This window comes from Crinia signifera, chromosome 6 (genome assembly GCF_055691185.1).
Source record: "Crinia signifera chromosome 6, ASM5569118v1, whole genome shotgun sequence".
NCBI classification, from domain to species: Eukaryota; Metazoa; Chordata; class Amphibia; order Anura; family Myobatrachidae; genus Crinia; species Crinia signifera.
The window spans coordinates 252,130,382-252,274,560 of record NC_139222.1 but is presented as its reverse complement, the minus strand read 5'-3'; the positions used below and the strand labels follow the sequence as shown (position 1 = coordinate 252,274,560).

The 144,179-nt window shown below is 40.9% G+C and overlaps 1 protein-coding gene and 1 long non-coding RNA gene across 4 annotated transcripts; one reads left to right on the top strand and one right to left on the bottom strand.

Annotated features, from left to right (window-relative positions):
- Nucleotides 1-32,889: 32,889 nt before the first annotated feature.
- Nucleotides 32,890-116,809, bottom strand: LOC146009198 (uncharacterized). Of its 2 annotated transcripts, XR_014444622.1 has the most exons (4): nt 116,409-116,809; nt 105,597-105,704; nt 45,136-45,215; nt 32,890-33,131 (listed from the first exon to the last, which is right to left on the bottom strand). It is a non-coding gene; the product is annotated as an uncharacterized LOC146009198 (long non-coding RNA). The 2 variants fall into 2 exon arrangements; XR_014444623.1 differs by lacking the exons at nt 32,890-33,131; nt 45,136-45,215 and adding an exon at nt 98,900-99,022.
- Nucleotides 116,287-126,253, top strand: ZNF518A (zinc finger protein 518A). 2 transcript variants are annotated; one of them, XM_083149327.1, is made up of 4 exons: nt 116,287-116,550; nt 119,265-119,318; nt 120,843-120,903; nt 121,185-126,253. In XM_083149327.1, exon 4 carries the CDS (start codon nt 121,257-121,259, stop codon nt 125,406-125,408), a length of 4,152 nt encoding a protein of 1,383 aa, XP_083005453.1. In that variant the 5' UTR covers nt 116,287-116,550; nt 119,265-119,318; nt 120,843-120,903; nt 121,185-121,256; the 3' UTR covers nt 125,409-126,253. The 2 variants fall into 2 exon arrangements, with proteins under 2 accessions (XP_083005453.1, XP_083005454.1); XM_083149328.1 differs by lacking the exon at nt 119,265-119,318.
- The last annotated feature ends 17,926 nt before the right edge of the window (nt 126,254-144,179 follow it).

Here is a 144,179-nt window from a genome sequence, read left to right as displayed (position 1 = left end):
GACACACCTACTGTGTATCATCACTGCTGCCCAAACTGTGAGATTGTAATCGGACATGCTGGATACCAGCGTATACCGCAAGACATACTGACAGCTTGCTTCGCAGATTGGTTACAAATAGGTTATAGCGTACGCTTGCCTTAAACTACAGCAAAGAGCCAGAATTACAGTTCATACACGCACTTTATTATTTATGATCAAATCAGTGTGTACCGCTCCCAATTGTGGGGTTTGCTGAATCAACTACTGCCATAAATATACAAGCCAAGGCTTTACATTATATGCCACCTCCATCAACTGTAAAATTATTAGGCAGATACACAACCTCTAGTAATACCCACTGGCAGCCTGCATATTAAGACTTGCAATCTCCAACAGTAAAATCATCGACACATGAGTGTGGACACATTGAGACCACCAATCTAAATTGGCAAACAATACAAGGATCTTGCAGACATAATTATTTCACTTGAGTGCTAGCAGTCTTCACATATAGTTGACACAGCAACAAATGTAACAAGAGGAAATTGTCCCACATTTGCAAAGGATACTGTTTATTGAAGACGTTACACAATACAAATGTATTATTAAAGAGACATCTTATAGACACACAAGCAAGTTCCCCCACGTGCTGTTTTTAAACACGCACAATTTTTTCACTGTGTTTGTCTATTTATGTGTTTATTTTATATTTCGCAGTTTTAGAATTAAACAATTAAAAGTTAATTTTTATTGGCTTGAATCAATTCCCTACGGTGCACCACACCAAGACATACCTTCCCTTTCTTTGTAAATCTGTTGTTTCTGTGTCAGTGGTAGCACACCCCTAATGAATACGGTCATTCACCAACATCGTAATAACAGGGGGTCACTATAATATACCAACTAAAATACTGAATCCTGTGCGGTAGATCACCCCATCTTGTCTTCTCCCTACAGCAGTGGCAGGCCGGGTGTTCTCCATGGGGCAAAGCCACTCAGCTCTTCCCACACTTAAGGTACTTTGAAGGTAGGCGGCGTGCAGCGGCTTGCGCAATGACGTCAGATGGTCAATCCGACGTCCACAGATGCCTCTCAGCTCTGTCCTTTCCCGGACGCCAATCAGCTCTGCCTCACGTCTCCCCACTCAAGCCGGAGCTGCTCACACTGGAAGCCGGAGGGCAGCTCAATATGGTCGCGTCATGACGCAGCTGCGTCATGATGCCATATGCAAATTAAGGTGCCGTCCACTCAGCACAGTGATGCCCAGTGCTCACTGCTGCTGAGTGTCAGTCAGTACACACTAGCACTAGGACAAAATCGTCCCAGCTGGTCATCGGCCCTTCTGGCATTTGCCAGAAGTGCCAGATGGCCAGTCCGGCCCTGCCCTGAGCTCCCCCTTAATCTGGCCCTGGTTGGTTAGTTGGTTATACTAGAGGGGAAACATATACACTATAGACCTGAAGACATATATTTACTACATGAATAATCTTATCTTCAACTCTCAAAATTAAATCTAGATAAGTCAACAGAACTAGATAACTAATCTAACATTCCTTTTGGTGCACACCTTTTAAGTGAGACCGGGTGCCAGTGATGCCCACAGAGCAACACTCTTATTGCTTATATCCCCTGCATATTGCCACTGAATCTGTACTGGTTGCCAGGGCAATGATCGGGTTGCTCATCCACTAGAGATCAGTTCAGGAGACCACTGCCCCACCACTACTCAATGGTATGTTTACCTTTCTTAAATATAGGAAGATTAGTGGCAACATTTAGACTAAAAGTGGTGTGGATTATTAGGTCAACAGTGTCTAGGTCGACAGCCAATAGGTTGTCCACTATTGGTCATCAGGCCATGAAAAACACATGAAAAAGGTGAACATGGTCTAGGTCAACATATGAAAATGTCAACACATGCTTTTCATAGGTCCATGTTGATATGGACACCGTATTAGTGTACCATGTCCTGTCACATGGCTTGCTGCCCGCTTGGATCGTGAAGTCGGTATAAAAAGAAAAAAATCATGGACCTTTTCATGTGACAAACATTGAAAGATGGTAGCACAGAAGATTGTGCAAAAAAGTAGTTACACTGGTTGAGTGCACACAAAGAAAAATACTTTATTGTATCCTGAATTGTTGTATTTTGTTTGTCAATAAAATTTAACTTTTAATAAATGTATTTCTTAAATATGCCCCTTTGTTGTGATTCCTTTATTTATATAGGAACAGAGTGGAGTGAATCGTTCTAGGTGAAATAAAGAGTTAAAATCACATACATTTAGACATAGTGCTCATACAAAGAATGAGAAAAAGTGAGAATTCGTGTTTTAAAAAGATGTCAGAGCCCGTTCTCTGTTGCACTGTATTTGATTATACCTTTCTAAGGAGAATAACTGGGTCTGTTTATGCATACATATATATTGTTGCCATTAATTATTGGCAACAATGTTTCTGGTATGAGACTCTCTGGTGGTCTCCTGTGGTGAGTCTGTGCTATTGCTGCTCAATTCTGTGTGTTGTTCTGCACACAAGGCTGATAATTAGCTCATTATCTGGTCTGGCAGCTCACCTGGTAATTTGTGCTTCAGGAGGCTTGTGCCTTTCCAACAGTGCTGATCGGGGCTTGCTCCTTTTATATTCACTGCAGATCAAGTGAGTGCCTATTCGCATGGGGGATTGAGGAGGTCCACTGAGAGAGACCAAGTGATGATGTGAGGTTAAGGAGTTTACAGGTAGCAGATTCTGTGGGGATGTAAATTGCGATGTTGAAATCACCTAAGATAATGGAGGGGATATCAGAAGAGAGTGAGCCAATAAGCAAAGTGATCGATTATAAAAGAATTGTAAAATGTGTAAAATTCTATGAACTGGTTGGCTGTACTTCATTTTGTTTACCCATGCAGCTCTTTCTTGATACTGAGGGAAATCCCACTGTCAATGAGACTCCCCTCCGCCTATCAGAAGTGAGCTCCATAGGAGTTCCGCGCCTGATAGGCTGTTCACATCTCCATAGATGCCCATGTTAAGAAATTAAAATGAGCATCTATGGGTGTATCTCACCATAGAAGCCCAAATTAAGAGTTTAACTTGGGTGCCTTTTATGGGAACCAACAAATCACCCTCATTGCAAAGTTAATTGGAGGAAACTACAAAGGTGACCTCAATTAACTTTGCGGTCAGGATGATATGCTGGCTCCCATCATAGCCGCCCAGAGTTAACTCTTAACATTGGCTTATATGGTGAGAACTGCCCATAGATGCCCATGCTAATTTATTTCCTATTAAACCCAGGTAGCCCATTATACCCTTCTTATAACATGGGTTGAATTGCCGGGTTGGTTGACCCAGGTTAGAAGCTTTGGTGCTTTTACACCAGGATACGGTTGTTAGGTCAACACTATTAAGGTTGACATGCATCGACCAATGAATGTAGACAGGGCTTAGTTTAACACATGAAAAAGGTCAACATAGCTAAAGTCGACAGGGTCAAAAGGTTGACACAAACATTATGTTGACTATGGGATCCCCCACAGATGTAACCAGCCCAGGGATCAAAGAACCGGTCCTGATTTTAGAAATTCAGAGGCCAATAAAGTTGGGATTCCCTGTAATCTTTAAAGCCAGCACCAGGCTCAAGGGCCTTTCCTCGTTTCCAAAATACGGGGGACAAAATGAATAGGTGTTTCCTGTATTTTGTGGACCAGCACCAGGCCCAACCAGCCAGCAGGGTAATTCCACAGTTGGGGAACACTTTTGCAGGGTCCCTTGGGGAGTGGGGACCCCTCCAATAAAGGGGGCCAACCAGCCAAACATGAGCAGAGAATTCCCGACGCCCACTCATGATTGACAGGTGGGTGGGCCTAACCCCCGGTCTATGGGCGGAGCTATGAATGTAAACAGAAGCTCCACTTGTGTCTACAGGTTATGCCTGGAGCCGGAGAAGCACAGCATTCATCACAGAAGACAGTGGGTGGGTAGAATTTCCTCCTACAGTTAACCAAAATAGGATTCCACTGGAAAAGAGGACAGATGCTATGCATGGGTGTGTGTGTGTGGGGGGGGGGGGGGGGTGTATAATAAAGTTTTACTATTCTGCTGTGTGTGTCATTTTATGTGGCTATTGGATCTGCTGTGGAACTAAGAGTTCCAGCATTGCCATTAATGACCCGCATGCTGGGTCTTGTGGTTTTCCAATTCCCAGTATGCAGGGGAGGCTTAATTCTATTTTTACACCAATTCCATCAGCCCGGTAGCCACCACCCTGGGGCATGGGGACAGCCCCGGGCTTCAGCCCAGGCAGGGTTAATCCTAGAGGGGAGGACTCCTTTATTGGGGGGGCCCCAGTCCACCAGAGTCCCTCCCTGGGCTGACCGGTCAGGGGGATAATGCTTTGACATAACTTGTATAAAAAGTTTCCCATGGCTGTGGCATTACCCTGCTGGCTGGTTGGGCCTGGTGCTGGTTCACAAAATACGGGGGACCCATATTCATTTTGTCACCCGTATTTTGGGCACCAGGACCGGCCCTTGAGCCGATTTGTTAAGAAATCTCCATTTTTTTTAAAGCACCAATTATTACACTTCAAAATCAAACTGGTTTTGCAGTGTAAATGATTGCCGCTTTAAAAAAAACCTTAAGATTTCTTACCAAATCTCTCACTTTCTCAATTATCCTATTAAATTTCACCCAACATATTTTCTAAATTGTTTAATATGAGCTGAAACAGTGTTAATGGAGCACATAATTTATTGCTCCTTAATGTATGCCTCTAACCAAGCCATTTTGAATACATAAAACAATATAGTTTTTGCAAAGTAAGATTGATTGATTGTTGCAGAATACACTTTGTTTTTTTGCCACAGTTAAAAATGATTTCCTAGCACCCTGAACAGTGACGGAACTTGCAAATGGTGGGCTCAGGTGCAATAATAGGCTCCCCCCACACCTCCTCTACCTCACTGGGGCCTTTATTCAGATCTGATTGCAGTACAAATTTGTTTGGAAAATGGGCAAAACCATTTGCACTGCAGGTGAGGCAGATGTAACAGAGAGCATTAAATTTGGGTGGGGTGTTTTGAAACTGAAATCTAAATTGTAAAAAGAATGCAGCCAATATTTACCCTGCACAGAAACAAAATAACTCACACAAATCTAACTCTCTCTGCACATGTTACATCTGCCCCACCTGCAGTGCACATGGTTTTGCCCATTTTCCAAACAAATTTGTACTGTGATCAGATCTGAATAAAGACCAGGGAAAGAAAGTGGGTGATGTGAAGCGACAGTGAGTTTTTCATTTTTATAATGTCGTACTAGCCCAGAGGAAAACTCACTGATGTCATTATGATTAACCTCTGTTCTATAAGGAGAGAACAGAGAATTAGAGCAATAAGGTACCTGGAGCTATTGCAGGATGATCATAATTAATAAAGGACATAAACTAAACTGAATACAGGACACAGGACAAGAGTAACTGACAATAACCAGGAGCATAGAGGGGAAGATCACATGATCGGGGTATGGATGTATGAAATGGAATAATGAAAACCAAGCTGTGACCGATATAAGAAAGGTTCACAGCACCCTACTCTGACAGCTAACTCTATTGTTTCCCATAGAAACCACTGAATGCCTGCGGTGCTAAGGCACTTTAAGCACTGACCATATAGATCATAAAGTGTCCTCCTGAAGCTCCAAAACCAAAACGTGAGGGTACCCAGCTGATGGTAGAAATGGGGAGTCCTGGTTACCAGTCCCGGAAACTGCACTGAACTTCCTTTATGCTGGGATCATCCACCGATGATATGCTCTCCAGATCACCTGATGTAAGTTTTCCCACCATCTGCAGGAGCTACCACGCTGCCGGGAAGCGTGTCATCCGACAATCCCGGATGTCTGCGCTACCGGAAGTGCGTCTCTGTCGAATCCGGAAGTTGCGATAATTCCGGATATTCTATGAGTTCCATCAGGTATTTCATGCGTTTCATATAAAGGAGATGTCTAGTCAGTAAAGTTATTGTGGGTCATATACCGGAAGTTCATCTCATAGCAGTCCGATGGATTTAATTTAAAGCTTCATAAGGGAGTTTGGTGATGCCAAATTAAAAATAAAACATGAAAAACTTAGTTAAATATCAGATATCATTTTATACTATAATTAATTTCACATAAAAAAGAAATACATAAAATTAGCGAATGGGACATAATAACACTTATAAAACAAGAAGCATAATAAATAGATTAAAATTAGTTATTTCATAAAAAAAAATTGAGTTCAAAATCAGCATTAAGACCGCGGTGGATAAGGAAACCAGCTTCAGTTGAAATATGAATATAGATTTATTTATATTATTATATTATATTATTATCAGCGTCTAAAATGAGTTACAGTCACATTTTTGTCTGGTAAATATTTTCTAGACCTCAGCGGCGCTCACTAGAGTGGATATTACAATCATCGATACTCAGGTGTTTAGAAAGCATCATCAAGAGTTTAGATGAACAGACGCCACTTGCGGTGAAAAGTGCGTATCCCATTTTGAGGATCTAGTCTGGCATATTTCCATTCATAGTATACTATTCGTAGTAGTTTTTGTTTTACCATGAATAATAATGGAGCAGACTTTTTTGTCCAATGTAATTGCTAAGATAAGTATGGTTATGAGCAAGGGAATTGAGCATTTTTCAACATTGACCATAGAGTGAAAAATTCTCCCATGAGTGAAAATTTTCTCCCATGAGTGCCGCCGGGTCATATACAAAAGAAACCCTGAACATATCAGTAGCATACCACAAAAACGTATGCCAAAATGTCTTAGTCTTGTAACAATCCCACATGGAGTGGGTATAGTCCGCATTAGCTACCATAAATTGCCTGCAATATGAAGTAATATATGCTCTGTGAATTGTCCGAATATAAACTTCCTGATAATATACTGATGTCAAAGATTTCATTGTGACAGTTTGTAGATCTGTAATATCTTCTAGGTTTCTGATAGAAGGGATGTCGACTTTCCATTTATTTACCAGTATGTCCCATTGAGGATTGTTTGTATGAGTTTTCTTTATCAGGAAATGTTGTGTATATGAATGTGAGAGCAAACAAACCAATAGTAGATCAATTGTATTTAATTGAGACAATAGAGGTATAGTGGTGGGTAGGGGACCCAACGATTTTTGTTTCTGTAAGAAATGTCGAAGTTGAAAATACATAAACCTATTATTATATGGCAATGCGTATTGAACCAGGAATTATTCAATGAAGGAGTAAAAGAGGGGTTACCCCAAATTGGTATAAAATGAGAAACTCGTATATCCCTGTGTAGTATTTTATTTGTGCTAATCCAAACCGCACATGTGTCTTTAAATAATATATGGGATCCTATGTTTGGTGGAATACCTATTTTTGCAGATTGGACCAAAGCTGCTGGTGCATAAGGCGCACAAACAGCCCTATCTAGATTCAGATCAATATAAATTGATTTATTCAGCAGCCAATCGATAATATACCTAAAAAATATAGCTGAATTACAGGCCTGAATATCAGGGTATCCTAACCCTCCTTTATTTTTAGGAGATTTTAGTTTAAGTTTGGCGATCCTAGAGCATTTTTTTACGCCATAAGAATTTTGAAAAAGCAGCTTCTACTTGCTAGAGGGAGCATTTGCATGCAGTAAAGGAGCTTTGGAGAGACTATTGGATTGTATTACTGCCAGCCTTCCCAATAAGGAAAGTGGCATTTCACTCCAAGAGTCTAATTTTGTTGAGATATCTGAAATAACACAGGGAAATTTTAAATCGTATAGTTTGGTTAAATCAGCAGTTATCTTAGTACCAAGATATTTAAAATGTGAGGAGGTTAGAGCAAATGGAATGTTCAGTGATCTTAAGATATCTGGGTCAAAATTTCCCAGTGGTAACAATTCAGACTTGGACAAATTTATTGGTACTCTTTACCTAGAAGGGCGCCAGCGATTGAAATCGCGGGCGTCGGGGGTAAAAATCGCGGTCATCGCGGGCATCGCGGGTAAATCGCGGGTACATAAAAATCTGCTACCCGCGATGACCGCGATTTTCCCATAGGGAACAATGTTAAAAAGGCTGATTGAGCGCGATTTTCATGTAAAATTCCTCAATGCCCGCGATTTGGCCATAGGATTCAATGTTAAATGGGCCACAGAGCCCAAATAGCCACAATTAACCCTTAAATGTCCCCCTAAATTTTTAACGCCACCCCACGATCCACGCCAACCCGAAGCGTGGCCAGCGCAGCGGTACGCGTCCTCTGACCTTTTCATGCCCTACTATCCACTAGGGCGTGGAGTGAGAATAGAATAGTGTGGCGAGCGCAGCGAGCCACCGAGCCCGAAGCGTGGCGAGCGCAGCGAGCCCCGCGAGGGGACGCGGATACCTTCACAGGTAAACGGGCGGGCCGCGAGGGGACGCGTATAACTGTGAAGGTATCCGCGTCCCCTCGCCACGCTTCGGGCTCGGTGGCTCGCTGCGCTCGCCACACTATTCTATTCTCACTCCACGCCCTAGTGGATAGTAGGGCATGAAAAGGTCAGAGGACGCGTACCGCCGCCCCTCGCGGGCTCGCTGCGCTCGCCATGCTTCGGGTTGCCGTGGATCGTGGGGTGGCGTTAAAAATTTAGGGGGACATTTTTGGGTTAATTGTGCCTATTTGGGCTCTGTGGCCCATTTAACATTGATTCCTATGGCCAAATCGGGTCCATTGAGCCATTTAACAGTAAAATCGCGTTGGTCGGGACATTTAACATTGATTCCTATGGGAAATCGGGTGCATCGCGTCGCGGGCATCGCGGGTACATTTATGGACGGCCGCGACCGACGCGATTTCCATGTTTAACATGGGTTTCAATGGGAAATCGCGGGCATCGCGTCGGTCGCGTCGCGGCCAGACATAAATGTACCCGCGATCACCACAACGGGCGCCCTTCTAGGTAAAGAGTACCAATTTATTTTATACCCGGAGAGTCTTTCAAATAAGTCAACTAGTTTAGAATGGCTGGTATAGTATTAAAAGGATTAGAAATAAAGGTTAAAGTATCATGTGCAAAAAGCGCTATTTTCAAATGCTCTTCGCCAATTTTTATTCCTTGAATGTTGGAAGAAGATCTGATTGCCATTGCTACTGGTTCTATTGCTATATCAAACAGAAGTGGGGACAGAGGACAGCCTTGGCATGTGCCTCTGCCCAGCGGAAAAGGATGGGAATATAGGCCATTGCATACTACCATTGATTTAGGAGAAGAGTAAAGGGAATGGATAATTTTGAAAAAACAGGGGAAGGCCAAATTTTTCTAATGTACGTAAAAGGTGACGCCACAGCACTAAGTCGAAGGCCTTCTCCTCGTCCAACGAAAGCACCAAATTCGGTGATGCGCTAGATGCAGACAAGGCCCCTGATCCCTGCACAGCCGCCAGCACCTGTCGCACATTTACCACTGCATGGTGTCCTGCAATGAATCCTGTCTGATCCTTATGGATGATCAGTGGTAGTACCGTTTTCAATATCTCTGCCAAAATCTTCGTGAAGATTTTATAATCACAATTGAGCAGAGAGATTGGTTGATATGATGCTGGTAATCCTAAATCTCGGCCTGGTCTAGGGGGAACTTGTATAATGGCATCTGAAAAGTGTTCAGGCATCTTCTCGTATTTTACTATATAATTAAAACAATCAGTCAATGGTTGATAAAGTTTGTGTCCCATAACCTTATAGAACTCGTTTGAATAGCCGTCGGGACCAGGGGCTTCCGCTAATTTTAGTTGGCCTATCGTCCATTTAACTTCGTCTATTCCTATTGGTTCTCCTAATTTTTGAATGGCAAGGTCTGGAATTTTTGGGAGGTCTAATGATTCCCTAAATGTAGGGGGATAAAGAGATGTGGGAACATCTGTCTATAATGAGTTATACGTTGACCCATCTGGATGCATACTCGGCGGAGTATATAGCGTTTCATAAAAACTTTTTGCATTTCTGCAAATATTTGAGTATCTGAATCTGCTATGGTTCCATCTGCTCTTTTTAATGGGTGGATAATATTTGACGATCTCGGGTCCCCTCAAGAAATTAGTTAAAAGCTTATCCACTTTATTTCCAAATTTATAAAATTTGGCATCTACAGTAAAAAGATATCTATCTCCATGTATTTGCAGATATCAAAATGCAGTTTAGCTAATTTATAACCTTCCTTGTTACGAGGGGTTGGATTAAGTTTAAATGTTTGAAAAGCAGAGGTTAGTTTTGATTGTAGCTCTATATATTATAAGTTTTGTTGTCTTTTAAGTCTTGCCATATATGCTATAAGTTCACCTCGCAACACTGCCTTAGCTGCCTGCCAATATATTGCTGGGTTGGAGCTTGTAGTTTTGTCGTTATCTAAACAGTAATTATTCCAAGCGTTAAAAAATTTAGTTTTAAGCTCCTGAGATTGAATTCGATGGGAGGGAAATCGCCATAAAGGTTTACCAAGGGATCTGTGTTCTATGTTTAGTGACATTAAAATAAGGCCATGGGGGGCGTGGCCTGGCGAGCACCCAGACAAGACGCATCCCGTTGGAGCTCCCGAATCAGCCTCAATATCCAGCCTTTTCCCCCTCCAAATCCCCACTCTCACCCCCTTGTTCCTACCCCATCCTTGCTTTCCTGTAGCCTGACCGCTGCTGACCCTCGTCGCGGAGCCGGGGAGCACTTTTTAGTGCTCCCGCAGGTTGCGGCCTGGTCGCGAGGTCGGAGCCGGGACCTCAATTAGGAGAGAGGAGGCATCGAGCACCCGGTGTGCTGAGGGTGGCGGCTGCCGCTGCGATCGTGCCCCGGCCAGACGCTTCATCCCGCCGGCACCGTCTCCTACTGCGGCACTAGAGGACCTGGGGCAGCGGCTGCTGAGCACCGGAGCCCCGAACGGCGCCGGAGCGTGACGGACGGGGGCGGACCTGACGTTCGGCACCCGCAGCATCCAAGACGGCGGGGACACTGTGCAGCAGAGTGAGTGCCCGCCGGGGGACCCCACAGCCAGCTAACCACCGCAGTGGGAGGGTGACGGGGGGCCACGCCATTATACCACCACCGCCATCTTGTGATCGGCGCCCCCCCCCCTCAATGACTTGAACCCCCGGGCGCACAGGGAATAATATAACACCCTGCAAACCCCCCTGGGACCACTTTTCCCCACTGACCTCACAGAAAAGGTCTCATACCCCTCCAGGCCTCCTATAGCAAACAGGGCCTGCAGTTGGGGCCATTACAACACCCCACAAGGCAGGGGAAAGTGAAGTTTGTGGCTCCCTACCGTAGTGTACTTTCCCTGTGGCACCCTACTTTGCCATCCCTTCTTCTACAAACCACACACCAGCCCACCTGCCCCTCTTCTACTGCCCTGGGCACACGGCCCCACCTCTAGCACACAGGAGGCTAGTGGACTTTGTCTGTGCCTACTACTAAGGATAGGCAAACCCCATTTCCCGGGCATTGCACTACTCTAAACCTGACACTCCATTTGTTAGGTGTGACTGCCCTCTAGCGTCTGATAAACCGAACTGCAACCAGTGTGTTTAAATTAACATTGACAGAGCTGGCTGGCATTTCACAATTCGGTAGGCACAAGACGGTCTGCTGTTATAGCCTAATATACGCAGATTTCACGATTGGAGGGGAACCGTAGAAGGCTATCCTTTAACATGCAATATCCCAACTGAAGATGCCATTCTGAAGCCAGGCCCTTGGGAATCACCGCCTGATATGACAACGTTGCTTTAAAATGTGCGCAGTCTGAGACCACCCTCCCAGACCTACAACTTTTCTTCTCCACATTCGCATGCTAATTATGGTCAAAAATAAAAAATCTGCTCAGAAAGGTACCGCTCCTCTCCCCAAAGAAAACATGTCTCAGACTGATATGAGGCCGTTCTTGCAATCCACCCCCACCAGACAAACAGATGAATCACCGGCACCTGCGTCGCCTGCTCCCCCACCGGTGACTCAGGCCTCGCTGCTGTTAACGGAACTCTCTGAAATCAGAGAAGCCCTGTCTTACATGAAGACTCTCCCAACGAAGCAGGACATCCAACACACTTTCCGTCAAGAAATAGCCGCCATCCAACAAGACATCTCCCAACTTTCCCACCGAACCGCTACCCTAGAGGTACACCGGGAGGAAACGTACACCTTTTGCAATTCTCTTTCAGAGATTATCAACGCCCAATCTGCAGAAATTCGATCTCTCCAAATGCATCTGACGGACCTGGACAACAGAGGAAGGAGAAACAACCTCCGCATACGGGGCCTGCCTGAAGATATTACACAGGACAGTCTACCAGACGCTCTCACTAAGATATTCAACGAGATACTGGGAAATGACCCCTCTGAAACAATACTTCTAGACAGAGCACACCGCGCACTTAGACCCAGAGGCTCCCCGACGGACCGCCCGCGAGACGTCATCTGCCGTCTACACTATTACTCACAAAAAGAGAACATCGTCCGCAAGATACGTCTGCTGGATGGTGTAGACTTTAACGGCTCCACCATACAAATCTACCAAGACCTATCCTGGCACACCCTCCAACAACGGAAAGCGCTTAGACCCCTCACCTCAGAACTCCGCAAGCGTCAATTGAGATACAAATGGGGCTTCCCCTTCAACCTACAGGTGACCTCCGCCGGGAAACTGCATTCCCTGAATTCCTTCTCTGACCTCCCCTCGTTCTGCACAGCACTAGGCCTCCCGAGTCTTGACATACCTAACTGGGAGTTCACTCATCCTGAGCTTCCCCCCCTTCGACGACCAGAGCAAGATCGACCCTGGCAAGAAGTCCGCCATGCCAAAAAGAAACAAGGGCAAGACTCCACATCAGACACCAGCCCCACCTGAACACTCGGAAGGGCGCCTTTGTTGGACTATCTTCTACTCCTAAGCCTTACCCAGGACTGGTGACTATACCATTATAGTCGTTTGCTAAGTTCAATGTTTACTTGTTGGTACAAACGGCCCTCCCCACGTCCCTAATTGGAGGGACATAGTTTATTTCCCCTTTTTGGTACCTTTTTGAAAGTTAATCTACATAAGCTATTTTTTATAGAATGTCTCATTATGACTGCACTCACCTTAACAAGTCAGTGAACGTGCACTATAACCTGTTTACAGCGGTGACTCCCTCACCCCATACCCGCCTCAGGCTATACTGCCTTCTGGGTCGCTGGCAGGCCTCGCCGCCAGTCGCCCCATAGCGGGAATTTTTTCATTAGTATTATTGTTGTTGTTTAATATGTTTCCTTGTATACCTCTCCCTCATGTTTTCTTCTTTTTCCCAATTTCCCCCTTCCATCTGACCTTTTCCGAAACCATAGACATCTCATCTCACCTCACCACATATGACTACACCAGGTAAACTTAAGATCCTCTCGATCAATGCAAAAGGCCTTAATAGCCCAGAGAAAAGATCTAGCCTACTCAGAACCCTCTGGGCCGAAAGGGCAGATATAGCCATGATACAAGAAACCCACTTCAGATTATCCTCCCAAAACCCATCCATCTCCAACCGCCGCTTCCCCCTCGCCTACTATAGCAACACGCCTAACAGCAAATCCAAAGGAGTTGCAATCCTGTTTTCTAAAAATCTTCAGCTTTCCGATATTTCGGTACAGAAAGTGGTTCCTGGTAGAATCCTCCTTATTAAATGTAAGATCTCCGCCCAGCCATACACATTTGTAGTAGTCTATGCCCCCAACCAAGACCAATATTTATTTTTTCAAACACACATCACACGTTTAGACTCCCTTTTCGAAGGCACGGTAATCGTAGGGGGAGACCTTAATTGGACCATAGACCCAATCATAGACACATCCACTAGCTCCCGCCGATTTTCTACCCGCAAATACCAAAAAGTTCACAAAATTCTACATGACCTCCAGTTGGCCGACTCCTGGAGAGTCCTAAACCCTACTGGCAGGGACTACTCATTCTATTCTCACCCCCACCAGACCTACTCCCGACTGGACTACTTATTCCTAAGCCATAGACACCTACCTCTGCTACTAGATGCATCCTTGGGCTCCATTACCTGGTCGGATCATGCCCCAATCACGATGACACTAGCGACCCCTCAACATGCCCCCGGCCAGTGGACCTGGAGGCTAAATGAATCCCTATTGCAAGACACGCATTGCAAATCAGAACTAGAAAAGGCACTCTCGGACTATTTCAGTCTGAATGACACCGCAGATGTTTCTGCGATAACACTCTGGGAGGCACACAAATGCGTCATAAGAGGTAAATTGATACAGTTGGGCACATACACCAAGAAACAAAAAGCGGAAAGAATATTAACACTACTGAACACCATTCAAAACCTTGAAACCATGCACAAATCTAATGCTTTACCATCAACACTAGCAGACCTAGTTGAAGCCCGCTCTAACCTGAATAGAATCCTTACTGAACGTACCAAATTAGAAATACGCAAGTGCAAGAGTAGATATTATCAGTGGGGCAACAAACCGGGTCGACTTCTCGCACAAGCTATTAAAGCCCAAAGATCTGCCTCCTTTATTAATGCGATAAAAAAAGACGCAAACTCTTTATGCTTCAAAACCCCAGAGATTGCAGCGTGCTTCCAAAACTATTACTCCGCACTATATAACCTTCATGAACAAGCTACCCCACCAGACCACCTACACAAAGTACTTCAGGCCAAGGAATACTTATCCTCAGTGGCTTTCCCTACCTTGCCCCTCCCAGATAGAGATCTACTAGATGAACCCTTTTCTCAGCTGGAGTTGGATTTAGCAATCTCCTCCATGCCCTCGGGCAAAAGCCCAGGCCCGGATGGCTTCACAGCTATATACTATAAAACCTTTAAAAGCCTCTTAGCCCCTAAACTGCTCCATGCTTTCAATACTATTTCCGCCGACACTCACTTCTCTAAACAGTCACTAGAGGCACACATAACGGTCATCCCAAAACCCGGGAAAGACCCCTCGGTATGCTCTAGTTATAGACCCATATCTCTTTTAAACATTGACGTTAAGCTGTTTGCAAAGTTAATGGCAAATAGGCTAAACAAGCTCCTCCCTGCACTAATCCACAGCGACCAGGTGGGATTTGTACCGGGTCGTGAAGCAAAGGACAACACCACCAAGGGTCCTTAATCTGATTTATCTTGCCTCTCAGCATCGGATTCCCACCATTCTGGTCTCTACAGATGCTGAGAAGGCCTTCGACAGGGTCAGTTGGAGTTTCATGCGGTCTGTGCTAGAGCATATCGGCCTAGGCGCACAAGCACTTCATAGGATTCTGGCTCTATATCACATGCCCACAGCAAGAGTAAGGACAAATGGCTTCCTCTCAGATCCCTTCCCTATTAGCAATGGCACAAGGCAAGGCTGTCCCCTTTCACCACTAATTTTTGTCCTTTGTATGGAAGCCCTAGCGAGAGCCATAAGACTTAACAAACACATCTCGGGTATACAGGTCGGAGAGGCGGACTATAAGTTGGCACTCTTCGCCGACGACCTACTAGCAATAATCACACACCCAGAAACATCTCTCCCCCACTTTGTTCACGAACTAGATCGCTACAGCTCCATTTCCAACTTCAAAGTTAACATGACCAAATCAAGCATCCTTAACATCTCAACACCCCCCACAAGGGTCCCCCAACTGAGAAATGCTTTCCCATTCGCATGGCAACCCTCCCACATAACATACTTAGGTATCAATCTACCCAGCGACCTAACCCGACTATACTCCTTAAACTATCAACCCTTGCTTAAATCCCTCCGTGCAGACTATAGCAGATGGCATAACAAGCAACTTTCCTGGCTGGGCAGAATTAACATCACTAAAATGAACTCCCTACCCAAATTACTCTACGTACTTCAGACCCTACCTATCTCTGTTCCAGAAGTCTGGTTTAAATCCATCCGAACCCTGACACAACAATTCATATGGTTTCGCAAAAAACCTAGAATTAAACGAGAAGTCCTGACGAGAAGCACCCAAACAGGAGGATTTCAACTGCCAGATATAAAAAACTACTACCACGCTATACATCTAAATAGGGTTCTAGACTGGACTAGAAGTAGAAGCAACAAACAATGGGTGGAACTAGAGGGCGTTTGCGTCCGACAATATCCTGAAATATTCCCCTGGCTTCCTAAGCTCCCTAAACCGCCACCCTCCCACCCGACCATCCCCTCTACCCTAGCTATTTGGAAACTTTTACGACGCAACCCAATCATTTCTTCCGAACTTGGCCCATTGACTTCCTTTCTATATAACCCAGACTTCCAGCCGGGGTTGAATATCCCCGATTTCTCCCAATGGGCACTAGAGGGACTTTTTAGAGTTGGTCAGGTGATAGCTGGCTCAAGTATGCGCTCGTTTTCGGAAATACAGGCAAAATGGGGGATCCCTTCTAAAGACTTTTGGAAGTTCCTTCAACTTCGGCATTTCATGCAAACAAGCTCTAGATTAGCACTTTCCTCCCGAGAATTGACCTCTTTTGAAAGACTTTGTGTAGCTACATGTGACCCCACCCACACGATCTCACTGTTATACAAACTCCTTCAAAACTCAAACAACGATATCACCTCGACATTTACCCGGGCCTGGGAGCGGGATCTAGGCCTAACTATCTCTAACAAAGAATGGGAATCTATCTTTCTAAAGGCCCACGCCAGTTCTGTTTGTGTCCAAACAAGAGAAACCCAATACAAAATAATCATGCGCTGGTACAGACACCCATCTATCTTACACACCATGAATCCGACCATCCCAGCAATCTGCTGGAGGTGCAGGAAAGCCACTGGAACCCTCCTACACATATGGTGGGAATGCCCACTAATTACATGCTTTTGGGCCGATGTTATTGAGACCTCACAAAAAATACTCCACACCCCCCTTCCCACAACTCCTGCCTTCTGGCTATTAAACCTATCCCCCACTCCGCTTTCCTCCTATAAAACCTCCTTGCTCAGACACCTTGGTAACGCTGCGAGAGCTGTGATACCAACCCTGTGGAAATCCACGATCCCTCCCACACGCAAAACCTGGTTCACCAAAATTGACCACTTCATGTCCATGGAGGATGTTTTACTATCATCAGCAGATAAACTTGCAAATTTTACAGCCATATGGCTCCCTTGGCTGGATTTTAAATCCTCACAAGGTTATAAAGATTCTATGTGTAAATGATTTAATTGGATCCAACGCCGGACTATAATAGCTTTCACTTATTTCTGTCGCCCTATTTTCGGGAAAGGTCAGATCCCCCCCCCTCCCCTCCCTCTTTAACTCTTCCCTCCTTTCTCTTCTTACATTACTGCCCCCCTCCTACCCTATACCACCAACCTATGTACTCCAACCTGTCTGCACAAATGCAAATACCCACATCTCACTTTTCTTTCCTCACCTCAACTCATTACATTTGAATGATGTTATAGACTTTCGAGGACTCTATTAAGAGCATTTGCACTATTGTTTATTGTTGATAACTATTAGTCTCGCTGCGTCGAGGCAAGCGGATTACCTAAATGACGCAATATATGCATCCCCTGTTATTTCTTTTAATATTCAATAAAAACTGATTATACAAAAAAATAAGGCCATGATCAGATAATGCAGGGGAAAATATCTGAATAGAAATAAGCCTAGAATACCAGGTTCTGCTATTAAGATATAATTAATTCTTGACCAGGTGGTGTGGGTAAAGGACATATAGGTGTATTATATTTCGGTTGGATTTAAAGCGCGCCACATGTCAACCATATTTAACTTATCAATAATATATGAGACATTTATCTTTGGTAGTGAAGGTTGGCGTTTTGGTATTGGGGTTCTATCCAGCAGATATGATACAACTAAATTCAAGTCACCTCAAGTAATCATTGTGGATAGATCACACATATGCAGCTTGGAAAGCAAATTTACAAAAAATTATTTCTTATATGATGTAGGGGCATATCGATTACAAATCGTAAAGATTTTACCATTGATATTAATACAAAGAATCACATATCTGCCTTCGGGGTCAGACAACTCTGATTCAGTCTGTATGTTCAAACTCTTCCTTGCCGGGGTAATGACTCCGTATGATTTTGCATTAAACGATGCTGAGCCTAGAACTGTCCAGCCAAGCATGTTCAATTTTTTTAATTTCCTGAGGCATAAGATGTGTCTCTTGTAGACAGGCTATGTCTACTTTTTGTTTGCTAAGGTTTATTAATAATTTATGGTATTTTGCTGGAGTGTGTATACCTCTGACGTTCAAAGAGCCTACACATAGAGACATGTCATATGATAAATATAATACATTTCAGACAACTGACAATACTGCAGGCTAGGTTCAAGGGAAAGACATGAAGGAAGGGGGAGACAAGACAGTACACAATAAGAAAAGATTAACAAAAGGCAGCTACACATTAACACTCTGGACTTCCGCTAGTTATGCCTGAGACTATTTACTATTAACTCAGTTAAATTAGCATTAACTACTATAGTCTAGTAACTTTTAAATGAACCGACAAGGCTCCGTTAAGCTTACAGCTCAGTAAACATTAACAATTACCGTATTCTACCAAAGCATGTGACTCACAGCAGGGTTAGCAAGAAGAATACAAGACATCTGTTATTCCATATGAACACAGTTCTATGTGGATGATTTAAATTACAAATCATGGTCTTCTTCACGGGGGAGCAGGGACAGATATATCCTCAGAGATATGTTTAGGTAAGGATTTTGCTGGGAGTTTCAAAGTCCTTGAAGCCATTAGCAGTGAATACTCCGAGCAGGGTACATCACATAGAATTTGCGTTTATCCATTAAAGTGGTACATATAACATTAAAAGATCTTCTTGCTTTAGAGACCTCCAATGAAAAGTCCTGGAATACCCTAATGTTATTCTTTTTCCAGATAATGGGGTTCATTTTGCGTGAAGCATTCCATATAGCCTGTTTATGAAGGTAGTTTAGAACCTTCATAATGACAACTCTGGGCCTCTCCTGTGATTGGTTTTGATATTGCCTCAGTCTGTGTATGCGTTCTATAACAATATCCGAGCAGACAGACTCAATGTGCAACAGCTTAGGCAAAGTATTGCGAGCAAAATGCTCTAAACTTGTCCCTTTAGAGACTCAGGTAGTCCCGCAATCCTGAGATTATTACGTCTCTGCCTGTTTTCGACATTAACAAGGGCTTCATTAAGCTTTTTATTACCTTGTTGCAATGTGTGCACAGCAGCTTATGTGGGATTCTGCTTCTGCCATTCTGATTGAGAGGGAAGCTATTTGCTCAGATATGTCTGTGACTGCTTTTTGTATCAATGGGGACATGGGGACATTACAGCATGGATCGCAGACATTAAGTCTGTATAAGTTAGTGAGGCAAGAGTGGAGGTACTATCAAAGGTACCTGGTGGATCCTGTGAGTTGTCTGGGATTGGCTTTTTTGAGGCTGACGCAATGCCCGCGATTTTCCCATAGAGAACAATGTTAAATGCCTCAATTTACCCGCGATGACCACGATTTACCATAGGAAACAATGTTAAATGGATCAATTTACCCAAATCAGCATAGGAACAATAGTAAATGGGCCAAAAAATAGGGTGTGTGACAGTTCCTTATATTGGCCCTTGATATACTTGTACATGTTGAGCATGTCCCCCCTTAAACGTCTCTTTTCTAATGTAAATAGTCCCAAATTGCTTAATCTCTCCCCGTAGCTTAAATTCTCCATTCCCCTAATAAGCTTTGTTGCTCGCCTTTGGACTTTTTCTAATTCTATGATGTCCTTTTTATAGTGTGGGGCCCAGAACTGTACTCCGTACTCTAGGTGAGGTCGCACCAATGCTTTATATAGTGGCATAATTACCCTTGAGTCCCTAGTTTCCATTCCCCTCTTAATACATGCCAGAATTTTGTTGGCCTTTTTTGTAGCTACATTACAATGGGCACTACATCCTAGATTGCTGTCTATTTGGACTCCTAGATCCTTTTCAAGTATGGAATTACCCAGTTCCTCTCCGCTAAGGTTGTAACTTGCACACTGGTTGTGTCTCCCAAGGTGCATAACCTTACATTTATCTACATTGAACCTCATCTTCCATTTTTTAGCCCACTCATCTAGAATTGCAAGATCATTTTGAAGCATGGTGACATCTTCTGGTGATTTGATGACTTTGCTAAGTTTTGTATCGTCCGCAAAGATGGATACATTGCTGAGTAACCCTATCCCAATATCGTTAATAAAAATGTTAAACAAAATGGGCCCCAAAACCGAGCCCTGGGGCACTCCACTTAGTACCGGTATCATATCTGATACGGCACCATTCACAACCACTCTTTGTTCTCTATTACATAGCCAATTCCCTACCCATCTGCAGATATTTTCACCCAATCCTAGGTTCTCCATTTTATTAATCAATCTCTTGTGTGGGACAGTATCAAATGCTTTAGCGAAATCTAGGAAAATCACATCTACAGCATTTCCATTATCGAGGTTTTTGCTAACCTCTTCATAGAACCCTAGTAGATTAGTTTGGCATGAACGATTTTTCACGAACCCATGTTGGTTAGTACTGAGTAGACGGTGATTATCTAAATATTCCTGGATACCATCCCTTAAAAATCCTTCAAATAGTTTACCCACAATTGATGTTAAACTAACGGGTCTGTAATTAGCGGGATCTTCCTTTTTTCCTTTTTTGAATATTGGCACTACCTCTGCTATTCTCCAATCTTTTGGTACTATACCTGACGATAGGGACTTGCTAAAAATATAATGTAGGGGGGTAGCTAGTTCATCCCTTAATTCCATTAATACCCTCGGATGAATCCCATCTGGCCCTGGTGACTTATTTGTTTTGAGTTTGCTTAGCCTCAGTATTATTTCCTTCGGCGTGAAATCCACAATGAGATCTGGCTTATTTGTCCCGTTTGTGGTAAATGTTCGTTCCACAGTCTGCTCTCCCTTAGTAAATACTGATGAGAAGAACTCATTTAACAGTTTTGCTTTTCCCTTGTCCTCAGTAACACTTTTTCCACTAGTATCAGTTAGTGGGCCTATGTTTTCCTTAATTAAACGTTTACTATTTATGTATTTAAAAAACTTCTTTGGGTTGGTTTTGCTTTCAGTGGCTATGCACTCTTCATATAATATTTTAGCTGCTTTGATTACCCCTTTACAAGTTTTGTTTGATTCTTTGTATTTTGCGAACGCCTCCTCATTCAAGTTATTTTTATAGAATTTAAAGGCTCTGGTTTTATTGTTGATAGCTGACCTTACTTCTTTGTCCAACCATGGTGGCTTTTTTTTGTTGAATTTACCTTTAATTACTTTAGGAATGTATTCAATAGTTAGTGAATCAAGCACCTTTTTTTAGAGTATCCCACATTTCCTCTGCATTTTTTCCCTCCATAACCGTTTTCCACCCAATTCCTGTAAGGGCTTCCCTGAATAATTCAAAGTTTGCTTTTCTGAAGTTTAGTATTTTTGCAGATCCTTTTTGATGTAATTTACTGAAGTTGATTTCCAGTGAAACCATATTGTGATCACTATTCCCTAATTGTTCAAGCATGCAATCCCTCCCTCCACCCAAGCGCCCAGACGGAGATCAGGGATAAGGCCAGCCAATGTTTTAATAGGGAGGCAAGGGGCCAGAAGGGAAACGTCTGGGTCCGTTGCCATCACCACATGCCAAACACCCAAAGTGGTCCTGATCGCAGCGCCTGGGCCTGTCCTGGTGGGAACTGCCTTCTTGGGAAGGAAAAATAATTTGGAGAGATCGTATCTCTCCAGGAAGTGTCTTTCTATAAGAACCCACGGCTTGGGGCTTGTAGCAGTGAACCAGTCGCGAGCCTGACTAAGAATGCAAGCAGAATGGTAGCTATCCAAGTCAGGGTACGCGACCCCGCCGGAATCTTTTGGTAGCACCAGGGTGCGTCTGGCTATACGTGGCCTGGCTCCTTTCCATATATATCGAGAGAATAATCTATTAATTCTAAGGGAGAGGTGTCTGGGGATAGATCTAGGGATAGTGCGGAACAGATACATTAGTTTGGGTAATAACATCATCTTAGCCGCTGCTATATGACCCAACCAGGAGATTTCGTGGAGTAGCCAATCCCGCGTAAATTTCTCAAGTGAGCTTAACAGAGGGGCAAAGTTACAATCAATGAGGTCAGCATCTCTAGACAGATGGACCAGGTATTTAATAGCTCGCGACTGCCAAGCGTATTTGTGGGAATCTTTAAGAAGGGACAGTGTCGCCAGGGGGATGTTAAGAGGAAGGGCTTCCGTTTTAGTTGTATTAAGTTTATAATACGATATTTCAGCATATTTGTCAAGAATATTGTGTAATCTCTATGCATTGAAATAATCATTGATTGAATATTTTCACCTGGGATTCAGCAGCTGCAGGGGGAGAGTGCTTGAGATTTTTTTTAAAATAATATTGTGTAGTTTTGGGAGAGAGGAAGTAGGATTTAATATGCATAGCAAGATGTCGTCGGCGAATAGACTAATTTTGTGAGATGTATTCCCATTTTCAGGTCCCTCCACCTCTTGGTCACTTCTGATGATCTCAGCCAGAGGTTCTATAGCCAGTGCGAAGATGAGGGGCGAAAGAGGACAACCCTGTCGAGTTCCATTTGTGATTTTAAAACTAGAAGAGAGGGTTCCATTAACAAATATCTTTGCAGACGGGGTCGAGTATAGGGCCATTATAGAGTCTAAAAATCTACCCTGGAAGCCAAAGGAGAGCAGCACGGATTTGAGATAGCTCCAATGCAACCTGTCAAAGGCTTTTTCTGCGTCTAACGACAGGATTAATAGAGGAGTTTTGTGAAAATTGCAGTATTCCATAATATTAAAGACTCTGCGAGTATTCTCTGGGGCTTGCCTACCTGGCACAAAACCCACCTGATCTGGATTTATAAGGGAAGGGAGAAGGGGGCAGAGACGATTTGCTACCAATTTGGCGTACATTTTAACATCAACGTTTAAAAGTGCTATTGGGCGGTAGTTTAATACTGATGCAGGTGATTTGCCTGGTTTAGGGATTGCTACAATTTGCGCTTCTAACATTTCTTTAGGGAATACGCGGGAAGTAGAAGCTTCATTAAAGACTTTTAGTAGAACTGGGGCTAATTCTAGTTTATTACTTTTATAAAAGTTAGATGGGTAACCATCCGGTTCTAACCAGTATATCCATATCATGAAATCCGGCGTGCGTTCCATACATTTGGAACGCATCCCCGGAAGTAGACGCCTCCTTCACTTTGTTACTCTCAGCTGCGCACATACGGCGCATAACAGCGAGCCGGCACACAGCCGGAAATTATGCTGCCCACCTGACCTGTGCGTTCCACTACGCCCCTGGAACGCACAGCCATTTCTGTCAAGCATCTAGAAATCTAAGAGTCAGCGAATGACCCACACATCAGGGCATTAAGCTTATCTAGTGGCTACTGCGCACCCTTACAGCACATGGAACGCACGGCAATAGTTGGCAGACTAATATACTAGCTTACTTAAGGTATAGCAACAATAGATTATAAGGCGATTTGTAGGTTACACATCAAACCTCCGGTATTGCAGGTTTACAATTATATATTAAACTAAGACAAACCACATATATCACTCGTTAAAAATGATCCTGTGTCTCCTGGTCCAGCCCGTCAGATATAATACCTTGACTGGACAGACCAGCATACCTCAGGATCCTCCAATAAAAATCAAATGATATAATAACAAAAGAAAAAAAAAGACAATAATATAGAATAGCAAAATAACAAAAAAACACAGTTCTCGAGTCCTGGCTAATCCTCACGATACCAGATCAATGTAATAAACTAAGTCGGCATTGTTACCCAGTACTCCTACTAGTAGAGAGTCATCGCGGGTAAATTGAGGCATTTAACATTGTTCTCTATGGGAAAATCGCGGGCATCGCGTCTGGCCCATCGCACCCAATTTTTTATCGGCCGCGATGCCCGCGATGGCCCCGATTTTACCCCCGATGCCCGCGATTAAAATCGTGGGCGCCCAGATAGGAAACAAGTACCCTCCTTTCTTTTCACCAGCTTCAGACACAGTTCCATATACCTAAACAAGATTGCTACAGATTCGCCACTGGCTATCTGTCCATATGGGAAAACGACTGCCACGTTGGCTAGCTGCATTGACTCTCCGACTGTCTTCTACCAACCACAGAGGGGGTATTTCTTGTTGGTACCAATATATTGTTTTACTGGGTCAGAAGGAGAAATTTGTGTCTCAAACTAGCTGGGAGCGTGATCTGTCTCGGGTCATTCCAGATTCCGAGTGGGAATCAATATTCAAGTCCTGCTTTGGGATATCTATATGTTTGCATCACTGTGAAATGTTTTACAAGTTATGTCATAGGGCCTATTTCACTCCGCGGCGGCTTCACTCCATTTGGCCCTCGACATCTAACCTCTGTTGGAGGAACTGTGGATGTGTTGGCTCTTTACTACACATTTTTTGGGAATGCCCGATCCTGCGGCTGCTGTGGAGTGAGGTATTCTCCCTAAACAAAGAAGTCCTGGGATTATCAGTCCCACTGGAACCTACGGTGGCCCTGCTCCATAGCATCCCATTCCTGTTGCTTAGTTGTGATAAATATCTATTGGGCCACATTCTAATTTCCACTAAGGCGGCAATAGGCCGACTATGGAAATCCCCTTCTGTGCCTAATATCCAACTCATTATCAATAACGTACATAAACACTATATTTTTGAGACTGCTGGTAGTAAATATTCTTCTTCGCCTTCCTCAATACAGATCAAATGGTTTAAGTGGGGAGAGTTTCGGGATAGAGAAGGTCAGCCCCTCGACCACATTGAACCTGTTGACTTATTAGTCCTACACTCACCCGAGATGAATGATTGATCCCCCTAGTTTTTTCTGTTGTTGTCTTTTTTTTTGGTGTTACGTAAGGAGGGGCTACTAAGCCTCTCTTTCTCTGTGTTTCCCCTTCCTGTGTCTGCCTCCCTCCTGTGTCTGTCTTTACCCACTTCTTACTGTTTCTTCTCAGTTTCACTAAATTTTGGGACAATCCTCTGGGATATTAATCTAAAACTGGGCAAGCTACGACTTAGTTAGCCCGACGCACCTTGCTGTATGTGGACAAAGTTATTTTTTTCTATTACGTGTCCTGTTGCATCGTTAGTAACATATAGTGCATTTGCTTACATTATGACATGTTCATGTTTTTCCCAGTTTGTCCTACTAATAAAAATCTAATGTTTAAAAAAAAAGAACTGTTTTTACAGACTACGTGGACTAAGGTGGTAAGTTTTTCCTATAAAGTAGTGCAGTTTCTGACTTTTGACTTAGAGCATAATTAGCTCTGGGCTATATAGCTTATTATATTGTTTCATGACCGTGTGTTTGTACAGGGTTGCCCACATTGCACATACTGCATCCAGTTTTATTATGCTTACTCCTTTGGAGTCCCACGAAAATGGCAGCAGTGCTGCGGAAATTGCCAGTAAAAGTGCAAAGAAAAAAACTTAATTAAAAATTCATAAAAAAAAGAGATTAATAAATGAACATAAAAGTGTATATAGCAGACCAGAAAAGTATATACATGTATACAGTAGCATGTAAGAAATAGATAAATCAAAAGTACCAAAGACATTCAAAGGATCACTTTTCAAGTCAAAGCCTTTTATTGAGACCTTCAGGGAAGATGATTTCAAGGTGGAATATCTATCTTATTTCACTTCAAGGCTGTCTCAAATCCAGATATATATCCTTCCATGAAGTTTTAATGTGTTCTATGGTCATGAAATTCTGGTTATGTGTTGTTGAACTGTTATAAACCATTTTAAAAAGATGGGATATAGAATCAGTTTCCATCCAATTTTTATGTACTGCAAATGTTGACTCATTATAATTTGAAGCCTTCAGATAATATGGTAATTGATAATTCAGGTAATACTGAGATCCACTACTAGTTTATTTTTTAAGTTGTTAGCTTTTTGTAAATAAACTTAGATAAAAAGGGACTTCTGCAGTACATGCCAATGATGTTTCAAAATCTGTTCCAATTTTATATGATGACTACAATATCTATAAAGGCCCATTTGGTGTTTTTTTTTTAGCTTTATTCATTAATAATACATTTACTAATGATCTCTGTATATCCAATCCATTTGTTTCTTAACCACATCAAACTGTTCTTTAGTGTACTGAAATGAAATTATCAATCATAATATGTATTTGTTAGGTGGATGACTACAGTTTCTCTTGGCTCTCATCAGCTGGACATTTGGTAACCCATCAAGCTACTGTATCAGCTTAGAGTTAACTATCTTTGTCGATGCACAGTAGCTGTTGGTATCTGCATTTCTAATATCATTTTATATATATATATATATATATATATATATATATATATATATATATATATATATACAATTATCTATTTAAAAGCCCATAAAAATGAAGGCTATATATATTTATTTATATGACTAGTGTCCATTTGTGTTCCTCCGAAACACTGCCATCTGTTGGCAGCAAGTGAAACTACATCTCTTTCTCGCTCACACATGCACAAACACAGAGGCAATCACAAAGTAGCAGACTAGCTTTCGAAGCATTTTTCTTCGAGCGGGCTTACTAGGGAAACATATCATTTTGGTTTCATTTTCTGTTAAAGAGTCATTGTCGAGTAGCCTCTAGTGGTCACTGGCTGAACTTCACCTCAGAAAGGTGTGGAGGATTTAGCATTTTATAAATAGTGACAGAGAGTCAAGTCCAGAAAATTGCAAGTACTATTTCTAATTTTGTACATGAAATGTTTTTTTAATGAATTTGTATTGACGAGGAAACAGAAAGTCTTCAGAGATTCTTCTGTTCCTTTCCAGAAAAAATAGACCTTATGAATGTACTAAATCCAGGATGCCAATTTCATCCCCCAGTATGGACTACACCAGATATTATCTATCCCCCATTTTGCGAGGAAAAAAATTAGCACAACTGGGTGTGAACTTGGTGCCCATAGCTGTCCCAACTCACTGAACAAAATATTCACCGTTAAACAAAAACTGAATATTGGTGAATATAAATCTGATAATATCCTTTAAAAAAAATTGTGGGTCAAGCTCTGTGTTTTCAAGATACTATGATGTTTCTTTGATCCCTTTTTCATGTTCAATGATCCTATATAAGGAAATACATAATGTCTGCTGAAACCATGAGCATATCTTATATCTGATATCTCTGTAAAGCGCTGCGTAATCTGTGTGCGCTATATAAGAAACTGTTAATAATAATAAAAATAATATTAATATATTCATCCCAAGTGACCTTCTTCACTTTATTTAATGTGTGCAGAGTATTCCTCAAGTGATATCTATTTTTGTCTTCATAAATCGCCAATGGTGAGGTTTTGATTTATGAAGGCATAAAGATTACTGGTAAGACTGGTTGTCCCAGAGTTTTGTTTTTATGTTTGTGGACTTTGGAAGAATGTAGATAGTTGGTACAGAGAAATTGTTCTTAGTAATGATTTGCTTCTTGAATTTATCCTCGATGAAAAATTTGGAAAATTGAATTAATGTAATCCCCCTTAAGCTTAGTAAGCTTCCAGCTTCACCGATAACCGTCCGTCAAGTTGTGGTCAATGCAGCAGCTTCTCAGCTACAGCTAAGCAGGGGCCATATATTTTAGGCAAAAAAAAATATTTTAGGCAATACAGGATGAGTATCCCGTATCCGGATATCCGTTATCCGAATTATTCCAAAAATCGTGGGGTTTTTTTAGTACCCTTTTTTTATACTTACCTAGTCCCCCGGCGTCCACTGCAGGCCTTTAGCTTCATCTCCGGTGTCTCCAGCGGTCCCTTGATTGCATTGCACGAGTTCCCAGGCGCGCCGGTGACATCACCGGCGCGCCTGGGAACTCGTGCAATGCACTCCTGGGACCGCTGGAGACACCGGAAATGAAGCTGAAAGCCTGACATGGACGCCGGAGGACTCCATGGACACCGAGGGACCATCGGGGACCCACCAGGGGACAGGTAAGTATGTAAAAACCCCTTATCCGGAATGCTCGTGGTCCCGAGCATTTTGGATAAGGGATACTCAACCTGTAATAACCACCAATGGATATTTAAATGTATCCATATGTGTATTTTTACACTGTAGTTCTGTTGTTTAGAGCAAACCATAAATGGAAAATTACATCACTTCCAGTTACCGTGTTCTTAATTCTGTACATATGTAAAACCCACATGGGGGCCGTAGCTTGCATAGCCTTGAAAAAGAGCCCATAGCTCAAAACGTATAAGCAACATTGCAAGCTACACCGTATCTAGAGGAGAACCTAATCAGTCAGACCCGCTGAACATGACCAGGCTTGTTCTCAGTGTGTGGATTACCAAAGCTGAACTTTAAATTCTCTTTCACACAGGAGCTTATGAATTAATAGATGTTTATCTGGCATTTATTACTCGTTATATTGTATTAAATTTGGTAGCATTATATACCTCTGATTTAACTTCCTAGGTTTGATGTTTATGAGCTTTCACTTTGTGTGTGCAGAAAAACTTTTTTTTTAAATAAAGTTATTTTTATTGAGAGCAGGATATTAAAAATAGACATCCTATTAAAATCTACATACATCAAATCAAATCAATTATATTAATCAAGCAATGAAAATATCAATACCAAAATCATAATAAAATAATACAGGATTGTTATAATTACATGGTATAATATATGATGTATTGCAAAATTTACTACTCAAATCGAATAATCTATATCATATAATTTAATTTAAAATCTGTCATGTCTATTCATGTATATTATAGAGATAGATATGTATATTTTATGCTATAACCCTTACCATAACATAAAACAAAACAAGGAAAGGAAAAAAACAAACAAAACAAAACATAACAATCATAATGTCAATCACATATAGTGAACCACATTAATACAACTAAATACATAAACATCCCGCTGGCAGTGATGTAGGGCAGGCAGGACCAAGTTTGGACATTTGGTCTGGACTGAAGGACCTGGCAACAATTTCTGACATGTCTACTGTACCTGCATATGATGTGGTCACCATTGACAGAATGGTGGAGGATTATATGGGTGACAGCATTCAAGTAGGTCCAAATGTCAGACAGTCCGTACCTGTACTGGCAGGAAAAAGAGGCAATTTGGAAGCCTCTATACAACCTCAGTTGCCCCCCTTCCAGTGTGTACACCGAAAGAGTTTTTAGTGCAGCTGGGAACCTTGTCAGCAAAAAGATGTAGGAGGTTGCTTCCACAAAATGTGGAGAAGATGATGTTCATCAAAATAAATTATCAATTCTTACAGGAAGACCAGCATCCACAAAGTACACAGAGACCTGTGGTGGTGGATTCCAGCGGGGACAAATTAATATTCTGTAAGGAGGATGAGGATGTACACAACACTGAAGGGGTCAGGAATCTGTGGATGATGAGGAGGAGGACGACATCTTGCCTCAGTAGAGTCAGTTTGTGCAGATGAATTATTGCCAGCTTATTTTGTGGGAACCCAAATGAACCAATCATTTCAGCCACAGTCATGTGGCAGACCCTAGCACTGTAATGATTGGTTTGTTAAAGTGTGCATGTCCTATTTATACAACATAAGGGTGGGCGGGAGGACCCAAGGACGATTCCATCTTGCACCTCTTTTCTTTGCATTATATGCTTAGTGGAGCACTGCTAGCTTGTTTTGTAGGGGTCCAAACAAACCAATCATTTCAGCCACAGTCATGTGGCAGACCCTGGTGCTGAAACAATTGGTTTGTTAAAGTGTGTGTGTCTTGTTTATACAACATAAGGGTGGGTGGAAGGACCCAAGGACAAATCCATCTTGCACCTCTTTTTTCTTTGCATTATGTGCTGTTTGGGGCCTAGTTTTTCAAACTATCATTCTGTCTGCCACGGCAGTGCCACTCCTAGATGGGCCACATGTTTGTGCCACCCACTTGTGTCACTTAGCATAGTCATCCAGCTACCTTGGTGCAACCTTTTGGCCTAAACACAATATTGTGAGGTGTTAGGTATTCAGAATTGACTGAAAATTAGTGAAAAGTAATGTAATTGAGGTTAATAATAGCGTAGGAGCAAACAAAAAAAAAAGATAAAATTCTGCGATTTTAGTGGGTTTTATTTTTTTCCCCAATAAAAATCCAGACCCAAAACCCCAAGCCCAAAAAGGTGGTTTTAGCAAAACACATCCAGACCCAAAACCCAAAGAAGATCCAGACCCAAAACCCCAAAAATGGCCGGTGCACATCGCTATCATACATACATTTCTTTCATGAGTATTGGATTCATTCACCAAGAAACTAAAATGAGTGAAATTAGGGCCTCTAGAATACAACCACAGTCTAGCAATACATACTTTGGCAAGAGCACAAATATTTGTAATATATTGCATCTCCCATTTATTCAGCAACTCAATCTCACCAGCTCCAATAATACACATTTTAGGAGTGAGCATTGAAAAATGTATTCCAATAACTGCCAAAGTGTGTTTTACCTGAGACCAATAAGGCTGTAGGGCAGTGATTTTCAACCTTTTTACCTTGCGGCACACTAAATAAGATTTTAAAATTTCCAAGGCACACCATGTGATCCCCACAGGGCAAAACACATTGGTCCCCACAGGAAAAAAAAACAAACCTATTGGCCCCCATATAAAAAAACAAACACACTGGTCCCCACAGGTAACAAAAATTAAATACATTGGCCCTTTACATGAAAAGAAGAGACCAGTAAATTACAGTTGAACTGATGGTGGCTGTAAACTGGTTTGGGCATCTCTAGATCTGGGGGCACACTTGAGAACAGCTCAAGGCACACTAGTGTGCCACGGCACAGTGGTTAAAAAACACTGCTGTAGGGTGTGACATTGCCAACAACATCAATATTACATTTGGGACAGATATCTGATTGTTTACCACAAAATGTAACCAACTGTGCAAAACAAAGAGTTATATCTATTGAAACCTAATAGATTTTGTAATGAATCATGGAGATTCTGTCAACAAGTCCCATTCCTCATCACTCTTAGTTCTCTCATCACCCTCCCACACCGCTCGCAGGGAAGTCAAAGAATCTATATGATACTTAGACAGGAGTATGCATGGAAACAGTTTTCACAGGACCCAGGGTAATAGTAAAAGTCTTAAAATCAATGGTGCAGCATTTCTAAACTGGGTCTGCAGAGCATGTCTAAGCTGAATAAATCTGAAACAAATTCAAATCAGGCAAACAAAACTCTTCCTTTAATTTCTGAAAAGATTTAATAGTACCATCACAGTAAACTTGGCTCAGTGTCACTATATTTCTGGAACTCCATGCTCCCCCATCCAGAGTGTTCAGAGAGTCAGCAAGTGCGCCAGAGGAGAGTGTCTGGATCAATACCATCAAACTGAATTAAAACACGTAAGGCCTGACAAATGTTTACAGCTTGTATGACTATTGGAGGAGAGTGATGAAAGGTGTTTCCACTCATTAATATCTGTAATGGAGAGTTCTGGTGAGAATATCAGAAACAAATTCTAGGTCTCTTATTAGCCCATATCAAAGAGGACAAAAAACAATTAATGTTCCTCACTAGAGAAGGAAGAATATAAATTGGGGGTTGTAAAAGAATGTATAGAAGTTTTGGCTGCACTATCATTTTCACAAGATTAACTCTACCCGATACTGTGATCGGATGTTTACTCCCCACTCTGGTTTTACTAGTGATGTGTTCAAGAATCAGGTAAAGATTAAGGGGGTATTCAATCCCGGGTCATGTCTGTCGATCCGTCCAGACAGGCGTGACCCTGGCCCATTTTCGTTTTGTTTAACCATTATCAACAAAACGAGGCCAACGGCTTTTAAAATTGTGCCCCTTCTGTCGATCTGCCTCTTCAATGCTGTTGTGAAAGACAGCATTGACTAGGCAGTTGCCGCTATTTCCCCTGTCGCAAATAGCAGCCGGGATTGAATACCCCCATGAGATGTAAAATCGTAGGAAATGTCAGTGATATTAATCCTCATATATTTGAATTTGGTAGTCCATTGTAATGGAAGGGATACTATCGGAATGGCAGAAGTAGACTCATTCAGCGACATAATAAAGGACTTTCCAAAAATACCTACCACCTCCAGTAGAATAGGCATGGCTGTAGAGTAATCCTGTAGAAATAATAAAACAGCAATATATACCAAAAGTATATTAGGCGCAAAAGAATAAGTTAATAAATTTGAGTTATGGATAGTTGTGCTATTGATAAAGCTGCAGTCGGCAGTGAAACGCGTTGGTTGGACAGCCCTGTTTCTCACGCCCAGGACCCCAAAAGTGTGTACTACCTTGCCCAGTGTGGACTCTTGGATACCAGGTACCCCTTTGCCATAAAACCACAACTGTGTGGCGGACACTGTTCCTCAAATCCCCCATTGGCTTATTCCATCCAGCCAACATAGTGAGAGGACCGTGTGAGCAGAAGCCCTTTTTCCAGCGATATTCCATCTCCTGGCGAACACCGCAACCTGGACCACCCTGGTGTCTATAACCCAATAAAGTCCACTAGGGCAAAATACCAGCAGAAAAGCGAAAGCCCATGGTTTATATCTCCCTCCAAACGGCCTACATTATACCGTGACAAATAGTGAGGATCAACATCGCTTGTTAAAAAGGTGGACTCTCCTGGATCTAAAGGTCACTCAAAAATCCGGTAAAGTGCACTTACCTGTGACCCATTGTACCCAAATATCCCCTTGTTCCCCTGGGCCATTCCACACTCTATTCACTTCCCTGTGGCGTGATTTTAATACAAGCTTTTTATTGTGTACCCATTGTGCATCTATTGTATATTGCTTATATATTTGTTATTTATTGTAGTAAAATATTATACATTTTTTCATCCAACTGGTTTAAATTTATTAAGCGCTGCTCACATGCCCTGTGCGTGATTGTTTGCTTGCTTTTTCTCCAGGTGGGGATTGACTACCCCCCCATTTTGAGCAGCTGCTTTACCTAGAATCACAGCTACTGCCATAGCGCCTGATATCTTTTCCTTGTGAAGAATTTCCCTATGGCTGTAGAGTAATCCTGTAGAAATAATAAAACAGCAATATATACCAAAAGTATATTAGGCGCAAAAGAATAAGTTAATAAATTTGAGTTATGGATTAACTATTAATCAAAATACCACAGCATCAACAGATTAATATGGTACTTGTTTCCTATCTGGGCGCCCATCGCGGGCATCGCGTGTACATCGCATGCCATTATAATGACATGCGATGCGACCGACGCGATTACCGCGATTTTACATAGGGAACAATGTTAAATGTCCCAATTGACCCGATTTCACATAGGGAACAATGTTAAATGTCCCAATTGACCCGATTTCACATAGGGAACAATGTTAAATGGCCCCCCCCCCAATTGTTAACGCCACTCCACGATCAACGTCAACCCGAAGCGTGGCGAGCGCAGCGAGCCCGCGAGGGGCGGCGGTACGCGTCCTCCGACCTTTTCATACCCCTACTATCCACTAGGGCGTGGAGTGAGAATAGAATAGTGTGGCGAGCGCAGCGAGCCACCGAGCCCGAAGCGTGGCGAGCGCAGCGAGCCCCGCGAGGGGACGCGGATACCTTCACAGGTATCCACATCCCCTTGCGGGCTTCACAGGTGTCCGCGTCCGCTCGCCACGCTTCGGGCTCGGTGGCTCGCTGTGCTCGCCACACTATTCTATTCTCACTCCACGCCCTAGTGGATAGTAGGGGTATGAAAAGGTCGGAGGACGCGTACCGCCGCCCCTCGCGGACTCGCTGCGCTCGCCACGCTTCGGGTTGACGTTGATCGTGGAGTGGCGTTAACAATTGGGGGGAGGGGGGCATTTAACATTGTTCCCTATGTGAAATCGGGTCAATTGGGACATTTAACATTGTTCCCTATGTGAAATCGGGTCAATTGGGACATTTAACATTGTTCCCTATGTAAAATCGCGGTAATCGCGTCGGTCGCATCGCATGCGTTTTTTTGTCAGCACGCGACGCGACCGACGTGATTTTTTTGCTTGCGATGCCTACGATCAAAATCGTGGGCGCCCTACTAGGAAACAAGTACCATTAATATGCTGCTTAATATGCAAATACCAACATGAAAAAACTAGACAAAAATGAGAGTGCACTGTATTGATCTATAAATGATTTAATCAATATAATAATCAATTTAGAGACATTAAAAAGACATAGAAATAAAATACATAAGAAAAAATAAGAAGTTTTATCGGTACTCTTTACCTAGAAGGGCGCCCATCGCGGGCATCGCATGTACATCGCATGCCATTATAATGGCATGCGATGCCCACGATTTTACATAGAAAACCATGTTAAAATGTAAATCGCGTCGGTCGCATCGAATGCGGCCAAAAAAATCGCATGCGATGCGACCGACGCGATTACCGCGATTTTACATAGGGAACAATGTTAAATGGGTCAATTGACCCGATTTAACATAGGGAACAATGTTAAATGGCCCACAGACCCCAAATAGCCACCCTGGGCCCCCCCCAATTGTTAACGCCACCCCACGATCAACGTGAACCCGAAGCGTTGTGAGCGCAGCGAGCCCGCGAGGGGCGGCGGTACGCGTCCTACAACTTTTTCATACCCCCACTATCCACGTCGGCGTGGAGTTGAGAATAGATAGTGTGGCGAGCGCAGCGAGCCACCGAGCCCGAAGCGTGGCGAGCGGACGCGGATACCTGTGAAGCCCGCGAAGGGACGCGTATACCTGTGAAGGTATCCTCGTTCGCTCGCCACGCTTCGGGCTCGGTGGCTCGCTGCGCTCGTCACACTATCTATTCTCAACTCCACACCGACGTGGATAGTGGGGGTATGAAAAGGTCGGAGGACGCATACCGCCGCCCCTCGCGGGCTCGCTGCGCTCACCACGCTTCGGGTTCACGTTGATCATGGGTTGGCGTTAACAATTGGGGGGGGCACAGGGTGGCTATTTGGGGTCTGTGGGCCATTTAACATTGTTCCCAATGTTAAATCGGGTCAATTGACCCATTTAACATTGTTCCCTATGTAAAATCGCGGTAATCGCGTCGATCGCATCGCATACGATTTTTTGGTCGCATGCGATGCGACCGATGCGTTTTTTTTTACTTGCGATGCCCATGATCAAAATCGTGGGCGCCCTTCTAGGTAAAGAGTACCGTTTTACCCGATGCAATATAAAAGTGGATGCATAGAAGCTTTCTATGCATTAACAATGAAAGATTTTAGCAAATTTTGTGAAAAATTTAATCAGAACAGTTGTAAAACAAAGAAAAATAATCTACACCCACATGTATATAAGGCACTTAAAGAGCTAAAAGAGGATAGATCAGTCACAATCAAGGCCGCCTACAAAGGAGGCGGCGTAGTAATTCAAAATACAGAAGATTATGTAGCAGAAGCATACCGCCAATAATAAATAATAAAAAGTTTTATTCTATATTGACTGGTGACCCCACAGTTACCTTTTGTAAAGAACTTAAAGACCTTGAGCAGAACATTACAAGAAGATGCTATCTCCAAGAAAGATTATCACTATATATTTAATTCACATCCAGTAGTAACCACATATTATCACCTACCCAAAGTAGTCCCTCACGACACCTCCCGGGCGCCCAATAATTTCAGGTGTTGGGTCCCTAACCACTAATCTTTCTGCTTTTGTTGATTCACATTTACAAGATTTAGTTTTTGCACTTCGTTTACACATTAAAGACATAACACAATTTTTACAATGAATTATGCATGTCGAGTGGCAGTCAGACTATCTTCTAATAACTTGTTATGTTGAATCTTTATATTCTAATATACTACATGATACAGCATTACTTGGACACAGATAAAGATTTATTATACAATCTGTTAACTTTTATTTTCACTCATAAATATTTCACTTTTAACTGTGTTTTTTATTTACAGTCACTTGGTACTGCCATGGGCACCAGGTTTACCCCACGTTTTGCAAATCTATATATGGGCCACTTTGAAGACCAACTTGTGTGGCAAAGTCCATACCGGGCGAACCTGGTGCGCTAGGGCAGATACATAGACAATTTATTTTTTAATTGGAAAGGGGGCACTACACTAGCACTTGAATTCTTAGAATCACGTAACTCCAACACTTTTAGTTTGAAATTCACGTTCACCTTTAATCAACAACAAATTAATTTCTTGGACATAGCTATTACTATTAAAAATAATAGCATCACCACTGCCACATTTAAAAAGGATGTGGATAATGGTGGATATTTGAATTACCATAGTTGTCATTACAAACCATGGATAAATAATATTCCCAAAAATCAATCTTGTAGAATTAAAAGAAACTGCTCAGAGGACTCTCAGTTCCAACAATAAATGAAAGATGTCAGATGTATTCCTTGAACAAGGATATCCTGTGTGGCTCCTAAAAAAAGCAGAATTAGAAAGCATGAAAGTAGAGAGAACATCTCTCCTGACCCCCAAAATAGCTTTAAAACCCACCTTTCTTGATAGTCCATTGTTTATTTCAAAATCAACACACATTCAGAACAATTAAGAGACCTTGTAAAAAAGAACTATAGAATATTGAAATGCGACAACCTATTGGCAGCACATTTGGAGGAAGAACCTAAAATTATTTTCAAAAAGAACAAAACATTAAAAGACATTCTGTCACCCAGCCATTTTAGAAACGATAATAGAATAGAAAATAAGGAGTCTAAAAAATGTAAAGGATGCTATAAGTGCAAAAAAATCAAATGCATGACCTGCCCCCATATTAAAGAGCCTAATAATTGTTTCCAATCAACCCAGTTAGGGTCTTACTTCGATATTAAAAGTTATAATAAATTTTATAACCTGCGTTTGCGGATCTCAATATGTAGGCCGCACTATTCGTACACTCAATACTAGATTTCTCGAACATCAGAGAAATATAATAAAAGGAGTATTGAACCATTCATTATCTAAGCATGTTAAATTCAAACACAAAGGGTTATAAAAATACAAGGCATAGAACACATAGATAAAACATCCAGGGGTGGTGACCGTTATGACAGACTCTGCACTCAAGAAGTGTACTGGATATTTTGATTAGGTACTTTATTTCCAGCAGGTCTAAATGACAATATAGAGCTTAATAATATTTAAAAGTGTTATTGGAACTCATAGGTAATGCGGTACTTGTGTAGTTTCACAGCGCCAGCATGGCGCCGTGCTACTTTCGGGTGTATGCTCGCCACGAAATATGTCCAAAAAAGTAACTTAACTCCATGCCAACATGGATAGTTCATACCTCCACTATCCATGTTGGCATGGAGTTGATTTTAAATAGTGTGGCGAGCGTAGCGAGCCACCGAGCCTGCAGCGTGGGCGAGCGAAGTGAGCCCCGCAAGGGGACTCAGACGCACGGCCCATGCTGGCTCCGTGAAACTACAAAGGTACCGGTAATGCTTTTCTTCTTTTACCCTTATTGGGTGATATTTTGCTGTTCTCTTTTTCACCCTTATTGGGTGATACTTCACTGCTTTCCCTTACATGTGTATAGTCACAGATATTGTATTGGAGAGGGAAAAAAAATTCTGTCTCTATGGCCCTTATTCAGATCGGTGCGTACTTTCCCGAATTCCTACGGAGCGGTCCGCACGCCACGCTGTGCGGTGGCTTGCGGACATCGTCCGTAGAAACGCCCACCGGTCCTCCGCATTCGGGCGAAGTCACTCTTTAAGAACAGGGCGTGTTCACGGACGACATACAAACCATGCGTGTGCGGGGGAAACACTCAGATTCTGCACGGTCTGACAGCGTAAGCACGGTCTGACCGCGTATGCACGGCCTTACCGCATCAGAACGGACGGGAACCTGCCAGTACGCACCGATGCGGTGTACTTATGCACAAATCTCCACCACTCTTATCTGAATTCCCAAATGGATCACATGACACACTTAGGCAATTATCAAACCTCACTGAAAAGGGATTGTTTATCCTGGTCATCTATTATTTATCTAATTGATCATTAAACACTTACAACCACTTTACATTAACCCTATGCAATTTAAAATGCTATCTACCCTTTTGCAGCGTACATAAGTAAACATCAACATTTTATCAATTTTCATTATATTTATACTTATACTGTAAAATACTAAAATAACACACAGACAACTTCGTACTTAAACGTTAACTTTTATTTACCGAACATATAAAAAAAAACAAAAAAAAAAACATTCAATCGAGCAGGAGGTCGCAGAGGTCCTGCACATGGCCAGCCATTCGCATGAGGTCCTCCCGCAGCCTCATTAGGGCCCCTCGCACACCCTGGGCTGCTTCTAGGTAATCTGTGGGCATGAGAAAGGGGGTACAACATTAATTATGCTACTCAGGTACACCTTGTACAGTCAATCCTAAGTACCTACACCATGAGAAATCATACATACAAACAAATACTTAGCCAATCCTGTATCTAATGGCAGAAAATATATGATCATGATGCTGCTACCACACACAAACACACACACACACACACACACACACACACATACACAAACACACACACACATACACACATATACACACACACACACACACACATACACACACATACACATACATACACATACACACACACACACACACACACACTTGTGTGACTCATACATTTGACAATGTATATATCAAAATCACCACAACACTTAAGGATCACTCACACTTCTCCTGGCCAAACACTCCTCAATCTACTAGAAACCTACACCCACTACAACATGCCACATTTAGCCATACATATATACCTGCATGTTACTGCTTAATAGCTAAACTGCATGATAGATAGATAGATAGATAGATAGATAGATAGATAACACATTAAAAGGCTACCCTAGTCACTCTACCCTATTACTTCATGATTCCTTGTCACATTGCCAGACAGGCCAAAGTGCAGCACTAATCTGCTTCCATACACCAAACCATTTCTAAGTTCAATACATCCTACATAAGTCCTTTCAAAAATACATGGCAACAACACAGGACCACTGGGTACAGGGGGGCCAGGTGAACTGGACACTTGAGACTCCGTTAGAAATCTGGCCTGTCCATATTCCATTGATGTTTTGTTTGTCTCCTATACAAAGACCCTGCTTAAAGAAACACTCCTCACCTACATGAGCCTCCACATTGCACGGTTGCAGCATGGCCCTATAAGGCCAAAGTGTGTCTGTTGTTTTCCATTTGTTAGGACTACTCTTTACTCTATTATAGCAAAATGTCATCATCTTTGCCACATAACTAACTGTACCTAAGTTAGTCATGAGTCATTGCGTCTACTTACCCCTGCCAGACACCTCCACCGGCTCTTCTTGGAGGCGGTGGCAACTCCTCAAGGGGTAGGGCCTCTTGGTACACGGGGGGGGGGGGGGGGGGGGTCAGTGTCATTTGACATTGTAATCACTATACCAAGTACATATCCTAACCACATTATATATGTGTTATATATCACACATATAGTATATGGCATTTCTATGTGCTAAACACCCAACTAACCTCATGTAATCTTATTATTCAATAATGTGAAAATGAGCTCCTTCCTGTCATGCTACAGGTTGTGTTTGAAAAATGTCAGGCAGGAGCTGATTGGCTGGTTGTTTATCACTCTCCATTTTATCACTTTATGAAGCTTGATACATCTGGCCCTTAATGTTAATGATTAATGAATTGCGAAAAAACTTACACCGTTCAATTCGGCGTCTGAGCCGCTGTAGCAGCTCCAGCTGCCGCCTCCTTAGGTCGGACCATCGCCGCTCCAATTGGGCGACGGCCCTCCGCACATTGGTGTGGGCGAATATCCGTCGCCGGGCAGCAAGGTACGCCCGGCGCTTGTCTGCATTGGAGATGAAGGGGCTAGCACGCCCCAGCCTCCTCTCCATCACAGCCACCAGAGACAACAGCTCCGCGGTGCTGAAGGCTTGGGCTCTCTGGTAAGCTGCCATTTTAGGAGTGGCGTATGAGAAATTAGCATGTCCTGTGATTGGTTGGTAAGGTCACTATTTGGTATTAACTTTATTATCCAAATTGACATGGACATTGTGTATGCACCCAACCATCGGCGATAACATCGCACCGCCAAGCAACGCGTGCTATAGCTTGGCATCGCTTAGCTGTACTTCGCATTACTTACTGTATGCATTTATGTGTATGCGTACATTTATGAGAAAAAACACATACACATACTAGCACTTCTCCATTATATTGGACACCTGTCTGGTTGCCTGCCTGCCTGCCTGCCTACCTCCTACTGCTTATATATTTTGAACTAAACCCCCAAAATAAACTTATATATATGTGATCATAAAAATTACATCTCCAAAGAAAATAATCACACCCACATCCCACACATACATGGTGAAAAAAGTAAGAAATTCAATGTACTCACCAGACACGGATGATAAGCTCAGCTAAAAAAATAAATACATAAAATATGTTGTTAAATCTATGGACAATACGTGCAATATTGGCCTTAAACCAATACACCTCAAACCTAATACGTAGTGCTATTGCTATTGCCATTAAGAGGCCATGCTGCCTAATGTTTAATTAGGAGGACACTAAATTTAAATCAATGTCAACCTTGATGTGGATAATAGATCGGAATGAGGTTTGGTCTGGACAACATTCTGAAATGTACCTGAAGTATCTCATGGCCACAGAGTCCCGCAGCTGGTATCCGCGTCTGCTTTCAGGGTAGCGGGATGGGCGCATGGGTGGGTCTTGCGGCTCAGATGGAACCTCCCACTCATCAAAGGGTATCTCACGCCGCACAGCTATGTTGTGAAAACAAACACACAGGCCCACAATCCTCGACACCATTTCAGGCGCATACTGTAAGTCACCACCAGTGCGGTGGAGCACTCTAAATCGACCTTTCAACAGGCCAATTGAGCGCTCCACCACTTGCCTGGTGGCAACATGCGCCCTATTGAATGCCTCCTGTGGGCCTGGTTCTGGGGAGCTGTACGGCGTAAGTAGCCAGGGCGTACATGGGTAACCGGAGTCACCCAGAAAACACGCATCACGGCCTTCAAGCTCTTGGAGTCTTTGCCAAATCCCGGTTTGTCGGATAACATGAGAGTCATGGGCACTTCCGGGAAACTTCGAGTTGAAGGCGAGAATTTCCATGGATGGGCCACATACCACCATCACGTTCAGTGAGTGGAACAATTTTCGGTTCCTATAGATCTTCTCACTTCTTGATGGAGGCACAAATGGTACATGGGTGCCATCAACAGCCCCTATCACATTAGGGAAGCCAGCAATTTGATGGAATGCCTGCTGGCTTCGGTGAAGGGTCTCTTGGGCAAAAGACACGGCCATGAAATGCCCCTTGCGCCTAAACATGGCTGACGTCACACGCCTCAGGATTTGGCTGAAAGCCGGCTGAGATATTCCAGCAAGTACTGCCACTACTTGTTGGAAGGATCCCGAGGCGCAGAAATGCAACACCGCCAGCAGCTGAGTGTGAGGTGGAATTGCTGTCGTGAGCCCATGAAGAGGTTCTAGATCACTCTCAATTAAAGAGAGTATATCTAGAATGACATGTGTGGGTAACCTGTACCTAGTAAGTACCTCATCATCGGGCATCCCAAAGAGTGTCACCCGTGTGCGGAAGATTCTAGCACGTCCTGGCCTCCTTGGCCGACGAGTGGGGTGAGCCGCAAGTGCCCTTAGCCTATCACCCATATACTGCATCACTGCTTCAGCAACCTACGACAAAAGGTTTATAAATAACGAGACACCTATGCAAAGATTGGTCATGCTCAAACATTTGTCACATTTGATGCAACTATACGTACAATACAGGGGCGCCCAGTGTAGTCCCACAGATCCATAGTAATCTATAATGAAGTTACAATAATATTACCTCACCACACACCTTCTTAAAGACAAATGTATTTAAAACATGTCACAACTAAACACAAAGTAAGTATTACAGGTGTGATCAACTGATCAATAACTAAAATGAAACATTTCACATAATGCAGGGACATGTAGCTCACCATTATATGGGGCCACACCGGTTTAACATCTGTCAGTTAAATGGTGGGCAGGTAACATGTTTCTGTAATGCTAACAAGACTTTGCTGTACCAACAATCTGGACCATGCGAGTGCTTACCTTAGAACCTGGCCCAATACAGCTCTGGAGACAAATGCACCTAGCAGCAAGGCACTATTTATAGGCCTAGCACATGTGTAGTGCATGTCATCAGTGATCACTATTGCATGACTTCTGGGCCGGATTTGAAAATGGATTGGGTTACTTACTTTTTATGGACAATCTCAACAATAGCACAGTACTACTGAACACCCAACAGATAGCATTTAGGATTGCATAACGTTACAGGTGTCCATTACAAAAAATCTTTAAACAGGTCACCTAAATTATAGTTTGATGTTAGGCCAGGTTTTGCACAAGCGAGTTGCCGCTACTATGGGCGTGGCCTATGCGCCGCACACACACCACGGCGCTTTCCATTTTATTTTATAACTTCTGGTAATAAAATATTTTATTTCACCCCCAAATGTGTGGTTCAATTGATACATGTCGAAGTGACATGTGTATTTCTCTTATTAAGTTGTGTCCACTATTTGCTATTTAAAAGTGTGTGAAAACTGCAACATATATGTGTGTGTTTAGTAATGGACCATTTAAGCTGCAATGGTTCCAATTGAAGCAGTGACAAGCGTGTAATTAATGAGTAATGAGTAAAGGAGTGAATTGGATTGTGTTCAGCTGACATTACTTGTAGTGATTAGGCGTTCCGAATGCCTAGCGCATGAACGAGTGGTGTCCGCAAAGCAATACTTGCTTATGGACACCGCATATTTCTTGCCGTTTTGTTTGCGTGCATTCGGTGTGCTGTCCGAATGCACGCCTACGAAAAAAGTGCAATCCCCCGTGTCCGCCCATGTTTCCGCCCAGTTTAGCCCACTTTGAAAGTACGCCCCTGTGTAGTTCCGAATGACGCCCATAATACGCCCATATTTCCCGAGTGTTTGCGGTGCACATTTCTGTACAGTATTAGTGAGTACAAGTACGGAGACCATGCGTGGCACATGTGCATAGCGCTCCCCACGCATGCGCAGTAGGCTAAAAACCGCTATCCGAAAGTACGCGGAAATATACGCACCAACCAGAATAAGGCCCTATGTGAGACTCAAACTTGGGTTACTAATGATTGTTTTCTACTTGGTTCTTTTACCTACCTCAGGGCCATGAGCCTTGCATCTATATTGAATGTTAAAGTTTAGATAATTTAAAGCTATTATAAGGATTATCTGCCTGGTTTGGAATATAGATCATCATCATCTTTTCACGAATATTATTTACTTCATTAAAAATCTTGTGATTATCTATGCTTGTGAATTCATATAGGAAGTACTTGTTTCTCATTGCCTCCTCTTTTGCTTTATTTTAGGACTCTTATCATACCTGTTGTTTTCATACGAGCTATAAGGAGCATTATGAGTTTATATATATCTCGATTTGAACTAAAATTAATGGAGATAAGAATGACTAATATATATGTTATTCAAATTAATAGATGAATACAAATTATCTAAATTAATTAGTATCATATGCCCCATCACAGGATTTGAACCTGTGATGATGGCATATTCTTCTCTCCTGTTCCTTCTCTTTACCTCTGAGCCACAGGCTCTATATATGGATGAAACAAACTTTAGAATACTTGAAGTGAATTTCAAGCGATACAAATTAGAACAAACAACGTTCAATGTTGCTAATTAGGATTTACTCTGATCTATATGTGTATTTTATTCCCTTTTACGTGCATTTGATGATTATACATTAAAATTGAATGATGTCCACAGTTTAATGATTGAAATGTTTCTGTATTTATAAGACCGCACAAACACACTCACCTGTTTCAAAGCAAGCCTAGTATAACACACAGGTGCAGCATAATTAATGCTTTGTACTGATTGGGGAAACCACCTTTTTAAACAAGGACTCCAACATGATTTTCCCATCTTCTGAGGAAACCGTCAGTGTATGTAGATGGAGAAATGAATCAAGACAGGGAATTTCACCGTCCTTTATGACCCAGCTATCCCCCCAGCCTTTTAAAGTGGCCTGGACTGTATGGCTACATTGCTCCTGGATTAACTTCTCAAAGTGGCCATGCACAGTAAGAGACCTGTGGCGATCTTCACTGTCCACCTGATCGGGCACCGCCAGAGATTGACATCTACTCCATGTGCCGGTAAGAGGATAAGAGGCGGCTCAAGTGCGGCAGAGGTTGTTCCCGACGCCGGCTCTCACTACAACAGAGCCACGCCAGTTGAAGCGACTAGAAACCACCATTCACCATCCTACCTCCCCCTCCTGCCTGTGACACTATACACTCATAATGGGGAGATGCTCTGATCCTGGCTGACAGAGCCACATTGTCACATTATATCATTGGTACCATCAAAGCCCTAATTGAAAAGGAGTTTAATTGCTGCAATTTATAAAGGATCTGTTATGGATACAATGATTTAATTTGGAGCCATTCAAACCTGCAACAATGATCATATAAATTATTGGAAGCTCCCCACCTACAAATACAAAGATGCTAACTGGAATAAAGTGGCTAAGAGCACCAGAGAACTAACATAAATTAATGTATATCAATTGGTGTGGTTTAAATACTGGACATTTTATGTATATTATGTTTTTTATTATATTTTTTTATTTTATTATTGTAAATGTCATAATTGTTTCTTTTGAATGTCTCTAAATTGATTATTATATCGATTAAATAATTTACAGATCAATACAGTGTGCTCTCATTTTTGTCTGGAAATAATGAAAGATCATCCACATACAAAGCAAATGTATCCAACCGGTAGACCAATCTGAAGCCGATTTATAGCCTGGATGAGTTCAAGCCTGGATGAGGTCAATAATACAAGCTAACGGCTCTATGGCTAAAGCAAAGAGGACAGACGAGAGAGGACATCCCTGTCTAGTACCCCTAGTCAGTAAAAACTGAGAAGAAACATACCCATTAACAGAAACTCTGGCGGTTGACTGCTGATGTAACAGTTTAACTCCGCTCAAAAAAACTTGTCGGATCCCCAGACCCTGGACACAATATTTCAAGGAGAAACAAGAAAAAGGATTGTCACTGGTGTGGTGCACCTGTCATAGAAATTTATAAAACAATATACAATAAACAATAAAATTTAACCTTTATTAATTATCTACAACTAGCGAAATATAAAACACACATAAGTGTGACGGACAAAAGATAGAATAGGTGTGTTAAAAGGACGGTGGCTTCTTGGCAACGCACTGTTGTCTGTTCTGGTTCAGTATATGTTATATAATGTTTAATCACAGGTTATAGTGTTTGTACCACTGTAAGAGAGAATTTTTAGTATATGGCTCTCTATATTGTGGGTTTAAACTGCCTTTTAGTTGTAAGTCTCGTATCCCCTACTGGTGGGGATGGATACAGTATTTTAGTGTAATTTAGAGATTTTCTGTATCAATAAGGTATCGAAAGAGACAGTATTGGTTCCAGCAGCCTCAGGACTGCAAGGAGTTAAGTCACCAAATGACCTTGAGTTACCCACTCGTCAGTATGTGAACAACTTCCCAAACTCATATATGTGGAGATACACGGGACTATTATTATTATAATTTTATTTATAAGGCGCCACAAGTGTTTCGCAGCGCCGTACAAAGGAACAATACAGGGAGACAAATGTAAGTAGTGAGGACTCAATCAACATACAACTAGAGGCTTGAGGCCAATGATGGAGATGAGTATGCAGACTAAGATGGTCACTGAATGTTTGAGTATAGGAGAGCTGTGAGTGAAATGTGAAGAGAAGTGGGCTTTGACAACAGGAGGGAATAGGGCCCTGTTCTCAGGAGCTTACAATCTAGTAGGAAGGGGAGACAGACAGATTACAAGAGGTGCAAGCAAGTGGGTGGTGGTTAGATAGCAGGATGTAAACAGGCAAGGGGTCGGAGAACCAGCTGGTTTATGCAGTGGAAGGGTATGCTTTGATGAATAGATGAGTTTTCAGTGCCCGTTTGAAGCTTTGCAAGGTCGGGGAGAGTCTAATGGAGCGAGGGAGTGCATTCCACTGAAGGGGTGCAGCACGGGCAAAGTCCTGTACTCTAGCATGGGAAGCAGTGATCAGGGTGGAGGAGAGACGACAGTCCTCAGCCGACCGTAGAGGGCGGGAGGGTGTATGACTAGTTGTATTTAGAGGTGGTTGAATTCCCCACTTTGGGGCAAGAGGGGTAAAGTACACTCAGGTCAATTGCAAATCCATATATATATGTAGCTATATATGTATATGTAGCTATATTGCAGGCAAAAGGGTGTAATGCAAATCAGATACGGTGGAGCAATCACCCGAAATTCTCAGCCCTGTGTTTATGGTTTTAAATTCTGCTACCCACATTGTAATGCTGCCTGTACTTCCTAGGGTTGTCCATTCATCAATATGGTACCAAATCCACAAAATCAAATAAATGGGAAAATATTCAATTTTATTATGCTCATGTGGTTATAATTCCACATTTGGGATAAGGTAGATGTTAGGCACAGTCTTAGGCACTGATATGACCATGCATACAGTTAGTAAGCAGCAAGATGTAGTGCGACTTTTATAGGTCAAACAACCAGTGCTATCAGCACAATGGCTGTATAGTTGTAATATTAGGTTCTGGTGCCCTCGTTTTGACTGTCACTGGATTGGTTGTGACTCAAATAGTCTCAGCACTGTGGCTGTGTATATTAAGTCTCCAAGGCCAGTGTTACAATGTCCCCTGAACAGACATTTGATATAACCATGTATATATTTATTAGACAGCAAGATGTGGCGCAACACCAATAAATCAAACAAACAGTGCTATCAGCACAATGGCTATATAGTTGTAATTTCAAATTCTGGTGCCCACGTTTTGCCTGTCAATGCAGACACTGGATTGGTTGTGACTCTAATAGTCTCAGTGCTGTGGCTGTGTATATTGAGTCTCCAAAACTAGTGCTACAAAGTTGCCTGAACAGACATATGATATGTTGTAGCAATGTCTGTCACAGGCTTGTTTGGTAACTCTAGTTACAATGCGTGCCTGTGCTGCTGTTTATCTGAAGATGCATGTCAGCTCTGCTGCCTGGTTAGACATCGATGTCTGTCTCAACCAGGAATGTATCAGCAGTTGACAGCACTACTTGCAGATTTTAGAGTAATTAGGCAGAACCCTGAGACCGGGTTTTTAGATGAGAACCTGTGAAAAGAAATACAGATCAAAATGCAATGCTAAAAGACATGCGTTGCCAATCAGCGCACCGCTAGCCGGCGCACGCTTCGGATTTAGCTTTGTCAAGGCCAACCAGACCCTGCAGGACCTCCCAAAGGTACCTCCTCTCCATGGAATCAATAGCCATGGCAGCACCTAGAGACACAATAGACACTATATAGACAGTCAATTGGTCTACCCCACAAGGCTGACATGTCAAAATGTCGACTGGGTCAAAATGATGACATGAAAAAGGAAAATGAAAAGGTAGACTTTTTTTTGGTATCAATAACGTGTACCCTCACATGCCATACTTCTGGCTCGGCATACTATTATATCCCCCCTCTATGCCAACATGGGTGGTAAAATAACAACAAGGTGGCTTAAAAGAAATCATGATAAACTCATATCAACATTTTTAATGTCAACCTATTGCATGTCGACATTTTGACCCTGTCGACCTTGTGACCCTGTTGATCTATTGCACGTTGACCTTTTGGGGTAGACCCATTGACTGTCTATATAGACACTGAAGAGATCAATCAACCGGAACCAGTCTGTTTTATGACCAGGATGTCCTTTTCACCACATAGAAATAAAGCAAGAAGGAAAATGCACCTAGCGTATAATCTTTTTACTACACTGAAAATGGTTTAATGCTGAAATGTACACTAACAAAATAAGCATTTATAAAACACTTATCAATGCTTTAAAATTTCACACACACAATACAGAGCATATGTTATTTCTACCAAAGTTGCTCTATGCATAAGAATATGCCTCACCAGATGTTGGAGCTGAAAGGGTTAATGAGTGACTTTGGTTCATAACATCTATTTAAAATTCCTTAGACACAGAATATTTTTTAAATATAAGTTTTATATTAGATATTCTATAAAAAAATACAATTTCAAACTGAACTATGAAAATATTAACTAATTAGATCCTTTATAAAAACGAACACTAAAGTAATTTATTATTATTATTATTAGTATTAATAACGGCTGTAGCATATCATACATGGTCAATGTTATGGCCATCTGTACCTGGCCACATGGCTGGGGAGTAATTCAAATGGGAAGGAGTAGAACCTACAGGTGAACCATTGAGATTGCCGGCTGCCACTGGTAATCTATGATCACTGTGGCTGGCCTGGGGAGAGGTGACCTGAGTGACTATAGGGGTATGGCAACAAGAAAAGGTAAAATATAGGCGCTATGCTCTGCAAGGTATAATGATGTTACTCCATATTATTCTGCTTATCCAGAAATGAATTCGGACATGTTTAATAAAATAACAATTTTATATTAAAAAATAGCATGAAAATATCACAATAATTAAACAAAGAAAAATATTAATTAAATCAAGTATTGTTAATAGTGCAATGAGATGGTAGTAGTACTGGGTCTCTACTTATTTAAAGCATCATGTGGTTTATTATTTATAAATAATCAGTATTGGACATCATATCCAAAGAGGAATCTCACTTTCTATATCCTTATCACCCCATCACACCCACATTTTACCTTTTACCGAAAATTCACAAAAACCTCACCACACCTCCTAGGAGACCTATTATTTCTGGTGTAGGGTCACTCACGTCTAATTTATCACATTTTGTTGACTCACACCTTCAGAAATTTGTCACTTCACTACCTTCTCACATTAAAGACACCACACATATTTTAAATAAAACTTTTGAACTATCTTGGACGGAGGGGTGGGGCTTCCTTACCCTTGATTTCCAAGCACTTTACACAAATATTCCGCATGATAAAGGAATTGAGGCGGTTAACCACTATTTCGATTCGGATAATGAAATTTCCACACCAAGAAAGGAGTTCATTTTGGACTCCATCTTGTTTATTCTCACTCACAATTATTTTATGTTTGAAGATCACCACTTTTTGCAACGTCTTGGAACGGCTATGGGCCGCCTAGAACTTATATGGGGTGGTCCGTATAGAGAGAATCTGGTCCTCTGTGGCCGTTTAATCAACGATCTATTTATTATTTGGAAAGGGGGACACGATTTGGCACTTGATTTTGTTAATTTTCTAAATTCTAACACATTTAGGGGAGATTCTCTATGCAAGAAATGCGGTAAAAACCCCGTTATCGGGGTTTTTACTGCATTTTGGGAAGCTGTAAGCATCCCCCCGCCGGGTTAACGCGGCGGGGGGCATCACCAGAAAAATCTGGCGATGCCCCATAGAAGCCAATGGGCTTCTACTGCATCCCACCGCCGCCCCGCAACGTTCCGCCGCCGCCCCGCACGGACCCCCGCCGCCCCGCATTGCCCCCTCCTCCCTCACCTGTGTCCGGGCAGCACAGCGCAGTGCTGCCCGGACCTTTGACCTCCTCCCTGCACTGATCCTCTTCCAGGTGCAGGGAGGAGGAGAGCCCAGCGCAGCAGCAGCAGCGCCGGGTGTGTGAGGGAGGGGGGAGCTGCCGGAACCTGCTGGGACCCGGCGACTCTCACCGCAAAGGACAGCTCTTAATGCAAGAGCTGTCCTTTGCTATAATTATCGCATATGTTAGAACATATGCAATAATTATAAATGCGATGGGCGGCGAAGGGGGGCGGAGATTCTTAGAGAATCTCCCCCTTAATCTTATTTTCACACACACACACTTTCAGCTACACTTGTATAAACTTTTTGGATATCGCATTCTCCACTCAGAATGGCCGACTGGTCTCTGCAAATTATCTAAAACCTGTGGGAACCAATAACTATCTCCACTATGAAAGTGGACATTATAAGCCGTGGATTAATAACATCCCCAAAAATCAATTGCAAAGATTACGCTGCAACTCTACACTGGACACTGATTATAATGATCAATCACAACTCATGCTAGCTCATTTTAAAAGGCGAGGTTATTTTGAAAAAATTCTAATAGAAGCCAAAAACAATGTGGATACCATTAGAAGAGACATCCTCTTGAAATCCAACGATCGCTCCAATGGGGAATTTAAAACTCATAATAACTCAATTTCATTTATTTCCAAATTTAATACAAAATCACAACAAATAAAAAAGATCATATGAAATAACTTTGACATTTTAAACCAAGATAGAGTCTTACATGGTCTCCTAATAACACCTAAGATCACCTTTAGGAGAAATAGAAATCTTAAAAGACTTTATCGCACCAAGCTTATTGCCCCCCTTAGTATCAGCAACACAATCTACATGGATCCCATCAAAACCAATTGGTAATTTTAAATGCAATAAAAATATTTGCTTGACATGTCAATAAATGCTAAATAAGAGAAATACAATTATATCATCTTACAATAAAAAGGTGTTTTCATTGAAACAATTTATGAATTGTGAAACCACCTATTGTGTGTAGGTTTTGGAGTGCCCCTGTAAACTACAGTATGTGGGCCGCACAATAAGGAGTCTTAAAACCAGATTTAGGGAACACATAAATAATATACCGAAGAAAGCTCAAAATCATAGCATTCCATGACATTTTTCTGAAAAATATATGAGTGACCCCAAGGGGCTCTCTATTATGACAGTTATCTATTATCAATACAAAAAGAGGGGGTGATCACTTCAGAAAATTATGTTTAGCGGAGACAAGGTGGATATTCAAACTAGACACTCTTTATACTCAAGGATTGAATGAAGCCTTAGATTTTGCAAGTGCGGAATTATTTTTCTGTCCCCCCCCCCTTCTCCCTCCCTCTTTTTCAACCACAAATCTCTCGCCTCTTCCTTAAATTGATTAAGAAAATTTCTAAAAAAGCATTTGTACACATTCTTTGCGGACTGGAGAGATGGAGGTCTACTCACGGTGCGCTTATGCGACAATGTGAGTTTGCAGACCTCTCTTCCTCCAACCCCCAAGGAAAATTTGAAAGAAGAAATACATCTACTTCATATGTATATATTAATATGTATATAAGATGAGAAAATATTCAACAGATTATAGTGTATAAATCCTCACTTTGTCAGATTAATGGATATCGAGAAAGTGCATATATTTGTGTATATCTTTGAGGTTTACTCATTATTATTATTGGTACTTGTGTACTTTCACGGCTCCCATCGCATGCAATCGCATGCCATATGTAGTGGCATGCGATGGCATGCGATTTTTGCCATTTGTATGCATTTTTAAAAATCGCATGCGATCGCATGCGATTTTTAACAGAAATGCATCCAAATGCATTGAAATTAGTATAATTTGTCATTTTTCAGGCTGTACCACCCCCACTATCAACGCAAACCCGAAGCGTGGTGAGCGCAGCGGTACACGTCCTATGACCTTTTCATACCCCCACTATCCACATCGGCGTGGAGTTGAGAATAGAAAGTGTGGCGAGCGGACACCTGTGAAGCCCGCAAGGGGACGCGTATACCTGTGAAGGTATCCGTGTCCGCTCGCCACGCTTCGGGCTCGGTGGCTCGCTACGCTCGCCACACTTTCTATTCTCAACTCCACGCCGACGTGGATAGTGGGGGTATGAAAAGGTCGTAAGACGCGTACCGCCGCCCCTCGCGGGCTCGCTGCACTCGCCACGCTTCGGGTTCGCGTTGATAGTGGGGGTGGTACAGCCTGAAAAAATGACATTTGGGGGCCATTGAACATGTTTGATACTAATTTCTATGCATTTGGATGCATTTCTGTAAAAAATCGCATGCAATGCGATTTTTTACTATGCGATGGACATCGTGGGAGCCATGAATGTACACAAGTACCTTATTATTATTATTATTATTATTATTATTCATCATTATAAATTTATTCTTCATATTATTTATGTTTTTTTTTATGGATATTTCCCCATATATATATATATATATATATAAATGTAGTCATTTTGGGTGTTTAGTAAGAAATTTTATAACTCATTATATTTGTAATATTCTATATATGTACACCTATATATACACAATACAATTCTGTGGGTTTGAATTAGAATGAATTATTGAACAAAATTTTATTTCACAAGATTCAGGAATAATTAATATTGATTACAGTAAATGAATAAAATAAATCGATAGCAATAGATAAACTGATTAACGTCTATACTAATTAATGAATCCTAACATTTTTTATTATTATGTATCTCCCTTTGGAAAATCCATTATATGAAAAGGTTAGTCGGTTAAAATACAAGATATATCTAGTATAATTGAAAATATAAATCCCAAATGCTCTCTCTCTTTCATTGTAATTTAATCTATTAACATACACGAATACTAATTATTGGACAATTTGATTGTCGCTATATATTATAAATGTAGAACTGTGTCGGACACACTGTTTTAAAAGATTTGTTTTTATGTATTTATATATTTCATTTTTATTATTTTTCAGTTTATTTTATTTTATTCTATTTTTATATGTTGTTATTTATACTGAACACTAAATTGATGAAAAAATTGTACAATTAATTGATTAATTAATTGGAAAATTAGGTGGACCACATCCCTTAAATAGAGCCCAAGATGGGGCAGTCATTATCCGTCTTGAAAATGTTCCCTGCTGATTACAGGAATAAAACATGTTGACTATACCGCTGCATGCGGCTGTGAATGCCGGAACGGGGTGTGCTTTTTCACAGGCAGCACCGGCTCAGGTCTCTTCATGGAGCCCATACAACTGCCGGTGAGACGTGTTCCTATTGCCGGAGAGAGTGAGTGGCTCCCCCCTAACCCACTACACACGACTTTGTTACCTGTTGAAGTGGATGGTCCCCAGCCGACTTTACAACCAACGGCTCCTTACAGGTTACTAAGAACCGAATCAGTGGGACAGTACCACTAATTATTAACTCTTGCATGTCAGCCTACATGCTAAAAGAACTGGTGCTTTTACCTGGCTTATTAACCCTCTATTGCAGGGGTGGGGAACCTCAGGCCCGGGGGTATGAGTGGCCCACCCACTCGCCCGGCGACTTTGCCGGGAGTCAAGTACAGGGGAATTCTCACAAGAGGGCGGTAGTTCCTGCGAGATTCCTCTTAATCAGCAGCAGCCAGAGACTGTCAGTCCTGTTCAGCGGTAGCCGCTGGAGTGTGGGACAGCTGCAGCAGGACAATTTGTAAGAGAAATTTTTACATATGGCCCCCGAAGGATTTTTTTTCCCCATACAAACGGCCCTTGGCACAAAAAAGGTTCCACACCCCTGCTCTATTGTGAGGCATCTATTTATTGTACAACTGCTGACAGCTGATTGATGTCCACTGATTCTTTATAAAGCTATATCAAAACCACATGATGCTTTAAATAAGTGGAGACCCAGTACTACTACCATCTCATTACACTATTAACAATACTTGATTTAATTAATATTTTTCTTTGTTTAATTATCGTGATATTTTCATGCTATTTTATAATATAAAATTGTTATTTTATTAAACAGTGTGTCCAAATTCATTTTTGGATAAGCAGAATAATACGGAAAACATCATTACACCTTGCAGCGCATAGCGCCTATATTTTACCTTTTCTTGTTGTTTTACCTTTTCAGTGTGAGCATAGGCAGACTCACATAGACGCATGCAGCAGCTGGTATAAAATGTAATTCTATTCAATTCAACTCCATGTGCACCTAATCAATTAATAAAATAAAAGATTAAGCGCCAGGTGTTGTAGTCTGTGAAGGGTTCTCATCATACCCATCCAGTCTACATTTTTCACTATAGGGGTATGGGTCATAGGGTCTATAGTGAGAAGGTCGATAGTTAATAGGTCGACAGACCATATGTTGACATGCGAAAAAGGTCAACATGGCTTAGGCTGACAGAGGCGAAAGGTCGACACAAGCAATAGGTAGACATGGAAAAGTTGGAAATGAAAAAAGTTGACATCTGAAGTGACCACATTCCCTTACACCCCCAGATACTTATTAAAATAAGGGAGTTTTAACAAAGGAAGAACAAGATTTCTTGGAAATGAAAGATGAGCTGACACTATATATATATATATATATATATATATATATATATATATATATATATATATATATACACACAAGCAAGCGGGCTTGCTTGTTGGTGGCGATATTGGTGGTGTCTTGAGATAGGCTGTCTGAAGCGCGGTTGAAGCGTCGACACGTGACCTGACAACTGCCGTTGTGACCCATGTGAGATAATAAATACTTTTAAGCAAAGTTTAACCCCTTGAGTGGTAGGTTTTTCTGGTGCAGGACAAACCTACAAGTGCAGGTTTGTCCTGCCCCAGCAAAACCCACCACAGCGGCAGGCTGGGGGATGTTGGCGGCGGCTCGGGAGGACTCGGGTGCCTGAGCGCTCCCGAGTCCCCCCGAGCCGGGCCGACCATCCCCAAGCCTGCTGCCGACGTCACTGTAAAATGAGTGACAGGCGGACGGGCGGGTCAGGGAAGCTCCGGCGCAGCGATCGCCGGAGCAAAGGTGACGGGAAGGGGGGGGGGACTGGAGGGATTTGGGAGGGGGGGTGTGCTGTAGAGGTGCTGTGCCAGTGGTGCACACCTGGACACCAATGGCGCGCACCTATTGTATAATAGTGGTATGCCCGGAGATTTTCCGGGACAGCCCGCTGCGGCAGCGCAGCTGAGCCCGAGAAATCTCCGGGCAACTACAAGTGGTTAAAGTAGTCCTGGTGAGTGCATTCGTGAAATACCTGCTGTATATGTAAATACCTGCTATGAGTCCTGAGGAAGTGGATGCAGTCCACGAAACGTTGACTTAACCTTTTGAATTAAATGTGAGTGAAGTTTTTTTCACTTTCATCTAAAAGTCTCCTGAGTGCCTTCTTTCTGTGGGATTGTGCATTTGAGGGGTTATTACCCGGAGCAAGGAGAATGGATCAGATACTGAGTGTCGGGGAATATATGGATATATATATATATATATATATATATATATATATATATATATATATATATATCTTGCCAGAGATCCACAAGGACCATCAATAATTCTAAGTTGGTAGGCTAATTTTATTACATCCAATCTCTTGGTCCTTGTTGATACTATGTTCAGGCATTAGTCAAAGAAACTACAAGAATACTGTCAGTGTCTTGGAATTTATGAAAACACTAAATAGCAATATATATATCCAAGGTCTGAACTGCACTCAATTCAATTTAAAGACAACATGGTGGTGCTCCACTTAAAGGAATTTGGTTCCCATAGTATACCCACACTACCTGGTGCTATGGGTCCATGTGTCACACTTGTCTTATCTTGAAAAAGATCCCTGTGGAGCATCGAAACATTGATTTACTGATTATGTCCACTGCTATGGAATAAAATGTTATCTTAAATTTCCAGTTGGTGAGTGCCTGCCTTCTTCTACAATGTCTATCTATCTATCTATCTATCTATCTATCTATCTATCTATCTATCTATCTATCTATCCCATAGACAGACGGTGGCACTCGGCAATCAATAAATACTCCAGACAAGGTTTATTTAATTTATTGAATTCGGCAACGTTTCGGGGCTGTGCCCCTTTCTCAAGCCACAACAAGACTTGCCGAATTCAATAAACCCACGTTTGTTTCTGTGCTAAAATAAAATTTATTCAAGTTTTGAAAAGGTCTGGAGTGCCGCATTATTCTACCGTCTGTACTCCCCCTGGATGAAGGCACCCGACAAGTAACCAGCATTTCGGCGGTGTGCCCGGCATTCTACAAAAGTATATATAGATAGATATATCTATCTATATATACTTTTGAAGAATGCCGGGCACACCATATACAGTATATATATATTTAATAGTAGTTCATAAAGTGCACAAGAAAAACACTTTAGGTCTTTTCATCAGGACGTGCGTTTTTTGAAAGTGCAATGTGCATGTGGAAAGTAAAGAAAGAAGCAGAGCTGTGTGCTCTCTTACCTTATATTCAGCAGCGTGTGTAGCTGCCATTCCCCGCCGCCGTGTCCGGGAGCTTGGCTTCCGGGTTGTTGGCTCCGCCTGTGTGACACAAGCCGTTGCCTAGAGACCCTGGATGCCGCCGCTCGCTGTTCTCCGGCGTCTGGGGAGGCAGGTTCAGTAAGACCAGCTGCAAACTGCTGGATCACATGGTGCAAACAACAAGTGCTAAAAAATAAATCAAAATTGCGTGAATATGCTGCTGAAAGTGCATCGTGTAAACTTATTGACTAAACCTTGAATAAGTGCGTTCTGGCAGTGTTGGAAATACATGCCCTATGGTTTATAAAGTACATTTTGTTATACTGAGTGGATTGTCGACATCTTCAATGTCCACAGTCTCATTGCACTTTCATATTCACATCATACCTCTGTGCTATGTAGACTACACAGCACAGGTGCATAAGAACATCAATATAGCATTAATTTATGTATTTACTACAGTACATAAATATTACAGATAAATGCATAAATAATTCAACGTATTGTGTGGTAGCAATATTTTACTAAAGGGGAGGAAAGTGTTAATCGAATGCTTAGAAGTTAGAATCTATATGAAGGCATTCCAGGCTATTTTTTCATTAAGACCTTCTGGAGATAATGCATTGAGTCGGAATATCCATTCCGATTCCCTTTTTGTGAGGATTTTTTGTCTGTCTCCCCCTCGAGGGAGGGGGGGGGGGGTACATGGTCTATGATTTTGCTTTTTAAGCTTTCCAAAGAATGCCAATGCGCCTTAAAATGTTTGGCCACTGGCTGTTCTATCTTCTCCCCTTTGATACAAGCCTTTATAGCCGAGCGGTGTAGGGCCATCCACTCTCTGAATGTTCTAATTGTCTGTCTAACGTAATATTTCCCGCATGGGCAAATTATTACGTATATTATGTACTGGGATTTACATGACAAGACATGCAAGATTTTGAATTTTTGACCGGTCAGGGGGTGTGTGAGACATCTGGGCCCGTTAGCATCATGCTACAGGTGGTGCACGAGGGGCATTTATAACAGCCTGGTTTATTTTTTTGCACATTAAACAAAGTGCTAGCTTCTCTGGGAACCATGTTGGTTTTAACCAGCATGTCCCTGAGGTTTTTTTCTCTCTTGTAGCTGGGCATAACTGTTTTCTGTTTAAAGCACGGGAGAGATTTGTCACTGGTAACTAAAGGCCATACCGCCCTGACTGCCCTAGGTAGAACTTGGCTGGCTTGGGTATATGCAGTAACAAAGGGGATTTTGTTAGAAATAGTGTTTTTTTATTTTTTATTTTGGAGAAGCTGCTCACGGGGTGTTGTCATTACTTCCATTTTTTGTTTTAGTAACACCGAGGGATCATACCCTCGCTGGATGAATTTTTTTACTTCTGTATCTAAACTGGCTTCCAGCATGGACTCGTCACTCGTTATGCGGGCCACTCTTGTCATTTGTGACTTTGGTAAGCCTTTTTTCAGCGCTGGGGCATGGTGACTACTGTATTTTAACAGTGTGTTCCTGTTGGTCTCCTTGTTATATACTGTGGTTACTATTTTCTGTTGTTTGAGGGAAATGGTGACGTCCAAATAGTTTATGGCTATTTGACTTATGGTATGCGTTAGTTTAATGGGGCTATCTGTTGAATTGATAAGAGATATTATATTTTCTAGCTGCTGCATAGATCCTGACCATATGAGTAACAAGTCATCTATGTATCTAGTGTACATGATGATATGTGTGCTGATACTGTCATCTGTAAAGAAAAAAATATTTTCCTGCTCAAACATAAAAATATTTGCTAATGACGGTGACACATTAGACCCCATAGAACACCCCGTTAACTGTAAATAATAAGCACCATTGTGAATAAAATAATTCCGGGTTAGTGTTAATTCTAGCAAAGTAAGAAACAAAGGGATGTCCAAAGCTGTAAACTGGACTCTGTATAAGAACGTGCGTACTGCCGCCAGTGCTTGTCCATGGGGGATAACGGTATATAAGTTCTTTACATCCATGGTGCAAAGTACGGTGTTCTGTGGTACATCTTTGAGATCTTGTAGTTTGATGAGTAGTTGTGTGGTATCTTTTAAGTATGTCTTCTGTGCCATGATGTGCGGTTGTACCAGAGAGTCCAGAAATTGGGAAATTGGTTGAAACAGAGAATTACGTGCAGAAATAATGGGCCGTCCGGGGGGGTTTATGGAGTCTTTGTGTATTTTTGGTATTGTGTATATGACTGGAGAGACAGGAAAGTCCGTTGTAAGAGTTTCCAGCACTTTTTTGTTGAAGAGGCCCCCTTGAAACGCTTTTTTGAGGTGTAAGTACACTAGATACATAGATGACTTGTTACTCATATGGTCAGGATCTATGCAGCAGCTAGAAAATATAATATCCCTAATCAATTCAACAGATAGCCCCATTAAACTAACTTACCATAAGTCAAATAGCCATAAACTATTTGGACGTCACCATTTCCCTCAAACAACAGAAAATAGTAACCACAGTATATAACAAGGAGACCGACAGGAACACACTGTTAAAATACAGTAGTCACCATGCCCCAGCGCTGAAAAAAGGCTTACCAAAGTCACAAATGACAAAAGTGGCCCGCATAATGAGTGACGAGTCCATGCTGGAAGCCAGTTTAGATACACAAGTCAAAAGATTTATCCAGCGAGGGTATGATCCCTCGGTGTTACTAAAACAAAAAATGGAAGTAATGACAACACCCCGTGAGCAGCTTCTCCAAAATAAAACAGAAAAAAACACTATTTCTAACAAAATCCCCTTTGTTACTGCATATACCCAAGCCAGCCAAGTTCTACCGAGGGCAGTCAGGGCGGTATGGCCTTTAGTTACCAGTGACAAATCTCTCCCATGCTTTAACCAGAAAACAGTTATGCCCAACTACAAGAGAGGAAAAAACCTCAGGGACTTGCTGGTTAAAACCAACATGGTTCCCAGAGAAGCTAGCACTTTGTTTAATGTGCAAAAAAAAGAAACCAGGCTGTTATAAATGCAGGGCCGGTGCAAGGGTTCTTGGCACCCTAGGCAAAACTTCTACCAACTGCGCCCCCCCCCCCCCCATTACCCCTTTCCTGGCCAGTCAGGTGAAAGTGCATAGGCGGCATCTCATGTATCCCAGCTGCCTGACTGCATTGAATACAACCAAGTACCCAGAAGGGGCATACACATGGTGCGATTCTGGCTATGGCCAATTTCCCCATAACGTGTGTATATATATATATATATATATATATATATATATATATATATAAAATAAAAGTTCCTAGTTTCTCCCTCTTTACAACCATGACAGGTAATGGAACAAACAGGCAGCATTCCATGGACTTACTAAATCTCATATTAAAGGTGTAGATTTATAAAACATCCATATGTATGTACTGTATACACACAGCCATACACTGCCTCTGTCATCCATTCATTGCTTCAATACACACACACACCATAATTATATATATATATATATATATATATACACACACATACTTACACATATATATATATACATATATATATATATCTAGAAATACACAGAAAGAGAGAGGGGCGCTCTATGGTGCATGTAAAAGTGATTTTTTATTTTGAGATAAGTACTCAAATTGAAGTAAAAGCTGTTGCTCGTACCAATGATAAAACGGCAGTGGGCTGGTTACCACATGGTGAAAAACATAAATACCCGGGGCACACCGCTCCTGATGTGACGTCCACTGGCACTGAAGTAGGGAGAGCCGAAAACGCTGGGTTGCGCCGCCGAACCACCAAACCAGGCTGGGAAGGACACGACAGTCGGGAGACACCGGGGTGAGCAGAACGCAGGTATCACAGGCCACGCCCTAACGCGTTTCGTCAGGGACTTCGTCAGAGGGCGTGGCTCTGTGATTACCTGAGCTACCTATGTATGCACACCCCTCCAATGAGGTAGTGGTGCGTCATATGACATCACATCAAAGACAGCGCGTCCCGGGCTAATACACGGAAACACATAAAAGCAGAATACAATCCTGCTACATAATAGAGACATTCAAAAAACATTATAATAATAAATTCATGAAACAATTAATACATAAATATACAATAAATGTATATATAAATACAAAACAAATTTTGTGCAGTATAAAAGTTAAAAAATTATTAAATTGCAACGATTCACTTTTATAATAAAACCAAAATTCATAAAAAATATATATCAGTAGGAGGAGCCTACTACAAAGACCATAATAGATTTCAAAATATTTAGAAATATTTAAAAATAGAAATAGACATAGCAAGGTTATTGGTTAATGAATGGAGTAACTTCGTATCCTTCATTCATTCCATACGGCGCTAGTGTATTGAGAGTGAGTATCCAATAAGTTTCTCGTCGTATGAGCAATTTATCTCTGTCCCCTCCACGTTTAGGGGGCGGTATATGTTCTATAGCCCTAATCAAAACTCCTGTGGGGTCCTTACTATGAAATTCATTAAAATGTCTAGGAACACTGTGGTTGGTTACGCCATTCTTTATATTACGTAAGTGTTCTAGAGCTCTAATTTTAAAAGGTCTTTTGGTCTTGCCTACATAGTGCATATCACATGTGCAAGAAAGAACATATACAACATATGTAGAATTACAATTTAAAAACTGAGTATTCTTAATCTTACAGAGTTTGGGGTTTAAAAGATCAGAACCACGAGGAATGTGTTTACACACTTTGCAGTGATTGCAAGGAAAACAACCTTTCAATTCTAGAAATGTAGCCGAAGGGGCTCTCTCATTAGTTCTTTGTAATTGGCTTTTAGAAATCATGTTTTTCAATGTTCTAGCCTTTTTGAATACAACATGTGGTTTTTCAGGTAGCCAATCCTTCAATATAGGATCGAGTTGAAGAATATGCCAGTTGCTTTCAAGGACCCGTTTGATCTCTCTGTCACTGTCATTGTATTGAGTGATAAATAAACAATCACTACTTCTACTTTTAGTTACATTAAGGTCTGACTGTTTATATTCTAAAAGGTTACATCTTTCAAGTGCTCTAGCTCTATCTCTGGCACTACGTACAACATTATTAGGATATCCTCTTTCACTAAACCTCTTAGTGTACACATTGGCTTGAGAGTCAAAACGAGATACATCAGAACAATTGCGTCTAAGTCGGACAAACTGTGAAAATGGAATGTTTTCCTTCCAATTTTTTAGATGACAACTGTCAAATTGCAAATAACTATTGCAATCTACATTCTTAAAGAAAGTGGAGGTCTCAATTGATCTTTTTTCCGGGAAATTTTCCACACTTAAGGTGGGTATACACGGATAGATTTGGCAAAAGATCTGTGCGTTCCCGATCGATCGAAAAGATCAATCGTTCAAATCGTTCCGTGTGTATGAACGATATATCGAACGATGCGCGTACCCGACGGTCGTTGGTAGAGGTCGCTGATCTTTCCTGCATGCAGAAAGATCAGCGACCAATCGTTAACGATGTGTACCAATCGTTTCATGTGTATGCACGATGAACGATTTGGTAAGGCTAATTGACTGGCTCCCTCTCCCTCCACCATCATTAAAGATCAATCTTTCATGTGTAATCGTTTGCTCAATCGTTCATCATTTGTCACCAAATCGTTTGTGCAGGAGGTTCAGAGGAAATCGTTAATGAGATTGAATCGTTGGACACATCTATCCATGTATACCCACCTTTAGAAGCAGATCAAGAAACTCAATACGTTTATCACTAAAATTGGATGTAAATTTTAAATTATAGGAATTCACATTCAGACCAGACACAAATGCATTAAATGATAATTCATCACCCCTCCAAATTATCACGATATCATCGATATACCTTTTAAACATTACAATGTTAACCATGACATCAGGGGTGAGTAGATTGGTCTCCCAATCTCCCATGTATAGATTAGCCAGACTTGGGGCACAGATCGTCCCCATCGCCGTGCCCCAAGTCTGGAGATACCATGTACCTAGAAATTCAAAATAATTGTGTTTTAACACAAACATCAATACATCACAGATAAAATTAATTTTTCGTTCTGACAGGGAACCACTGTTTTTCAAGACTTTTTCTACAACTTCCACCCCTTTATCATGGGGGATGGCCGTATATAATGATGAAACATCAACAGTGCCAAAACATAAACCTTCATCCCATTCCACATTTTGCAATATTTGTAGCATGTGAGTGGAATCTTTAACATAAGTTTTAAGCAAAGGAACAAACGGTTTAATGTATGAGTCTACAAACTCTGACAGTCGGGCAGTTAGGGACCCGATTCCCGCCACAATCGGTCGTCCAGGAGGACGATTTCTATCCTTATGCAATTTGGGGAGATGATAAAATGTGGCGAGATTTGGTGTTAAGTTGAGAAGGTATCTATATTCTTCTAAATTTATAGATTTATCTGTAAGACCTCTATTTAATAGAACCTCAAGTTCTTTCAAATATGTAGGCGTAGGATCTCCCCCAAGAATTTTATAAGATGCCTCATCTGACAATAAGTTATGTGCCTCTTCTATATATGCATCTCGATCTAAAATGGCAATGCCCCCCCCTTTATCTGCATTTTTAATAACAATGGACGTGTCGTCCATAAGATTTTTCAATGCACCTCTCTCTTTAAATGTTAAGTTAGAGCCTTTTTTGTATGTAGTGGGGAGTTTGTCAAAATCCTTCCTAGCAAGTTCAGCAAACATTTCAAGGTAGGGGCCACGGGATTCCACTGGGTAAAATGTGGATTTTAATTTCAAACCAGAATTTACTTCTGGAATAATAATTGGAGTGAGTGAACACTCATCAACATCCTTTTTTAAAAAATGCCGTTTTAACGTCATCTTTCTAACAAAGAGGTTTAAGTCTACCTGTATGTCGACTTTGTTTGGTAGCGCCGACGGAGCAAAAGAAAGCCCCTTTTGCAGTAGAGATTTTTCATTCGTTGTGAGAACCTTTTTGGACAAATTATAAATCCCTAGATTCTCCAAATCAACTATTGGATCTTGCGATGTTACTATTACATCGCTCGGACTTTTGGAGCTCTTCCTTGTGATTCCAGATCCCCTCCCTCCCCTAGCCTTCTTTTTAATCTTATGGGGGTACGTAGCGGGGTTAATTGGGCGGGAGCTTGTTGGAGACCATGGTCTAAAAAATGATGTTGACTGTGTCTGTCGACATTTTCAGTATTTGAACGCAATCGCTCAAACCTATTGTTGTGTACAAAACCTCTAGGTTCCTCAAATACTGGTCTATCCCACTGCTTTCTTGGATTAGCAATATATGATTTTTTCCTATATTTCGGGCGTACAACAGTCCAGTTATCCCTTCTAGGTGTATTAGCATAACCATTGTTGACATATTCCTGTCGATTATCAGTATGGTAATTTCTCTTATCCCGTCGGTTATCATATTTCCTGGATCTAATACCAGTTTTATGTGTGTTATTACTTATAACAGGATCGGGATGTTCAGAGGAAATATTATTAACAACATGGGGATTATTTTCTTTGTTTGACCATGAACGAACAATGTTATGTTCATAGTCATGTTTATCCCGGAGAAACTTTTTCTGTTTAGTATCAATCACTTTAGCTTCAATTATTGAAACCTTCTTTTCAATCTCAGTTTTGGCGGTTGCAATTTTATCACTATCTAGAACTTTTTCAAGCTCAACAATAGTGATTTGTAGTTGTTTCTCGGTTTCAGATAACATTTTTTTCTTTTCTGAAACCAAAAGACGCATTAGTTCAAACGAACATTCGTCTAATATATGAAACCACTCCTTTGAGAATTGTTCACACATGTTACCAATGGTGGGGGTTTTTAATAGGCGTAGGCCCCTTGGGACCCGTTTGCAATCAATGTAATTGCTCAAACTTTTTATATCCCACCATAGTTTGGTTTCTTTTACATGTAATTTCTCCAAACTAGCCAGGAGATCAGTATTATTAGGCATCTTAGTACTAGATGACAATATATTATTCTCCTCATTAAATATTCTAGTACATTCAATGGATCTCTTGTTACATAAGTCACCATTACGCCACATGGTAAAACAATAGACAATTAGTAATTCAAAACCAAGTCAAATCAGCCACAGATGGCCAGAGCAGCTGAACTGACACAAACGACCCAGGACAAACACACAGATGTAGAAAATATTAGTATCAGTAGCGCTCCTTGTAATCCAATAAATCCACAAATGTGTCCAGCAAATAAGAATATCCTTTTTAAAAAGGTATCTTTAAAGAGTCACCAGAGTCTCATTGAACAAGACCGCAGCTCCCTCAGGCAAATAAGCAGCATCCAGGGTCAGGATGATAGGAACATCTAGAAATACACAGAAAGAGAGAGGGGCGCTCTATGGTGCATGTAAAAGTGATTTTTTATTTTGAGATAAGTACTCAAATTGAAGTAAAAGCTGTTGCTCGTACCAATGATAAAACGGCAGTGGGCTGGTTACCACATGGTGAAAAACATAAATACCCGGGGCACACCGCTCCTGATGTGACGTCCACTGGCACTGAAGTAGGGAGAGCCGAAAACGCTGGGTTGCGCCGCCGAACCACCAAACCAGGCTGGGAAGGACACGACAGTCGGGAGACACCGGGGTGAGCAGAACGCAGGTATCACAGGCCACGCCCTAACGCGTTTCGTCAGGGACTTCGTCAGAGGGCGTGGCTCTGTGATTACCTGAGCTACCTATGTATGCACACCCCTCCAATGAGGTAGTGGTGCGTCATATGACATCACATCAAAGACAGCGCGTCCCGGGCTAATACACGGAAACACATAAAAGCAGAATACAATCCTGCTACATAATAGAGACATTCAAAAAACATTATAATAATAAATTCATGAAACAATTAATACATAAATATACAATAAATGTATATATAAATACAAAACAAATTTTGTGCAGTATAAAAGTTAAAAAATTATTAAATTGCAACGATTCACTTTTATAATAAAACCAAAATTCATAAAAAATATATATCAGTAGGAGGAGCCTACTACAAAGACCATAATAGATTTCAAAATATTTAGAAATATTTAAAAATAGAAATAGACATAGCAAGGTTATTGGTTAATGAATGGAGTAACTTCGTATCCTTCATTCATTCCATACGGCGCTAGTGTATTGAGAGTGAGTATCCAATAAGTTTCTCGTCGTATGAGCAATTTATCTCTGTCCCCTCCACGTTTAGGGGGCGGTATATGTTCTATAGCCCTAATCAAAACTCCTGTGGGGTCCTTACTATGAAATTCATTAAAATGTCTAGGAACACTGTGGTTGGTTACGCCATTCTTTATATTACGTAAGTGTTCTAGAGCTCTAATTTTAAAAGGTCTTTTGGTCTTGCCTACATAGTGCATATCACATGTGCAAGAAAGAACATATACAACATATGTAGAATTACAATTTAAAAACTGAGTATTCTTAATCTTACAGAGTTTGGGGTTTAAAAGATCAGAACCACGAGGAATGTGTTTACACACTTTGCAGTGATTGCAAGGAAAACAACCTTTCAATTCTAGAAATGTAGCCGAAGGGGCTCTCTCATTAGTTCTTTGTAATTGGCTTTTAGAAATCATGTTTTTCAATGTTCTAGCCTTTTTGAATACAACATGTGGTTTTTCAGGTAGCCAACCTAGAGGTTTTGTACACAACAATAGGTTTGAGCGATTGCGTTCAAATACTGAAAATGTCGACAGACACAGTCAACATCATTTTTTAGACCATGGTCTCCAACAAGCTCCCGCCCAATTAACCCCGCTACGTACCCCCATAAGATTAAAAAGAAGGCTAGGGGAGGGAGGGGATCTGGAATCACAAGGAAGAGCTCCAAAAGTCCGAGCGATGTAATAGTAACATCGCAAGATCCAATAGTTGATTTGGAGAATCTAGGGATTTATAATTTGTCCAAAAAGGTTCTCACAACGAATGAAAAATCTCTACTGCAAAAGGGGCTTTCTTTTGCTCCGTCGGCGCTACCAAACAAAGTCGACATACAGGTAGACTTAAACCTCTTTGTTAGAAAGATGACGTTAAAACGGCATTTTTTAAAAAAGGATGTTGATGAGTGTTCACTCACTCCAATTATTATTCCAGAAGTAAATTCTGGTTTGAAATTAAAATCCACATTTTACCCAGTGGAATCCCGTGGCCCCTACCTTGAAATGTTTGCTGAACTTGCTAGGAAGGATTTTGACAAACTCCCCACTACATACAAAAAAGGCTCTAACTTAACATTTAAAGAGAGAGGTGCATTGAAAAATCTTATGGACGACACGTCCATTGTTATTAAAAATGCAGATAAAGGGGGGGGCATTGCCATTTTAGATCGAGATGCATATATAGAAGAGGCACATAACTTATTGTCAGATGAGGCATCTTATAAAATTCTTGGGGGAGATCCTACGCCTACATATTTGAAAGAACTTGAGGTTCTATTAAATAGAGGTCTTACAGATAAATCTATAAATTTAGAAGAATATAGATACCTTCTCAACTTAACACCAAATCTCGCCACATTTTATCATCTCCCCAAATTGCATAAGGATAGAAATCGTCCTCCTGGACGACCGATTGTGGCGGGAATCGGGTCCCTAACTGCCCGACTGTCAGAGTTTGTAGACTCATACATTAAACCGTTTGTTCCTTTGCTTAAAACTTATGTTAAAGATTCCACTCACATGCTACAAATATTGCAAAATGTGGAATGGGATGAAGGTTTATGTTTTGGCACTGTTGATGTTTCATCATTATATACGGCCATCCCCCATGATAAAGGGGTGGAAGTTGTAGAAAAAGTCTTGAAAAACAGTGGTTCCCTGTCAGAACGAAAAATTAATTTTATCTGTGATGTATTGATGTTTGTGTTAAAACACAATTATTTTGAATTTCTAGGTACATGGTATCTCCAGACTTGGGGCACGGCGATGGGGACGATCTGTGCCCCAAGTCTGGCTAATCTATACATGGGAGATTGGGAGACCAATCTACTCACCCCTGATGTCATGGTTAACATTGTAATGTTTAAAAGGTATATCGATGATATCGTGATAATTTGGAGGGGTGATGAATTATCATTTAATGCATTTGTGTCTGGTCTGAATGTGAATTCCTATAATTTAAAATTTACATCCAATTTTAGTGATAAACGTATTGAGTTTCTTGATCTGCTTCTAAGTGTGGAAAATTTCCCGGAAAAAAGATCAATTGAGACCTCCACTTTCTTTAAGAATGTAGATTGCAATAGTTATTTGCAATTTGACAGTTGTCATCTAAAAAATTGGAAGGAAAACATTCCATTTTCACAGTTTGTCCGACTTAGACGCAATTGTTCTGATGTATCTCGTTTTGACTCTCAAGCCAATGTGTACACTAAGAGGTTTAGTGAAAGAGGATATCCTAATAATGTTGTACGTAGTGCCAGAGATAGAGCTAGAGCACTTGAAAGATGTAACCTTTTAGAATATAAACAGTCAGACCTTAATGTAACTAAAAGTAGAAGTAGTGATTGTTTATTTATCACTCAATACAATGACAGTGACAGAGAGATCAAACGGGTCCTTGAAAGCAACTGGCATATTCTTCAACTCGATCCTATATTGAAGGATTGGCTACCTGAAAAACCACATGTTGTATTCAAAAAGGCTAGAACATTGAAAAACATGATTTCTAAAAGCCAATTACAAAGAACTAATGAGAGAGCCCCTTCGGCTACATTTCTAGAATTGAAAGGTTGTTTTCCTTGCAATCACTGCAAAGTGTGTAAACACATTCCTCGTGGTTCTGATCTTTTAAACCCCAAACTCTGTAAGATTAAGAATACTCAGTTTTTAAATTGTAATTCTACATATGTTGTATATGTTCTTTCTTGCACATGTGATATGCACTATGTAGGCAAGACCAAAAGACCTTTTAAAATTAGAGCTCTAGAACACTTACGTAATATAAAGAATGGCGTAACCAACCACAGTGTTCCTAGACATTTTAATGAATTTCATAGTAAGGACCCCACAGGAGTTTTGATTAGGGCTATAGAACATATACCGCCCCCTAAACGTGGAGGGGACAGAGATAAATTGCTCATACGACGAGAAACTTATTGGATACTCACTCTCAATACACTAGCGCCGTATGGAATGAATGAAGGATACGAAGTTACTCCATTCATTAACCAATAACCTTGCTATGTCTATTTCTATTTTTAAATATTTCTAAATATTTTGAAATCTATTATGGTCTTTGTAGTAGGCTCCTCCTACTGATATATATTTTTTATGAATTTTGGTTTTATTATAAAAGTGAATCGTTGCAATTTAATAATTTTTTAACTTTTATACTGCACAAAATTTGTTTTGTATTTATATATACATTTATTGTATATTTATGTATTAATTGTTTCATGAATTTATTATTATAATGTTTTTTGAATGTCTCTATTATGTAGCAGGATTGTATTCTGCTTTTATGTGTTTCCGTGTATTAGCCCGGGACGCGCTGTCTTTGATGTGATGTCATATGACGCACCACTACCTCATTGGAGGGGTGTGCATACATAGGTAGCTCAGGTAATCACAGAGCCACGCCCTCTGACGAAGTCCCTGACGAAACGCGTTAGGGCGTGGCCTGTGATACCTGCGTTCTGCTCACCCCGGTGTCTCCCGACTGTCGTGTCCTTCCCAGCCTGGTTTGGTGGTTCGGCGGCGCAACCCAGCGTTTTCGGCTCTCCCTACTTCAGTGCCAGTGGACGTCACATCAGGAGCGGTGTGCCCCGGGTATTTATGTTTTTCACCATGTGGTAACCAGCCCACTGCCGTTTTATCATTGGTACGAGCAACAGCTTTTACTTCAATTTGAGTACTTATCTCAAAATAAAAAATCACTTTTACATGCACCATAGAGCGCCCCTCTCTCTTTCTGTGTATTTCTAGATGTTCCTATCATCCTGACCCTGGATGCTGCTTATTTGCCTGAGGGAGCTGCGGTCTTGTTCAATGAGACTCTGGTGACTCTTTAAAGATACCTTTTTAAAAAGGATATTCTTATTTGCTGGACACATTTGTGGATTTATTGGATTACAAGGAGCGCTACTGATACTAATATTTTCTACATCTATATATATATATATATATACACACACACACACACATATATATATATATACACACACACACACATACACACACACACACACACACACACACATATACATACATACATATACATACACACATATATATATATATATATATAAATATATGTATATATATATATATATATATATATATATATATATATATATATATATATATATATATATAGTCCAAATGGATAATGGCACTCGCTATAAACACAATCCTGGTCCTGTTGCCCTCCGCAATTAGGAGCACTCGGTCCCCACAAATAGACAATGTCCGGCGGCACTCAGGAACTTGAAAGAAGGACACAGCCTCAGGCGCTCTTAAGCGGACGCTGTTTAATGCAGACTGTCAGTCTGATTAGTGAGGGGCGGGGGCGGTAAGTGAGGCGAGGGACGTTGGGCTAGGTGTCTACTTCCTGATGCGCTAGTCAGTCACTGCTCAGTGCCAGGAGGAAAATGTCGTCTGCTCACGGGACCCGTGGCTCTATTCCATTTAATTGTTAAATAAAGGGCGCCCTCTAGCGGCCAGCGCCCTAGGCAGCTGCCTAAAGCTGCCTAGTGGTAGCACCGGCCCTGTATAAATGCCCCTCATGCACCACCTGTAACATGATGCTAACGGGCAAGTAAAACAAGACATTTTTTCCCTCAGCACACTGGGTAATGTTAATAACCAATCTTGAACACAACATGATAATAGAATTCAGAGATATTGGTTACATATACCTGCGCAGGTGTATGCTATGCCCCCAAGCCGCGTCAACGCTTCTCTGTATATTGGGAGCCCCTAGCACTATATCTAGGTGCAGGGTGCGGCACCCCAAAAACTTTCATAAGCTGGGAAGCCCAGTGCGGCATGCCAGTGAGATACTAAGTGTTAATAATTAGTGATAAGAAGCCGAAGCTATATATAAAGAGAGAGATAAATGAAATGTAATTAAAATAGGAGAGAGATAGTGTTAGTGAGGGAAAAGTGTTAATAGAATGTAAGGGCATGCCGCACTAAAGTCACCCAGCCCATCCAGTCCAGGAGCACCGCACCCCACACCACCGTTACCCTAAATTGGGTCTACGATTAACCAGCAAGGAGCCACATGATAATGACTGTTTACTTGATATATCCAAACTAAGAGCTACCTACCTTGGAGCAACCCCAGACTACTCCATGTGGCATATCAGGACCTGCATCTCCTCCTAATATGGGCTCCCTTCTGCCTCTAACAACATACATACAGATAGTGGTAGATGCTCAATCAGTTCAGTAATATTACCCAGGTGCAGTAATATTACCCAGTACCCTGCAAAGTGCAATGGTTAATGTCATAAAAATAACCAACAAAATAGATCGTCGTGTGAAATATTACAATTGATATGCAATTCAGCTCTGTTGTATTTCAGTTATTATTAACCCTTTCACAGTGAATCATATTTCCTACCTTTATTGCCAGATAAAAAATGTATTTGTTTCCCCCGTTATCACTGCTACAAGTAAACTCTAATATATGTGCTGGGTAGGCCTAGATTAATTCACTGGTATGTGTAGGAAGTCTTAGGTTTCCTTAGCAACCATTATGCGGAAGTTCCAGACTAGCCATAAATCATGTTCCGGCTCAAAGAGAAAAAAACTATCAGTGTAAAAGATGAATAAATGCCAGGAGACTCAGGGTTCTGTTTACTAAGCTTTAGATAGAGACAAACTGGATAAAGTACCAGCCAATGAACACCTAAATCTAATGTTGCAGGCTGTGTTTGAAAAATGACAGTTAGAATCTGGTTGCTGGGGGTAGATGTATGAAGCAGTGATAAGGGAGGAGAAGTGATAAAGTGCCTGGTACTTTATCCCCGGCCAATCAGCGCCTAACTGTTCCTTTTTAAACCCAGCCTGTAACGTAACAGTCAGGAGCAGATTGGCCAGTGGTAAAGTACCAGGCACTTTATCACTTCTCCCTTATCACTGCTTCATACATCTACCCCGGTAATTTAGATGTCTATACTTTATCTCTTTATAACGCTAAAGCTGAGTACATACTGGCTAATATATCAAGCTTGAATAGCCAATATACAGTGAGGCAGTCAGTGGGTACCCCAATATGTCTGTGAATTACATTGTTCATTGGCTTTAAAGCGCAGCTGATAACCATTATATCTACAGATAGATTGAACGTTGACTTTGTGTATGGGTGGTTCGCTTTCATCTTCTGCAGTTAGGATCACCCATAATGATAAGGATGACTTGGGGTCACTATTATTTGAGGCAATTAGGAATAGAAGAAATTGCTTGCAAAAAATACCTCAGCAAGGAGAATGTTGTAATGTTTGCACTAAGAGTAAGTAGCTCTTTGGTACCATCATCATTGTTTTTACCCAGCGGTGTCCAGACCCACAGGCGGATCCAGATAAGGCTGTAGGAGCGCTAACCCAGCAGAGAGAGCCGCTATACAAGTATCACATCAGCTGAATGGCCATCATCACATATTGGGGCAGATGTATTAAGCCTTAACAAGAGATAAATGCAAGGGTAATAAGGAGAGATAAACGTCCAGCCAATCAGCTCCTTACTGACTTTTTTCAAATACAGCCTGTAACATGGCAGTTAGGATGTGATTGGCTGGACGCTAATGTCTCTTTATCACCCTTGCATTTATCTATTGTTGAGGCTTAATACATCTGCCCTCATCCTTCATTTCCATAAACTGACTTTTATTCATTCATCTATTCATATCATCTCATCTAAATAATATTGGCTGTTATTAATTATTCTGAAGGACTTTTTAACTCATCATTCATTCATTATTCATCGACCCATTTACAAAGATTTCATCATATGAACTAATTAATTTTGCCTGCATGTAAGGACATTTATGTGACAGTCTATCTCTCTATGCCTACCCATTATTAAGTTGGGCTACTGTTGCTCTGAAAAGGAGATGATTTTACCCTTTGTGTTTTTATTTATGTATGTTCATTTTTGGCTTATTATTATTTAGATTAAAATAATTTTCATTCTAGCACAGTTTTCCTCTGTTCTTCATTACCCACACACTCCCTCCCACCCTCTCTGGTCAATTATGATGTCAGCGTCAATCATGATGTCATCTAGTCAGATCGCTTAGAAATGGGGCTTTAATCCCCCCGTGTGTATGTCCCATAAGGCTCTTAGACCGTTTGGGCAAAAATGCATGATGTGTTAGGTGGGCAAGCAATTTTGTCCAAACATGCGGCAACAACCTAATTTATACCCAAAGTTAACTGTAGAGTTGATTAGAATTTTTATGATTATGAAAGTATTTTGAACCCTTTGAGTGCCAAGTGAATTTGTCAAAATAGGTGTGAAAATTGCCAAGCATTTTTTAATCATCATAATGACCTGTAATGGTTACCTTATATAGGAAATATAATCTTTTTTTTACACAACTATTTTTATGTTAATTTATATAATAAATGTGAGAGACCCTGGCATTTTTTTAGTGGATATTTTGCACTTAAAGGGACTGCCAACATTGGAGTTTGCACCTGCATTTTCTTTTTTCCTGTTTGGCACTACAAGTTTCAGTATGGTAGCACAGTTTCAATTTAATTTAAAATTAGGATGTGCAGTACAGCCCCCTCCCTTTACTGTATAACTGTGCATGTACACTTGAAAGTGGAGACTCCTTGTACCTGGACTAGAACCTCACCCATCTGCCCTTAGTGTTTAATTAGTATATGGCCTTGCATTTACTGTCTACATATTAGAATAGGCACTATTATAGGTATGATTTGGATACATTTATATAATATGCTGGTGTTAAGGATGTTAGGGATCCACCTGATAAGGTCATAGTAACATGGTAGGTGGGACTGCATTTTTCACCAAACATTCAAAAGAACTTTAATTTTACTCCATGTTAAATTGTAGAGTTTATTATATTTGTTTTGCTTATCCGTTCTCTTAGTGCTTAGAGTGCACCCGCATTTCCTTTTTTCTGCATAGTATGTATTGTATACATCTATCTCAATTCTTAGACCAGCTGACAGAATACCAACATCGGCATCCTAGGAGGAAGCCCTCATCCAATCCCCTAAACATCAGTAGTACGGATCTGGATTCCTCAGACAGCGAGTCAGTCCCCGGCACCTCCTACAAAAATACCCAAAGGCCTTTTTTAGGGGTAAGTCCCAGGGATCCCAGGGATCACCTAGGATGGGACACCGCAGGACAAGGAGGGGGAAGAAGAAGGAAAAGGCAAGCAAGGGAATGGAGAGAAGACCCGAGGGACCACCAGAGGTACCGGAAGTGACTAGATCTAACTCAGACTCCCTGAAAATTATTAACCTGTCAGATCACAATCTTAATGACATACAAATACAGGTTTTACAAAAAGGCCTATCCTTCTCCCCCACCTCCTCACTTAACAGATTCGATATTGAGAAAGACCTCAATTTATTTGCTCGGAAACTGCTCATCAAGAAATTCTTTCGAAACCATGACACCTCCAATGTGGAGTCACACTTGCCACTCCACACATCCCCCAACTCCGATGTCATTTGGAGTATGGAGGAAGAGGAGGCTATCAACAATCTTGAAACTCTACGAGAGGAATCCATCCCTGACATTGATGGTCCAGGTACCAAATCAATCACCACTCTCAAAAAGAAGTCTAAATTTTACCCACAGTTCCAAATTTGCCCTGTTGTTAAAACATATGTCGATCTTGTCAGCCAGGATTTAGATCATCTTGAAAGGAATAAACACACCTTCCAATTTGAAGATAACCTGAGCAGGAAAGAGAGAGAGGCCCTTAAAGAAATCAGAGACTGGGACGATACTATCGTGAAACCGTCCGATAAGGGCGGAAACGTGGTACTTTGGTCTAGAGCCTTGTATGTGAAAGAGCTTGACAGACAACTAGGTGACCCCACATGTTATAAGAAACTCATGTTCAACCCGACTCAAGACTATCTGACGGGGTATACCAAAATGATTGAGGAAGCCACACATACAGGGACCATAACCAAATCCCAATCAGAGTACTTACAAGTCACCAATGTACGAATACCCACCCTTTACCTTTTGCCCAAGGTCCATAAGAATGACAGAACACCACCTGGGAGACCCATAGTGTCCGGCATTGGTGGCCTCACTGAGAAGGCCAGCCAGTTTGTCGACACTTATTTAAGAGAACACGTTGTCACTTTACCATCTTATGTTAGGGACACTATGGAGGTACTTACTAAACTCCAGGATGTCATTCTTAGCAAAAACTCTTGGATCATTACCTGCGATGTAGAAAGTCTGTACACTAGCATCCACCACCAATATGGGGTGGATGCAGTTAAGTACTTTCTACAGATGGGCAAGGAGGACGATTTTAACGATTTTCTCATACAGTTACTAAGATTTGTTCTGACAAAGAACTATTTCGTATGTAATGAAGGCTTCTACCTCCAGGTACGGGGGACTGCGATGGGGAGCACCTGTGCCCCCACGTATGCGAACCTGTACCTGGGATGGTGGGAGCGAGAAATCGTCTTCAACGAGGTAAACAAGAAATACACAGACCATATTTTATTATGGCTAAGGTACATTGATGATCTCCTGATCCTATGGGAGGGAGACAAAGACTTGTTCATCGAGATGATTGACATGTTGAATATAAACCACCTCAATCTACATCTCACATATGAGATCAGCCAAAAGGAGGTCAATTACTTGGACCTCCACATCTCTGTTAAAGAGGATGGCTCTCTCCACACAGACCTATACCGCAAACCGACGGCCACCAACTCTCTATTATTGAAATCGAGCTCACACTTTCCCCCGGTCATCAAAGGTTTGCCGAAAGGGGAATTTTTGCGAATGAAACGCAACTGCTCAGATGACATCACGTTTAAAATCAGAGCAAGGGAACTCAGTACCAGACTGGCTGATAGGGGCTATAGCAAAAGGAGCATCAGAAGAGCCTACAATGAGGCCCAAGGCTATAAGAGAGATCAGCTCCTGGTACCACGCAAAAAAGAGATCAGCACCACTGGTGAGCCTATAAGATTTATAGGAACTTACTGTAAAGAATGGCAACAAATTCAGGTCATCCTTAATAGACATCTTAATGTATTAAAAACTGACCCAGATTTGGCTAAAACTCTGGATGACCGAGTACAAATGAGCTGGCGTAGGAGTCGCAACCTCCGAGACACTTTGGTGCACAGTCACCTGGACAAACCCAAAAGAATTACACGGCAAAAATTGGGGTCTTTCAAATGTGGGACATGCAAAGCCTGTACCTACATGACCCAGAAACAACAATTCACAGACAAATTCGATCATGTCTGGGAAATCAGGGATTACATCACCTGTGATACACCAGGAGTGGTGTATAACCTTGAATGTCCTTGTAACAAGGTATACATAGGGAAAACTGTCAGGCCACTCAAAAGGAGAATTCTAGAGCACATCTCTAGCATCAGGAATGCAGAGAAAGACAGGAAGGCAATGAAAGCCCTTACCCCTGTTGCTCGACATTTCTATAGACATCACCAGAGCAAAGCAACTGGGCTCAAAGCCTATGGCATGTTAAAGGTCAACATGGGGATAAGGAGAGGTGACACAGATGCGGAGTTGCTTAGGCAAGAAACCAGGCTCATTTTCCTGATGGATACTCTGTCACCCACTGGCCTCAACGAGGAAAATAGCTATTCTGCATTTTTGTAGTAATCTAGGCTATACAACATTATCACCTCCATCAGCCCACCTAGTGGTGCCTAGCGTACATGATTAATAGGAAAAATAGACAATACTGGCTAGTTACATTTACTATCCTAGTAAAGGATGCTTTGAATATGTCATCCGACCAGATGATACCATACTTACCTACTGTATTCAGAAGGGTATAGGATATACTATCCTATCCCTTTTTTCAGCTGTCTATTCATTCTGCTGGTCTCACCATGCACGACACCTATTTGTCAATATAGAGACTCACGTGGGTATCTGTATTACTATAGAAGGTATTACCTACCTGCATCAATTCATGGGGATACCATCCCAACCATCTTTAAATCCAATATTTACTAACTGCTTTCCCTCTTTTTTGGCAGATAACCTTCCTTGATCTTCTTCACATATTTACACTATATTCCTAATTCTTCTTATTCGTAATATATATACACACTTATTTAGAAACCAATATGAATTGGTGATACTCACCTATTCTCACCAGCATCACACTGTACTTCTTCTATTCACTGTGTGTTATTTCAATGATTTTTCTGTTTTAGTTTTTTGTGCCGTGACACGTTTTCTCTCACGCAGTACAGTGTATACTGCACAGACACTGTTCAAACATTTGGTCACGATAGTGGGTTCTGCGTTAGACAGACCTGATTTAAATATGTTTTCACTCTACTTTTCGCATTGTTATTCTGTCCAACTACTATTTTTATTTTTTATTTTTCATATATTTTCACAGACCCTTATTCTACTCTTAATGTTTATTTATGTACCCAGACACCATCTCTCCTCACTAATTTTCACTTAACAATTCAGTATGCACATTGTGAATAATTTTAGGTTCCCCACTCGAAACCCAATATTCCGTTAACATATACAGTCTAGATACATCAATTATAATCCTTGAACACGGACAGTCATACCACAATCTCCCAATACCATGAGACAGTCCAAATGTACTCAATATCATGGACAGCCACGCTAGAACGATTTTCCAGTACTACGAAGTAGCTTCAACTGAGATCCACTATCCCTTACCTACATGCTGGCATTCCAGCTAAATACCTTTTATGATCATGGTTCTATTTTTCATTTTTTCATTATTCCTTACTAACCATTATTTGCCTTACATGCCTCTGGAAGATGGGAAGTATCGATCACCATGACTACGTGACGCTACCGACGGTGACCAATAGACTGGTACCTACGTGAGTGGGCGGCCCAATCACCATGACAACATGACACTATCTGTTATGAGGAAGAGGCCGGCACGAACAGAGGGTGACCGATGTGTCCTTTGAAACATCCCGGACGATACTACTTTCGGATCGTCACGGGACCCAGATAGGTGAACACACAGGACCCACACACTGTGCGGATACCCGACAGTGCGATCGGCACGGACCAACATGAACATGCCTGTGTTAGATTCATACAAACCCTGGTTACCTTAGCAACCTCTATGCCGCTTACTGAACGACGTAGGCAGACGCACAATACGTGCACGCGAACCCCAGTCGCCATGACAACCCCATGCCAAATTGAACCATACTGGACACCGTCCAGAGGTGGTTCAGTACATGAGACACCTGATAGGACATTACACTCCGGGACACACTTCCGGAGGCGCGTCCGTCTCCAAACGTTTGATTGGAGCACTATACCACTACACAGGTATATAGACCCCGGCAGACACCCAATCAGATTGGCCCTGAGGAAGCTGTATCTGCGAAGCGCGTGCCGGCTAGCGGTGCGCGGGCAGATGTAGGCAGACTTTTTGTTATTTTTCTTATTTGTGTATTTCGATTCTGTAACGTGACGGTGACAGTGACGCTATAGCCTTTTTTAAGGCGCTCACGTCTGAGTTTATCACACCAACTGGAGGCGGCTCCATTGGATCTGGGTTACTGGTCATAGTAGTTGTGCAGCCTCCTAGACGCATACACACCATCAGATTGAGGAGTGTCTCCACGCTCAATGGTGTATTCCTATGTTTTCCACTCTGTCGATTGTGGTATATTTGTGGCAACCCTGACCATTGGGTGATTACGCCATCGAATCACTGAATACAACGCAATATTGTATTTGGAGGCGGCTCCATTGAACCAATACATTTGGCCATTATAACCAGTGCAGCCACTATATCCCCGACATTGGGAATACACACTACCAGATCTCGGAGCGTCTCCACGCTGGGTAGTGTACCACTGGTAATTAGATAACCTGTTTGTGACAGAACCTGAGTATCAGTACTCACTTGGTACATGTGTGGGGAATAAGCACTTGCTCAGACTACGGTGTTTGAGGGATCCTCCTTCCTTGGAGTACACACTGTTCAAATTATTACAGTGTGGATAGATCCATGCAACAAACACCTATACCCCACTGATACTCATCTTGTGAGTTAACGTCTAAGAAAAGCACCATTATAAAGAGGTTTTTCGTATAAACCCGCTTTTGCACAGTCAAGTAATCTGTATTGATAGCAGAAGTAATCCTGCTGTACAGATCAGATCTTGTAATACTGTTCCGTCCCAACACACTGACTATCCAATAAAGTTTCTGCCACATCTGCCCGCCACCTAGTTTTTAAATTGTGTGAACCCCACCTTTGTTTGTTATTATGTGTTCAATTTTATCTCGCAGTTCTTAGATGAATTATTAATAAAGGTTAAGTTTTATTATCTTTTTGGTGCACCCAACAAGGACATTTCTTCTCTTTCCGTCTCTTGAATTCTCATTTGCCATATGTCCGTGGTAGCACACCCCTGACAACAGACGACAACGTCACTGTGTAGTTATAAACCACTCCAGGGGTCCAACATATTTTGTCTTGTGCGACCAACAAAAATCCCCCTCCTTTCAACATCGGCATCCAAAAGAAGGGATTTCCAACAGGGGTCAGATAAGTATACTTACCCTCCCCCTGTCCCCCCAACCCTCCTTTCCCAAACCTAACCCCCCCCCCCCCCCAGCCTAACGGCTTACTGATTGGGATGCCGACTCAGTATTCTGGCATACGGATTTTGATCCTGTCAGGGTTCCCGTGATGGTCTTCTGAAGGCAGTTGTGATGACGGCATCGGAAAAGTGAATGCCAGTATCCTTACCACTGGTATAGTAACTGCCACCTATAGGGAGGCACTAACATTTATCTTGCCTGGACTTATGCCACTGTGCACAGCCACATGTGTGAAAGCACAGCTGCCATGGAGTCTCCTGCCTCATGACCCCCTTATGGAGCCTACCATCCCTGATGGCGTGAGGTCTTTTCTCTTTCCTGCTGTGTGGGGCCTCCACCCGCTGGTTTACAATGCTGGCTCCACGGTCACGGATTGCTGCTTTGTGGCGAGTGCAACAGCTCACGGTGTGGAGTGGTGCTTTATTTGGTTGCCCCCCCCCCAAGGCTTAATCTTTACAAAGATTGGTAGTAAGTATTACTTGCACTAGCTGTGAAGTCACGGGTAGTGGCCGTTACTCTTTGCACAGTAATCAGGCAGCTTCCTGCAAGCTAGGGTTTCACCAATAACAGCCTCCTTTCCTCGGCCGAGAATCCCCCACCTTAGTGCCGCAGACCCCTCCAGGGGAGACCCGGCATCTTTATCTACCTACTTTATTACCATTGTATTATCTTTAGTAAGCTCATGCAGAGCTATTTTCTAACATTTATTTAAATTAGAATTAGTGTCTTTAGGGCCATTCAGCATGAATCTGGGATTAATGAAACAATTTTTACAATTATTTATTTAATTGTTCTATTTTTTTACACAGAGAAGCATCACATAGATCTGACTGATCAGTGTGAGGCTTCAGGCTCGTCCGTATTTGGATACCCATTTGTACAGGGGATCGGACGAGATTGCCTTTATTAGCAAATTTCCCTCATTGAGTGAATTTGACCGTATTGAAAGAGCATCCCAAACTGTATGGAAATGCTTGAATGGGGAACCCATCATATCTATGCAAACATTTGTGAGGAATTTATTGTTGATCATGTGTTATTCTGGAAGAAATAAAACAAGTGTTATTGAATAAGGGCCTTATTCTGATCGGAGCGGCCAAACGTGCGTACGTTCACAATTACCGCACGCTAGCCGTACGCGGCCGTTAGGGTTAAGTCCACCCACAAATCAGCCGCTTACGTACGGCCAGAAATACCGTAGAAGGGGAGTGCCGTACAAATGAGCGTACGGCAACGTATGCGGCCGGCCCAGCCCTTGCACTCCGACAACAGGCGTACAACTGAGCGTACGGCGCCGTCTACGGCCGTCTTTCCTCCGTCTCCCCACCGCCTTCTTGCGGAGATCTGAGCGTACGCCAGTTTGCACGGACGGGTCCCTATTGTTTTCAATGGAAAACTCAGCTTATGTCACCGCTCGTAAGAGTGAGCGTACGTCCGTGCACGCTGGCATACCCTTCACATATATGGACCTGCAAATCTTGCCTCTCAACTACTAATCTGACAATTGATTAATTAATCTATTTGTTATTCACTTATTGTTTTCTATTAACTCAATTGTCTACCTTAATAAAGACCTAATAAAACTACATTTTAACCCACATTACATGTATATTTGTTATGTTCTAATGTGGCATTTTAATCACTATCTATGTTAGTATTAGAGTGAACACGTTGACACATGTCAACTTGTGTAGATTGAGTGTGCTACTGCGTAAAGTCTATGAAAGCAGGTAGTGAATGTGTCTGTTTAGCAAATACCTACCTTAGCGTATAAAAAGATTCTTACCTTAAATTAAACAAACCTTTAAATGTGGAGAAGTATAGAAACATAAGCTTCCAATGTGTTTGCGTGCTGCATGTGTGGCTTGCAGGCAGTGAAATCATGGTTTGGAGTTAATAGACTGCAGCATTGCTTATTACATTCAGGTGTATGTGTTTGAGTAGTAATCAGCGTTAATTAGCCAACTCAGGCGCACGCTGGCAAGCGGTATCTGTAGGGGTGGTTTTAGCTGGCGGTTGGCGGCCGCCTGTTTTGTGTCCGAAACGAACGGTGCCTTAGTCGATCGTGCGGTAGTAGCACCGCTCATTTCTGGTGCACACCCCCGTGTACGCCCATATTTACGCCCATTTTCCCTCATTATTTCGGCCGCTCCCATCAACACGCCCCTATGCCGCCCCATTACCCGTACGCTCGCGTACAGGTTTTTTCGCACGTTGAGACACCGGCCGTAAGCGTTGTAGAGTGTTCGCGCCGGCGCATTAGCGTATCTGCACATGCGCAGATCGTAAAAAACACCGGGACGTACGCGTACGGCCTGGAAGCTCCAAGCAGAATAAGGCCCTAAGTGTGGATTCCACTCCAGACATCTGGTATATTTGCGGACATGAGCCCATGGAACATTACCTCAATTATATCACCATCTTTTCACCAGCGCCTAGCAGTCACTTTTGTGAACAAAATGACGCTATCAAACTGCAGTGTTCAAGTATATGACATTACCTCAAATATAACTGGATGCTACTGGACTGCAGGTACAGATATGACAACTGAATAAGTTAGCCACCTATGTCCCATGATGGACACAGTCTGAATTTGAGAGTCAAAGCAAAAGAAGTGTCCTCTACAGGTGTTCTCCTTCTATTACTTTTTATTCAGTATTTGTATTCCTTTTTCCCGGCTTTTACACATTGATTTAATCTGTCATCATCTGTAGGTAAAAGATCATCTTGTGGTCAAGCATCTGTCTGATACAAGGGGATACAATAATTTGATCTACAGCATGTTGGTCGACAAGCATTGGGTCAACACAGTTAGGTCGACATGGCGATAGGTCTACATGGGTTTAGGTCGACAGGTCATTAGGTCGATAAAATCATTAGGTTAACAGTGTCTAGGTCAACAGTCAAAAGGTCAACATGGGGTTTTTCACAGTTTTTTGAGCCGACATGTGCCGACAGGTGGTATTTCATGCCCTACTATCCACTAGGGCGTAGTAGGAAAATGCCCAAAGCATTGCGAGTGAAGCAAGTAATGCGAGGGGAATGTGTTGCACTGGAAACAGTGTCCATGTTGACTATGTCGACATTCCGGTTAAAAAAAAAACACGTGGAAAACCCCATGTCGACCTTTTGACTGTTGACCTAATGCTTGTGTCGACCTAGACCCATGTCGACCTAATGCTTGTCGACCAACATGCTCAGTGGCGCATGCAGGGGGGGTTTCTGAGTACCCAGAAACCCTCCCTGATGGATCAGGATTTGTTTTACAAGACAGAGAGAGCTTTGCCTCATCTCTGCCAATCAGGAGCCGCTAGGCCGCAAGCGACCAATAGCGCTATTCGGGGGACGGAGCCGCACGATGTAAACAAAGACTCCTGCTCAGTCCTGCTTGGTTCAGGTAGTCGTTTTTTTTTGTTTTTGCCAAGACCCCAGGGATGCTACTTAGAAAGAAGAGGGTGTGATATTCGCCGGAGGACACTTATAAGTATAATTTCCTTCCACAGGTACCCCTCTGGATTTCTTCGGACACCGGACCCCAGGACCACGGACACCGGACCCACCTACGGGCTCAAGATAAGTAAGTATCGGTATGTGTGGGCTTTGGATGAAATAAAGTTTTATTTTCAATGTGTGTCAGTGTGTTTATTTTACTATTTTTAATACTGTGGAACTACAAGTGCCAGCGGGCCCTTTATTGCCCCACATGCTGGGACTTGTGGTTCTCCAACCCCTTTATTGGTGGGGTCCCCACTCTCCCAGGACCCCTGGCCAGGCTGACTGGTCAGTAGGGCTGAATGCTTTGGCTAGGGGGACTTGTATAAAAAGTTTCCCCCGGCTGTGGCATTACACTGCTGGCTGGTTGGGCCCGGGGCTGGTTCTTAAAATATGGGGGACCCCCTATTTATTTTGTCAACCCGTATTTTGGGAACCAGCCCCGGCCCTAGGGCTGGTTTTAAAAAATTCAACGGAGCCCTACTTGAATGGTTTCCTGATTTTTTAATACCAGCCCCAGCTCTTTCAGCCTGGTGCTGGTTACGGCCGTGGGGGGGACCCCACGCCATTTTTTTTATTTATTTTTCTATTTTTTACACATTGCAGCCGCACGGATCTGACTGATCCGTGCAGGCTGAAGCCAAATACACCTGGAAAATGAAGTGTATTTTCCAGGCGTATTTGACCGGCAATTAGCGGGCGTATCCCGCTAATTGCCGGCCATATTGAAAATACGGCCAGTTAGTAAATTAGGAAACACCATTCTTTTGAATGGTGATTTCTATTCCTGTTGATGGTGTATTCATTCATATTTGTAAATACAAATACAAATGTTTCATCAATACGAATATGAATTATCATATTTTTGGCATAGTAAATGCCAAAAATACGAATACGCCCAAAAAATATCGTATTTTACTATAAAAATACAATTTTATTTTACGAATTTTTCTTAGTAAATTTTCACCAAGATGTCCATCGCATTTTGATGCTGCCCATGCTCTGCATAAAGGTTTAAAAAACTGGGTGCACTGGATTCTTTATCAGCCGATGCTAACCAAGAAGTGAGCACAAGGCGGGAGACAGAAGGATTAAATGAGAGAATGGTAAACATGAAAACAATCTTTCTGAGAATTTTGTGAAAGGACATTCTCAAAAGATAAAAAAATTCCTACAATCTAATATTGTTTTCATAACAATTGCCATGGATCTTCTTGAGTCTCACAACTTATCTTCAGAAAATTAAAACTGTGACAGTGAGTAGTGCTGACTGCTCACTGTCACAGCTTCCACGGTCAGTATTCAACTGACCATTCTGCATGTGCAGCCGCCAAAACAGCGAGAATCGCGGCTAAATGCAGCTCCCTGCATTAGCTGCAAACCTCACTTTTTGGGGGAATCCTTGCTGTCCTCTGACAGTGAAGATTCCACCGTAACATTGAATAGGGTGACTGGCCGGAATGTGGGTTAAACAGCGAGGGTCGCTTGTTTTTGGTGATCCTTGCCGTTTAACCCCCTCGCAGACCGAATTGAATACAGCCCAGAGAGTATTCCAGATGTACCCTGTCTGCAACCCGACACTGCCTTTTCCTCTTCATCTGGAACATATTTTTTTACCATCTCTGCTTCTGCTGTGGACTAGATTTATCTCTAATTTAGAGCTATATTACTATATATTCTGTGTTTGTCCCTACTTGCTCCTTTGGAAACTAACTCATTTGCAATTTCATTCATACTGTATGTACAGGGTCTGTCCGGAAAGTAATGTAGAACATGTGCATGGTGGTGCTGTAGGGTGGTATAGGTGGAGGGGTGTCTTAGCTACACATTTCCATCAGCAGCATTTGCCTGTAGGCCTTTACAGTGTGTGTGGATCAAGCTGTAAACAAAGTGTCCTTCTTTACCTCAATTGAAGTTTGAGATGGAGCTTACCATCAAGCAATAATTTTTGTGTTAAACTCTGGAAATCGGGTACTGAGACACTTGCCATACTCCAAAGGAATCCTTGTAGAAGGCAAAAGTTTACGGCTGATTTAAATTCTTCAAGGAGGGCAGAGAAGATGTTAAGGATGAACCACACAACTGTGTCTTCACAAATATAATAAAATACCTTTTTATGTGAAAGTGCGGCATTGCAAATTATTGCATGGTAATTATTGCAAGCATAAAAAGAAGATGTTACAGACATTGAACTTGCGATAATGCAATTTGCAGAACTCCATTCATAGCCCAGCCACCTCCCTTCTCCTTTTCTCGCATCTCCGAGACCAAGGCTTGCCAAAGTTTGAAAATATAACAAATGTAAACCCATATAACTTTAAAGTAAAAACAAGCACCCCCCAACAACAACAAAAAATAATAATAATGTAAAAATCCAATGTTTTGCATTAAAATTCAAGCTTATATCAAAAACAGCATAGGAAGAGAACACCATTTTGAAATCAGTAACAGGTGAACAGTTTGTTAGGAATTTGTTTGGTATGTGTTTTTTAGATTAAAGGTGCAAAATTAATTAATTCTTAATTGGTGTTTAAATTGTATACATCTAAACCCTCCATCTTTTTCTATGTATAAAGACACCATATTTCAAGATGGAATTGTTACATACTATGGGGGAAATTTAATAGGATGAGAGATATTGGGGGAGATTCACTAAGCTAAAAAATGCGGTAAAAACCCCGTTATCTGGGTTTTTACCGCATTTTGGGATGCACTAAGCACCTCCCTGCACTGATCCTCTTCCGGGTGCAGGGAGGAGGAGAGCCCGGCGCAGCAGCAGCAGCGTCGGGTAAGGGAGGGAGGGAGGGAGGGGGGAGCCGCCGGGACCTGCTGGGACCCGGCGACTCTCACCGCAAAGGACAGCTCTTAACGCAAGAGCTGTCCTTTGCCATAATTATCGCATATGTTAGTGCATATGCGATAATTATGTATGCGAAGAGAGGTGAAGGGGGCGGAGCTGAGTGGTGAATATTAGAGAATCTCGCCCTCAGAAAGGGAGATATTTGATAAGAAATCTCCAGTTTTTTTAAAGCGGCAATCATTTACACTGCAAAACCATTTTGATTTTGAAGTGTAAATGATTGCCGCTTTATAAAAACTGGAGATTTCTTACCAAATCTCTCACTTTCTGAATCTCTCATCCTATTAAATTTCACCCAATATGTTTGCTCAGCCTCTCACTAAGCTGCTTGGCAAAATCAAGGTTTACCACATAACCCTCCTTTAATTTGCAATAATCGATCCTGATACCATGTCTGAAGAACGGTATTTATTATTCAGTGAAGGGATCACGAATAAAAGCAATGATTGATTAGATTGATTAGATGATGTAATCAGCGTAATGTTGCATAGACATGAAATTGTTATATTGATGAGAAGTTGCATATACGTGAAGTGAAGTGGTAAAACTGTAAATGAAATATGAAAATGCAATAACAATATGCATATGCAAGGGCAAGGCAAAACTTGCAATAAACATAACATTCTGCATACAGACAGCATTACATGTAAAGGATATAGTCTACAGTCTAACTGATATTGCTAGCATACATAACTGCCTAAATGAGCTTATGGTGACATAGTTTTAAGTGATAATCTCACCATTGAATACTGTATCAGGCTGGACCATGTGAAATATGTGTGCCTGAGTCCATGTGGAAAATTGGAAATGGCTGCTTACAGCACCTTTGGCCCAGAATGCATTGCTTGCTATCTACAGAGAGCTAAGGGGGACAAACTACTTCTGAGATACATCTGTGCTGACCACTGGAGGGAGTTGACTATGCAAAAAAAAAAAAAAAAACATGGGGCCAAATGTAATAGGGTGAGAGTTTCAGAAAGTGAGAGATTTTGGGAGAGTTTTCCCATGTTTTTTAAAGCAGCAATCAATTACACTGCAAACCCAGGTTGATTTTGCCATGTCATTGATTGCTGCTTTAAAAAACATGGGAAAACTCTCCCAAAATCTCTCACTTTCTGAAACTCTCACCCTATTACATTTGGCTCATGTAGTCTCTTTTTTGATGTCTGGGAGAGTTATATAGTTCACATACCCCTCCCAACAAGGATGACAATTCATAGAAGCTGAAGCTGTGTACACAAGGTCCAATTCTGGCTATCGATTTTGATTATATAGTCAATATCAAATAGAAAGTCGGTCAGAATCACACAGTATTCAGTGTGATGTCGATGCACGCCATTGTTTAGTCATGCAGGCAATTCTGCAATTAGCAATTAGCAAGTGTAGTTAGCCAAAATCAAATAGTCAAAATTGGATAGTAATTATACAGTCATTTCTTTAGCACGAACAGGAGTGACACACATTTTTCTTATTTGACTGATAACAATTGGTCTGTTTCATAGAACTCAATATCTACTTGTACTTTGTTCTTACAGATTTTGATTTATGTGAACAAAATTATTTCATTACACCTGTCATTCATTTAAACTTTATTATGAGTAACAAGACAACAAATTAGTTTTTGGATTAAACTGGTTCACATTGTACTTTATGGTATAATAATGTCAAAAACATCTATACTGTACTGTAAATTTTTTTACATTACACATCTCCATTTTGTACAAGGTAAAATATACTATGCATCAATAAAAAAATTGTATAAAAATAAATACATTTTAATTATTATTTTATGATATATAAATTGTTCTCACATCATAAAATATATATGCTTTCTCCATAATTAAAAGCATTTTAAACACCAATTAATAATGATTCTATATTACACTATAATCAAAGTAATAAATAATATTGCTCTCTTAATAAAATCAAATGAATATTTCACTAATATATTATTAATATATAGATTGTTTCTCTTATAAAAGAATTATCAATGTAACATTTTGTTTTGCTGCTTATAATAGTTCTCATTATTATAAGTGTATGGTATTGCTCTCTCAAATAGCAGCTTCTGAAGCCACGTTGCCTGTCAAAGACCACTTTAAAAACATTGACTGCTGGCCAATGTCCTGTCTTTTTTTAAAGTGTTTTTTCCCCCCAGCAATTTCCTGCCAGCTTAGGGGGGTATGCAATGTGCCGCCGCTATTTCCGATGTGGGAAATAGAGGCGGCTTCCTATTCAATGCTGTCATTAACGACAGCATTGCTGCGGGATCACGGCAGAACGGGCCAGACTCAAGAAGCTGTTGGGCCCATTCTGCCGATAATGGCCGTGGATTGTCGGGATCCAGGCCGCAGATCGACAATCCACGGCCGTTTTCACGGCCACACCCCCTTTGCACCCATTGGCAGGCATTGAATCCCGTCTGTCGATCTGACCGCAAATGGGCCCTGATCACGGCTGTCGGCGGGGATCGACAGCCATGATCCCAGATTACATACACCCATAGGCTTTAGTAAATCAGTGGTTTGCAAAAAAAAGTTATTGTTTATATTATATTTTAGGTATTGTTATTTGTTAATATTCAAAAACCCCATATACAATAAACAAGTCCCTGCCGATATTGGCAATGAGAAAGGGAGTGACATGCTACCATGTTGTTAATGAGGGTACCCTTTGTCTGAACATGGGGGATGAGGGGGGGGGGTCATTAACGAAATTGAGTGTACACACTAGGCAATATTGTGAACAATATTGCTCAGAAAACACTTTCTGAACAATATAGTTTATTTATTTACAGTTTCTTATATAGCGCAGCAGATTCCTTTGCGCTTTACAATTATAGACAGTGATAAAACAAACTGGGTATCAACAGACAGACTTGGAGGTAGGAGGGCCCTGCTGCAAGCTTACAATCTATAGATAGATCACAATATTGCCTAGTGTGTATGGGGCAAATATTATAGTACTAAATTATTGTTTTAAAAATTGTATTTGTTTTTATAAAATATATTACATTTATTGACATGTGTCCTATTCAGAACCAAACCTTAAATCTCAATGAAAGGTTGAATTGGCTTAATTTGGCTTCCTATACATCTTTTTCTATGGGCAGTATTCAATGAGAAAAATTCTCTGTGTTTTATGGCGAGTTTTTGCTTTTCTCGCGTTGGACGGAGACTTTTGCTTTCAAAAAGCGAGCAACGATATTCAACGTGCACTTCTCGCCGTCTTTCTAAGTGATTTTCGCCGTGTCTCTCCGTGTAGCAATTCTCCATCTTTTCATGGAGAAGTGGAATGTGAACTTTTACAATAAAAGGTTTTTTGGTTTTAATTTTGGTGTAAAAAAATCAGGAATTTTAATCTGTGAAAGGGCATGCTATTTTTATTCATGTGCTTATAGCACATGAATATATATATTTGATAAAAAAATATATATATATATATATTTTTTTTTTTTTACACAGAGCAGCCAGCAGGGGGCCGGGAGCCGAGCCGCTCATTAGATATTCCTATATTCACTGCACCTGATCATTACATATGCATGATCGGGTGCAGTGAATACCCGGCCCCCTGTTGGCTCTCCCGGGGGGGCAGCCTGTGCTGCCTGGCTCCTGGGGAGCCCCCCCCCATATGTTCTGGGGCAGGCAGGGAGACTTCCATCTCCCTGCCTGCCACCGTCCTCGGGCTCCCTGCGGCGTCACCTCATACGCCGGATTGGCTGTTACTTGCCGCGAGGGGCGGCGAGTATCAGTCACATTGAATAGTGTATAAAGTGCTGTGACAGAGAGTCTCCAAACATGGAGAATCTCCGCAAAAACACGGCGAGTGCATGGCAAGCGAAAAAAAACGCTCGCCATGCACGGAGAATAATCACATTGAATACTGCCCTATGTACCCAAGAAATATGGTGGAATGCATTGCAGTATTGACAATGGGGTAATGAACAATATCATTATAAAAACAGTTATCCCAGAGATGTTTGCCCTGTAAAAAGGGCAACTATATATATTGGGAATTTGTGAAAGAAATTAATACAAGGCCAAGCCTAATAGCCATAAGGGTCACTGTGATCACCAGTATCATATAGACATGTCTTCAGGTGAGTAGTGCACCTGGAGTCTCCCAAGGTCTAATAAAAAATGTCCTCAGGCATTTTTTCCAATGGATTGTCATTGTTATTTGGGACAATATATTAGTTTATTACTCATAATTATGATGCACTTTGAGACACTTTTTTTTTATAGAATCATGCACGCATCTCAGTAATCTGTACATGATTCTGTACATGAAACTTGCCAGCCAGGACCTGGACTATTTTTAATTTTTTTTTTTTTTTTTGATAATGTTTAGGGTACGATTTGAAAAAAAAAAAAAATCGCACCATATTACATTTGCGATTTTGATGTTTCCTATGAGAAGACATCTAGATGCGACTTCGAATGTGCGATTTATTTGGTCACGGCAAAACATGCAATTTTTCCAGCAAATCCCACTCTACTACATGTGTGATTTTCGGTAAACGTGTGATTCTGCCCGGTTTTGACCAAAAAATCTCACACATATAAAAATAGCACCCTATTACATTTCACCCTGGAGGTCTTATATCCATCAGTTGGAGACAATGGAGAAAATTAAGTTCTTTATGTGACGAGCGGCTGCACACAGTAACTTCAATGTCTCATACCTTACTCATCTATACTTTAACCTCTTGGCAGATAATCTAATCTTTTACTGAGGTTTGGCTATTTACACATAAAATTAGGCTAAAGCAATGATTTTCTAAACCTTGGTTTAAATAAAGTATATTACACCCATGAAAGTAGCCATTTAGACATAGTGTGGATTAAAACATAATAGAACCAGCCTTGCTTTCAATTCACACAGACCCGTGAATTGGTAACAGGAACAATCATACATCCCCCAGCCTCATACATTGTTTTAAACAAAGAAGAGTTCACTCAAACTTGCTTGTTCTGTTGCAACAAGTTGGGCAAAAATACATATAAATAAGTTGTTGGGGAATAATACATATAAATACATATAAATAAGCACATTTACAAATATTTCTACTATACTTTTACTGCTATAACAGTCAGGGCGATAGGGAGACTGGATGGGCCCAGGTACTTTTTAGGGGGCATGGCCTAATCGCAGGAGGTGTGGCTGTGTTAGGTTTTGGTGATTTTGCATTTGAAGGTTTATTAATAGCAAAATCAACTATATAATCACACTCAAGATCAAATATTGGCAAAACATCAGAGATTTTACATAGACAAATATTGGATACCCTGATTTGAACATCTGAATTGACAATTGAACACAAACTTCAAATTCCCAAAATAATAGACTAAAAATAGACAGGCGAGTTCAGCTTCTAGACAACATAATTTCCCCTAAACCTTCATTATTATGTCTATAAAAGTAGAGATGACAATGCTAAACCAATGTTTTTGCAATTAAGTGCATGAGCCGGGTATGGGTCATTGGGTTGACCAATATTAAGTTGACTTGCATTGGGTTTACCACTGAATGGATTAGATCGACACAATAGGTCAATGCGACTAAGATCAACATGTTTGGAAGATCAACAGAAGCATTAGGTCGACAGTAGCTAGATCGACAGTCGGCTGCTCCTAAGTTCCTATGTGCTATGACCTTAGCAACATCTTTGTAGGTGCTCGAGCACCACTAGTCTTGGCATGGACCTTATAAAGCATCTGCAGATCTGCCTCTCGATAGCGCTCAATCAGGTCATAGAGAACGAAGTATAAACAGAATAAATAGATTAATGGTATACTTATGATGTCTTTATGCGCTTTGGCATAGGCAGCAATCCTTGCTTTAATACAAGCATGCACTCTGCTCTTCTGCATACCATGTATAAGATTCTACCAATAAGTCTACCTGTATGCGAAAAACACATATTCCAAATAACCGTTAATGCCCCCCAAGTATGAGCCTACACACTCACCCATGCCTGCTCTGTACACCTATCCTGGTGATTGCGAGGAGGGCCTTACTACCTCTATGACTGACTATTATTTCCAAGTTTTGTATTAGCAAACGCTTGTAAATGAAACCGGACTTGCTGCTATAAGAAAAGTTAATAATACTAATGATGATGATGATGATGATAATAATAATAATTCTAATAATACTAATATCATTAGCACATATGGCTACTCTATATGAAGAAATAGTTGCTTCAATTCATTTATGAAAAACTCTTGACTCTAAAACTCTAACTAAATAATTCTTCGATTTTGATGACACATTTATTTCCTCTGTTATTTATTTGTGATTTTTAAAACATTTGTTGTCCAGTTTGTTTATGGCAATGGATGCATCACTGTGGGAAGGACTAGATATTCTCTTTTTTGCTGGGGAAACATAAAGAGGGGGGGGGGGGGGGCTAAGGAAGAAAGCAGGATGATGTGGCCAGGGTGAGGTTAGTGGGGGAAGGGGAGGAATTTTGTTCCAACTACTGAAAGTTCTACCACACATGCTGGGGTTTTGCAGTAATACTAAACAGTGTGGTAAACTTGCTTATGGTGTACGATAATGCAAATGATTCCTATCTTATCTGCATTATTGCATATGTCTGATATTCCCCAGCCTGACCAATGACTTGCCCTGATTTATATTATATATTACCCTAGACCATAAAATTAACAAGAAAAATCTTATTCCTCCAGACAATCTCACAGACTCTCAAATTGCACCAACTGCTCCATAGTAATGTCCTCTATGATGAGCAACTGGCTGTTATCACACGTGATGGGCTGAGTGATAGGGGGGGTGGGGCAGGATGATGTTGCCAGTGTGGGGGTTAGTGGGGGGAGGGAGGCATTTTGGGCCATCTATTCAAAGTGCCACCACAAATACTGGAATTTTGCAGTAATACTGACTGGTGTGATAGACTTTTACACTGTACCATAACAGAAAGAATGCAAATATTTTCTGAAGCATTAGTGCTTATGTCTGCTACTCCACAGCTTGGCCAATGACATGCAATGTATTGGGAATTTATGCTAAAGAAAAACTTCCGACTATAAACTAACAAGGACATTTTATTCCTGCGGACAGCCTCACAGGCACCCAAACTGCCTCGGCTGCTGTCTAGCAAAGCGTATGGGTCATTGGGTTGACACATACAGTATGTCAACAGGCAAATTTAGAGGAAAGAGTTCCAGCTATCCAACAAAGTCTTTGTTTTAGTTATCATTTAATCGGGTGCGAATTGTGGTAAAAATCACACTTTTTGCAGTGAAAATCGCAAATTTTGACCTGTCGATTTTTTCTCACACTTCAATTCACATCGAGATGATTTTCCATTAGAAAGTATACAACTCACAAATGTAATGCTATTTTTGGTAAACGCTACCAAAAATAAAAAATTGACCAGGTTCTGCCGAATTTGTCAGAACTGTGCACAGATCATTGAGATCTGAGAATAGTTCTGTTTTAAAAAATGGTTAAAAGTTAAAATAAGATAAAAATTGGCGTGGGGTCCTCCATCCTGAGCATAACCAGCCCAGGGCTCATTGAGGCAGACCTGGTTCCAAAAATTCAGGGGACAAAAAAGCGTATGGGTCCCTTCTATTTCTGAAACCAGCCCCAGACTCTTGGACCGGTCCTGATTCCAAAAATACGGGGGTACAAAAAAACCTGGGAAATTTGGAACCAGCCCCAAGCTCTAACAGCCTGCGGTGTCATGCCAAAGCATGGGCTGTCCCTGGAGTCCCTAGGCAGTGGACTAATACTGTATCAGATACTGATCCTGTACTGCCTGATGACGGGTCCAATAAAGGGGCCCAAAACATTGTAATCACAATCCTGAGCCTGTGAGTCTTATTTGTGAGTACCCGGTTATTGTCTTCTACATATCCCCTTGTCCCTTGCACCACGCTGTTGAACTGTAGTAATAGCAAACGGATCACTGTTCAACAGTTTAATACATTTTTAAAAGACAGAATATAATAAAAACACTTTTTCATCTGTGTGAAGTCATTAATTCAGTTCGATAAATGCAAGGAAAAACCCAACGTGTTTAGTCAAAAACGACTTCCTCAGGGGTAACTTTCTGTAGGCAAATTATCCGTGAATACAAATGTTTACTCCAGATGTCAAATTTTCTGACACAATGTAAAAGGTGTATGAATGGATCCTTTGGAGATCCTAATATTGATGCACAACAGCATCAATTCCCATATGAGTCCCTTTTTTTTTAAAAACAAGTCCTGAGAGGATTCTTTCAAACAGATTCCTCAAAGTAAACTCTCAGCAGGCATATAGTAGACCAAACTGCAGGTCTACTATATGCATCACTATTATTACCAATCTAAGCATTAAATGAAGTCCAGGGGTACATGTGTAACTGAACAGTACCCATTGTTATGTGGCATAACCCACAAGACACCTTAGAAACATAAGGACACATACCATAAAATGGTTGGGAGAGGGCAATGGTGTGTAACATGCAGCAAGCCTGGACAATCATCACTACTTTTGCTGGGTGGTAAAGCAGTATACTTGATGACCTGTCCAAACACCTGAAATGACTATTTAGCACCCCGAAGGTGTGTTCCACGACATTGTGGGTGGCAACGTGTGCATCGTTATAGCGGTGCTGTGCAGGGCCTTCCGGAGAATGCAGAGGTGTCATAAGCCACGGAAGACACCCATATACTGAGTCACCTTCACAGAAAAGATGAGGTCAGCACAGTATATGGTAACATATGTGCATTGGTCTTACATGAGCAAGGGGGACAACACCAATATGCAAATAATTCTGGTAATGGAGAGAGACTGATTGCACCTATATATTTCACATATCAGAAGAGAGTACACACTAAAGATCCACTGTATATTTTCTAAAACATGCACTATAGTACAGGATATACTTACTGTTAATAATTAGTCGTTTTACAAACAAGCATACCCATATTTTAGGCAGATTGTCTGCAGCTTTGAAAGGTATTGAGGGTTTAATTCAGCTGTGGGTTCAGTTTACACACTTTTGGGACACTACACAGGAGTGTAAGAATTGTTTAGTATGTAAATGAACACATTGGAGCACTATACATATTTCACACACATTTCTATATTTTAAAATGTAATTACTCAGTAGCCAGCCCTCCGGCATTTGGTGGTCCTGGAATAGGTCCCAGAGGTCTGAGTGACAGGCGTCATGGCAGTTCTCTGGGTATTTGCGACCACACTGAGGATTTTTAGGTTAGCATCACATACTACCTGCACGTTCAGAGAGTGACTCCCACGCCTGTTGACATAGACATGTCCCCTCACGTGCGGTGCCCGAAGCCGAATGTGGGTGCAATCTATGGCTCCCAGCATGTTTGGAAATGCTGAGAGCCTATAGAAAGCCACCTTAAGGTCCTGCCACTCGGACTCACAACGTGGGAATTTGATATATGTATGCCACAACTTCTTGAAAGCAAGTAACACTTGAGTGAAATGCTTAGAGAAAGTGGCTTGTGAGACCCCCAATGACCATGAGGTCACAGACTGAGTGGAGTCTGTTGCCAAGAAGTAGAGGGCACACATTAATTTCTGCAGCCCAGACACTGCATAGTTGGCACCCCCATAAGGGTCCAAATTAACTCTCACCTGCTCATATAAGTTCAACAGGTTATTGCAGTTCAGCCTAAACATCCCCACAACCTGTTGATCAGAGAGGGAGTCCAGGTACAGCCTAGCACGATACATATGTGAAGCACGCAGTACTTAGGGTACCTGGATCTCCCTCCTCCTGCGCAGCTCCTCCAAACATTCAAAATCACAACGAGCCAACTCCTCACCACTCTGCACAATCTCCATCTCTGAAACCCTCACAGGTGTCCTTAATGATGTTGGGGTATATGTAGGGGAGTTTATGAGTAAAAATGAGGACACCTGTGTGAAAATTAACCGTTTCTGCACTTGACCAAAGTTGCTTCAGGGTCAATTCGCCCATCAGGTCCTGGTCTGAAACATTGACGATTTTTAGGCACTTTTGAAATGCGAATTCCATTTGCGCATTCCATTAAATAAGCGATTTGTATACTTTTGCATGGGAAAACAACTGGATGCGATAAAAAAGGGTTTCTGGTTGCACGGAAACCTCCTCCTCTTGGCAAGTGTCTAAAATCATGACAATAGCACTGGTATATAATATGATTATTAGAAATGCTGCCACATTATGCAGTGTAAGGGACAGAGCAGAGCTGCTGCACATGCCCAGTGTACCAGTTTCTTCTACCACATTTACTGTATGTGAGCATCTGAGCCCTCAAACATCGTATAAAAAGACCAATTTTTGGGGCTGTTACCCCTCCCCCAGACTCCCGTGCTTAGTCTAATATGCTGCAGAGTTGGAGATTTTGGATTACATTTGGAAATCCCCCTCTAAAAATCCTGCGTTTGCCACTGATAGGGTACAGATTCAATCCATTAACATAGGTAATAACATTACTTTCAAATGGATTGCACATAATTTCTTAATTTTCCAAGTCCCGACTCTACTCAATGATCAGTCTCTGCGCCTCCCTCCTAGCTGGAAATGTAGTCAAGCAAGAGAGCAGGTTCAGTAGCTGCATTAGTAGACATTCTCTTTTTTGTCAAACAGGCTGATTTCCAGAATTATACACATTTGATCAGTAGGATAATGTAATGGTTAGCATTACTGCCTCACAGCGCTGAGGTCATGGGTTTAATTCACAGATTCGCCTTTACTGTATGGAGTTTGTATATGTTCCCTATGCTTGGGTGGGTTTCTGTGTGTACTCTGGTTTCCTCAGACAATCCCAAATATATTAGTAGTCTAAAGAAAATGTATGCTAAAGAGTGTACATGGGCAAACTAGATGGTCCAAGTGGTTCTTATCTGCTAACAAATTCTATGTACAACTAAGCTGATCATCCACTCATTGGTCATCTCACAGCTCTACTACTGCAATGTTCTCCTCACCGGCCTCGCTCAATCCCAACTGACTCCTCTCCAATCTGTCCTCCAGCCAGGCTTATCTTCCTCTCCCGCCACTCTAATTCTGCCACTCCTCTTCAACAAAATCTGCACTGGCTTCCATTCCCCTACAGAATCCTCTTCAAACACCTCACACTCACATACAGGGCCATCTCTAATTCCATTGCTCCATATATCTCTAACCTCATCTCCATTCATACACCCTCCCGCCCTCTACGGTCGGCTGACGACTGTCGTCTCTCCTCCACCCTGATCACTGCTTCCCATGCTAGGGTACAGGACTTTGCGCGTGCTGCACCCCTTCAGTGGAACGCACTCCCTCGCACCATTAGACTCTCCCCGACCTTGCAAAGCTTCAAACGGGCACTGAAAACTCACCTATACATCAAAGCGTACCCGTCCACTGCATAAACCAGCTGGTTCTCCGACCCCTTGCATGTTTACATCCTGCTATCTAACCACCACCCACTCGCTTGCACCTCTTGTAATCTGTCTGTCTCCCCTTCCTACTAGATTGTAAGCTCCTCCGAGTAGGGTCCTCTTCCCTCCTGTTGTCAAAGCCCACTTCTCTTCACATTTCACTCACAGCTCTCCTATAGTCAAACACTCAGTGACCATCTTCGTCCGCATACTCATCTCCATCATTGGCCTCAAGCCTCTAGTAGTATGTTTATTGAGTCCTCACTACTTACATTTAAGCTGTAATGTGTATTGAACTGTGGCGCTCTTTATTTGTACTGTATTTTTGTTATTTATTCAATGTTATGCCAAGCTTTGTCTCCCTGTATTGTTCCTTTGTACGGCGCTGCGAAACACTTGTGGCGCCTTATAAATAAAATTATAATAATAAAAAATAATATGGGGAATGGGTGCGGGGTTGCTGGGGGGCAGAGTGCGTGTGAAAGATTAGTAAGTTTAAGTAAGTGTTATTTACATAGTTAGATTACGTAAGTTTTACTTACATAGCGCTCTATCTCCAACATGACTCAAAGCGCATTACAGACATTAAAACATGATCAGAATACATTGGATTTGGGTAGTACAGCAATATATAAATCACATAGACATCAAAGAAAGCCTTGAGAGCACATTAGGCACAATGTAGTGTTGGTGCAGGCATTTTGGGATAGTAACTTCCACGGGTTGTGTATTCCACCCTAACAAGGTGAGGCAGCCATCTTAGGCACACTGTGTATGATTACCCTGGGTGGAATAGCTTGCCCCTAGAAGAAATGACACAAAACAAAGTGATTGCTGTGTAGAGTAGGGTCCCAATAAGACAGTCAGTCCATGTACATTTTATCCCATCCCCAAGTATACTAGGTGAGGCAGTCATGTTGGACACACTACAGAGATTACACTGTGGGAGGTGAGCCATATAAGGAGGCCCCAATGCAGATATACGAAAGCGGGTGCTTGTGTAGTAGTGTAATATACAGTGTATGGAAATATACTGCCTTCAGAGGAACCATCCGAGCGAGGCAACCAGCTAGGGTGCTCTGCGCAGGTCACTGCTGGCAGGGTGCGCAACGTGTGGAGGCATTTATTACAAGAATAGCACACTGTGAGGTAGAAATACACTGGGCGGTATTCAATGTGGATTTTGGCGATGTGCCGCAAATCCTGTTTAGGATTCGCTGCGCATTCGCCACTGGTCGCCGCGTTCCGGAGCCTCGCCGGCTCCGGTATTCAACGAATCAGGGGCTCGCTGCCCGTGACGGGCGAATTTGATCTCCTGCGGCAAACGCCACAGAGAGCCTGAGGACGGTGGCAGGCAGGGAGATGGAAGTCTCCCTGCCTGCCCCAGAACGTTTGTGGGGGGAGGTGGACTCCCCGGGTGCCAGGCGGCACAGGCTGCCCCCCGGGGACCACGTATATTCACTACACCCGATATATGAATATCTAATGAGCGGCTCGGCTCCGGCCCCCTGCTGGCTGCTCTGTGTAAAAAAAAAATATTTTTTTTTATTAAATATATATTCATGTGCTTATAGCACATGAATAAAAATAGCATGCCCCTCCTCAGAATAAAATTCCAGATTTTTTGACACCAATTGTAAAAAACAAAACACTTTATTTTAAAAGTTCACATTCCACTTCACCATAAAAAGATAACAATTGCTACTCGGTGAATCATGGCGAAAAAAACCTTGAAATGTATTCGCCATCTGGTCATTGAATAGGGTGATTCACCGTTTTAGTCAGAAATTCGCCTTACAGCACAAAATCGCCATAAAAACCTGGCGAATCAGCCTCATTGAATACCGCCCACTGTTGGAGGGGGGGAATACATGATAAAAACAACTTTACAGGGGACCACGAAAGGTAGATTATTTGGGAATCATTATTTTGATAAAGTCTGTCCTGCTCTCATGGGAATAAGTACTGGTGGGAGTGAGAAAGTGGGGAGCACATTCAAGTACACTGAAAGTGTTGCTACTTAGGCTGGCCCTGGTACTTTCCCTCACAGCTTCCTGCTCACCTGAGGGGTTGGCCTGGAAAAAGTCCTGGTGTTGTCATACGTAGGGATAGTGGGCCTGGTCCAAGTGGTTTCATGGTAAAGGTGAGGAGAGGCAACATAATGATCTTGAGGTTTGTGGCTGTAATGCAGTCTTCCTGTAGTAATATTGGTTTATTGTTTGCCTGTTTTCCTTTGGTTTAATGCCAGTATAATGCTGCTATTGACTTTAAGTTGACCCTTCATAAACTAGACCAGAGTTCTCAAACTCGGTCCTCAGGACCCCACACAGTTCACGTTTTCCAGGTCACCCGGCAGGTGCACAGGTGCATTTATTACTCATTGACATAGTTAAAAATATCCACAGGTGGAGTTAATTTTTTCACTTCTTTGATTCTGTGAGGAGACCTGCAAAACATGTGGGGTCTTGAGGACCGGTTTTGAGAACCTGTGAACTAGACACACTAGCGTCCAAACCTATAGTGATTAAATAAGGTTAAAAAAAACACGTGTCCATCCTGAATACTACTCCATCCTGAATACTACCCCACCCAGTAAACCTCCACCTCCAGCAAAAAGGTGTTAATTAGATCTAACAAATGCAAGTCAGTAACATTATCCCTGTAGTTCAATGTCCTTCATATAGCACAGACATAAAACCCCAATAACGTTTTTTTACGGTTTGACCTATGCAATGGAATCACTACAACGATATAAGAACACAGTTTTGCAAAATTATCTAATATAGTATCAGTACAAACAGCTGCGATAGTCTGCAGTAGTATTCTGAATAGGGTTACCCAATATAATATTGTGATGTCTAAGGTCCTGCTGGGAGGGGGAGTCAGCCACAGAAGCAAAAGCGACGGCTTTCAAACAACTCATTCAAACTTGCAAGAGAGGAGAGGTGCCTGGCGGCCGATGACTCCCAGAGTTACGACTCTGCTCATATAGAATATTATTATTATATTTTATTTCTAAGGCACCACATGTGGTTCGCAGCGCCGTACATATAGCACATATTAGAACAATAGAGAATACACAGGATTAAACAGAACAGTAATTGAAGAACTAAAGCAGAGCACAGGTAACATAAAGCAGCACAAGTCTTAGTACACAATAAAGCTAAGATGTAGGAAAGCAGAGGAGTTGCCCGCATGCTACCAGGGGCTAGGTTGTCATTGGTAGAGATGAATGAACACAGGTGAGAAGAGATTCGGTTATAGATGATAGGTGATTAAGCTGTAATTGAATGCAAGAAGAGGGCTGTGAGAACAGGATGGAAGAGGGCCCTGCTCCAAGGAGCTTACAGTCTAGAGCAGTGGTTCCCAACCTTTTTTCTCCCCCGTACCCCTTGATTAGGCTTTTTATTGATAAGTACCCCCTCCTCTCATTTTTAAATATGGACAGTACTTAGCGGTATGCGGATCCTTATGCATGTCCTTATATTAAGGAGGTGCGGAGGACTAGTATACAGCAAGGAATCATGCCCTTCTGTGTCTAGACACTGGTTGTGTATTATCTCGCTAACACCGGTAGGATTAATGCCTCTGCTTCCTCCACCTTTGTCAGTGCTGGGCAGATGACTGCTGATGTCTGAGGGCAGCATGGGAAGCTCCCAGTGGATTGCTGGTCAGGAATATGACACAACATGGTTTGTCTCCATGGCAAGGGGTCTTCTTCGGCCATCAAAAGACCTTTTCATCGTCCGCCATTACCAATATTATTTTCAAGTACCCCCAACTGGTCTGCAGAGTACCCCCAGGGGTACTAGTACCCCAGGTTGTGAACCACTCTTCTAGAGTAAATATTACTACCAACAGAGTGGTGATAATGAATAAAATATACTTTTGAAAAATGAACTTAATGAGATAGTTTTAGATACTGATTTCTCTGTAATTAAACATTTGTTATAATACTAGTCGGGAGGTTGCCCTTAACAACCAATCACATTCTATTTATCATTTATCTAGCAACTTTAAAGCCTCGTACACACGGGGGAGATATATTGCTCAGCCATATATGGCTGAGCCATATATGGCTCAGCCATATATGGCTGAGCAATATATTGCTCAGTTTCTCCTTTTCATCAGCGACCAGAGATGGTCGCTGATGAAAAAGAAACTGCCGGGGGGAGCGAGCCCGGCAGTGGAAATCAGCTGGTCGTAGGAGCATGTTCCTGCGACCAGCGATCACCACAGGGGTAAAAATGGGAGCGCGCACCCGGCGATATATCGCCGGTGCACACTCCCATCGCGGGCAATATGGTCGCTCAGCGACCATATTGCCTGCGATATTACACAAAATCGCCCCCGTGTGTACGCACCTTTAGAATATAATAGTTTCAGTATAAGCTGATTGGTTGCCGAGGGCAACATTTCATTTTTTTTTTTTTTTAAACACCTTCGTAAATATTCACTTGAATGTGGACTGTTACGGATGATTTAATATTCCAATTTTATGGGACTCAATTATACTTAGACTTTGTTGGAAACCGTTTCACTACAGCAAGAGGTGGCTGCAGCATCGGAGGTGGACACAAGCAAACAATGTTTTCAGTCAGAGCCTTTTGCTTTACACAGCTAACTGCAATTAACACCTGTGAACTGTTCTACCCACTGCATGACATTAGTGCATGGGATTCTATAATGTGTGCATAGATTTATCAGTTATAGCATCACATAGTGCCGTGTTAATATCAAAGTTGCATACCTCCCAACTGTCCTGTTTTTCACGGGACCATCCCGCTTTTTTGAGACAGTCCCGCGTCCCTCCCGGGGCCGGCAGTGTCCCGCGGCAAGAGGGGGGGCAGTTAGGAGTCCCCCCAGTCTAATGATTAGACGCTGTGCGTATATTCAGTGCCGCAGACGGAGAAAACGAGGGCGTGACCTAATCGTGGCTAATTTGCATATGCTGAGCGCTCATTAGCATAGGACATGCCTCCTTTTCGGACACGCGCGGCAGAGGTCCCTAGTTTAGAAGAACAGAAGTTGGGAGGTATGAAGTTGCTATACATGATATAATAACCATGATGATTGCCATCACCTGCGGAGAAACACCTTTCTTATCAATTACCTAGCTCACCACAGGTGATGGCAATCATACATTACCAGGGAAGTCTAGGAACAGAGCATTGTGTACCTCCTGGAGAGGGTCAGGTTGGCAAGTATGTCTTAAAATTGTATTTATCTGTAAAATAGGGGCTCTCCCACTGTTGTAAAACTACAGATCCCAGCATACACTGCCACAGTTTTTGGGGTATGGATCATAGGGTTAACAGGAGGAAGGTTGACATGGGGTTAGGTCAACAGGGTCATTAAGTCCACACATACATTAGGTCGACAGTCAAAAGGTCGACATGGGGTTTTTCACTTTTTTTTATTCCGAATGTCAACACAGTCGACATGAACACTAAGAAAGTGAGCCGCTGAGCTTGCCATGCTTCGGCAGACTATTGTATTCTTCCACCATGCCCTAGTGGATGGTAGGGCATGAAATACTGCCTGTTGGCCCATGTCGACCGAATGACCCTGTCAACCTAACCCTACTGTATGTCGAACAATATCAACCTTCTTGCATGTCGACCTTTCATTGATCTACGCAATGCATGTTGACCTAGTGGCCATATACCAGTTTAGCAAAACTGTGGCAGGACATACTGAGACTTGTAGTTTCACAACAGCAGGATTAGCCACAGGTTGGTCATTCCTGATACAAACCATCTCTCTGTGACATTTATAAAGAGGAAAATACAAATGATTAGTGCATTGTGACAAACTATGTGAATTATTTTTCGTTTCTGTCAGTATTGTAAATATTAGATCAATAGTATTAGAACATAGTAAACCATTATACATGTGGTAGCACTATGTAAAAATGAACTGTTATGGGTGTGGGTTTAGTACTGTAGGTTAGCATACCTTGCAACTTTCAAAAGTACGGCAGCGGGACTCCTGTGCGAGGCTTGTCACTCCGAAAGGGGGGCCTGGCTTTTAGGGAATGCAGCATTTGTGAGCCACGCCCCCATTTTGCCTTCACTCTGTGAGCTTCTGGCCATGCCCCCAGACCCTCTGTCTGCATGAATAGATGCTGAGCGCATACGCACAGTACCTATTCCCCGCTTCTCTGATAAGCAGAGCAGTGAGTGACAGGGGAACTCCCAACTGACCCCCCCCCCATGACCCCTGGACATTGCTGCACACGGATGGGAAGGCGAGACAGTCACAAAAAAAGTGACTGTCCTGCAAAAATCAAGGCTGTTGGGAGGTATGGGTTAGCCATGTGGTATATCTGTTGTTAACCAGTTAATCACATACAAAATACCTGTAAAATGCAGTTGGCAAAAAATGATATATTCCAAAAGTTGTATTCAAAGAAGTGTTTAGAATGAGCTTTACTTTGGACAAGATTTGTTTCCAGTTCTGAAGCCATGGTGGCTGAGATATTTCCACAGATCTCAGTGCATTTTGGTCTACAGAAAAATGGCCACTGCTTGTATGACCCAGTAATAGATGCAAACTGCAAGATGAAAGTTATTTCACCTGAAAATTATGTTCTGGCTAAATTGTATTCCCACCATCAAGATTAACCCAATTGCCATTCTAATATGCAACAGTTAGTTAAATTAATGAACGATACACATTTCGGCACAAAATCTGTTCTACATCTCAGATCATACCTCCCAACATGACCCTCTCCAGGAGGGACACAATGCTCTGTTTCTGGACTTTCCTCTGAATGTATGATTGCCATCACCTGTGCTGACAGGGTAATTGATGATAAAGGTGTTTTTCAACACAGGTGATGGCAGTTATTCATTCAGAGGCAAGTCCAGAAACAGAGCATTGTTTCCCTTCTGGAAAGGGACATGTTGGGAGGTATGCAGGGGCGCATAGGTCTAGGCTTGCTGGATGGGCCAGGCAGGGGCCCTGGTCCGCCCCCCCCCTTTCCCATTCATCCCTCCCGGGCCCCCTCAGCAGCAGCAGCAGCACACACCTACAGCATGTGCTGTGCTGACAGCAGGCTCAGCATGAGTGTATCACTGACAGCTCATGCTGTCAGCACAGCACATGCTGTAGGTGTGTGCTGCTGCTGCTGCTGAGGGGGCCGGGGTGGGGTGGGAGATGTGACAATAACACTCCACCCACGACTTTAGACTGTTTTTTCCACTTTCAACATTTTGGGGGCGTAATCTAATCGCGGGAGGTGGCAGTTCGGCCACCCCCCCAAAATTTTACTGGTTCCCTGCATACCGCTCGGCTGCATGGAGGTATCATAACTCCCAACATGACCCTCTCCAGGAGGGACACTTTGCTCTGTTTCTGGACTTCCTTCTTAATATATGATTGCTGTCACCTGTTTTAAACAGGTAAATAGGTAAGAAAGGTGTTTCCACACAGGTGATAGCAATCATACATTAAGAGAGAAGTCCAGAAACAGAGCAATGTGTCCCTCCTGGAGAGGGTCATGTTGGGAGGTATGAGGTATACATCTGTTTGTGTGTTCCATGTGTGCTTGAGACATGTGGTGTACACTCCCTGCCTCTCGAAGTCTAATGGTGTGTACACACTGTCAGATGTGTCTTCAGATACTATCCACGATCCGATCAGATCGGATCGTGGATAGTATCTGAAGGCACATCCGATTTGCATACAAGTCTGACTATATAGTGCAGATCTGCACTATATAGTCATGGCAGACAAGACTTTCTGCCTTGCGATACGTGAACGCGCATCGGAATCGGATCGGGATCTGAAGGGTTAAAACCCTTGCGATCTGCATCCGATTCCGATCCGATGTTGACTATATCGTCAACATCGGAAGGCAAAAAGTACCGTGTGTACACTCCATAAGACACCCCACTGTAGAAACTATGTAAAGCAGTTTCACCGTTTACCCAAGCGGTTCATGAATGCTCTTGATTTAAAAGTCCCAAATGTCTGTTAATGTATTTTGTATCACATTTTTATTCTGCAAATATAAAGAAAACTTTGACCCCTGCAGTGAGTGCAGACTGTACTTTCTCACGTGCACTGTTGTAATGATTTCTAAAATAATTAAAATGAAAATTTTAAATCACTAGCTTTAGGAACTTTGTAGATCCTGACTATTCAAGTATATTTAACATGCATCCTCCTACTAAATGGCAGCTTTGTGCATTACAATGAATAATGCACTACTGAATCTGTCAGCCAATAAGATCACTAATTGTAGGCGTGGCATTTCCTACATAATGTATAAAGGAAAATTACTCTTTTATTGAAAGCAACAGACATTCACACTGAAAATGTTATGTTAAATGTGTATTTGGAGGTTTGGTCTATGCGAGTGGTTTATGCAGCTTTTTTCTCTTCTCTTATCTGACTTAGGGGCAGATCTATGAAGTCGTGATAAGGAAGGAGAGGTGAGCCAGAGGAGGAGTGGTCCATGGCAACCAATCAGCACATCTATAATTTGCATAATATAAAATTATGCAGAGCAGCTGATTGGTTGCCATGGGCCACTTCTCCTCTGGCTCACTTCTCCTCCCTTATGGCTGCTTCATACATCTACCCCTCAATCTTTCTTTTGATGAGCAAAGCATGCATTAAGATGTAATATTATATATTAGCCTTGTGTGTTACTGATATGTGGGCCTATGTCAAAGCATTATTATTGGAGCTTACAATGTAAATAATCAGCATACTAGGGGCATCAGAACCAGGTGATTCGTGCTTAGCAGCCAATACTCACCAGCAGTCTGTTGCTCTCTGGAAATCTGGACACAATTATGGGTGTTTACGATTTGACAATTGAGAATAATGGAAATGCAAAGAAAACTGTCACATACCAAACCAGGCACTGGAAACAAAACAGCAGAGAATTACATAATGAAAATACTGAGGTAAGGTCAAAAAAGCAACGGTCAAAAAAAACCTGTAGAAATTCAGTCAAAGTCCATAAGTCAAAAGGCCAGATGCACTAAGCTTCAAAAGTGATAAAATGGAGAGTGATAAACAGCCAGCCAATCAGCTCCTACCTGCCATGTCACAGACTGTTTGAAAATTATCAGGCAGGAGCTGATTGGCTGGCTGTTTATCACTCTCCATTTTGTCGCTTTTGAAGCTTAGTGCATCTGGCCCTGAGTCAGCACACAAGAAACAATAAAAAACAAACACTTAGAAAATAATGGGCAATACGTTCACATATGAGTAGGCATATACTTGTAATGTTACTAAATGTCACAATAGTAGTTTTTCAAATATTTTGTCCCACATGTTGACGTTGTCGACATGGACACCCTCAAAGTGTACCATGTCCCCTCGCATGGCACAATCTTTTATTCTCCCACCGCGCCGTAGTAGATGGTAGGGCATGAAATACCATCTGTGGACCCATCTGCTCAAAAAAAAATGAAAAACTCATGTTGAGGTTTTGACTGTCGACCTTGGAACCCTGTTGGCCTTAACCATGTTGACGTATTTCAGGTGTCGACCCAAGCCCTGTCAACTTTTGACCTATATAGGGTGGATCTAGTGACAGTATCCCGGTAACAACATATGTAGCATGTATAAATGACTGCAGATCGGCATGTATTATTCATTTATTATTGCATATATGGGTTTCTAATGATCTCATCAAAGGTCCTCTGTTATGCATGTGGCACATCGATTACTTTACCCATGTGTACTCCGAAATACACCCCAAGTCTCAAAGTTTCTCATCCCAGCCCTGGCTCCTACCCTTTTCTTTCATTTACCATCATATCTTGGTAACATCATGGAAAATGTACCTTTTTCCATTATTTGCCCATAAAGGTTCCTAAAACAAGTAAACAAGTGTATATTCTGATAGAGAGCCTTATCTGTTCTATAATAAAAAATAAGAATGCGCACTGCACACTCGGGGTATTCAATAGTGCCCATTATTTCCAACTTTCAAGAATAATGGGATTGGCGTGTCCGGCCGGGATTCATGCCTGCAGATCCAGCTCTTTGAAAAGCCGAATCTGCTGCTTTCATGAAAACGGACGCTACATTTTAGAGTTAGTGGCTGTTTCCATGGAAACCATGGATTCACGGATAGACATCTTTTCCGATTTTCGGATTGTTTCAGAAAATCGGAGTAAAATTAAAAAGAGTGAATAGATGGAATGTGAATTCCATCTATTTCGTGAGGAAACGGACGCTACTTTGGCAGTTTTTTTCTGTGGAATGGCAAGATTTAATACCCCCCTAACAGTCTTGGAAAGTACCACATTGCCAACATGTAATAAACTGTCTAGTCATAAAGGGCCCGATTCAGACCTGCTCAGTAGGCTGCATATATTTGCTGCCTAGCGAGCAGGTAAATGCCAAACTGCCGAACGCACACCCACCCCACCGCTCGAATCCCTGCGCTATGGTTACTCCCCATTCAATGTTTTTCCCCTTTTTTGGCACCAAATCTTGCGGTTTTCTGACTGATAATTATTCCAGGCAGGATTTACTTTTCATTTGAACACTTTTCGACAAATTGGGGGCGGGTGCTGATGTCACGTGAGGCAGGAGCACACCTGCGGTTGGTGGGGTCCGGCCAGCATTTCTATGGGCGTGACCACCGTTTTAGTGTGCACGCCCATAAAATGCCGGGTGCCCGCTAATAGCCACCACCCACTCGTGCTTGACAATCAGGCAGCGAACGCCCTGGCAAATGCTGCGAGGGTTTGCCCATGTGCATTACCGTGCATGTGCAGACCCTCACCTTACAGGACAGGGATGAATTCTGAGGACTGAATCGGCCCCAAAGGCTGGATATTAAGGTGGTAATATTTAAAATGCAACACAACCAATACGCCACAGTACTGAGTCACCCCCATAGCATATACAAGCAGATGTATACATTTCTACATCTTCTATTATAACGATTTGTAATTTCCTACTACACTGGCAAATTACAAATAGTTATAAGAGCAGATGTAACAATGTAGTCTCTTTTATTCAATTTACACTATAAGGAAATCATTAATTTATTTAAAAATCTATATTTTTTTTATTTTTTAGGGAGGCATTCAGCAATAAGTGTTTCAAAATTGAATGCCACATTTAATTTTTTTGTATATGTTTTAATCATTTGGAAGCACTGTGTTTCCAAAAGATCCCTTATATCAGGTTAAATCTTACTTGGTGAGATGTTTTGCTCCATTCACTTCCATACCCTGACTAGTGGGACACATGCCGATATTAAAGCATTTTCTAAGTGACTTTGCTTAGTTTGGCAAAGTCGCATAGAAAATGCCCCTACATCAGTGTGTGTGTAGGGGCTATAGCGACAGCCATGCACCTTATGCGCGCGTTGCTGGCCGAAATTGATGGTCAGTGACCATCAAACTTACTGGTCGCTCACCGGAGAACAATGGTGCTATCAGCTTGCTCAGCACACAGCGCTGACAACTCATGCTGTGTGTGTGTGGGCTGTCAGCACTGTGTGCTGAGCAACAGCGGTGCAGCAGTGCCTGACCTAGCATAGTTAGGAAGCCCTACACACATCGCTATGTGTGTAGGGCCCATAAGACTGTTTACTATTTACTATTTTACTGTACAATAGTAAACACTGTTTACTATTGTAAAAGCGCAACGGAGTCTGCTGCGCTATATAAGAAACTGTAAATAAATAAGACAATTTAAGACTTATCACCGTATAAGTGATGTACTATAGCTGGAACACGAATTGCTACTGTCTTACGGTACTGCGAGAAACAGGATGCCATTCAGATAGAATGTGAAAGTTGTATAGGTAGTTTCACAATTTAGTAAAAATGTAAACTTTACCTCCACTATGATTTTACATTTAAAAAAGTGTTTAATTAGTCATATAAATTACATATATATTATGTTATATAAATTACACACAATTTTGACTGTTAACACTTTGAGTGCCAAGTTAATTTGTCAAAATAGGTGTGAAAATTGTCAAGCAAACATTTTTATTCATCATAATGACCTGTAATGTTTACCTTATATAGGAAATATAACCTTTTTTTACACATTTTTTTATCTGAATTTAAATAACAAATGTGAGCGACGCTGGCATTCTTAGCTGATATTTTGTACATCTCTTACAGAGATGACGGTATTTTTAGTGTATGTTTTGCGCATCTCTCACAGTTGGCAATCAAAGGGTTAAGTATCACATTTGGTTATTGAAGTAATATTTTATTTTTAATTCAGTCATATATCTTTTTTGCTAATACCCCTTTTAGCCTGCCAAATCAACCCAGGTTATTGCTGTGTTAATCTGGGTTGATCTGCGATCTGAAAGTGTCACCGTGCCATTTCCCTGTGGAGCAAACCATGGTCACAAGCAGGGTTGAACCCAACACTGGTCTGGGTCGAGGTTCAGTGTGAACTGGTAACCCAGGTCGAGCAACCCGGATGCCGTTCACACTATCGGGGGGGCAGTGCTTGGAGACATCATCAGCTTCAAGAGTTGCCTTCTCCCCCAACCCCGATGATGCCCTGCTTCTCCACTTCCGTGTGACCTCAGCGACTCGGCAATGAGCTGTGTCACTGCGGGATCGTTTAGCTCACAAATGCAGGTTCGCTCCCGGAAAGGACACATTTCCTGATCCGCATTTGCATTCTGAAAGGGGTATAATTAAAATATCAGGTAAAAATCAATGTTACACAATTACACACTGCTGGGTAAATTTACTAAAGCTTTTAAAAATGAAAATTGGTGATAGATTCTATCTACCATTTTTATCTATTGCATCTTAGAAAATGATAGTCAAAATATGGTTGCTATGGGCAACAACACCTCTTTTCATTTTTAAAAGCTTTAGTAAATCTACCCCTGTATATAAAGCATTGAATTAAATATGTTATACCAATTACATAATGTTTTTTTCTAAAGGGGAGGGGGGAGACAAACATGTCACACAGATGGGGTATATCATCGAAAATATTGTTTGGCTTTAATATAGCTTTATATATCTTTCATATGTAATACTAAAATGCAAGTATGTTTTACTTCATCCAGTTGTTTAAAATCAGTCAAACTCTTTAATGAATATTATCTGAATAGACACATAAATTGGGCAAACAAAAATATATAGCTTCAAGTTTTCCCTGCTCGCGCATCGCATGTGCGATTGGGTCACACCCGATGCGATTAAGCACATTTAGCACACTCCCACTATTCACGTCACCCCGAAGTGTGGCGAGGGGATGCGGTACGCATCCTCCCGACTTGTTCATACCCCCACTAACCACGTCGGCGCGGAGTTGATGTTATAAAGTGTGGTGAGCGCAGCGAGCTGCTGAGCCCGAAGTGTGGCAAGCGGACGCGGAATACACATTAAGTAATCCACGTCCCCTCACGGGGCTCGCCATGCTTCGGGCTTGGTGGCTCGCTGAGCTCGCCACACTTTATAGGATCAACTCCGCACCGACATGGATAGTATGGGTATGAACAAGTCGGGAGGACGCGTACCGCGGGGCTCGCTGCACTCGCCACGGTTCGGGGTGTCATGGATAGTGGGAGTGTGCTAAATGTGCTTAATCGCATCGCGTGAGACCCGCGATGCGAAGGCAGGGGAAACATGAAAACTACAAAAGTACCATCGCAACGCACGCGATCGCATGCGATTTCCTGCCGCCGTGAAACTACACAAGTACCAATAAAAATATATAAAGCTATATTAAAGCCAAACAATATATACCCCAACTGTGTCACGTTTGTCTGCCCCTCCCCTTTATAATGTAAGCTCCTCTAAAAACACAACTTCCCCTTACCCTTGCATTATGAATTTGGTGCAACATATTTACAGTATCAATGCTTCATAAGCAGGGGTATATTTAATAAAGCTTCTAAAAATGAGAAGAGGTGTTGCAACCAATCAGATTCTATCATTTTTTTAGGATTGGTTGCTACGGGCAACATCACCTTAAAAGCTTTCGAAAATAAACCCCTGTATATTAATAATTGCTAAGGAAAATATGTTACACCGAGTATATATATATATATATAAGGGTGTGTTTTTGAAGGATTTTTTTTATTTGTCCAATTAATTTATCTTTTTAGATAATATTCATTGAAGTTGTTGACTGATTTTAAACAACTGCAATAAAACTTACTTGCATTTGAGTTTTACATAGCAAAGATATACATAAAGTTTTATTAAAGCCAAACAATTTTTGTGAGGAGATAGCCCATCTGTGTTACATGTTTGTCTGCCCTTCCCCTTTAGAATATAAACTTTCACGAGCAGGGCCCTCTGCCTTCATGTGATTTTCCTTCTCTTGCTTAAACCATCTTTGTTGGCACCAAATCCTGGGTTTTCTGGCTGATAATGATTCCAGCGTCCTCTGCTGATGCAGCTTTGTTTATGTACTCTGTATATTTCCACTTTATATTCAACTGTAAGTCACTGTTTTGCTTATTCATTTATGTACTCTGTAATTGGGCGCTGCAGAACCCTCGTGGCACCTTATAGATATAGCTTGTAGGGAAACTTTTGCTGGTGGATATGGGGTACTGCATTTAAATATATGTAACATGCACAATATTCACTTTCACGGAAAAAAAAAGACCTATAATTGTTATTATGAAAAATTTATATTAATAACTGATCTTTACCATGGGATTCACTTTCTACTAATGTCTTCAAAAGCAAAGAGTTTAAAGAAGAATCATAGGTAAATCAAAAGTTAAACCTATGTCATGATTTCCCATAATTTTTTAAAATACTTTTTTATAATTATTTATATACTTTGGAGCCTTGAAATCTTGTTTGCATTTCTACTATGGAATAGTTTGCCAAAATCCATCATTACAGTCCAGGTTTTAAGGATATCCATGCTTGAGCACAGGTGACCTAGATAGTATGTCAGTCAATTTGATTTAACCATCTTGACTTTAGTCTAGATTTCCTTACAACCTTGACTGTAATGGGTTGGAAAACTCAACATTATGGTGTTATCAAAGGTTGTCATTTTAAAATACTTTTTTTTGCTTACAATAGAATTTGAAACTGTCGTATTGACAAAATAATCCCACAGCAAATTTACAAGTACTTTCAAAAGGAAAAGAAATTACACCTCAACTTTAATCCAGCCTTGCTACTTTCTGACAGGCCACACCTATTTTAACTAACCAAATTTATTTTTGTTATTGTTCGGTGACAGTTGTTACAGTTGCTAAATATTCAGCATTATAGGTATATTTAAATAAAATGTGTTTCAAAAAGTTAATATGACAACTCTTTGTTTAATATTAAATAAACATAAAGGGGAGATTTAATAACCCTTCTAAAGGGTGTGAGTGAAGACATTGCTCATAGCAACTAAACAGACTCTATCATTTTATAGAATGTACAAAATTAACTGGCATTGGTAACACCTCCACTGCCCTCTTTATAAGATTTCATAAATCTCCTAGGAATAATTTTAGTTTGATTTTAAATTGATCTAAATGTCGTGTTTCAGGAGCTAAAACACACATTTACTAACCGAAAATGTTTTTATATCGATTTTTAAATGCCATTAAATGTGCAATTCAACTAAGATCGGTTTAAATTCGACCTTTATGAACTTTAGCACTATTCTCTTATATTACAAAGGAAATGTTAACACTGCTAGATATGTTATATGTTGTTACTATTTTTTTTTTGGGGGGGGGGGGGAGACTTTTTATTAAATTCTGTATATTTGACTTCTGTAATTGATCAAAATGTGAAAATCTACATTTCAGGGTCCATTTATTGGCCTTCAAAGGCTCATTAACATTTTACAACCCCTTACCGTGTTTGAAAGAAATTCATATCCCCTCACCTCAGGCATTTATGGAAACTTAATGTATTAGTAGTACAGGTATTTTAGTATACAAACTATGAACAGTTTTTCGACTGTTTTGATATGAATTTAAATTCCTAATGTCTTAACTGCTTATATTATACTATGTTAGGCCATAACCACAAAATGGTTTCTTTTTTTTCTTAAAAGATATACGTGAACATACTCCAACATGGTCACTGCTTTGGTTTTCAATTTGGTTGGCCAATCTGATTGTTTCTAGTATCATGTGAACTGATTTAGGTGGAGTACACATTAGACAATTTATCTAATGATATAGTTAGAATGATATATAATCCATATTGTCTAGTGTGTACCCTTAATAGCGCATGAATGTGTGTCATCTGCAGGGTCATCCCATCTGATGTGCTGCATGTCAAATGGGACTACCCTGCTGGCTGGCGATGGCTTGCAGGTGAATGCAGGATGGAATGATATGTATCGCACGGTTGTAAACTGAATCATGCAGTGTGTATGGGCTGCTTCACATGCTCCGGCTGAAGCCGGGCAGCAAAACTCCACACGGCCAAAAGCCTTGCCGTGCACATAACGCATACCCCTTTCACACCAGAAGCAAATTACCGGGTTAAAGCTTTTCAACCTGGGAATTTGCTGAAAAACCCGGGTTTTCCTTTGGTGTAAAAGGGTCAACACGGGTCTTAAATCCCGGCACTACGATGCTGCTCTTGACAAGGGTCAGTGAACCCGGGATTTAAAAACCCGTGTTAACCCTTTCACACCACAGAAAAACCCAGGTTTTTCAGCAAATTCCCGGGTTGAAAAGCTTTAACCCGGTAATTTACAGGTCATTTGAATTGGGGTCAGGCTACACCTGGCAAAATGACCCGGCACTCAAAAATGCCAGGTAATTGCTGTGTGGCCGGTGTGAAAGGGTTATCACAGCTTATGTGTCCTTTCACACGGGACGATCGCGGCCAGGCTGCCAGGTTGCAGCCGGATCTAACCACTGGAAAGGACCACACACCGGTTGTTTGGTGTGCGGTTTTAACTCTCCCTGCCCCTAACCTGTAATATCACTGTAATTCCCTCCCCCAAATTTATACAGCACTGGCTCACGGAGCCAATGTATGCGAAAGGAACAACTGTCAGGTAAAAAAACAGGACAAAGTTTGTCCAGCTTTTTGCCTTCCGGACAAAACCGGAACGTGTGAAATAGCCCTATGGTTGCCTGATATACCAGTCCATAAGGCATTGGTTCAGTTGGAATACACACTGATATGTACCAGGACTTAACTGTGTTAGTAGCTATACTATGAACACTTATGGCTGCATTTTACTTCTACATATTGGAAATTTGTATCAGCAAATCCGCAATGTAATTGTCTGTTATACACAAGGTCTGTTGTGATTAGTTTGTTAGGCACAATCACTAAATAACCAGAGCTGACAAATTAAAACTTGCTGTGTGATCAACAAGGGCTCCAATCAGGTTGGCAAAGTGGCTTGTCTGTACCACATGTGGCTAGCATAATGCTATCCTGTCCTAGTTATATAACCAATCCAGCAGCTGCTCCCCAACACCCGATTTCTTTGAATGACTAACAAATTATAAAGATCATATTTTTGTTATACTGTATAAATAGCTTAATCCAGTATAAAATGCAAGCACCTGTGCCTTGTGTTTAAAATTAAATCTCCGACATCTTTTGTTATAGTCAAGCACACTGACATACAAGCATTGCTGATAAAGTGAGCAGTACAAGTGAATACTGTTTGCACTGAACTAGCAAAAGACTATGTCAATAATAGAAAATGATATCAACCAGTTTGTAGATGTCCCAAACAGCTTGTGTAGAAAACTACATGTACAGTCTACATGCATGCAATTGTCCATTGTACTATTAGCTTTATCAGTTCAATCTAAATAAGTCATCCATTGTTGTCCAATTAATTACTTATTATGTTTTCTGTCCTCATTTATATAGGGAAGATTGCACTTTCAGATTTCTCCATGAAATATATTTCATCCATGTACACCCTCTAATACTCAATTTTTGATATTATCCCTTATCTAATAGGTTTCCATTTGGGTATACATCACAAAGAAAAAGTTTGATAAAAATGGTTAAATTATAAAACCTAGTTAATTGTAGAGGAATAATATTTAATAAAATAGTGCATCAGTGTAAAATATGGTATTCTATAAGAAATATAACATAATGCTGGGTACACACCTATACATGTATCTCTGTCCAATCTATCTGGTTGGAACAAAAATCTAGTAATGTATAGGAGCAAAAGACAATCAACCACTGCTTCCAAATGCAGGAAAACAGACAGTGAGTGGTCATTCAGACCAATTGATTCGACAACTTTATCCAATCGTTTTTGTCTTTTTCCAACATTTGGGAGCAAATAGTTGATTGACATGCTCCCATACATTACCAGATTTTTTTGTTCCTATCAGACAGATTGGACAGACAAATCTTTAGGTGTGTACTCAGTTTAAAGGATACAAGAGATGCTATCATTTTGAAAGTAATGGTGTTTATAAAAGCACCTGTTTCATAATCCAAAATTGCACAAATAATAGTGTATATACAAAAACATCAAAGATGTTATATCCAAAGATCAACATGTAACTACCATAATCTTCTTCAAAATAGCCAGTCATTTTTATTTTAATACACGTGGGAAGTTTTGTTTCTACAAAATTGGTCTTATTCTTAAATTTCGGTACTATCTTTTGATTTTTTTTTCTTGTACTATACAGTAAAGCTTTGCCATAAATCCAATTATTGTGCAATTTAGCACTGACAAAGGCACTATATACATCCTATGCATATAGTTTAATCTATTAGCAATTTAGCAGGTGAAATGACAAATCTTCCATCATTTAGCAGCTATTGTGTAGGCACAACTTAGCATTTTCAACAAAATTTTTTCTATATTTATGTTGTTTAATTGACAGCCTGCAAGGAAACAAAGAAACCGTCTACATGTGTATCTCTGATAAACGCCAATTCTCAATGACCAATTCTCAATGTATATATAAACTTGTATTAAGTCTACTGTTCTTCCTGACAGTACAAGTTTATATATACATATCCCATGACGTTCTTCCAACTGAATATACAAAAAAATTGTATGTATAGCATAAAAACCTAAAACTGAGTTTTAATTAATAAAACTGTATTATGACACGGTCAACTGATAACATATCCATAGCAAAATGATGTCATAAGCAGTTTAAAAAGCATTAACCATTCATTGCTTAACAGCACTAGCCATGCCATAAATATGACAGAACAATAAAATGCAATGAAAATGGCAACTTGCAAAAAAAAACAAAAACAAAGAAAAAATTCTAATTCATTTGGATAATCTTCAATTAAACCTTCTGAAGAGGACTACAGAATCTATTGTTCTTTAAAAAATTTGTTCATTGCAAAATGTGTTTTTTTTTTCTTATATTGGCAATGTCAGTTCATTCCCTCATGAGGAAAAACAGGGTTTTACTGCAACAATTTTCCAACCAGGCTCTTTGCATACACATGAGGTAGTGTAGAAGAAATAGTGCCAGCAATGCAGCCTGTTAGTACAGCCTAGTACTGCGAGGATGCTGCTGCACAGGCAATGGCCACACACACACAGCACGGGGGGATATATAGGCTGCCAGCACAATTGTCCTGGGGAGAGAGGGGGGAACAATAACACATTGGTCCTATGCAATAATCATCATTGTACTAAGGGGGAGAGTTGGCAGCCTCACCACAGAGACAAGGTGGAGCACGGATCCCTCCGCCGTCTCTGCCTGGGAGTCCATTTTAGGTCTACCGAAACCAGGACAATCCCCGGATGTAACTGTCATGGCCGCCAACGGTGACTCGGGCAGCATTTGAGAGAAAAAGAAGGTAACGCCGCCGTGTAGACGGGAGAGCGGGCGGGGAGGGGGGCGCCCGGGGGGTCACGAGTGGGGAGGATTTCCTGTGCGGGCGGGTTTTTCCTCTTTCTACCGCTCCCCCCCAGCAGTGGGTGACACGCGGGCGGGAGGGTTGGGAAGTTCGGTTGAGCCTGTAAGGCTGCCGTGTGGGGGGACACGGCGTGAGAGGCGGACGGATACATAGTTCCCGGGGTCGGACGGGTAGCTAGTGCCCGGCAAAGTTGCCGAAAGTTGGCAAAGTTAGACGGGGGTGCAGCGGCTAAAAGGGGGGACCCCTAGCGCTACCCGCATGTATAACGCCCCTTTAATGGCCGCTCTCCTCACTGTGACTGTGGTGACCTATGAGGGTGGCCAGCGTGTCCATCTGCTGTGCCTGATGCCTCTTTTGTGTAATCCCTTCCCTATGTATTACTGTGGGGGCTGCACCCCCATTTGTGTACAGTGCAATGCTCACCCCCCCCCCCCACACACACACACACATGCTCCATCATGGCACACGTTGCTGTGCTCCCCACTTGCAGCAGTTGTGTAGTCTCCTCTATTAGGGTTGTGTAGGGGTAAATGCTAGAAAATAAAAACTTTTACTAAATCCATAAATGCACTTTGCTGGAAAATCCCAGCAATGCCAGTACACAGTGCTGTCAGTGCCTATGTTGAAGCATACTTCAACAACTACAACTGCAAGCAAAATAATTTACCAATATTTAATTTTTGCTGCTTTGTTTTGCAACATGACTTGGTGTCCAAAGTGCAATTTGATGCACTGGGCATTGTGCGTGCCTACTTATAATGCAGCCTTATCTGCAGTTCATGAGCTAGCTGCTTTTTTTTTTGGTATTGTTGCAAATATGAAGTACTATATTGTGTGCTTTTGTGATCATAGTTGCTGGGATTCACATTACCAAGGTTTTGCTGTATACCTAACTTGTGCATGATGCTATTGGTTGTTTGCACTTTGACTGTTTGTACCCGTATGTTTTTCCAACATCGTTGATGACCCGGAGGTCTTGTCCTGTTGCAGGACCTCCATGACTATATTGCTATAATAGCCAGTATATCGGTAATGTAGAAAACCAGTCGGATAGCTTGAGGCCGGATTCACCCAATGGCATTGGGTGTATACATGTAAGGCCCTAATGGTTGGCATTCCCAATTAGGATTTGTGCTGGGCCATCAGAATTGGTTTAGGACTATTAAAAAAAAAAAAAGAAAGTCCTGTTGGGTTATTGACCTTGATCTGCTGCAAGTGTATTGCAAATATGAAATACTATATTGTGTGCTTTTAGGATCTTTGCTGTTGTGATCATAGTTGCTGGGATTCACATTACCAAGGTTTTGCTGTATACCTAACTTGTACATGATGCTATTGGTTGTTTGCACTTTGACTGTTTGTACCCGTATGTTTTTCCAACGTCGTTGATGACCCGGAGGTCTTGTCTTGTTGCAGGACCTCCATGACTATATTGCTATAATAGCCAGTATATCGGTAATGTAGGAAACCAGTCAGATAGCTTGAGGCTGGATTCACCCAATGGCATTGGGTGTATACATGTAAGGCCCTAATGGTTGGCGTTCCCAATAAGGCTTTGTTCTGGGGCCATCGGAATTGGTTTAGGACTAGAAAAAAAAGTACTGTTGGGTTTTTGACCTTGATCTGCTGCAAGTGTGTGCAGTTTTCAGGTGTATTTTATCTGGTTTGTCGTATATACCGGGAAACCAAATCTGCCTGCTTGTGTTTAGTGCAGAAGGAATTGTGAGTAGCATTGGCGTTAGTTGCCATTGAACCCATCGAAGCAACTGTCAGACTTTTTTATTTTATTTTGCTCAGCAACTCAATGTAGCTGATTCTAAAATAGATCTCAGTAATCTAGAGTCTTCATGATTTTGTTGGTTTTGGTTTTTATTGCCAGTGGGTAGGTATGCCTATTCTGGGCAATCTTGCTTGGGACTTCATTTGCAAACCGCAAGATATCTTGACTTATTTGTGTTTCCCGGATGTATTTTTTTTTTTCTTATCACTGATTTGGTCTAAAAGCTACAATTTTATTGGATACAATTGACCAGTGCACTAAGTATACTAAAGTAAAACTAGGGTGTCTTAAATAAAAAAATAAACTGGAAGTGCAGCATACTTTTTTTTTTTTTTTTGAGCCAATCATTCATCTTTATGAGGACAGTGCAAAGTTTCCTCTGTGCTAGTCTAATAGTTGTTAATGTGCAGGTCCATATTCAAACTTTAGAAATCCAGGACATTTAGCAGATCATACAATCTTAAAGGAATGCTGAGGAGTTAATTTTTCTGTTTATTAAAATGGCTTCCATTTTACATAGGCAATGAATCATAGCTTACCTATTGGGTGTTGTCTTAAGTCTTTCATAATGTGCACATTTAGTAATAATGCCTACGCTACAGCACAGTTTATCCATTTATAACTACATTATTTAAAATTTCTGTAGTCATGTGCACATTAGTCTTGATATTAGTGGTCTACATTTTAGCTCCTTTTAAAATAATGACCTTTGGGGAACTTGGTGGTTAACAAGACATCCTATAACGGATGTTACCTTCTGTCTTGCTTTAGGAGTTACTTATATAGTGCCAGCATATTCCACTGTGCTTTACAAATCTGTCTACATCTATCCATATACTTGTATAATACTAGGGTGTTATTTTCTGCGTTCTAGGTATATGAAAATCTATATAGTCCAGTGACATCATGGCAGCTCCCAATTGACAACGTACGTGAATAAAGAGTGGATATGAATGATAGATTTACTATTTATGTTTAAAGTGATTATTCTTTCTTATTCATTGAGATTTTCTACGTGTTTTTTACTTTGTGGAAGCAGAACAAAATGTGACCCCCCCCCCTCTCCGAAAAGCATTCTACACACCAGTCGGTACTTATGTAATATCTGGGCTCCCGTTTTTCTTATGAGACCGCGTCCCCTCGCGGGGCTTGCTGCGCTTGCCACGCTTCGGGCACGGTGGCTCGCTGCGCTCGCCACACTATATAAAATCAACTCCATGCGTAGTTGGATAGTAGGGGTATGAAAAAATGGGGTGCATTTAACATGGGAGCCCAGATAATACATAAGTACCCAATAAAAAGATACTACGATATTTAAAAGTTTGGGTTAGCAAGTTAACGCCTTCTGAAATAATTTTAACAAAAACCTTCTGTCCTTTCCACCTTAATTAAAGTTTTGGGAATATTTAATTGATCAATTCGAAACTAGCTGAACAGTTTAAAACAGATTGTTAAACTCTCACCCATAAAGCCTAAGTTGATGTGTGTGCTCTCGATGCCACAGGAAAGTCTTGCCTCAAATAAACAAGAGGTGGGAACCTTTCCTTGAAAATGCTTTGTTTCAAGTGTGAATCTATTTCTACAGGTTTGTGTAATGTAAAACGCTTGTGATCGCATTCATGTGCTTTTTATCTGAAAATGTAAATTCCCAGTTTATTTCTCTTTTAACTTGAGACAATTGATTGGAGTGCAAAGTGAATATTGTCTGATTATTGTCAGATTAAATTGAAAAAAAAAAATAATAATAATTTTTTCCTAATGCAAACGCGGTTAAAAATTTCAGATATGAGGTTAGTATTAACGTGTTAGACTTTTTGCTTATAGAAGGGAACGATGTTTCCTCTTGTGCTAATCTTACAGTACTCTAGGATTTCTTTCCCTTTACCTATTGCTCAATTTAAAATATATATATGTGTGTGTGTGTGTGTGTGTGTGTGTGTATGTATGTATGTATGTATGTATGTATGTATGTATGTATGTATGTATGTATGTATGTGTGTGTGTGTGTGTGTATGTATATGAGCAGCAGTAGGTTACAGTATTTGTTTATGTGCCGTGAAAAGAATGACATTACTGCATATTTTAGTAAAATAGGATTGCATCAGAAAATATTTCCTAGCTTTTCTAGAGTTGCCTGATTGGAGAGGAATTCACAAAATTGCCTCCCTTGTCAAACCACCAGTAATCATAGCAGTTTCAAATTTACAACATAGTAGTATTCAGTATAATGAATAACTGTTTGTTTTCGCTTTTTAGCTTGATTTTGATAAGCACAATCTAGCCTGGTCACCTAGTTCATCATTCATCTTAATCATAAAATATTTTGTGTGGACGTGTAATAGGGGTAGTTTTGTTTTGCACAAAGCCAAAATAAGTACAATTCTTGTTGAATATAAATATACACCCAATTTAGCTGGATATTGTTTATATTGTGTTTTTTTTGCCTATCCAGGCTTTTCGTTATTACTTAGAAGAAAAACTGGAACTTCATGAAGACAAAGATGTTTTCTGATGTAAGTTAATGCATTTTTTTTCTTTAACCAAATCTAGCACGAGTCTGTATGAAACTTATTTCATTTTTAACTTTAATGTCAAGTTGTATTTGTCATTGGTTTTTGGTATATACAGTAGAATAGAATGCAATATACAGTGTTTATACATATACAGAAATCAACCTGTTTTAATATGTACAATGTTAGTCACACAATATAGGACAAATAGTGTTATTTTATAGTAGTATACTATAAATTCTATTTTTTTTATAATCCTTTTTTTTCTTTTTACTTTTATATAGGTGCATTACAGTTAAGGATCTGTTTCATTGTGGATCCACAATATTGAAAAACTGATATAATCAAGTTTTAAAATGAGATCACCCAATAAAGACTATTTTATGGATGGTGAAGGTCCCATGTCTTCAAAAGATGATTTGTGGGACTTTGATGGAGATGCTTTTGGCACCAATGATCCGAACACACTATCTTCATCATTATCTATAAATGAGAAGGTTTTACAAAGGATGGAGGAAAACCCTGATTTATCAATCGATCAAGCATTTCAAGAGGTTAATTTGAATGAGTCTGCTGAAAAAGGTTCAAAATCACCATCGAAAAAACAGACCGCAAGGAAATCCGTGGGTAGGGGAAATTTAAATAACCCTTCAAATCCTGAAGTACAGAATACAGAAATTAAAATTGAACCAAACTTAGATGATGATTCTGCCAACATAGCTGCAAAGGTTCTTCATTTTTTTTGCCAGAAATGCAAAAATGGTATCCGATACAGCCCCAATGATCTTCAGAAACACTTTCTAATCTGTCACAATGGAGAATTGCCTCTATATCCATGTGAAATGTGTAACTTCTCTGCAAGTGATTTTCAGGAGTTTAAGGAACACCGGAAAACTCATCGGAGCACACTGGTTAAATGCGAAATCTGTAACAATGACTATTTATATACCTTGTTGGGCTTGACAAAACATTTCACAGTCATGCATTGCATTAATGGCCACTTCAATTGCTCAAAATGCAGGTTTTCTACCAGAGACGTCGGAACGTTTGTTCAGCACATTCACAGACACAATGGAATAGAGTATGCTTGTCAAAAGTGCAATCATATCAGTTTCTCAAAAATAGAGTTCCAGAGACATCTTCAGGGTCACAGTACACTCTTGCCATTTAGCTGCCAGTACTGTAACTACAGTGCGATGCGGAAAGATTTTATCGTAAAACATGTTTTAGCTCGGCACCGAGAGCACGTTCACACAAGAGACGACCATGTACTGGACAATTCTAAGGTGCAAATGGTGCAGACAAATGCAGGACTGAAACCTGCCTTGCAAAAATACCAAACTGATACTCAAGATAATTCATTGTGGAGACATGGAGGCAACCACACGGGTGTTGAAAGGTCTGGAGAACGCATTGACAGTACTAGTAGTTTTCAATTTAAGTCCCCAGAGAAAAACCAAGCTTCGAAAGACTTTCCTGGCTATAACGTCAATACTGAGAAATCTGTAAATGATGGTGTTTCATCTGTAACCACAATAAAGTGTAACAAAGAGGATGCCAACAATCAAGGTAATATGGGTCTATTGCAAAATGCAGTCCATGGACCAACTGTACTTATGGTAAAAAATAATAAAATCACAGTTCCAGCCAATTACAGTGCGACATTTGTGGGTTACAAAATGGTCAATGGGAAGCAAAACCTTGTAATTAAGTTATTGCCATCAAATAAGCAGTCATCAAATACTTCACAACCATCACCTCGGCCATCAAATAGTTTGCCTCGCTTCTCTCAAGGCCCTAGTCATGGACCATATGGAGCACCATCAAAAGCTATAGATGACCGTCCTACTCAATCATATAGGCTTCCCACTACACAAGCCTCTACATTGGAGAAACAGACTGGTTCTTTGCGGAACATCACATCAGCCCTTGGTTCACTGATTGCAAGGAAAAGCGAATCCATTTCCAAGCCAGGAGCTGTTAATAGACCACCGTTTCTAGACTCCCCACGCAAAAGTGTGAATAGTCCAAGTGTGCCCAATTCATCATCTGGTTCTGATTTTGTTAGAAAAATTAAAGAAGAACCAGAAGAATACAACATTAATGAGCAGCAATTTTTTGACACTGATCATAACTATGAATCTCATAATGAACGAATGCATTCATCCACTGGACCACGTAATCTAAATGTAGATCCAACGACTGGTTTCTTGTACAAACCACGGCAGAATAGTGAAAGCAGCGGTCCAACATTGAAAAAACAATTGTATAATAAGGATTTAAATAGTTCCATGTTGCATGCATCAACAGCAAGTGGCCTTGGGAATTTCTCATGTACAAGTCCCAACTTCATGTCTAAAAATGACTTTTCAATCAGAAATATTCAAATGAATGACAGACTGTCAAGATCACTGGATAATAAACCTGAAAATATAGCCTTTATGCCAAGGATTACGTCAGTGTTCTCTTTACAGAATCGCCCAAGTGACCCAAAACCAGTGGCAAAAAATACTTATCTACATAACATGCTGCAAGACAAAAGGATGAATGACAAGATGTGCTTAACAAAGACACAAAATGTTCATACCGGTGGCAACACTTTCCCTTTTGCAAGGCAACCAACGCCGAGCCCTGTTCCTAAATTTGACAGTCGTCTACCAAATGGAAATGTTATCCCGTCATCTATGTTTTTGAAACAAGAACCGGATTCTCCTGGATCAATCAATAAAACCTCACTTCCCTCCAGAGTGAGTGAACTTCTGAAAACGCATTCTGATGCAATAGTTAGCCAACAGCTGGCTAAAGACAAAATGGGCAGTATAACAAAAACTTCCAGTGGTCCGACTCCTTTCCAGCTGTTTCATAATCCACAAGTTTCTGGAATGCCGCAGTCAAATTCTGTTTTGTATCCATCAGGTTCTAACAGATTTATGTTGCCAATTGTACATAACAACCAGCCTGGCTTAAAAATGATGTCCAGTCAAGCAAATGCTCCCAGTACTGCAACATTTTCCACTTCCAATAGATTTAATGCTCCAGTTATGCTGAACACAAAACCAGGCATGGTACTGACAATTGCCAATGGACCTTTTGGTACCATAAGGAATGTGACTAATGGTGGGTCTCAGGTCTTGGGTGCAGTGAACAATTTTGGAAAAATGGCACTACCTAGATTACAGCGTCCCACTGTACCTCATGTTTTCAAACCAAATTTGGGTACTTCATCAAATAATGTATCTGCCAACATAATTTCAGGTTCTTCTGTAGGAGGCAAACTTCCTATAAACCTGAATGTCCTCCAGTATTGCATAAATTCAGAAGCTTCACGAACAACTGGAAGTATGGAAGCTAGCAAGCAAGAGTCCATGCAGAAACAACCAGTTTACGCCTTTTTGCCAGATGGAAAACAAGCCGTCCTTTTAAACTACGTTTTACCAAAAACTGCTTCTGGAAATGCTCAGAAACCTGTTCAGTTTAACCGAATGAATCAGAAACTGCTACCAAAAAGACCTGATGATGCACAGGAAGCTGCTTACTTGAGTAAAATTCAAGCTGGTGTAACACCAACCGCCTCAATTAAACTAGAAGACACCAATGCACTTGATGGATATGGTGGAAGTACATTTGCAAGCAAAGTCAGTAATTCAGATTATTTGCGAGGTAGGCCAGTAGACCGAAAACCTTTTCTAAGATCTACTTCGAGTGCTGGCCCATCAGAAGAATCGCATTCCACAATTGATGACAAATCATTCTCACAGCTGTCTACATCTAATTCAAAGATGCCTAAACAGAAATGGAAGCAAAATAGCATAAATGTTGCAAACTCGAGGAACAAGTCTTGGAAGCGAAAGACATCTGCGGATTCCAGCAGCTATGAAGCTGACTTTGAATTTAAGACAAAGAAGAGAGTAAACGATTACTTACAGGAAGTGCCACGAAAGAAAATGTTACACAGGAAGTGCAAAGCAAAATCTTACACAAGTGAGGTGGAAAGTCTTCCAGACATCTCCACACCAATGCCTATGAAGGATATTGTAAGAACACTACGCCTGTATCCTTTCGATTCTAATCAACTAATAAAGTATCCACACAGGAATCAGCCTGTTGTCGTGTTGAATCACCCTGATGCTGATGTTCCTGAAGTAATTAACGTAATGAGAACCATCTCTAAATTCAATGGGCATGTTCTAAAGGTATCGCTGTCCAAACGAACACTTGAAGCTCTTTTAGAGTCAAAGCTATTGAATTCTGCTAACGGATTAAATGGCAGGCGCAATAGACGGTCAAAACCTGTGAGTCCAGTAAAAGAACGCTTTGTCCTCAAGTTAACGTTAAAGAAAACTAGCAAAAATAATTACAAAATTGTGAAGAACACACCTGCAAACAAGCTCCAAACTAAATTCAACTGCTGGTTTTGTGGTCGGATATTTGACAATCAGGATGAATGGGTTGGGCATGGCCAAAGACATCTAATGGAGGCCACAAAAGACTGGAACACTTTGTTTTAACAGTTTTCATAAGTGAGGACTTTTTGCATTTGACGTTAAGCTGCTGTTTCCTTTTTTCTCAAGCAGCATTTGTTTCAAAGTATTTTTTTCCTCCCACTATTTTTTTACTCCAAAATCCTGTTCAGTATTTTGCCGTACAAACTTGTTCATACTGTGATTTATTCAGGTTTTTTCATATCTACAGATTTTTTTTCCACCCATTTTGTAATTAGTTTTTCCCCAGTTCATTTTTTTTAATGGGATTTAAAATGTAAGTTCTGTGAATAGTATGCAAAACGATCAAGAGATTTTCCATTTTTGGTGATTTTGTAGATTTCCGTAACTGGAAGGGATATGGGGTATGACTTAAGTATGTGAACTGATAAACCCAAGGTTTGTAGGTCTATGGTTGCAGGTTTGTTTACTAAGCCATGTATAAATGTGTGAAGTCTACAGTTGTGGTACATATTCGAGTGTGTACTGTGTACATTTCTACAACATTGTCTCATAATATTTAATGTACACATGTATTTCTATTGCAAGAAAACTGTATACAAGTACTACCAGGACAGAAAGCCTTGAAAAAAAATTAAATATTTCTCTTTTATCTATTTTTTTTTTTTTCATTCATTCAAACCGGGGTAAACTACATTTACTTTGTCACCTGTATATAGAGAAAGCATGCTTTGCCAAGACATTGAGGAGATGCTTACATTGCTAATTTTTCATGAATATTAAAAGTGAATGGCTGTGTCTATATAATTATGCATCTTGTTATTATTTTGCCAATTTAATGTACAAGACACTTTTTTTTTTCTTCTGTTTTTGTTTAATAAAATATGATCCTGATTATTTTTTTTAATGCACATTTTTGAGGTACCTATCTTTTTTTTTTTTTTTAAATAAAAAATAGATATTGGTTTGATATTGTAGAACTAGTTAGTACTTTTTTTGTAGTGCAGTGGTTCCCAAACTGTGTGCCTAGGCTCCCTGTGGTGCCTTGGGACACTTGCAGGGGTGCTTCAGGGTTGGTCATCCAGGACCAATTCAAATTATTTATGATCAATTACAAAATGACAATGACCAAACCAGTGCTGGTGGCTGCCAATCATAAAATGTGTACAATCAGAGCCGAATCCTGCCCTTTACCACATAACTGAACCTAAGAAGCACATATAAACACAATCTACTTAATTTGATATATATATTTTGGGGCCTAGGGGTGCCGTGGAAAAATTCTGATACTTTAGGGTGCCGTGATTAGAAAAAGATTGGGAACCCCTGTTGTAGTGTGATGCAACTAATACCAAAGGCACTGTAGTGGTGAAGTTGAAATTTGCAGATCTACCTTAAGACGAATGAGTACATTTTACCTTTGGACCAATATAAAAAGTTCTATTACATGGCTAATTAATACAGGTTGATTATCCCTTATCCAAAATGCTTGGGACCAGAAGAATTTTGGATAACTGATTATTCCCTATTTTGGAATATTATTATATTTGAAAGCGGAATCTTGCATTTATGTTTTACAGACACATCAAACATGACATACACACAAATATATTTTATTTGTGCATGAAACAAGGTTTTAAAACCTGAAACAAATATGTGTAAAATCTCAGACACTGAATTTGAATGCCAGGCAATCATGTTGTTGCACATATTTAGTGCCAGTTACAGATCTCCCCAGTAGGTTTTTAGCAAAAATAAAAGTACTTTTTGGAGACTATGGTTTTCGGAATAATTTGGATAGCAGATATTTGCGTAAGGAATACTCAACCTATATACCTGATTCAACTTTACACGTTATAGTTGATTAATTAAGGCATGGCATTCATTGATAAAAAGGGAAACTTGGGTAGATTGCTCTTTTGCATGATCTTGGAATGGGGGGGGAGCATAACAAAAGCTAAACGATCTGTAGTCGTCGCCCCCCCCCCTTATTTAGTGGATTCAGTTCTTACGAAGTGATATCTTTGCTAGCTTAATACTGCCAATGAAAGAGGCAGTCAGAGAGGAAAAAAGAGAATGAGAAACCAATTGACCAACCCCAGCCTTCTTCAGACTCTCAAACCCTTCAAAATAATGCCTCCAGTGAAAACATAGATTATAAGTGGTGTTTTTCCTGCACAATTGTGGAATGCACTACCTTCATACTAGGTGTGTGTGTGGGTCTCTCTGTATCTCTCTATCTAATATATACAGTAATCATGCCGCACTCAAACGAATTCCGGTATAAAAAGGAACTTTAGTGCAACGTTTCTATACTCGTTTGGTATTGTCATCAGGCCTGAAAGATATCCAAAATTTTCTTGCATGCATAGTCTACAAATATCCTTGATGAACCATTGGCAGGAATGCGCATCATCGTTCGTAGCATACACACTGAACAATATTTTAACCAATATTGTTCAGAAGGCCCAAAATAAACGATATTGGTCAACATATCTTGGTGTGTATGCACCTTATGAGAACTATAAGGAAAAGGGGTTGAGATTAAACAGTACAAAAATGTACTTTCATATTTTTCAAAGAAAATTACACTTTGCGCTGTTATATGCAATAACTGGAAGTTCAAAGTTAACTTTTGTTCAAGAAAATATGTAAATGACACCCAACCTAAGAACCGCTTGGCCCATCTAGTCTGCCCATTTTTTAAACATGTTACCTCAAACCATATTTGATCCTTATTTTTTCGTAAGGATATCAATATGCTTATCCCAAGCATGTTTAAATTGTTCTACTGTATTTGCCTCTACCACCTCTGATGGTAGGCTATACCACTTATCCACTACTCTTTAACCACTACTCTTGGTATTGTGTGTCTGTGCGGACCTGTTCCTTTTATGGTAACATGATGATACTGTCAGAAATGCAGGTGGAAGTTAGTCACTTTTGGCCTCTGTGGCAATCAGCTCAACGCAGCATCCAGCTACAATGGAGTCTGAAGTAAGCTTGATCATGTAACATTCATATCCATTTATGTTTTATGGAAGTTTTGTAAACTGCACTTGTTTTCTTGGCTTTATAGTTAGCCATTCTAATTTGTCTCCTTTTTTTAAACTACTGACCTTGATATTTATAGCTTCAAATGTTTTAGGAGTTTGTTAGAGCTGGTTATTTGGGTACATTTTGTACTGGTGGAACAATATTTAGAGAACATATTTTTTTTTTCTATTTTCTTTTTCCAACTAGAAACCACCAAAAAGTTAAAATTTATATACAAAGGATTACTGTTTTTTTTTTTTTTTTTTTTTTTTTTTTTTTTTGTGTGTGTGTTAAACCACCCCAAAGTTTATAAATTTGTATTAACTTTTTTAAGGGGCTTTTTTAAATCTATTCTATACAATAAAATGTTAAGGTGAGAGAGTAAACAAAAAAACTTTCCTTATAACCTATTTCAAACTACACGTCCCAGCAGGCCTGGGCACAGTTTTGCTATTAGGTAATACTAAAACTGTGGCAAGCATGCTGGAATTGCACACAGGTTGGTCAGGCAATTTTGGTTTAATATCTCTCAGCGATATATTGCTTGGTGTATCGTTTTCATCAGCAACCAGCAATTTTGGCTGAAAATTGCAAGCAATTCTGTGTCTACCTCATTTTGACTAGAAAATCAGCCATTTTTAGCCATAATCGCAGGAGCTCAGCGACCATTTAGCCAGGGATAATGGCTTAAATTGCCCCATGTGTACAGGGCTTAACATAATTCAATTCATATTAAATATAAGTAGGCCAATCACTTACAATACACAGCCCTGCCTATTCTCTACAATAAAGCCCATAAGGATGCTAAAGGTGCATACACTACTATATTACAAACGATATTGCTAATTTTGGGCCTTCTGAATGATAACGTTTGTAATATTGTCTAGTTTGTATGCCGTCAACATCATTAGATGTGTACTCCTGCAGGTCATTCATGACTGTCCCTGTAGTATGTACTTGCAGCTCAATTGGTCTAGATAAGTGGTAGCCAACTCCAGTCCTCGAGAGCTACCAACAGTTCACATTTTCCAGACCACCTAGCTGCTCCACAGATGCACTCATTACTCACTAACACATTTTAAAAGATCTACAGGTGGAGCTAATTACTTCACTTGTGATTCTGTGAGGAGATCTGGAAAACATTAACTGTTGGTATCTCTCGAGGACTGGAGTTGGCTACCCCAGGACTAGATCATCAATGACTGCATGTTCAGCGGGCGGGCAGGTGACTTCACTGAACGATATTGTTCTCAAGGGAGTTCAATGGAAAATCATCATTTATTTCGCATAGTGTGTATTCACCTTAATACAGCCCCTTGTTTTTTATAGAAAACGCTTATTAAACCATTAAGCAGCAGGAAAAATTACATTTTAGAAACATTTGAGAACAATCCTTTAAAATCTATGAAAGGGGTACTTGAAAATAAAGGCCCATACACACTCGACGATTTTAAGCAGAAAATTGGTCAAAACAGCTGTTTTGAGCGATTTTAAGCTAGCAATGTATATTTTAATGGCACCAATGATATTCATAAGCCAGTAATATATACATTGCTGGCACGTGCCAGCAATGTATATATCACTGGTACCACTGGGCACCAATGACCTTCTTAAACCAGTAATATATAGATTGCTGGCACCACTGCCCACCAATGATTATTTACTGAATTTATTAGCCAGTAATATATACCCGGCTGTCTCAGAGCAGGTCCATCCGTCTGTGGCACAGCTATTTCAAAAGATCTGCTGGCTCGCGACTCCTGAGCCAATCAGGCGCTGCCAGGCTGCAAGGTTCGATTGGCTTGCGAGTCACGAGACAGCACATCATTTCAAATAGCCGTGACACAGACGGATAGACCTGTTCTGAGACATTTGGGTTTCCCACCGCTCTGCCCCTGCTGTCTCCTTTACCATGGAGTGCAGTGCACAGAGTAACTTCCTCTGGCAAAGAGCATGTAACCCCTGGCAAAGATCAAGAATGCCCTAGCTGGCAGCGTAGGGTGGGGTTTACCTGATCGCTGGGCTCCGAATTTTTGCAGCCCAGCGATTTGTTCTGAATCAGGCCCCAAGAACAGAAATGCACAAAATATTATGGCCTCTGCTCCCGCCCTTGGAATTAAAACCCAGCCCATTATGTAAATCGCCTTTTAATGAAAGATTTTCAGCAAAGCCTCCTGAAAATCTTTTGCTCTTTGGGATAATAGCTGTGTGTGTGCGCTACTTTGGTGAAAGATATATCTATCAAAGATTTTGCCAAAGTCTTTTGAAATGAAAATCTTCTAGTGTGTGTATGGGCCTTAAGGCTCTAAAGGCCCATACACACTGGGCGACTGAGCTGAAAGTTGCTCAAAACAGCAGGTTTCAGCGGCTTTCAGCTCAAAGCCGCCCAGTGTGTATGGCCTGGCGGTGAGTGCTGCTACGTGCTCCCGCAACATCGCCGGGAAAGCCGTTCATCTGCTGGTTATACCAGCATATGAGTGGCTTTCAGGACGGCTTTGCATATCGCTCCACTATGCAACGCCGTTCCCCCCCCCCTCTGTTCGCGCTGGGCAGGGGGAAAGCTGCTCAGTGTGTATGCACTGAGTGGCTTTCCCAGTAGCGATGAACGCTATCATTGCTGTCCATACACGCTGGGCATAGTCCCCAGTGTGTATGGACCTTAAATCTAAAGAAAACCAAATCCTACCCCACATATTAAAGTGTTGGAGCTCCCGTAACCCAATATACTGTATAGCTCATTCTAATGGTTTTTTTTAATGGTCAATTCTCATTGATGTTTGGGTTTAGTGACTGAAACACACATTTAATAACCTTTTTTTAAATTCATATTAGATTTTTAGCTCAAACACAACTTCAATTTCAGTCTATTTTCATCAATTAAAAATATATCTTTAGTAAACAAACCTTTTCTAATAATTATAGTAGTGTAATTTTTATAGCACTTTTCTCACAATATGACTTAGTGCTTTACATTTGCCTGTACAGCACAAAAAAAACCAAACATGCTTAATAGTGGATATTATTGAAATCATTACGTGAACCGATAGTCAGTCTATTTTTTGAAGGAATCCAGGTTATGTAATTTTATTTAGTCTCAAACACCAACTACAATGTTTTTACCATGGCTGTGTATGTAAACCCAGACTGTCGAGCAAACTTTAGGGATTTTACTAGGACTTTTAATGCACCCCAGTGGATGGCCTGTGCGGTGCAGCATTTAGTAGGATGATGAGTAGAATATAAAAGGTTCTGTATCTCTACAATGGAAATGGAAACACCTTTCGTACGGGTGTGATAGCTTTTGGGTGTATGAACATCTATCCAGATATGTACTCTACACTTTTTTTTATTTTTCTCTTCAAATCTCTCTATTATAGATATATACTGGCCAATCAGGGAGAGAAAAAAAAGAAATACTTTTACTCATGCAACCTGAGTAACAAAGTAAAAGTAAAATTTTATCAATGCGTTCCTGGTAAAAAAAATATATTAAATATATATAAACCCTTTTATCATAAGTGCTTGTTGAACAATCCCTTTAAAATAATAATTTGTTTTCTGCAGTAACCCACCCCCCACCTAACAAAAAACAACAACAACAACCTACTGTTTAGTAAAACATCTAACAGTTCTAAAAAAACTAGACCTATTAATACTGTAGCTTTGTGACCAGTCACAATGAAGACTCTTTTTTGAGGTACACGTGGATTGGATGAAACCTGAAGTATTTTATTTATTGTGGGGGTAAATGTATGAAACTTGGTGAAGTGGTATCTATCCCCATAAAGAATGTTATGTGCAAGGTGAGAATTCCCAGCCAATCAGCTCCATTATGTAAATGTATTTATTTATTAACAGTTTCTTATATAGCGCAGCATATTCTGTTGCGCTTTACAAATTGACAGTAAGGCGCCGATCAGCTGGTGCATTTTCAGTTCTTTATATAATACACATGCTGTGTACAATTTGGGTACAGAACTAATGATACTGGGTAATCACAGAAAGAGGTCAGAAGCCCTACTCACAAGCTTAAGAGATCAGTGTAATCTATTTTTTATGACCAATTTCTTCTAAATTCTAAAAACAATTTTTTAAAGTATTTTCAATTATTAGCATTTTACGTAAGTGCATTAACATTTCAAGACACAGCTGTGATGTGGTTTTCTACATTTATTTATAAAGTCAGTATTGCACAATTTGCTCTACAGTACGTTTTTGTTTTATTAAGTGTGTTTAGATGAAGGGAGTTATTGTAATGGGTATATCCCAGTACCTGATGAATTTCCTACAAGATTTCTGGAAATTGAAAGTGACAATCTACTATAAAGCAGGGTCATCTTCTAACCAATTGCTGTAAGAATCCCACCGATTCTTCGAAATTGGAACCTATTACCTAGCCCCTATAATAGGCTTCCATTTTCCTTACCTATATTTCATAGATGCTAAAGCAGAATTTATCCAGCTCTCATCCATTAAGTTAATAAGTTTCTTATATTGTGCAGCAATATCCATTGTGCTATGCAATTGGACACCGTTAAAAACAAAAAACTTGGTAATAGACAGTATAGAGGTAGGATGGCCCTGCTTGCAAGCTTACAATCTATAGGGGAATAGGCATTAATACAAAAATAAATGTGTTTTATATTGTATAGTGGTCCACCAAGTTGCAAATGTTCTTAATGACTGTATATTATGATCACAGCAATTTCGGCCTGGGGTCAAGAGGATGGGAAAATAAAGAAAGCAAACATATGTGAAGACAAAACAGCGGGGATATAATAAGATGGGAGAGTTTTATGAAGGTTATGTAGGCAGTTCTGGAATTTGATAAGCTTACAGAAGATAAGAATTTTCAGGAAACACTTGAAGGTTTGGAGAAAAGAGGAGAGTCTTTGTGCTTGGGAGGGCATACCACAGAGTGGGTGGTTCCCGAAGAGAGTCCTGCGATCGTGAATGGCAGAAGATGAGCGTGCATGAGATGTAGGAGAGGTCAGGGTGTAAGATCTTTTTAGATAAGCGAAGAGATGTACATTGGTGTAGTTTGGTTAATGGAGATGTTAAAGCAGAATACTTTGACCATCTCTACTGGAGCATAGAGGAATGCATGTGTTTGGCTGTTTTAAGCATCAAAGTCCTGTCTGATATATGGTTTCTAGAGAACATATTAATAGAACATATTTTATAATGGATACTACTTTTGCAGCTTTTAGTTTTATATAAAACTTTTTTTTTGACTAAATTAACAAGTGTGAAAGAAATAGGCTGTCAAAATTACTCGTGCCAGAGCCAAAATATTTACTTTACCATGACTCCTGAGGAGAAATTGTAACTTAGCAGCCTGCTGAGTGGATGTTTGTTATAGTTTAGCTTCTGGGGTTGCTGAGTCAAGTTTTCAGCAACAGTGATGTGGACCAAGTTTGATAGACCTCTTTACAATATAGATCAGGGTTGGTCAGTTTTTTGTGTCCCGGGGTCTACTTTTAGTTCACATATTTAGCGGGGATCTACCATTGTCAATGGGCCTGATTCAGAGGTGGCTCATATACTGATATTTTGTTTTGCTATTTTCCGCATGCATGAAAGTACCGGAAACCCCTTACTGCAGACCCGTAAATCTAACTGTACGACAGCAGTCAGCTGCACATGGCATTGATGCCAGTAGAAATGGTAACTGTATATTTTTGCGATTCAACAACTATACATAAATACATACATAGCATCCACCTCTGAACCAGGCTCACAGGCACTATGCTTCCCACAATAGATATTCTGGTTTCTCTCGGACACCAATTCATTTGCAGAGTGTATCTTAGCCCACTGCGCATGCGTACCATTCGCATGGCGCATGTGTAAGTTAGGGCAACCGTGTACGCTTACAACCTTAAGAGTAGAAATACGCTTGCGAACAAACTCGTGCAGTTGTGTAATGTGGGCGTATGGTTTGGCGCGGCTACAAAACTGGGCACAACTGGGCGGTAACCGGGGCGTAGACTGGGGTGGTGACTACATGTGCTGGGCTGTGGCTTCGCTCCACTGTGAGAGCGCTTGGACTGATTGAGCTCAAAATCATTTGCTCGGTAAAAGTAAGTCTCACGACTCGCAGGCCAGCCGCTTCTCGGACCCACATTCGCACGGGCAATCAACACGCACAATTGCTAAAATACCTGCACACAATATACACCCTTGCAGCATACAAGTTTCTCTACTATTGGTAATTTAATCACATATATAAGAATGGTAGATGCTATATGTGATTGAATTACTAATAGTAGTACTAATACTGGCCATAGTCACCTTCAAACAAAATTATTTTTATATTGTTATATTTTATTTTGTATTTTAATTGCTTTCACACCTTTGTTTATTTTTGGATTACATTTGATTTCTATTTTTGCATAGTCTGTCTTTTTCTCTCTCTGTTCTTTCTATATGTGGTCCAAGTATCCGCATCTGACTGCTGCCTGAATAGAATATTTGTGATTGCTCATAATTTGTTACACTGTGGTCCGACAGCGCACAGCCATTTTCTTCTGTTATAAGATCTTTTAGTAGTCATCAGCTGATAACCAGGACACAAGCACAGAGCCACGTACTCGGGTAGCGTATCATATTAACGGAGCAGGAGGTGGCTGTACTCCAGCAGCATCAGCCTGCAGCCTCTGTACCACCGATATCAGACGACAATTACACCCCACACACTACTTCCAGGAGTCGCTCCGGATGTATTTGGTGCTGTGAGGAGCCTCTATGCTGGTACAGAGCGGTAAGCCCGGCATTACAATCTGTGGGTGTGGGGCCAGAGTGATATATAGCAGCTGTAGAGGGCGCGCTTCACAGCACGCTGGTGACATCATGACATCAGGGGCATGCAGCACTACTGGGAGCTGGCGTTCTGAAACCTCAGATGTTCAAGGTTAAGTGTATTTTGTTAATTTGGCTGGGATCTACCAACGGATGCCCCGAGATCTACTGGTAGATCAGGATCTACTTTTTGACCAGGTCTGCTATAGATGTATATGCCTTGATAAAAGGGATGCCGATCCCTAAGACATTGATTTAACTCCTTTGAGACTGTCTGTCTTGTTTTTGTCTTGTGTTTCACATTCATAATAGATATATACGTGTGTGTGTGTAGAGTAGTATTTTCTTTATTAAAATGTATTTTTTTCTTTCTTTCTCAATAGATAGTTCTTCACTGTAGATAGCTTGATACAAAGTTATAAAAACGCGCTGTTTCAACCAACGCGTTTCACCTAGCACGAGGCTTCTTCAGGGTATCATCTAAAAAAGTGAATAATATATACAATTAATACATAAAATTCACAAACTAAACAGTCATTTTCGTAAACTATACATATGAATGGAAATTTGTGTTCACCTCTATGAAAGGCATTTAAACAACTTTCTCATCGAAGAACTATCTATTTACAAAGAAAAGAGAAAAAAAAACTTTTTTCAATAAAGAAAATACTATTTAAACAAGGACTTTGTGTATTACAATATGGATCTATATTGATTGTCGCACCATTGCACATTTGTCTTTATATCTTTCAATCTCCCCCTAGCCAACAGGGGCATTGTGGATAAGACAGCTCAACACTAGCATTCTACACATTTTAGTCTTAACTTTAGTGTGAAAAAAGGGATGGGGATATATATATATATAGTGAAAGGTGTAGAGGTGCGCTTCGATGTGTTTCACCAATAACACATTAAAATTGAAAATGTTTATTACAAACAGTAAAACGTATAAAATACAACAATCAGAAGTTTTCCGATGATTGTCTTCACAAAGGTGTATTAGTTCCTGATTTGACCATAGATGTAGTTGGTCTGAGATACCCTACGCGTTTCGTCCCTAAGGGACTTCTTCAGGGGTAATACACGTGATCTATAATGGTGAAACAATGCCGTAAATGAATGGTGTACGATATTCTATAATCTGGAATAGAGAGGACGGGAGGAGGAAATGTATGGATGGAAGAGGAAAGAGAGAGAGGAAAAATACTAATAGAACCTGTGCTCTTTATTGTGGAAGATGGAATTTGGTGGAAGAATAAAAAAGTTACTACATGAGAGCCTTGGGGCCGGTGGTCTGGTACACCCAGGTGTAAAGATGCAATATAATTTAATAGGTGGGTGACATACCATTCGTTAAGACAGTTTTCACTCAAATAAGAGGGAAGCTTCTCTGGTGTTCACGTTTAAATAATGGCCGCCACTGGTACTCATAAGTCACAAAACAGCTGATATTCAGATATCATAACATCATGAATATTGGCCTTATCTAAAAAAAGGGGGGAGTTGATAAGGTGCAAATGAGTGTACTCTGATAATTCATCTGACTGGCCCCTACTAAAAACATGTTTACTGGTTACACTAATTGTAGCTGTATCCATATATAACCATAATTTCAAATGCTGTTATATATATATATATATATATATATATATATATATATATATATATATATAAAATGTTCCAGCATAACTCTGGAATGTCTGGAGCAATTGACACCGAACTTGGTGCAAGTACGACTTCAAAGTTGCATAAAAGAGGGGGTAGTGGACTTTGAGTGGGTTCATGGCCACTTATATCCCCCCAATCCCGACCCCATTGGGAGCACAAAAAGTAGTCCGTCCACTACATAAAGTGGGACAGGGATGCAAGATATGCATAACATAAAGGGGGTATAGGACATGGGGTTTAAGGAAAAAAATCCAAAAGACAACCATAGACAGGTGTATGCCAGTCGCATCATGGGCATGGCAAGCTGTTAAGCTTAAAACAAAAGGATTTGTGAACAAGTTAACCAATCCGCTTCTATTAATCATTTTATGGAACATACATGCTGAATAGAATGTGATTATTCACTCTTTTTAAGCGGCTCATCTGTAGACTGGTGTGAATACATTTGTTCAACATTCACCTCAAATTTTTTTTCTTTTACTTTTTTGTCCAATTTCACATGCTGAATTATTATCTCCAAGTTTTCTTAATGATTGAAACCGTTCAGAAAATCTTTTAGCACTGTCCTGTACATAACCAATATGTACATAATTTTAAATTATGTAAATGGTATTTGCTAGAAGTCTCCACATGTGTATAATAGTGGCTTATTGAAATTAAAAATCTCAATAGCAGTAAACATTAGAACATACTATAGTAATGAAACAACTTTGGCAGACTATTAATAACCTACTTTAATAATGTTTTTATTATTAAAAGAACTCAATTGGGTACAGTAGAAGAAAATAACTCCATGTTATGACAGCTTGTTCAAGGTTTCACAAAGCTTTTACTGAAATTTGAGTCAGGGTTTTCTCCTGATTGTGTTTTAATAATTAGATTTTCAACCATCACTAATATATTAATAACTGTTTTGACTCTTCCTACTATTGAAATAACATTTCATTTATTTAAAAAAAAAAAATACATAAGGGTACTTGTGGATTATCACGGCTCCCATCGCATGCCATATATAGTGGCATGCGATGGGATGCGATTTTTGCCGTTTTAACGGTTTTTGACAAAATCGCATGCGATCGCATCGCATGCGATTTTTAAGAGAAAAGCATCCAAATGTATTGAAATTAGTATGAAACATGTTCAATGGCCCCCAAATGGCATTTTTGAGGCTGTACCACCCCCACTATCAACGCGAACCCGAAGCGTGGCGAGCGGCGGCGGTACGCGTCCTACAACCTTTTCATACCCCCACTATCCACGTCGGCGTGGAGTTGAGAATAGAAAGTGTGGCGAGCGGACGCGGACACCTGTGAAGCCCACGAGGGGACGCGGATACCTGTGAAGGTATCCGCGTCCCCTTGCCACACTTCGGGCTCGGTGGCTCGCTACGCTCGCCACACTTTCTGTTCTCAACTCCATGCCGATGTGGATAGTGGGGGTATGAGAAGGTCGTAGTACGCGTACCGCCACCGCTCGCCAGGCTTCGGGTTGATAGTGGGGGTGGTACAGCCTCAAAAATGCCATTTGGGGGCCATTGAACATGTTTCATACTAATTTCAATACATTTGGATGCTTTTCTGTTAAAAATTGCATGCGATGCGATTTTTTCATGTGCGATGGCCATCGTGGGAGCCGTGATACTCCACAAGTACCTACATAAGTTATTAACACTTTTTAAAAAAAGCACACAGAAGCTACAATGGATGTTGAAATATGGAAAGGATCTAGTTACAGTCTAAAATTTCCCTGGCTACAACAGAACTTGCTGGTTAGTGAATGCCTCTGTGTATTTTGGTTTCTGTACTAGAAAGTCTATATAATAACATGCATGAATAGAAATCTTCAGTTCGGACACATTCCTGAACTGCTTTCATATGTGCATATGTTTTTGTTTTGTGTTTTTTAAAGGTTTGGTTTAATCCTTAAAAGTTCTTTTTCTTTTTCTTTGCATTTTTAAAATGTTTCGGCACAGTTTTAATTCTGTTACTATTAAGGGAAAGATTCATTGGATAGTGTGTGCATAAGAAGCATGGTTGTGATCACTTGATTTTGAGGAATGTAGCCTAACATCAAAAGAATTGTGAAACCTGTAAATGTCCTTTTTCACACCACTTTTGAAAATATAAAAAAAGTACCCTTTTCAGGACTAAACCTATTTACGATAATAATCTTGGCATAAGTACAGCTGGAGCGCCTCTCTTCCTTGGCCAGGGATCGCCAGAATGTCCTCGCTGGCGATCGCCGGCAGAGAGGCGCTCCATCTGACTGGGACGCACGTGTGTCCCAGTTTCAGGATGACGCCGCTGCGGTTCCCTGCCCATCTCCACTTCAGGGAGACGGGCAGAGATAGGGGGGGTGGCAAGGGGCACCGGAGGAGGCGGCGGCGACCCGTAGTTAGCTCCGTAGCCACAGGGCGCGTGAGTGTCTCATGCATACGTGCCCCTGGTTGGGGCTGGCAATACTATCGCCAGCCCCTGCAAGAATGCGGCCAGCTCCATCTGTTGATCACTATGGCAAGATGACTTGGGGTAGATTTTCTGAAACATATAAAAAGATGTATTGCCTTTAACAATCAATAAGATTGTAGGAAGTACAGGATAATTTTATTAAAGCAATCAATTTTTCTTTTGGAAATATAACACTAAAATCAGTTTAGAAGTGGTTTTCCACCAAGTAATATTCTATTTGCAAATGATTATGGAAGCATTAAGATTTGAGAGCGCATCCTGGATACTGTGTGTTTTCACACAATAAAATGGGGCCAATTGAATTAAAACTGGGTTTTACTGCAATTGTTTTATCATGAAAATTGATTGTGAGTAATTGATTTCCCCCCTTGGTCTTATTTCCTGCATTGTCATATTAACCCTTTGAGTGCCAACATCTGAGAGATATGCAAAATATCGGCTAAAAATGCCAGCATCGCTCTCATTTGTTATATAAATTTAAATAAAAGGTGTCAAAAAAATATATAGAAGGTAAACATTACAGGTCATTATGGTAAATCTAAATGTTTGCTTGGCAATTTTCACACCAATTTTTTTTTTTTTTTTTAATTGTGTAATTTTTTATTGAAATTTTTTGAACAATAAACAGACCCTTAGATAGGGGTGTATTCAGTACTGCGATACATGAATGCAGGGAAGATATACAACAGTGGAATAAAAAGAAAAATTATACAGCATTATATGTGATTATATAAGGAAGCACATAATACAAGGGTGTACATACAGTCTTTGGTGAGACATCAACCAGGTGAAACACTCCCCCCTCAGGATAAGTTCAAAACCCATACCCGAAGGCGCCATTCGGGCAGATTTATAAAAGTAGAGCAGGAGAGAGCATACGTTACTGAGTCACCCATATTCCCTCGTACAAATTACACGAGCAGAACGTTTCAAAGGATAAATAAAAATAATAAAGTGAAAAAAATTATATATATTGACATATCGCAGCAGCATCAAAATATAGAATCCGGAGATTCGACAACCCCAAAATAACCCCCCCTACCAATAACAAATAAATTCCCAAAAGCCCTAAAGCAAACCCACCCATAACCCCCCACCCTGTATGACCTAACCCCAACTGTGGTATACCTGGATCCCGATAAACACCTTAGCCCTACCCAACTATCTATACTATCTTACCTAATTCTATGACCCCCCCCCCCCGCTTCCCACCTTAAGTAAAGGATATTACACGGATAATAAACAGGGGCATAAAATAAAGTATTCATAACTAGTACAAGGCCAGCCTTCCCGCTTTAGATAAGGCCCATAATTAGAAAGCTAGGTATAAGGATATATTGATTAATTGAGAAATAGACAGCCTAAAACATTCTTGAAAAGGAACAGGAGGAATAAGCCCTCAGTAGGACAGACCTAAGACTTATTGGTACCATCACTCCATCTCTAGTAATTTGGAAACCACAATAAGCAAAATATTTTAGCAGAGCCACTCGTAGCAAGACAATATAAAAGAGAAACAATAAAAAATAAAAATTAAACACAGCAAAATAAAGCATACTATATATGTCACGGGAACACATTAGGGAGCATGAGGAGGAATAATATATTCATAGGTGTACATGATCCTCATTATGAATGGAAACAAATCCCTAATCTGGCCAGTTTTTAGTTCCCTGATGAAACAATACCATCATCACATGTGGATTGTCTTTCTCATGAGAATCATTCGAGGAATATCTGGGACATAAGAAAGTCAAAATCCAGGAGCACTGTGCACTCGATTTTAGCAGAAGCAGAGGATAAAAACGAAATAATTCACCAGAGCCCTTCTCAGGATAAGCGTACCAGATGGGCTCAGCTGCATAAAGGTCCATATAAGAATAAATGTCCGGTATAGTGGTCAGGTCTGCCAGAGGATAATCCGGATAGGCAATAAGCTTGTGAATGTCGTCTGCATTTCCCAAATCACAGCAATCAGGGGCATCAGGAGTATAGGAGACACCTCTTCGTATATCATCCAAGCAGCGAGAGATTCTGGCAGATGAAGCGTATATAGCATGTAGGATTTGCGTAGCAGAGGATTCCATTTTTAGCAAAAGAACAAGTGACTCGAGTGAATATGTATAGTGGTCCGCCAAAAATGGGTCACATTCAGCAGTGTCGTAGGTCAATATCTAAGCCAAGAGAACGGCGTCAGTTCACCAATTATACATTAAGGCGCTGGACCACCCTGTCGGCTGCACAGGACAAAAGCGGGAGTATACCAAATGGCTCCGAAACCCACCACGGTTGCCATCCACTGGATCTTAGGCGGTCTGTATTGAGCCCCCCAGCTCTGTGCGCCGACGATCAGGGCAAGATGGCACCGGTGCGGTCAGCGACAGTGCGTCCCAGCCGAGACCACTTCCCGCTACCTCCGCTAAACTTGCCGGAGAGGTTGCCAGCCCGCACTCCCCCCAGCCCGCCGGGTCACCGTAAGCAGGGGGTTATTCAACAGGAGAGTGTGTCCGGCGCTGGGAAACTCGGCCTGCAGATCCCCAGCTTCCGGGGTACAGTGTATCAGCAGGCCGCAAATGAGAAATCAGCCTAGGTGGCGCAGAGACTACGTCGCAGCACACCAGCCGGGGCACCGGGTAGTCAGGTATGTGGTCCCACAGGCAAGGCAAGTGCCAGATCCGTCAGCGGGGGTAAAATAGGATATTTAAAAGGATATGTAGCGGGAGCTCCTGGAAGCTGCTGCCTTCCTCTAGCCCGTCCAAGCCACGCCCCCCCTTTCACACCAATTTTGACAAATTCACTTGGCACTCAAAGGGTTAACACATCCTTCTGTTGGCAGTTGAATGTTTGACTTGGGATCTGGGTGAGAGTGGTACTGGGTGAGATTTAATAGGATGAGAAAATCAGAATGTGAGAGATTTGGGAAGAAATCTCCAGTTTTTTTAAAGCGGCAATCATTTACACTAAAGAATCAAACTGGTTTTGCAGTGTAAATGATTGCTGCTTTAAAAAAACTGGAGATTTCTCACCAGATCTCTCACTTTCTGAATCTCTCATCCTATTAAATCCCTTTGATTCTAGTCTAGCAATAGCTAGTAAAGCTAAACATTGTCATGTTTGTAATTTGCATCAAAACTACCTCAAAATCACGCATTTTATTGCGAATTATATTAGAGCTACCATATACTGTTGGGTTACTTGGCTCCCAACAAAATTAATCCCAGAATGTCTATGTGTGTGTGTACATGTGGTAGGGCATATAGATTGTAAGCTCCACTGATGCAGTGATTGATGGAAATGTTCAATTATTCTCTGTAAAGTGCGGTGGAATATGTGTGCGCTATATAAATAAAGGGAAGTGAAAATAGCTGGGTATCTCCTACAACAATCTAACTAAAGGCTAGTACACACACTTTGATTTTGCTTTTGATTTGCTGTAAAGGTATGTACACACGTACAGATTTTTCTGTCTGATCAATCTGGTGGGAACAAAAACCTGGAAATGTATGGAAGCATATGACCTATCAAAAATTTCCACCCAAATGCAGGAAAACAGAAAAAAATATATATGCTTTGATAAATTTGTTATAGCAGAATGACTTAAGCAGTTTGTCTGACTGATCAATGTCTGTTTTCAAGTGTTTGGGAACTATTTTTTTATTGTCATTTGCTCCCATACATTTCCAGGTTTTTGTTCCAACCAGATAGATCAGACAGAAAAATCTGTACATGTGCACGCACCTTTAGATTCGATTTTCTATTACATCTGGCATGAGATCTTCCCATTCGATTTGGCATTAGATCTGTACTTTTGCATTAGATATCGAATTCGATATCCATTCATCATTGTACACATTCAATTTACTAGATCTAATTCGATATTTCCTTGGCTGCACAGTAGATTTTTGTGTTCGATATTGTGAAAACCGGAGCGTGCATCGAATGGAATGCAGATCGAAAGGGACACAAAACCCATTCGATTTCGTTTAGGATTTGATTTTGCTTCTATAAGCAAAATTGAATAGAAAATCTGAAAAAAAAAAAAAAAACGATGCATGTGTACAGGGCTTTACCATGACACTCCAGCTGTTATTAATCTACACATCCCAGCATGCTCTGCATCAGTTTCAGCATAGCCGAATAGTAACATTGTAGCAGGTCATGTTGGGATGTGTAGTTCAACAACAGCTGGAGTGTCAAGCTTAGCCATCACCTGGTTATAGGAATAACAGACTTGTTGTATTATTCTCTTTAGTGGATTATCTCTTTGTTGTATTATTCTCATTAGTGGATTATCCAGACAAAATTGAGAAATCTATAGGTTAAGTACAAAATTATACATAAAGAATAATTATCTACATAATGCATACATTTAATACCTCCACTATTTTTCTTTAAGAACTTTGACAATTTTGTAAATAAATCTATTCTTATCAAGGAACTGACATATACATGAAGTACTGCCGTGATCACACAGTAGAAACCAAATTAAAGAATGCAAGGCTTATTAAATTACATTTTTAGCCAAAAGATTTTTAGCAAAGTAATGGTTGTGACAGTTAAGGTATAAAATAGTCGACATGGAAATGGTTGACACCAAGATTGACATGAGCTTTTTTAAAGAAGTTTTTATGCTCTCCTACCTCCATGTCGGTTTGTATCTACCCAGTTTGTTGAATCACTGTTGTTTCCAATTGTAAAGTGCAACGGAATATGCTGCGCTATATAAGAAACTGTAAATAATAATAATTATGGGTGTTGGTTTGTAGGTTTCAGAACCAATTCAGGTCCTGAAATTAGTAAATCACCTTCACCCACCATGCTTCTCCATCAGTAAATATGGATGGCAAAGTATATAAAAGTAAAA

What these genes read in the sequence shown, in the direction of transcription:
- ZNF518A (XM_083149328.1), top strand. Translation starts at nt 121,257, where the DNA reads ATGAGATCACCCAATAAAGACTATTTTATGGATGGTGAAGGTCCCATG.